Source organism: Convolutriloba macropyga, chromosome 8, assembly GCF_964194025.1.
Source record: "Convolutriloba macropyga chromosome 8, txConMacr16.3, whole genome shotgun sequence".
Classification (NCBI taxonomy): Eukaryota; Metazoa; Xenacoelomorpha; order Acoela; family Convolutidae; genus Convolutriloba; species Convolutriloba macropyga.
The window spans coordinates 12573521-12678328 of record NC_134475.1 but is presented as its reverse complement, the minus strand read 5'-3'; the positions used below and the strand labels follow the sequence as shown (position 1 = coordinate 12678328).

General features: G+C 34.1%; 1 protein-coding gene across 1 annotated transcript; it reads left to right on the top strand.

The window, feature by feature from the left end:
• The first annotated feature begins 33381 nt into the window (after positions 1-33381).
• Positions 33382-99984, top strand: LOC142343944 (uncharacterized). Its single transcript, XM_075395351.1, has 4 exons — positions 33382-34393; positions 44678-44869; positions 71110-71217; positions 99663-99984. The coding sequence occupies exons 1-4, from the start codon at positions 33449-33451 to the stop codon at positions 99780-99782; spliced, it is 1365 nt and encodes a 454-aa protein (XP_075251466.1). The 5' UTR covers positions 33382-33448; the 3' UTR covers positions 99783-99984.
• The last annotated feature ends 4824 nt before the right edge of the window (positions 99985-104808 follow it).

The following is a 104808-nucleotide window of genomic DNA, read 5'->3' as shown; positions in this document are numbered from 1 at the left end:
CATAAAAAATCTAACAAAAATTACCCATTTCTTAACAATTGTTTCTTTATTCCCCTTAACTCTTTAATTGATTCTTAAATTGATTCTGCTTCACAAAGAAATTGTATAAAAAGATAAAATTTATAAATAGAGCACACATAGCTGAATTTGAGAGCTTACATAACTTGTTGAACAGTTGTTTTTCATTTGATTTTATTGGAAAACCGAAATCGAATCGTCTGCGTGGTGTCAAATAAACTCTGCACAATCCGCTGGCCTTTTTTGTTATAAAAAACTCCCAAAGAGTTGGGAACTGTTTGTTTATACCGCTACAATCTTAGAATTGACTCAAATTGACCCTAAGAAACAATTAATCGAAGAAGGGAAATAATTTTGTGCAATTCTTATCTTTTTCTTTTGGTTTTGGTAAACAGTGGCTAAAACAGCTATATTTTGGTAGCCAATTTCATATTATTATTTTTTCTCTCCTTCTAATGGTTTAAATGTGAATGGTTTCAATTGAAAAACACCCACTGCAGTTTTGATTTTCTCACTTAGAAGGTTTAGTTTTCGGAAGAAAATTTACTTTATAATTGAAGTATCAATATGTTCATCTTTTTTGTTGTAACAGGTGTTACTCAAAAGTTAAACGCAATCAAAATTTTTTTCAATCATTTAGTTTAAGCTTCTCACTTTCTGCATTACTATTTTGAAATAAAAGCGGGCAGTAATTTTTAATGCAATTCTCTATAATCAACACTTTCGCAATATTATTTTGGAATCAAATTATGAAGAGTTTCGTCATGATTTGATTACAAAAGTTTGATGTTTTTCAATTGAAAGATTCTGATTATGTGAAACTTTTGGAAATTTTTCATGCGAAGTTGACGCTTGCTTTGATGGAAACTCTTGGACAACGAGGGTCTCCCCCGTTTTTTGTCGGAGTTAGACTGGACCTAGTTCCCTAAGGTTGTTAAATTGAGAATCACTTTGGTTCAAGAACTGTTTCTAAATTAAATAAGAATTGCTCACTGCTGATTAAGAATTCCCACTAAAAACGAGATTTATTTTAAATAGCAAAGCTGCGTGTTCTTTTTATGTTTTAATGTGTCTAAATAAAAGCAATCTATATTGCCAACAGTTCTATGGTGTTCAACTAACTTCATCTGATCAGATTGATTGCGAGTTTCAAAATCGGGTCTCAAGGTGTCTGGATTCAAACAGTTTCAAAACACCGTCGAGTTATATCTAATCAAAGCAAAGTCGATTCTGTCTAGGTTTTGGTTGCCTTTTTAGCCAAATTAGACTACTTCCTATTTGGCAAAAATTCGAAAGAGTAATTCGTTTCAGTTTCCAAACTAGTTGCAAGTTAAGTAACACGTTTTAGCGAATTTTAAATAACTAAAATACAAAAATTGAGTGACTAAATTGTACAAAGCTTCTAAATAAATTTTGGCGAATTTCCACTAATTGAGTTTCATTTTAATCTGATTAAAGCAATATTGCAAATAGGAAATTGAATCAATTTAATTTAATGGATTAACGATTTAACTTTACGTATGTCCAAATCCTAACTCTAACTTATGTATGTAAGTTTTTGAAATATAATTACTTTGAAAATTAAATATTCCTTGAATTGCTGAAATTAGTTATTTTGTGTAGTTGATAATAAGTTAAAACGATTTTAGTTATTTTCGGGATTTTAAATGGTCAATTTGTGGGAAAAGGTTAAGGTTTTTCCGAGCTGCCGAACTTCCGATTTCTGAAATTACATTCACTCATAACCCGAGAGTTCACCTACGCGGTCGGCCAATTTTGTTAGTGAAGATTTAGGTATAGATTTAGACATCATGTAGTCATTTTGAAATTTGATCTTTGTCTAAAGCAGCACTCAACATGAAAGAGGCAAATAATTTAACCAAAAACTTTTCGAGCCTGGCTTTAAAAAAATAGATTTTTTAAAAAGAATTTACGAATAGTTAAGCAAACACTATGGCGTTATTCGTAAAATGTTATTTTAAAAAGACGAATCGGCAAATGATTTAATTGATAAATATTCTATAGCCATTCCCGAGTCGGAAAAAAGTTAATCTTGCAAGATTCTTGCAAGATTCCTGCAAAATTCTTGTAACGCGACGTTACGTCTTGCAAGATTTTTGCAAGCTCTTGCAAGATTAACTTTTTCTTGCGAGATCGTGCAGGAATCTTGTAAGAATTATCTTTTTCCTGCAAGATTTTTGCAAGATCTTGTAAGATTAACTATTTTGGAAGAAAAAAATCGGCTCAAATAACATTTAAAAAAAGCGCACAAAATAGCCAAAAGAGCCGTCCTAAGTCATTATCCTAAGTCCAATCCTAGCAACAAAACTTTTTGGAAGCGTCAACAATTGAATGTAAAAAAATAAACAAGGAGGCTCGTTAATGTGCGTTTGTACATGATGTTCCGACCCGCGCACATGTACATTTTTGACATAACCGTCAACCAAAAGAAGAGATAATCAAAAATCGATCTTTGAGTTTTAAAAAAATCGTTACACAAACGAACAACTAATTCAATTACATAACAGCTTGCCTCATTACAGCGCTTACAAGATATGCCATTAGAAAGACTACGAGAAAAAATACGACAAAAAAGGCAAAAACAAATTTTTTAGCGAAGGTGCTAAAAGAAGAGAAAAGGAAACACAAATATTGACCTTTCACAAAACTTTTAAGAAGACGCATATTGCCCGACAAACAAAACATCAGTTACGACATGATATTGATGGAAAAAAAATTTTTTGAATTACAAGGAATTGGATGGAACCTCTCAATAAGGAGAATCAGTTACAAGTTGACGAAAACAACAAAAACTGAAAAATATAAAATCACCATTGAAAACGAACAATATGAAAAACATTAATACTATTCGCTGTAAACTGACTGCATTGAGTAACATCATTCATTCAATCCTTAATTAGAAGCCTATGAGACCAGTCAGCAATTTACGACTAAATGAAGATTTTAAAAAGGCAAAAACAACAAATTCAGAAAAAGTGAGCGAGAAAAGTATCAAACTCAATAAAAAAGAAGTTCTTAAAAATTTTTCTAATTTAATATAATATTTAGTAGCAATGGAGTTCTTCTTTTTCAACAAAATGACTTAAAAAATCAACAAGAATGAACAAATAAAATCAAACCGCGAAATTTTTGAGAAAACCGGTTATATCAACGCCGTTAAATTCAATAGCTTTCAACCAAAGTAAAAAAAATACGCGAAACCATACCTTAATTGGAAGGAAAGGCTGTTGGTAAATCATAAGTCATCAACAGGGCACCACAAAAAGTCTTATGATTATGAAAACAACAATAAGTACATGCAAAAACCAAAAATTCAGTGGAAAAATGCAAGAGGAAAGTGTCGAAGCCATTTAAAACATGAACGTTTCTCTGAAAATTTTATCTATCATCCATTGAAGGTCTTGTTTAAGCCAATGGGAACTATCAGTATTGGGGTAATGACGTAAGGTTTCAAAACGAACCAAAATTTTCAAAAAAAAACAGACTTTTATTTTTGAAATTATGAAATCTCTTACGAAGTAATAAATCTATCTTACGAAGTCATAATAGTTAACAGTTAAAACCGCTTATCAGATTTATATTAGTTGCTATAAAAAGGAGGGGGGTCCTGCCATTACAGAGACTGACTTACAGTTCGTGGAAATAAGTTTAAAATAGGTTAGCGTTCAAAAGAATTTCGATTTCTTTAAAAGCCTTAACAGCCACTAAATACAATAGCTCTCAACGAAAGTCAATAAATACGCAAAGTTATTCCTCAATTGGGGTATAAGGATGTTTTTTTCTCAATTCACCTATAAGAGATCACAATAAGTCTTGTGAGTATGAAAACGACAACAAATCAGGCAAAAACCAACAATTCAGTAAAAAAGTGCAAGAAAGTGTCAAAGCCATTTGAATCATAAACTGTTCTGTTGAAATTCATCTATGATCTATTGAACGTCTTTTCTAAGCCACTGGGAACTATCAATATGTGGAAACTCTGAAAAAATTAGAAAGGGAACCAAAATTACAAAAAAAGTATGAAAAAATTAAAAGAACAATTATGAAAACTCGTAGCATCGAAGTCATAAAATCAGTTAAAACATGAAACCGCCAAACAGATTAGTTTCAAATGCACTAGAAAATAAAGACTGTCATTACTGAGACTGACCTAATTTTTAGGAAACTAAGTTTAAGACTCGTTAATGTCAAAAAATCTAAAAAATTATGTTTAAAGACTTAACAGCCATTAAATTTAAGAGCTTTCAACGAAATCCGAAAAAACGCTACGTTATTCCTCTATGAGAAGTCAAGGATGTTTGCAATCAATATGTTATCATTAAGACATTACGATAGTTCCTATTATTATGAATACAGCGAAAAAAAACAGGCAAAAACCAAAAAAAAATCAGCAGAAATGCGAAAAGAAAGTGTCGAAGCCATTTAGACCATATTCTTTTCTCTGGAAACCTAATCTATGATCTATTGGACGACTTTTTTAAACCAATGGGAAATATCAATATTAGAATAATGAGAAAAGATTTCAAAAGGGACCAAAATTACAAAAAAAAATTCGAATTTTTTTTTGAAATTACGAAAACTCGTGGCATCGAATTCATAACCAATAGCTGGAAGATAAAACAGCCAACCAGATTCGTTTTAGTTGCAGTGGAAAAAGAGGAGGAGTGTCATTATTGAGACAGACTCACAGTTCACGAAAACAAGTTTAAGATTGTATAATGTCCAAAAAAAAATTCAAAAAAATTATTTTTAAAGTCTTAACAGCCATCAAATTTAGGAGCCTCTAACTAAATCCAAAAAAACGCTACGCTATGCCTCGATGGTAAGACGCGGATGTTTGTCATCAATATGTGATCATTAAGACATCACGATAGTTTCTATTATTATGAATACAACGACAAATACAGGCAAAAACAAAAAAATCAGCAGAAATGCGATAAGAAAATGTTGAAGCCATTTAGACCGAAATCTTTTCTCTGAAAACTTTATCTATGATCCATTTGACGCCGCTTTTTCTTAGCCAATGGGAAATATCAATATTAGGATAATGAGAAAAGATTTCAAAAGGAACCAAAATTTCAATAAAAAATCGAATTTTTTTTGAAACTATGAAAACTCGTGGCATCGAATTCATAAAACCAATAGCTAGAACATAAAATAGCCAGCCAGATTTGCTTTAGTTGCAGTAGAAATAGAGGAGGACTGTCCTTACTGAGACTGACTTACAGTTCACGAAAACAAGTTTAAGATTGGATAATGTCCGAAAAATTCAAAAAAATTATGTTTAAATTCTTCATAGCTATTAAATTTATGAGCTTCTAATGAAATCCAAGAAAACGCTACACTATGCCTCGATGGGAAGACAAAGATATTTATCATCAATATATCATACTTAAGGCATCACAATAGTTCCTATTATTACGAGTACAACGACAAATACAAGCATAAATAAAAAAAAATGAGCAGAAATGCGAGAAGAAAATGTCGAAACCATTTAGACCATAATCTTTTCTCTGAAAACTTTATCTATGATCCATTGGACGCCTTTTCTAAGCCAATGGGAAACATCAATATTAGAATAATGAGAAAAGATTTCAAAAGGAACCAAAATTACAATAAAAATTTCGAATTTTTTTGAAACTATGAAAACTCGTGGCATCGAATTCATCAGACCAATAGCTAGAACATAAAATAGCCAGCCAAGTTTGCTTTAGTTGCAGTAGAAATAGAGGAGGACTGTCCTTACTGAGACTGACTTACAGTTCACGAAAACAAGTTTAAGATTGGATAATGTCCGAAAAATTCAAAAAAATTATGTTTAAATTCTTCATAGCTATTAAATTTATGAGCTTCTAATGAAATCCAAGAAAACGCTACACTATGCCTCGATGGGAAGACAAAGATATTTATCATCAATATATCATCCTTAAGGCATCACAATAGTTCCTATTATTACGAGTACAACGACAAATACAAGTTTAAATAAAAAAAAAAGAGCAGAAATGCGAGAAGAAAATGTCGAAACCATTTAGACCATAATCTTTTCTCTGAAAACTTTATCTATGATCCATTTGACGCCGCTTTTTCTTAGCCAATGGGAAATATCAATATTAGGATAATGAGAAAAGATTTCAAAAGGAACCAAAATTTCAATAAAAAATCGAATTTTTTTTGAAACTATGAAAACTCGTGGCATCGAATTCATAAAACCAATAGCTAGAAGATAAAACAACCAACCACATTCGTTTTAGTTGCAGTGGAAGAAGAGGAGGAATGCCATTACTGAGACCGATTTAGAGTTCACGAATACAAGTTTAAGATTAAATAACGTCCCATAAAAAGTCAAAAAATTTTTTTTTAAAGTCTTAACAGCTATTAAAATTATGAGCTTCTAATGAAATCCGAAAAAACGCAACGCTATGCCTCAACGGGAAGACAATGATGTTTGTCATCAATATGTCATCATTAGGACATCACGATAGTTCCTAGTATTATGAATACAACGACAAATACAGGCAAAAACCAAAAAAGATCAACAGAAAAGCGAGAAGAAAGTGTCGAAGCCATTTAGACCATGACCTTTTCTCTGAAAAATTTATCTATTATAAACTGGACGTCTTTTCTAAACCAATGGGAAATATCAATATTAGGATAATGATAAAAGATTTCAAAAGTAACCAAAATTACAATAAAAATTCGAATTTTTTTTGAAATTATGACAACTCGTGGCATCGAATTCATAACCAACAGCTAGAATATAAAACAGCCGACCAGATTGGTTTTAGTTACAGTGGAAAAAAAGGAGGACTGTAATTAGTGAGACCGGCTTACAATTCACGAAAACAAGCTTAAGATTGGATAATGTCCAAAAAAAATTCAAAAAAATTATGTTCAATGTCTTAACAGCTATAAAAATTAGGAGCTTCTGATGAAATCCAAAAAAAAAATCAGCAGAAATGCGAAAAGAAAGTGTCGAAGCCATTTAGACCATAATCTTTTCTCTGAAAACTTTATCTATGATCTGCTGAACGTCTTCTCTAAGCCACTGGGAACTATCAATTGATGGAAACTCTTAAAAATTTGAGAGGGAACCAAAATTACAAAAACAGTATGATAAAATTAAAAGAACAATTATGAAAACTCGTAGCATCGAAGTCATAAAATCAGTAGTTAGAAGATAAAACTACCAAATAACTTCGTTTCAGATGTACTAGAAAAAAAGGACTGTCATTAATGAGACTGACTTAAAGTTCACGATAATCAGTTTAAGATCTGTTTATGTCAAAAAAAAAATCTAAAAAATTATGTTTAAAGACTTAACAGCCATTAAATTTATGAGCTTTTAACGAAATCTGAAAAAACGCAACGCTATGCCTCAATGGGAAGACAAGGATGTTTGTCATCAATATGTCATCATTAAGACATCACGATAGTTCCTATTATTATGAATACAACGACAAATACAAGCAAAAACCTAAAAAAATCAGCAGAAATGCGAGAAGAAAGTGTCGAAGCCATTTAGACCATAACCTTTTCTCTGAAAAATTTATCTATTATATACTGGACGTCTTTTCTAAACCAATGGGAAATATCAATATTAGGATAATGAGAAAAGATTTCAAAAGGAACCAAAATTTCAATAAAAAATCGAATTTTTTTTGAAACTATGAAAACTCGTGGCATCGAATTCATAAAACCAATAGCTAGATGATAAAACAACCAACCACATTCGTTTTTGTTGCAGTGGAAGAAGAGGAGGAATGCCATTACTGAGACCGATTTAGAGTTCACGAATACAAGTTTAAGATTAAAAAACGTCCCATAAAAAGTCAAAAAATTTTTTTTTGAAGTCTTAACAGCTATTAAAATTATGAGCTTCTAATGAAATCCGAAAAAACGCAACGCTATGCCTCAATGGGGAGACAATGATGTTTGTCATCAATATGTCATCATTAGGACATCACGATAGTTCCTAGTATTATGAATACAACGACAAATACAGGCAAAAACCAAAAAAAATCAACAGAAAAGCGAGAAGAAAGTGTCGAAGCCATTTAGACCATGACCTTTTCTCTGAAAAATTTATCTATTATAAACTGGACGTCTTTTCTAAACCAATGGGAAATATCAATATTAGGATAATGATAAAAGATTTCAAAAGAAACCAAAATTACAATAAAAATTCGAATTTTTTTTGAAATTATGACAACTCGTGGCATCGAATTCATAACCAACAGCTAGAAGATAAAACAGCCGACCAGATTGGTTTTAGTTACAGTGGAAAAAAAGGAGGACTGTAATTAGTGAGACCGGCTTACAATTCACGAAAACAAGCTTAAGATTGGATAATGTCCAAAAAAAATTCAAAACAATTATGTTTAATGTCTTAACAGCTATAAAAATTAGGAGCTTCTGATGAAATCAAAAAAAATCAGCAGAAATGCGAAAAGAAAGTGTCGAAGCCATTTAGACCATAATCTTTTCTCTGAAAACTTTATCTATGATCTGCTGAACGTCTTCTCTAAGCCACTGGGAACTATCAATTGATGGAAACTCTTAAAAATTTGAGAGGGAACCAAAATTACAAAAACAGTATGATAAAATTAAAAGAACAATTATGAAAACTCGTAGCATCGAAGTCATAAAATCAGTAGTTAGAAGATAAAACTACCAAATAACTTCGTTTCAGATGTACTAGAAAAAAAGGACTGTCATTAATGAGACTGACTTAAAGTTCACGATAATCAGTTTAAGATCTGTTTATGTCAAAAAAAAAATCTAAAAAATTATGTTTAAAGACTTAACAGCCATTAAATTTATGAGCTTTTAACGAAATCTGAAAAAACGCAACGCTATGCCTCAATGGGAAGACAAGGATGTTTGTCATCAATATGTCATCATTAAGACATCACGATAGTTCCTATTATTATGAATACAACGACAAATACAAGCAAAAACCTAAAAAAATCAGCAGAAATGCGAGAAGAAAGTGTCGAAGCCATTTAGACCATAACCTTTTCTCTGAAAAATTTATCTATTATATACTGGACGTCTTTTCTAAACCAATGGGAAATATCAATATTAGGATAATGAGAAAAGATTTCAAAAGGAACCAAAATTACAATAAAAATTCGAATTTTTTTTGAAATTATGAAAACTCGTGGCATCGAATTCATAACCAACAGCTAGAGGATAAAACAGCCGACCAGTTTCGTTTTAGTTACAGTGGAAAAGGAGGAGGACTGTAATTAGTGAGACCGGCTTACAATTCACGAAAACAAGCTTAAGATTGGATAACGTCCAAAAAAATTCAAAAAAATTATGTTTAAAGTCTTAACAGCTATAAAAATTAGGAACTTCTGATGAAATCCAAAAAAAAATCAGCAGAAATGCGACAAGAAAGTGTCGAAGCCATTTAGACCATAATCTTTTCTCTGAAAACTTTATCTATGATCTGCTGAACGTCTTCTCTAATCCACTGGGAACTATCAATTGATGGAAACTCTGAAAAATTTGAGAGGAAACCAAAATTACAAAAAAAAGTATGATAAAATTAAAAGAACAATTATGAAAACTCGTAGCATCGAAGTCATAAAATCAGTAGTTAGAAGATAAAACTACCAAATAACTTCGTTTCAGATGTACTAGAAAAAAAGGACTGTCATTAATGAGACTGACTTAAAGTTCACGAAAATAAGTTTAAAATCTGTTTATGTCAAAAAAAAATTCTAAAAAAATATGTTTAAAGACTTAACAGCCATTAAATTTATGAGCTTTTAACGAAATCCAAAAAACGCAACGTTATGCATCGATAAGAAGTCAAGGATGTTTGTCATCAAAATGTCATCATTAAGACATCACGATAGTTCCTATTATTATGAATACAACGACATGAATACAAGAAAAAACCTAAAAAAATCAGCAGAGATGCGAGAAGAAAGTGTCGAAGCCATTTAGACCATAATCCTTTCTCTGAAAACTTTATCTATGATCTATTGGACGCCTTTTTTAAAGCAATGGGAAATATCATCTTTAGGATAATGAAAAAAGATTTCAAAAGGAACCAAAATTACAATAAAAAAATCGATTTTTTTTGAAATTGGGAAAATTCGTGGCATCGAATTCATAACCACTAGCTAGAAGATAAAACAGCCAACCAGATTCGTTTTAGTTGCAGTGGATAAAGATGAGGACTGTCATTTTTGAGACCGACTTACAGTTCACGAAAACAATTTTAAGATTGGATAATGTCCAAAAAAATTCAAAAAAATTTTTTTAAAAGTCTTAACAGCCATTAAATTTAGGAGCTTCTAACGAAATCCAAAAAAGTGCTACGTTACGCCTCGATGGGAGGACAAGGATGTTTGTCATCAGTATGTCATCATTAAGGCATCACGATAGTTCCTATTATTATGAATGCAGCGACAAATACAGGCAAAAACCAAAAAAAATCAGCAGAAATGCGAGAAGAAAATGCCGAAGCCATATAGACCACAATCTTTTCTCTGAAAACTTTATCCATGATCTGTTGGAGGTCTTTACTAAACCAATGGGGAATATCATCAGTACGATAATGAGAAAAGATTTCAAAAGGAACCAAAAATACAAAAAAGAATTCTATTTTTTTTTGAAATTATGAAAACTTGTGGCAGCGAATTCATAACCAGTAGCTAGACGATAAAAACAGCCAACCAGATTCGTTTTAGTTACAGTGGAAAAGGAGGAGGACTGTCATTACTGAGGTCGACTTACAGTTCACGAAAACAAGTTTAAGATTAGATAAGATTAGAAAAACGCTATGTTATGCCTGGATTGCAGGACAAGGATGTTTGTCATCAATATGTCATCATTAAGACAACACGATGGTTCCTATTATAATGAATACAACGAAAAATACAGGCAGAAAAAGAAAAAAATCAGCAGAAGGGCAAGACGAAGGGGTCGAAGCCATTTAGACCATAATCTTTTCTCTGAAAACTTTATCTGTGATCTATTGGACGCCTTTTCTAAACCAATGGGAAATATCAATATTAGGATAATGAGAAAAGATATCAAAAGGAACCAAAATTAAGATAAAAAATTCGAATTTTTTTTGAAATTATGAACTCCCGTGGCTTCGAATTCATAACCAGTAGCTAGAAGATAAAACAGCCAACCAGATTCGTTTTGGTTGCAGTGCAAAAAGAGGAGGACTGTCATTACCGAGACCGACTTAGAGTTCACGAAAACAAGTTTAAGATTCGATAATGTCCAAAAAAAATTCAAAAAATTATTTTTAAAGCCTTAGCAGCCATTAAATTTAGGAGCTTCTTACGAAATCCAAAAAACGCTACGTTATGTCTCGATGGGAGGACAAGGTTGTTTGTCATCAAAGTGTCATCCTCAAGACATCACGTTAGTTCTTATTATTATGAATACAAAGACAAATACAGACAGAAGTAAAAACAACAGCAGAAAGGCAAGAAGAAAGTGTCGAAGCCATTTAGAACATAATCTTTTCTCTGAAAACTTTATCTATGATCCATTGGACGCCTTTTCTAAACCAATGGGAAATATCAATATTAGGATAATGAGAAAAGATTTCAAAAGGAACCAAAATTACAATAAAAAATTCGAATGTTTTTTGAAATTACGAAAACTCGTGGCATCGAATTCATAATCAATAGCTAGTAGATGAAACAGCCAACCAGATTCGTTTTAATTTCAGTGGAAAAAGAAGAGGACTGTCATTACTGAGACCGACTTAGAGTTGACGTAAACAAGTTTAAGATTCGATAATGTCCGAAAAAAAATCGAAAAAAATTATTTTTAAAGTCGTTACAGCCATTAAATTTAGGAGCTTCTAAGGAAATCCAAAAAACGCTAGGCTATGCCTCGATGGGAACACAAGGATGTTTGTCATCAACCTGTCAACATTAAGACACCACGTTAGTTTCTATTATTATGAATACAACGACAAATACCGGCAAAAACCAAAAAAAAATCAGCAGAAAGGCGAGAAGAAAGTGTCGAAACCATTTAGACCATAATCTCTTCTCTGAAATTTTTATCTGTGATCTATTGGACGTTTTTTCTAAACCAATGGGAAATATGAATATTAGGATAATGAGAAAAGATTTCTAAAGGAACCAAAATTACAATAAAAAATTCGAATTTTTTTTCGAAATTACGAAAACTCGTGGCATCAAATTCATAACCAATAGCTAGAAGATAAAACAACCAACAAGATTCGTTTTAGCTGCAGTGGAAGAAGAGGAGGAATGTCATTACTGATACCGACTTACAGTTCACGAAAACAGGTTTAAGATTGGATAATGTCCAAAAAGTTTCAAAAAAAATTATTTTTAAAGTCTTAACAGCCATTAAATTTAGGATCTTCTAACGAAATCCAAAAAACGATACGCTATGCTTTGATGGGAAGATAAGGATGTTTGTCATCAACATGTCATCATTAAGACACCACGTTAGTTTCTATTTTTATGAATACAACTACAAATACAGGCAGAAATAAAAAAAAGTCAGCAGAAAGGCGAGAAGAAAGTGTCGAAGCCATTTAGACCATAATCTTTTCTCTGAAAACCTTATCTATGATCTATTGGACGCCTTTTGTAAACCAATGGGAAATATCAATATTAAGATAATGAGAAAAGATTTCAAAAGAACCAAAAAACAATAAAAAATTCTATTTTTTTTTGAAATTATGAAAACTCGTGGCATCGAATTCATAACCAACAGCTAGAAAAAAAACAGCCAACCAAATTCGTTTTAGTTACAGTGGAAAAGAAGGAGGACTGTCATTACTGAGACCGACTTACAGTTCACGAAAACAGGTTTAAGATTTGGTAATGTCCAAAAAAAATCGAAAAAATTATTTTTAAAGTCGTAACAGCCATTAAATATAGGAGCTTCTAAGGAAATCCAAAAAACGATACGCTATGCCTTGATGGGAAGATAAGGATGTTTGTCATCAACATGTCATCATTAAGACACCACGTTAGTTTCTATTGTTATGAATACAACGACAAATATCGGTAAAAACCAAAAAAAAAAAATCAGCAGAAAGGCGAGAAGAAAGTGTCGAATCATTTTAGATCATAATCTCTTCTCTGAAATTTTTATCTGAGGTTTATTGGACGCTTTTTCTAAACCTATGGGAAATATGAATATCAGGATAATGAGAAAAGATTTCTAAAGGAACCAAAATTACAATAAAAAATTCGATTCTTTTTTTCGAAATTATGAATACTCGTGGCATCAAATTCATAACCAATAGCTAAAAGATAAAACAACCAAACAGATTCGTTTTAGTTGCAGTGGAAGAAGAGGAGGAATGTCATTACTGCGACCGAATTAGAGTTCACGAAAACAAGTTTAAGATTGGATAATGTCCAAAAAAGAATCGAAAATTTTTTTTTTAAAGTCGTAACAGCCATTAAATTTAGGAGCCTCTAACAAAATCCAAAAAAGCGCTACGTTATGCCTCGATTGGTAGACAAGGATGTTTGTCATCAATAAGGCATCATTAAGACATCACGATAGTTCCTATTTTTATGAATACAACGACAAATACAGGCAGAAATAAAAAAAACAGCAGAAAGGCGGGAAGAAAATGTCGAAGCCATTTATACCATAATTTTTTCTCTGAAAACTTTATCTATGATCTATTGGACGCCTTTTGTAAACCAATGGGAAATATCAATATTAAGATAATGAGAAAAGATTTCAAAAGGAACCAAAAAAACAATAAAAAATTCTAATTTTTTTGAAATTATGAAAACTCGTGGCTTCGAATTCATAACCAACAGCTAGAAAATAAAACAGCCAACCGGATTCGTTTTAGTTACAGTAGAAAAGAATGAGGACTGTCATTACTGAGACCGACTTACAGTTCACGAAAACAGGTTTAAGATCGGATAATGTCCAAAAAAAAAATCGAAAAAATTATTTTTAAAGTCTTAACAGCCATTAAATTTAGCAGCTTCTAAGGAAATCCAAAAAAACGCTACGCTATGCCTCGATGGGAAGATAAGGATGTTTGTCATCAACATGTCATTATTAAGACACCACGTTAGTTTCTGTTATTATGAATACAACGAAAAATATCGGTAAAAACCAAAAAAAAAATCAGCAGAAAGGCGAGAAGAAAGTGTCGAAGCATTTTAGATCATAATCTCTTCTCTGAAATTTTTATCTGTGATATATTGGACGCGTTTTCTAAACCTATGGGAAATATGAATATTAGGATAGTGAGAAAAGATTTCTAAAGGAACCAAAATTACAATAAAAAATTCGATTTTTTTTTCGAAATTATGAATACTCGTGGAATCAAATTCATAACCAATAGCTAGAAGATAAAACAACCAAACAGATTCGTTTTAGTTGCAGTGGAAGAAGAGGAGGAATGTCATTACTGAGACCGAATTAGAGTTCACGAAAACAAGTTTAAGATTGGATAATGTCCAAAAAAAAGTCGAAAAAATTATTTTTAAAGTCGTAACAGCCATTAAATTTAGGAGCTTCTAACGAAATCCAAAAAAGCGCTACGTTATGCCGCGATTGGAAGACAAGGATGTTTGTCATCATTATGTCATCATTAAGACATCACGATAGTTCCTATTATTATGAATAAAACGACAAATACAGGCAGAAATAAAAAAAATCAGCAGAAAGGCGAGAAGAAAGTGTCGAAGCCATTTAGACCACAATCCTTTCTCTGAAAACTTTATCTGTGATCTATTGGACGCTTTTTCTAAACCAACGGGAAATATCAATATTAGGATAATGAGAAAAGATTTCAAAAGGAACCAAAATTACGATAAAAAATTCAAAATTTTTTTTGAAATGATGAAAACTGTTGGCATCGAATTCATAGCCAGTAGCTAGAAGATAAAACGGCCAACCAGATTCATTTTAGTTGCAGTGGAAAAAGAAGAGGAGTGTCATTACTGGGACGACATAGAGTTCACGAAAACAAATTTAAGATTGGATAATGTCCAAAATAAATTTTAAAAAAAATTTTTTAAAGTTCTAACAGCCATTATATTTAGGAGCTTCTAACGAAATCCAAAAAAACGCTACGTTATGCCTCGATGGGAGGACAAGGATGTTTGTCATCAATATGTCATCATTAGGACATCATGATAGTTCCTATTTTTATGAATACAACGACAAATACAGGGGAAATAAAAAAAATCAGCAGAAAGGCGAGAAGAAATTGTCGAAGCCATTTAGAACATAATCTTTTCTCTGAAAACTTTATCTATGATCTATTGGACGCTTTTTGTAAACCAATGGGAAATATCAATTTTAGGATAATGAGAAAAGATTTCAAAAGGAACCAAAATTACAATAAAAAATTCGAATTTTTTTCGAAATTATGAAAACTCGTGGCATCGAATTCATAACCAATAGCTAGAAGATAAAACAGCCAACCAGATTCGTTTTAGTTGCAGTGGAAAAAGAGGAGGACTGTCATTACTGAGACCGACTTAGAGTTCAGGAAAACAAATTTAGGATTAAATAGTGTCCAAAAAAAATTTTAAAAAAATTCGAAAAATTTTTTTAAAGTTTTAACAGCCATTATATTTAGGAGCTTCTAACGAAATCCAAAAAAACGTTACGCTATGCCTCGCTGGGAAGAAAAGGATGTTTGTCATCAACCTGTCATCATTAAGACACCACGTTAGTTTCTATTATTATGAATACAAGGACAAATACCGACAAAAACCAAAAAAATCAGCAGAAATGCGATAAGAAAATGTCGAAGCCATCTAGATCTTAATTTTTTCTCTGAAAAACTTTATCTATGATCTATTGGACGCTTTTTCTAAACCAATGGGAAATATCAATATGAGGATAATGACAAAAGATTTCAAACGGAACCAAAATTACAATAAAAAATTCGAAATTTTTTTTGAAACTATGAAAACTCGTGGCATCGAATTCATAAAACCAGTAGCTAGAAGATAAAACAGTCAACCAACCAGATTCGTTTTAGTTGCAGTAGAAAAAGGGGAGGACTGTCATTACAGAGAATGAATTACAGTTCACGAAAACAAGTTTAAGATTGGATAATGTCCAAAAAAATTCGAAAAAATTAATTTAAAAGTCTTAACAGCCATTAAACTTAAGAGCTTCAAACGAAATCCAAAAAAGCGCTACGTTATGTCTCGATGGGAGGACAAGGACATGGTTTGTCATCAATATGTCATCATTAAGACATCACGATAGTTCCTATTTTTATGAATACAACGACAAATACAGGCAGAAATAAAAAAAATCAGCAGAAAGGCGAGAAGAAAGTGTCGAAGCCATTTAGATCATAGTCTTTTCTCTGAAAACTTTATCTATAATCTATTGGACGCCTTTTGTAAACCAATGGGAAATATCAATATTAGGATAATGGAAAAAGATTTCAAAAGGAACCAAAAATACAATAAAAAACTCTAATTTCTTTTGAAATTATGAAAACTCGTGGCATCGAATTCAAAACCAACAGCTGGAAAATAAAACAGCCAACCAGATTTGTTTTAGTTACAGTGGAAAAGAAGGAGGACTGTCATTACTGAGACCGACTTAGAGTTCACGAAAACAAATTTAGGATTAAATAGTGTCCAAAAAAAATTTTTAAAAAATTCAAAAAATTTTTTAAAATCTTAACAGCCATTAAATTTAGGAGCTTCTAAGGAAATCCAAAAAACGCTACGCTATGCCTCGCTGGGAAGACAAGGATGTTTGTCATCAACCTGTCATCATTAAGACACGACGTTAGTTTCTATTATTATGAATACAAGGACAAATACCAACAAAAACCAAAAAAAATCAGCAAAAATGCGAGAAGAAAATGTCGAAGCCATCTAGATCTTAATTTTTTCTCTGAAAAACTTTATCTATGATCTATTGGACGCTTTTTCTAAACCAATGGGAAATATCAATATGAGGATAATGACAAAAGATTTCAAAAGGAACCAAAATTACAATAAAAAATTCGAAATTTTTTTTGAAACTATGAAAACTCGTGGCATCGAATTCATAAAACCAGTAGCTAGAAGATAAAATAGTCAACCAACCAGATTCGTTTTAGTTGCACTAGAAAAAGAGGAGGACTGTCATTACAGAGAATGAATTACAGTTCACGAAAACAAGTTCAAGATTGGATAATGTCCAAAAAAATTCGAAAAAATTAATTTAAAAGTCTTAACAGCCATTAAACTTAAGAGCTTCAAACGAAATCCAAAAAAGTGCTACGTTATGTCTCGATGGGAGGACAAGGACATGGTTTGTCATCAATATGTCATCATTAAGACATCACGATAGTTCCTATTTTTATGAATACAACGACAAATACAGGCAGAAATAAAAAAAATCAGCAGAAAGGCGACAAGAAAGTGTCGAAGCCATTTAGATCAGAGTCTTTAAATTAAAAATTAAAAATTAATTTAAAAGTCTTAACAGCCATTAAACTTAAGAGCTTCAAACGAAATCCAAAAAAGTGCTACGTTATGTCTCGATGGGAGGACAAGGACATGGTTTGTCATCAATATGTCATCATTAAGACATCACGATAGTTCCTATTTTTATGAATACAACGACAAATACAGGCAGAAATAAAAAAAATCAGCAGAAAGGCGACAAGAAAGTGTCGAAGCCATTTAGATCAGAGTCTTTTCTCTGAAAACTTTATCTATAATCTATTGGACGCCTTTTGTAAACCAATGGGAAATATCAATATTAGGATAATGGGAAAAGATTTCAAAAGGAACCAAAAATACAATAAAAAACTCTAATTTTTTTTGAAATTATGAAAACTCGTGGCATCGAATTCAAAACCAACAGCTGGAAAAAAAACAGCCAACCAGATTTGTTTTAGTTACAGTGGAAAAGAAGGAGGACTGTTGTTACTGAGACCGACTTAGAGTTCACGAAAACAAGTATAATATCGCATAATGTCCAAAAAAAATTCAAGAAAAAATTTTTTAAATTCTTAACAGCCATTATATTTAGGAGCTTCTAACGAAATCCAAAAAAACGCTACGCTATCCCTCGCTGGGAAGACAAGAATGTTTGTCATCAAGATGTCATCATTAAGACACCACGTTAGTTTCTACTATTATGAATACAACGACAAATACCGGCAAAACCAAAAAAAATCAGCAGAAATGCGAGAAGAAAATGTCGAAGCCATATAGACCATAATCTTTTCTCTGAAAACTTTATCTATGATCCATTGGATACGGCCTTTTCTTAGCCAATGGGAAATATTAATATTAGGATAATGAGTAAAGATTTCAAACGGAACCAAAATTACAATAATAAATTCGAAGTTTTTTTGAAATTTTGAAAATTTGTGTCATCGAAATCATAACCAATAGCTAAAAGATAAAACAGCCACGCAGATTCGTTTTAGTTGCAGTGGAAATAGCGGAGGAGTGTCATTACTGAGACCGACTTACAGTTCACGAAAACAAGTTTAAGATTGGATAATGTCCAAAAAAAATCGAAAAAGTTTTCTTTAAAGTCGTAACAGCTATTTAATTTAGGAGCTTCTAAGGAAATCCAAAAAACGCTAAGCTATGCCTCGATGGGAAGACAAGGATGTTTGTCATCAATATGTCATCATTAAGACATCACGATAGTTTCTATTATTATGAGCACACCGACAAATACAGGCAAAAACCGAAAAAAAAAACAGCGGAAATGCGAGAAGAAAATGTTGAAGCCATTTAGACCATAATCTTTTCTCTGAAAACTTTACATATGATCCATTCAACGCCGTTTCTTCTAAGCCAATGGGAAATATCAATATTAGGATAATGAGGAAAGATTTCAAAGGGAACCAATTTTACAATAAAAAATTTGAAGTTGTTTTGAAATTCTGAAAATTCGTGGCCTCGAATTCATTACCAATAGCTAGAAGATAATACAACCAACCAGATTCGTTTTAGTTGCAGTGGAAAAACAGGAGGAGTATCATTACTGAGACCGACTTACAGTTCACGAAAACAAGTTTAAGAATGGATAATGTCCAAAAAATTTCAAAAAAATTATTTTTAAAGCTTAACAGCCATTAAATTTAGGAGCTTCCAACGAAATCCAAAAACCGCGACGCTATGCCTCAATGGGAAGACAAGGATGTTTGTCATCAATATGTCATCATTAAGACATCACGATAGTTTCTATTATTATGAGCACAACGACAAATACAGGCAAAAACCGAAAAAAAACAGCGGAAATGCGAGAAGAAAATGTCGAAGCCATTTAGACCATAATCTTTTCTCTGAAAACTTTACCTATGATCCATTCAATGCCGTTTTTTCTAACCCAATGGGAAAAATCAATATTAAGATAATGAGAAAAGACGTCAAAAGGAACCAATTTTACAATAAAAAATTTGAAGTTGTTTTGAATTTCTGAAAATTCGTGGCCTCGAATTCATTACCAATAGCTAGAAGAAAATACAACCAACCAGATTCGTTTTAGTTGCAGTGGAAAAAGAGGAGGAGTATCATTACTGAGACCGACTTACAGTTCAAGAAAACAAGTTTAAGATTGGATAATGTCCAAAAAAAATCGAAAAAGTTATTTTTAAAGTCGTAACAGCCATTAAATTTAGGAGCTTCTAAGGAAATCCGAAAAACGCTACGCTATGCCTCGATGGGAAGACAAGGATGTTTGTCATCAATATGTCATCATTAAGACATCACGATAGTTTCTATTTTTATGAGCACAACGACAAATACAGGCAAAAACCGAAAAAAATCAGCAGAAATGCGAGAAGAAAATGTCGAAGCCATTTAGACCATAATTTTTGCTCCAAAAACTTTACCTATGATCCATTCGACGCCGCTTTTTCTAAGCCAATGGGAAATATCAATATTAGGATAATGAGGAAAGATTTCAAAGGGAACCAATTTTACAATAAAAAATTTGAAGTTGTTTTGAAATTCTGAAAATTCGTGGCCTCGAATTCATTACCAATAGCTAGAAGATAAAACAACCAACCAGATTCGTTTTAGTTGCAGTGGAAAAATAGGAGGAGTGTTATTACTGAGACCGACTAACAGTTCACGAAAACAAGTTTAAGATTGGGTAATGTCCAAAAAATTTCAAAAAAAAATTATTTTTAAAGCTTAACAGCCATTAAAATTAGGAGCTTCTAAGGAAAACAAAAAAACGCTACGTTATGCCTCGATGGGAGGACGAGGATGTTTGTCATTAATATGTCATCATTTAGACATCACGATAGTTTCTATTATTATGAATACAACGACAAATACAGGCAAAAACCGAAAAAAAAAATCAGCAGAAATGCGAGAAGAAAGTGTCGAAGCCATTTGGACCATAATCTTTTCTCTGAAAACTTAACCTATGACCCATTGGACGCCGCCTTTTCTTAGTCAATGGGAAATATCAATATTAGGATAATGAGAAAAGATTTCTAAAGGAACCAAAATTCCAATAAAAATTCGATTTTTTTTGAAATTATGAAAACTCGTGGCTTCGAATTCATAAAACCGATAGCTAGAATGTAAAATAGCCAACCAGATTCATTTCAGTTGTAGTGGAAAAAGAGGAGGAGTGTCATTACTGAGACCGACTTACAGTTCACGAAAACAAGTTTAAGATTGGGTAATGTCCAAAAAATTTCAAAAAAAATTATTTTTAAAGTCTTAACAGCCATTAAATTTAGGAGCTTCTAACGAAATCCAAAAAAGCGCTACGTTATGCCTCGATTGGAGGACAAGGATGTTTGTCATTAATATGTCATCATTTAGACATCACGATAGTTTCTATTATTATGAATACAACGACAAATACAGGCAAAAACCGAAAAAAAATCAGCAGAAATGCGAGAAGAAAGTGTCGAAGCCATTTGGACCATAATCTTTTCTCTGAAAACTTTACCTATGACCCATTGGACGCCGCCTTTTCTTAGTCAATGGGAAATATCAATATTAGGATAATGAGAAAAGATTTCTAAAGGAACCAAAATTCCAATAAAAATTCGAATTTTTTTTGAAATTATGAAAACTCGTGGCATCGACTTCATAAAACCAATAGCTAGAATGTAAAATAGCCAACCAGAATCATTTCAGTTGTAGTTGAAAAAGAGGAGGAGTGTCATTACTGAGACCGACTTACAGTTCACGAAAACAAGTTTAAGATTGGGTAATGTCCAAAAAATTTCAAAAAAAAATTATTTTTAAAGCTTAACAGCCATTAAATTTAGGAGCTTCTAACTAAAATCAAAAAACCGCTACGCTATGCCTCAATGGGAAGACAAGGATGTTTGTCATCAATATGTCATCATTAAGACATCACGATAGTTTCTATTATAATGAACACAACGACAAATACAGGCAAAAACCGAAAAAGTCAGCAGAAATGCGAAAAGAAAGTGTCGAAGCCTTTTAGACCATAATATTTTCTCTGAAAACTTTACCTATGATCCATTCGACGACGCTTGTTCAAAGCCAATGGGAAATATTAATATTAGGATAATGAGAAAAGATTTCAAAAGGAACCAAAATTACAATAAAAAATTTGAAGTTGTTTTGAAATTCTGAAAACTCCTGGCCTCGACTTCATAAAACCAATAGCTAGAATGTAAAATAGCCAACCAGAATCATTTCAGTTGTAGTTGAAAAAGAGGAGGAGTGTCATTATTGAGACCGACTTACAGTTCACGAAAACAAGTTTAAGATTGGATAATGTCCAAAAAGTTTCAAAAAAAGTCATTTTTAAGGATTAACAGCCATTGAATTTAGGAGCTTCTAACGAAATCCAAAAAATGCTACGCTATGCATCGATGGGAAGACAAGGATGTTTGTCATCAATATGTCATCATTTAGTCATCACGATAGTTTCTATTATTATGAACACAACGACAAATACAGGCAAAAACCGAAAAAAATCAGCAGAAATGCGAAAAAAAAGTCAAAGCCATTTAGACCATAATATTTTCTCTGAAAACTTTACCTATGATCAATTCGACGCCGCCTTTTCTAAGCCAATAAGAAATATCAATATGAGGATAATGAGAAAAGATTTCAAAAGGAACCAATATTACAATAAAAAAATTGAAGTTGTTTTGAAATTCTGAAAATTCGTGGCCTCGAATTCATAACCAATAGCTAGAAGATAATACAGCCGACCAGATTCCTTTTAGTTGCAGAGAAAAAAGAGGAGGACTGTCCTTACTGAGATTGACTTACAGTTCACAAAAATAAGCTTAAGGTTGGATAATGTCCGAAAAAAATTTAAAATAATTATGTTTAAAGACTTAACAGCTATTAAAATTAGCAGCTTCTAATGAAATCCAAGAAAACACTACGCTATGCCTCGATGGGATGACCAGGATGTGTATTATCAATATGTCAACATTAGGACATCACAATAGTTCCTATTATTATGAATACAACGACAAAGACAGGCAAAAACAGAAAAAAACCAGCAGAAATGCGAGAAGAAAATATCGAAGCCATTTAGACCATAATCTTTCTTCTGAAGACTTTACCTATGATCCATTGGACGCCGTCTTTTCTAAGCCAATGGAAAATATCAATATCAGGTATTAGGATAATGAGAAAAGATTTCAAAAGGAACCCAAATGACAATAAAAAAATCGAACTGTTTTTTTTTTTGAAATTGTAAAAACTCGTGGCATCGAATTCTTAAAACCAATAGCTGGAAGATAAAACAGCCAAACAGATTTGCTTTAGTTGCAGTAGAAAAAGAGGAGGACTGTCATTACTGAGACTGACTTACTGTTCACGAAAATATGCTTAAGTGTTGATAATGTCCAAATTATGATTAAAGTCTTAACAGCTATTAAATTTAGAAGCTTCAAATGAAATCCAAAAAAACGCTACGCTATGCCTCCATGGGAAGGCTGGGATGCTTTTCATCAATATGACATCATTAAGATATCACGATAGTTCCTATTATTATGAATACAACGAGAAATACAGGCAAAAACCAAAAAAAATCAGAAGAAATGTGAGAAGAAAATGTAGAAAACATTTAGACCACATTCTTTTCTCTGAAAACTTTATCTAATATCCATTGGACGCCGCTTTTTCTAAGCCAATGGGAAATATCAATATTAGGATAATGAGAAAAGACTTCAAAAGGAACCAATATTACAATAAAAAATTTGAAGTTGTTTTGAAATTCTGAAAATTCGTGGTCTCGAATTCATAACCAATAGCTAGAAGATAATACAGCCAACCAAATTCCTTTTAGTTGCAGTTGAAAAAGAGGAGAAGTGTCATTACTGAGACCGACTTACAGTTCACGAAAACAAATTTAAGATTGGATAATGTCCAAAAAGTTTCAAAAAAAATTGTTTTTAAAGATTAACAGCCATTGAAATTTGGGGCTTCTAACGAAATCCAAAAGACGCTACGCTATGCCTCGATGGGAAGACAAGGATGTTTGTCATCCATATGTCATCATTAAGTCATCACGATAGTTTCTATTATTATAAACACAACGACAAATACAGGCAAAAACCGAAAAAATCATCAGAAATGCGAAAAGAAAATGTCGAAGCCGTTTAGACCATAATATTTTCTCAGAAAACTTTACCTATGATCCATTCGACGCCGCTTTTTCTAAGCCAATGGGAAATATCAATATGACGATCATGAGAAAAGATTTCAAAATGAACCAGTATTACAAAAAAAATTTGAAGTTGTTTTGAAATTCTGAAAATTCGTGGCCTCGATTTCATAACCAATAGCTAGAAGATAATACAGCCAACAAGATTCGTTTTAGTTGCAGTGGAAAAAGAGGAGGAGTGTCATTACTGAGACCGACTTACAGTTCACGAAAACAAGTTTAAGATTGGATAATGTCCAAAAAAAATTCGAAAATTTTTTTTTAAAGTCGTAACAGCCATTGAATTTAGGAGCTTCTAAGGAAAACAAAAAATAACGCTACGTTATGCCTCGATGGGAGGACGAGGATGTTTGTCATCAATATGTCATCATTTAGACATCGCGATAGTTTCTATTATTATGAATACAACGACAAAAACAGGCAAAAACAGAAAAAAATCAGCAGAAATGCGAGAAGAAAATGTCGAAGCCATTTAGACCATAATCTTTTCTCTGAAAACTTTACCTATGATCCATTTGACGCCGCCTTTTCTTAGTCAATGAGAAATAACAATATTAAGATAATGAGAGAAAAATTCAAAAGGAACCAAACTTACAATAAAAATTTCGCCTTTTTTTTGAAATTATGAAAACTCGTGGCATCGAATTCATAAAACCAATAGCTAGAATATAAAATAGCGAACCAGATTCGTTTTAGTTGCAGTAGAAAAAGAGGAGGACTGTCATTACTGAGACTGACTTACAGTTCACGAAAATAAGCTTAAGATTGGATAATGTCCAAAAAAAATTCAAAATAATTATGTTTAAAGTCTTAACAGCTATTAAATTTAGGAGCTTCTAATGATATCCAAGAAAACGCTACGCTATGCCTCAATGGGATGACCAGGATGTTTATCATCAATATGTCATCATTAAGACATCAGAGTAGTTCCTATTATCATAGCAATTTAGACCATAATATTTTCTCTGAAAACTTTACCTATGATCCATTAGACGCCGCCTTTTCAAAGCCAATGGGAAATATCAATATCAGGTTTTAGGATAATGAGAAAAGATTTCAAAATTAACCCAAATGACATTAAAAAATTCGAATTTTTTTTTGAAATTATGAAAAACCGTGGCCTCGAATTCATAACCAATATCTAGAAGATCATACAGCCAACCAGATTCGTTTTAGTTGCAGTGGACAAAGAGGAGGAGTTTCATTACTGAGACCGACCTTCAGTTCACGAAAACAAGTTTAAGATAGGATAATGTCCAAAAAAAATTCGAAAATTTTTTTTTAAAGTCGTAACAGCCATTAAATTTGGGAGCTTCTAAGGAAATTCAAAAAACGCTATGCTGTGCCTCGATGGGAAAACAAGGATGTTTGTCATCAATATGTCATCATTTAGACATTGCGATAATTTCTATTATTATGAATACAACGGCAAACACAGGCAAAAACAGAAAAAAATCAGCAGAAATGCGAGAAGAAAATTTCGAAGCCATTTAGACCAGAATATTTTCTCTGAAAACTTTACCTATGATCCATTAGACGCCGCCTTTTCAAAGCCAATGGGAAATATCAATATCAGGTTTTAGGATAATGAGAAAAGATTTCAAAAGTAACCCAAATGACATTAAAAAATTCGAATTTCTTTTTGAAATTATGAAAACTCGTGGCCTCGATTTCATAACCAATAGCTAGAAGATCATACAGCCAACCAGATTCGTTTTAGTTGCAGTGGACAAAGAGGAGGAGTGTCATTACTGAGACCGACTTTCAGTTCACGAAAACAAGTTTAAGATAGGATAATGTCCAAAAAAAATTCGAAAATTTTTTTTTAAAGTCGTAACAGCCATTAAATTTGGGAGCTTCTAAGGAAATCCAAAAATTGCTATGCTGTGCCTCGATGGGAAAACAAGGATGTTTGTCATCAATATGTCATCATTTAGACATTGCGATAGTTTCTATTATTATGAATACAACGGCAAACACAGGCAAAAACAGAAAAAAATCAGCAGAAATGCGAGAAGAAAATTTCGAAGCCATTTAGACCATAATCTTTTCTCTGAAAACGTTACCTATGATCCATTGGACGCCGCCTTTTCTTGGTCAATGGGAAATAACAATATTAGGATAATGAGAAAAAATTTCAAAAGGAACCAAAATTACAATAAAAAATTCGTTTTTTTTTTGAAATTATGAAATCTCGTGGCATTGAATTCATAGAACCAATAGCTAGAACATAAAATAGCGAATCAGATTCGTTTTAAAGGCAGTAGAAAAAGAGGAGGACTGCCATTACTGAGACTGACTTACAGTTTACGAAAATAAGCTTAAGATTGGATAATGTCCAAAAAAAATTCAAAATAATTATGTTTAAAGACTTAACAGATATTAATTTTAGCAGCTTCTAATGATATCCAAGAAAACGCTACGCTATGCCTCAATGGGATGACCAGGATGTGTATCATCAATATATCATCATTAAGACATCACAATAGTTCCTATTATTATGAATACAACGAAAAATACAGGCAAAAACAGAAAAAAATCAGCAGAAATGCGAGAAGAAAATGTCGAAGCCAATTAGACAATAATCTTTCTTCTGAAAACTTTACCTATGATCCATTGGACGCCGCCTTTTCCAAGCCAATGGGAAGTATCAATATCAGGTTTTAGGATAACGAGAAAAGATTTCAAAAGGAACCCAAATGACAATAAAAAAATCGAACTGTTTTTTTTTGAAATTGTGAAAACTCGTGGCATCGAATTCTTAAAACCAATAGCTAGAAGATAAAATAGCCAACCAGATTTTCTTTAGTTGCAGTAGAAAAAGAGGAGGACTGTCATTACTGACACTGACTTACTGTTCACGAAAATATGTTTAAGATTGGATAATGTCCAAATTATGTTTAAAGTCTTAACAGCTGTTAAATTTAGAAGCTTCAAATGAAATCATCCAAGAAAACGCTACGCTATGCCTCGATGGGAAGACAAGGATGTTTTTCATCAATATGTCATCATTTAGACATCACGATAGTTTCTATTATTATGAATACAACGACAATTACAGGCAAAAACAAAAAAAAATCAGCAGAAATGCGAGAAGAAAATGTCGAAGCCATTTGGACCATAATCTTTCTTCTGAAAACTTTACCTATGATCCATTGGACGCCGCGTTTTCTTATTCAATGGGAAATATCAATATTAGAATAATGAGAAAAGATTTCAAAAGGAACCAAACTTAAAATAAAAAGTTCGAATTTTTTTTTGAAATTATGAAAATTCGTGGCATCGAATTCATAAAACCAATAGCTAGAATATAAAATAGCCAACCAGATTCGTTTTAGTTGCAATAGAAAACTAGGAGGACTCTCATTAATCAGACTGACTTAAAGTTCACGAAAATAAGTTTAAGATTGGATAATGTCCGAAAAAAATTCAAAATAATTATGTTTAAAGTCTCAACAGCTATTAAATTTAGGAGCTTCTAATGAAATCCAAGAAAACGCTACGCTATGCCTCGATGGGATAACCAGGATGTTTATCATCAATATGTCATCATTAAGACATCACAATAGTTCCTATTATTATGAATACAACGACAAATACAAGCAAAAACAGAAAAAAATCAGCAGAAATGCGAGAAGAAAATGTCGAAGCCATTTGGACCATAATCTTTCTTCTGAAAACTTTACCTATGATCTATTGGACGCCGCTTTTTCTTATTCAATGGGAAATATCAATATTAGAATAATAAGAAAAGATTTCAAAAGGAACCAAACTTACAATAAAAAATTCGATTTTTTTTTTGAAATTATGAAAATTCGTGGCATCGAATTCAAAAAACCAATAGCTAGAATATAAAATAGCCAACCAGATTCGTTTTAGTTGCAATAAAAAACGAGGAGGACTCTCATTAATGAGACTGAATTAAAGTTCACGAAAATAAGTTTAAGATTGGATAATGTCCGAAAAAAATTCAAAATAATTATGTTTAAAGTCTCAACAGCTATTAAATTTAGGAGCTTCTAATGAAATTCAAGAAAACGCTACGCTATGCCTCGATGGGATAACCAGGATGTTTATCATCAATATGTCATCATTAAGACATCAAAATAGTTCCTATTATTATGAATACAACGACAAATACAAGCAAAAACAGAAAAAAATCAGCAGAAATGCGAGAAGAAAATGTCGAAGCCATTTGGACCATAATCTTTCTTCTGAAAACTTTACCTATGATCCATTGGACGCCGCCTTTTCTAAGCCAATGGGAAATATCAATATCAGGTATTGGGATAATGAGAAAAGATTTCAAAAGGAACACAAATGACAGTAAAAAATTCCATTTTCTTTTTGAAATTATGAAAATTCGTGGCATCGAATTCATAAAACCAATAGCTAGAATATAAAATAGCCAACTAGATTCGTTTTAGTTGCAACAGAAAACGAGGAGGACTCTCATTAATGAGACTGACTTAAAACTCACGAAAATAAGTTTAAGATTGGATAATGTCCGAAAAAAATTCAAAATAATTATGTTTAAAGTCTCAACAGCTATTAAATTTAGGAGCTTCTAATGAAATCCAAGAAAACGCTACGCTATGCGTCGATGGGATACCCAGGACGTTTATCATCAATATGTCATCATTAAGACATCACAATAAATCCTATTATTATGAAAACAACGACAAATACAAGCAAAAACAGAAAAAAATCAGCAGAAATGCAAGAAGAAAATGTCGAAGCCATTTGGACCATTATCTTTCTTCTGAAAACTTTACCTATGATCTATTGGACGCCGCTTTTTTTATTCAATGGGAAATATCAATATTAGAATAATAAGAAAAGATTTCAAAAGGAACCAAACTTACAATAAAAAATTCGATTTTTTTTTGAAATTATGAAAATTCGTGGCATCGAATTCATAAAACCAATAGCTAGAATATAAAATAGCCAACCAGATTCGTTTTAGTTGCAATAGAAAACGAGGAGGACTCTCATTAATGAGACTGAATTAAAGTTCACGAAAATAAGTTTAAGATTGGATAATGTCCGAAAAAAATTCAAAATAATTATGTTTAAAGTCTCAACAGCTATTAAATTTAGGAGCTTCTAATGAAATCCAAGAAAACGCTACGCTATGCCTCGATGGGATAACCAGGATGTTTATCATCAATATGTCATCATTAAGACATCACAATAGTTCCTATTATTATGAATACAACGACAAATACAAGCAAAAACAGAAAAAAATCAGCAGAAATGCGAGAAGAAAATGTCGAAGCCATTTGGACCATAATCTTTCTTCTGAAAACTTTACCTATGATCCATTGGACGCCGCCTTTTCTAAGCCAATGGGAAATATCAATATCAGGTATTGGGATAATGAGAAAAGATTTCAAAAGGAACACAAATGACAGTAAAAAATTCCATTTTCTTTTTGAAATTATGAAAAATCGCGACATCGATTTCATAAAAACCAATAGCTAGAAGATAAAATAGTCAACCAGATTCGCTTTAGTTGCAGTAAAAAAAGGAGGACTGTCATCACTGAGACTGACTTACTGTTCACGAAAATATGTTCAAGATTGGATAATGTCCAAATTACGTTTAAAGTCATAACAGCTATTAATATTAGAAGCTTCAAATGAAATCCACAAAAACGCTACAGTATGCCTCAATGGGATGGCAAGGATGTTTTTCATCAATATGTCATCATTAAGACATCACGATAGTTCCTATTATTTAACACCACGAGAAATACAGGCAAAAACCAAAAAAAATCAGAAGAAATGAGAGAAGAAAATGTCGAAACCATTTAGACCATAATCTTTTCTCTGAAAACTTTATCTATTACCCATTGGACGCCGCCTTTTCTAAGCCAATGGGAAATATCAATATTAGGATAATGAGAAAAGGTTTCAAAAGGAACCAAAATTACAATAAAAAAATCGAATGGTTTTTTTTTGAAATTATGGAAACTCGTGGCATCGAATTCATAAAAACAATAGCTAGAAAATAAAACAGTCAATCAGATTCGTTTTTGATGCAGTAGAAAAAGAGGAGGACTGTCCTTACTGAGAATGACTTACAGTTCACGAAAATAAGTTTGAAAACTTTATCTAAAACTTTATCTATGATCCGTGGGACGCCTTTTCTAAGCCAATGGGAAATATCAATAATAGAATAATGACAAAAGATTTCAAAGGGAACCAAAATTACAATAAAAAATCGAATTGTTATTTTTGAAATCATGAAAACTCGTGGCATTGAATTCAAAAAACCAGTAGCTAGAGGATAAAACAGTCAACCAGATTCGCTTTAGTTGCAGTAGAAAAAGAGGAGGACAATCATTACTGAGACCGACTTAGAATTCACAAAAATAAGTTTAAGTTTGAACAATGTCCAAAAAAGATTCAAAAAATTATGTTTAAAATCTTAACAGCCATTAAATTTAAGAGCTCTTAGCCGACGCCAAAAATACGCTATGATCTATTTTTGACGTCTATGATACATTAGACATCATCTTTGATCCATTACATTTTTTTAGAAGCCACTGGGAAATATCAAATTTAGGATAATGAGAAAAGATTTCAAAAGGAACCAAAATTACAAAAGAATCCGAAATTTTTTTTGAAACTATGAAAACTCGTGTTATGGAAGTAATAAATTCAATAGTTAGCAGCTGAAACCAATTACCAGGTTAATTTTGGTTGCAGTAAAAAGGAAGGTTGTCTTGTCATTACTGAGACTGACTTACTGTTCATGAAAACAAGTTTAAAAAAAGTTAGTGTTCAAAAAAAATTTTTCGATTTTTAAAGCCTTAACAGCCATTAGCTGTCCACTCAAAACACTGTAAGGTTTACATAATGCACGTTAGCAGGTTGAATATTTTCTTAGTTGGCAATACTATACCATAGGACTAACAAAATTTAGTGAAATCTCAAAGAATCGAAATTTCATTAAAAATTTCCAAAACTGAGAATTGAAGACAAAAAAACATGAGCGATTCCTCAAAGACGATTTTTTTTCTTTGGGTAACATTTGACTGTAAAAACATTTGTCATTAACGGAACCTCGATATGAAAAGTGACTGTTCTCTAAAAGACTATAAAAACAATAATAATCAGGAAAAATTTTCATAAAAAACAGCTCTCAATATGAATTCGACATTTTTTTATAGTGAGCTTCCTCATGAGACCAGAACTAGCCTTATTATCGGTCTATTAGTAACACAAAATTGTTTCATTTTGTAGCGTGAATTGTAATTTTGAAATATTATTTTTATGGAAAATTCTTTATTTGAACGAAAATTACGTAAAAAGTGAACAAAATCATGCAAAAAACACATGCTCACCCAAAATTTTAAACCTCGATAACTGCTCGAAAAACACAGAATTCAAAAAACGTTTTAAAATTTGAATTCTAGGCTGGACGAACTTTATAATGATACCACTCACATTTCTCTACGATGAATATATCGATCGGCCAAAATTGTCTGAACAAAAAAACCCAATTGAGTATATAGTTCATCTCCCCCCTCAAGAGGGGTCGGAACTATTAATGCTGTTTGTTTTTGTTTGTTTTGTCGTTTGTTGTCTCTTGTAGTTTTTTTAATGGCAGATCTCATGGGCGCTATAATGCTCCTCGGTATTAATTAATTCATTTAGTTTTTTAGTTTGTATCAACCGTTTTAAATCAAACATCTATCTCTTCATTTGGTAGACAAAAGGTCACAAAAATGTGGATGAACGAGGTCGGAACATTATATGCGAGCGCACATTACCGAGCCACCTTGTATAAATTTAGAAAAAGAAATTAGCCAAAAAGTCAAATCAAACAGTTCAGCAGCCCTACTATCTTAGGTCTTAAAACCCTTGCATGAACAGATTGTCTGAACAAAAAAAACCCACTTGAGTATAAAGTTCCTCCCCCCCAAAAGGGGGTCGGAACAAAAAGCATCACAAAAAGAAACAAAGACATCGAATTATCAGTCTATCACATGAATGAAGGTCCTTCGCGCTATTTCTTGCTTTCTTCTTTTTCTTTTTCTTCAAATTTCTCTATTCCTGATCGGTCTTCGGGTGTTGTATCGTCACCCTCGTTTGTAGTATCGTCGTCTTCGAGTGTCGTATCGTCGTCCTCGGAAGTTGTCCTAGGAGTGTCATCTATTCCTGAACAGAAAAAACTGAAAAGCACTGAACAGCGGAAACACTTCCATGCACAAACGTGTATAGATACCCCCTCCCAAACAACCCCAAGAAGCTAAAGCAGAGCAACTCTAATGCTTGCTCCAAACACCTAGGGGGCAGTGAGCGAAAAAAGAGAAAAATATATAATTCCTAAAAGTGGCGCAAGCAGAACAAGCCTAGCACGGGAGCCGACAAGAAAGAAACATCGGACCCTAAGTGTGCCCCTAGAAACCCAACCCAGAGGAACAAAGGAGGGGGAACAGCACAAAAGGACAGCCGCCCTTATTAAGTTGTTTATTTCGCACAAAACGCAATTTAATAAACCAAAACTGAAAAAAATATAAAAGTCGTCAGAATCTTGCATTCAGTAGCGCAAAAAAACTCTGGATATGCCAAAAATTCATCGTAATTCATCAAAACAGAAGTTAAAAAAAATTGCGTTTTCTGATTGAAAAGTGTACCAACGATGTGTTCTCTTGCAGTTAATTTTTTTACTGGGAACTTTTTTTAAAACAAAAAAAGTTAATCTTGCAAGGTTCTTGCAAGATCTTGCAAGATAAACTTTTTCCTGCAAGATCTTGCAAGATTAATTTCTTTACGAGTTTCTCGCAAGATCTTGCAATATTAACTTTTGTTCCCGAGTAGGGTTGAAACTTATTTGTTTTGATCTGATTAATGCTAAACAATAAGAACATAAAAAGTTTTCGAAATTTTGTTACAGTTTTTACGCTATTATTTATCGACAAGATAGTTTTTTTACACATAATACAGAAATATGACATTTCGTATTTCACTAAAAAATCCAACATTAGGATCAAATAAAATGCGCTTTTTCTTCGACCTGGGTTTTGTAGAACCCTGTTATTTTTTCCTAATAAATTATTTACTTTGTGCCCCACTGAAAGTCATTATTTATTGGAGAGGCACATGAATTTATGTTTCAGTCTGGGAAAAGGGAAAATTACTATCGTTCACATAAAATACATATAAGATGGTTTTTGTTATCCCCGGCTAAGAATAGGTTTTGGCGGGTACTGTAATTATTGTAGGCCACGGTAATACACATTGCATTCGTTATTTGGGGGTGAAAGGTCATTGGAAAGAAAACGCCAAGATATGTACGATCAAGCAAGATATCTTTCAAAAAGTGACGTACTTTATACCCATATTTATTGACTAAATCACCATTGATTGTGAAAAACCAGTTGAACAAATCCTGGCTACAACATTCTGACTGTTTATAAGCAAAATCAAGATCTTGCATGTCTTGTAAATATGTATAAATTTTCGCGTCAATCAGATTCTCCAATACTGTGCATTCATTGCTTGCATCATTGCCAACTTTCTTAGAAATACAATAGAAAACTCAAATGAAAAGGATGTAAGACATTAGAATAGAAAACTCAAATGAAAAGGATGTAATAAATTGATGCTTTTATCAAATGTGATTTAGAATCCAATCAGCTCACCTTAAATTGACTAGCATATTTTCATTTCGAGAAACGAGTTTCAGTTTGAACAAAATGTTTGCATACTGTTTAATATAAACAGCCCACATTTCTCTTCCGTTTCAGTTGCTCTCAAACACAAAAGGTTCAGCGATGAAATTTCTTGAAGTATTTACAATAAACGTTGCTTTATTGAGCAGCATTTCTTGTTTTCCGGACTGTATCTTTTCAAATTATACATGTCCTCTGACCGAATCACTTTTTCTTTTTCCCCCGAAGCCCTTGGATAGTTGGGAAAAATGTCTAGAGCTCTGCAACAATGAAACAAGCTGCACTTCGTTTACCTTTTATGGTAACGGCGGCGCTCCGTTTGAGAACATGTGCCTTTTGTTCAAAGAACACTGCAAAGACAGGGAAATGGTGCATTGCAAGTCATGCCTGAGCGGGTACGAATGCAATCATTGCAGCATCAAAAATATTTCATACCACGCAAATGGCAGCAATTTCATTAGGTTGTTTGAGAGCTTGAACGAAACTGAATGCCGAAACGAATGTATGAAACTGGACAACTGCGAGTATTACACAATTTATTTCCAAGATAACGATCTCATGCCAAATACTTGCGTTTTACTGTCTGATTCTTCGAAACCGATCGATTGCGAGGGGTGCAGAACAGGACCGAAGATATGCAAGTTTTCAAGACAATGCAAGGCGAACGAAGCTGTGATAACCAGACCTGGATTTCCAGCCAGAAATCATGCGTTCTCCGATAAAGTTGATTTTGAAACTAGAGTTGAGACAATGGGTTGTGCTGTGGAGGCAAATGTTTTAGTAGTAGGAGGCGGAGGATCGGGTGGACGAATGTACAACTCGGGTTTCTCGTCATCATCTGTATACCTATATGGTGGAGGAGGTAGCGGGTATATTGCGCATGCAACCATAACCATTCCGTATAGTTGCGAATTTGCTATGTTTGCTGGTAGCGGTGGCAGTCCTTCCAAAATAAATATGACTGGAGAGCCAAGCGTTCTATGTTACAACGAAGACCGTTCCACGGATGGGACTGGCGGTAGTGGCAAAATAATTTTATATGCAGAGGTAAGAACTTCAAAAGACGGTTAGCAGACAGACTTCGTATTTGTTTCTTCTCAAACTTCAACACCATCACGATTAAGCATGAACATCCCGAGTAGAGGTATGGTCGGACAGACACAGAAATTAGACAGGACAAAAATTTACTGCATTTCGGGCTGGAAAATTAAGTGGTTTTTTTTTCGTGGGTTTTTTTCCGAAACCGCATTTCGGAAAGTGTTCACATTTCTTAATTCAACATTTTCTCAACATTTCTTAATTCAACATTTTCATTCAACATTAATTCAACAATTCTGTTATACAATTTCAACACTTGGATAATTTGAAAACCAAAATTGTAGACTTTTTAAAAATATTCGCCGCAAAAAATACTCCCGGATCAAGCTGGATGCGCCTGAAGAAAACTTAGCTAATGAGTTCTTCTAGATCTACAACCAATTTTATTTGCTTTTATATTTTGAAATTTTTGGTTACGTTTTCTACAAAAATAGACGAAAGCAAGTTTAAGCTAGTGAATCCCTGGAAATGGGGAAATAAGACTCAAACCACACCGAAAACCTGACATGCATAATGCTATATCTTGTATATAAATCTCGCATAGACATCATGCTAATTGATTTATAATTAAAATATTAACATGTAAGTATTCTAATGTTTCTAGCAGACTGATGGACATGAAGAACAACAAGGAGAATTGTTAATTTGCGTTTGCATATTTTCCAGCTCGCCAAATAATAAAAACCCCACCTTTATTTTTATCCATATAAAGTTTTCAAACGCGAATCCATCTTCGTAGGATTGTTGAAAAAAAGCTGTAAACTGATTTCATTGTCCTCTGGTTTCCAGAAGGATTGTAGTGGCTCGTTTTCAATGTGTAATCATTAACAGCAATTTTTCTCAATTTGTCTTTATGCTGATAAAAAAATAACAAAACTTTCCTTGCTCACGAAACAGAAAGAAAATAGCAGAGATATAATATTAAAATAATAACAATTTGAAAATAAAGAAAGAAAGATAGAGGACGCTTATAGGTTAACCAAAATTTATGCATACAATGTAAATCTATGTTTCTGGCACAGCAAATAATGCAACTATTTACCCTCCCGGAGGTTGGTGGCAGAGCAAATGCAGAGCATCTTGTTTTTTAGGATGACCAGTACTCTGTTCATGTCACAATTTATGCTGACCAGTCTTTATTTTTTATTAGAGTTTGTTGCATGAAGAAAAATATGTTCAGCGAATTTCCCGCCAAAAAGGATTGCTTTATATGCGACTCGAACTTCCGCCTGGGTACTTGTAACATTTAATGTGCGTTGCAAGTACTAGCCACTAAGCTAATTGGGCTTTGTTATATTTGCCAACAAACTAGCTTTTGTATAAATAATTGTATAAAAGATAAATTTAGCCTGGGCGCACCTTATTACCTCAATATAATGAACAAAATCTGCACAGAGAGAAACCTAAAATATTCTGGAGATATAATGTTTCAGAACTGAATTAAGTTTTTACTCTTGAAATGTGTTGATGCAGCGCTGAAATGCTCTGAGACTCAGGGCTGTATTTCTCTATTTTTGCTGCAGTAAATTCAAACATCAACCATTTAACAATGAGTTTCTTGTCAACAATACTTTAGAGTGAAAGTTCTTCTGTTGTAGTTAATAATAAACATATGAAACTGTCAACGAAGCCAATTCGGGTTTTTTCTGGTGGAAGCAACAGTTGGATTGATTATCAGTTGTTTCTGGAAAACAAAACATTTTTTCTTTATTATCGTGCAGTTGTTATGCAAATATTTCACGTAAATGGATCAAATCATCAATCTCACAACCACTGGTACTGACAGTACGAAAAAAGATTCACTGGCATATAATTATTTTAATTGATAAATTTGAGTTCAAGAGTAAAGGTACGTCATTTCAGTGTATCTTTGTATGCCTAATTTGGTTTATATCAGCCTGTTAGCAAAAAAAGCTACAGCATGTAGTTTTTAGGCGGGGGATGCTTGGTTTCACCCTTGTAATGATCTCCAAATTGTAACGAGAAAACAGCTGACAGAATGCCAGAAGATAACAACCAATGCTTTAGAGATCTGCAGCTTTAACGAAAGAGACGAGAAGTGCATACAGTATGAAAAAATCATTATAATGTTTGAAATTAATATTTCAAGTGTAAAAAATCCAACAGCTGCAAACTGGACCAGTTTATATATTCAATATCACTACAGTAGAAAAGCAACTGTAGAAAATCAAAATTTAGGAGATCAACGTCCAAATTTATTAACATGCCGTAACAGAAAAAGAAAACTGCTCATTTTTAAAACAAAAGCATCGTTACCTTTTGATACTCAGCAACAAGATAACACAAAGAATTAAAGAAAGTTTAGTTAAATCAGAGAAACTATGATACCTTGCAAGAGTACGAATTATTGGGCAGACAAGCAAATTTAAATTTAAAAGGAGAAATTTCAAAAATTGATGAAAACTTTCTGCAAACAAGTAGCATCAAAGTTATTTAAAACTTTAAAACACAATCAAAAAATAAAATCAATTTTGTCTATGCATTGTTAGAGTGTCAACAAGACCAGTAATTAATGATACAAAGTTAGGAAATCAAAAAAGACAACAAGTAAAAAAAAATAAAAACAACTGTGATATTTTAAATATAATTAGTATTGCTTTCCAAAACCGCAGATCCAAAGAAAGCTGAGTCATTTTTTGCCAACTTCTATAAGAAATCAAGATGAAAAATAGTAAAATACAGTTCAATTTTAACTACTCCTTGATAACAAAAAGTTAGAAAAATTGAAAAAAGGCCTAAAAAAAGGAGAGCGCTCCAATGCAACTCAAAATATTCAAAAACTAAAATCTATTCGGAATACTCCAGAATTGAGTGTAGTGCAATGGGGAGTGTAGTGCAATCGTGGAGTGTAGTGCAATGGGCTCACATCTTCTAAAATTGATCTTTTGATAATTGTTTTTTGCAAGTATGTATTAATTACTGTAAAAACTCAGTTGCCATTAAAGTCTAAAATTTTGAAACAAAGTTTAACGATCTCTAATCGAAAAAATTCAGATTTCAAATTGTGAGCAACCTTGCTTCAGCGAGGACGAAAGATTGAAGAATGGTCGTAAGCTTCACTTCGGGTCGTAAAAACCGATACAAATCAAAATCTCACTTTTTAACGTAAAAACCACGAGGAGATCAATAAAAATTAGTAAAAAATTGTTATCACAACCTTTAAAAATTCTTTTTAATAAAAAAAACACATAGAAACCTCACAAAACTTACACATAAGACAATGAAAAATTCAGGAAATTTAAAATACTTTGAAAACTTTGAAACCAGGTTTTTTCTCTAGAAATGAAAAACATATCAAGATCTATTCAATAATCGATTCATTTTTTAATGAGTTTCTTAAGAACATTAGAGAAATCAACATTTTTTTAGAATTTAAATTTCATTCTCAACTTTTAAAAAAATTGTTTTAAAAACGTTAGCTCACATTTACGAAAACGTTATAGCTACAAACTGGATCACTGAACGCATTTAATCTAATTTCATTAGAAATGTAATACAAAATAATCATAGAAATTAAAAAGACCAGAGGCCAAAAACACCAAATCAGCAAAAACATGGATCACTTGTTGACATTACTGAAAAAATCAAGATAGAAAAACGTAAAAGGGAAATTAATTGGCCACTCTAGAAAAAAAAACTACAACCCCTCTCCGAAAAATTAACAAAATTTGCATGCCACAAAAAGCAATTTCTCAAAATTTCGTTAAACCACCCAAAATTTGCCTCTACCACGTGAACAGCGAAATTTGAATTCCTGCTCTATTTAAACCTCTCCATGACCACAAGAAGGCATGAAAAATGAGGACAGTCACCAAAAAAACGCAGCTTCGTGCAACTCAAAATCTTTGACTATTAAATTCGTTTCGGAAAACTCTGACCACGAATTAAAGATTCGTCTCGTCTCAAAAATTTAAATGTTTTACCATTGAACCTCATCAAACATTTGAAATTTGAGAAACTAAAGAGTACCAAAAACAAATCTAACCTTGAATTTTTTATGAGATTAAAAAAATGGATTTCATGAAGAGGTAGGGAGATGGTGGTATTCTAGCTGAGGGAGGTTGAGAATCGGTCAATAGAAATGTACTTAAATGGTAAGTGGAGGGAAGAGGTGCGATGACTTTCAGGATCATACGCTATACATTTGCAAGTAAGTTCTTTATGTAACAATAGTAGTGCTGAAAGATTGTAATGGACTCGTAGTCTAATGACAAAGCAGATTTCGTAATGATAATTGGGGTTAACTTGCTGTTTCGTCTCTAATTTATGCAGCTGTTGTTATCGTCGGGAATTGATTAATATATGCTTTAAATTGAACTTATCCTCCCAAAAGCTAAAGTTCTTGGAGTCGGTCCATGTTTTATCATTCTATTTAAGCCAAATTTGATAAAAAGTACTGAAACAAATTAGACTCACTTTTATACTTTGAACGTTTCGATTCAGCTGATCAGTTTACTGATTTATGTCGATTTTTTTAAACTAGACTTGACCAGTCGTAAATTGGTTTATAACATGCGTAATCAGCAGCAAGAACTATTGGCATTCGTTGGACTGTGATGAACTAAAAGATTTTTGAAAGCTGAAAAAAATTACAATGCCACGGTACATTAACTAACAATTGCATCCTCTCGTTTTATTATAATTTTTTGAGTGAAAGCAATATCTGGAACCACTTTGAGTGTCATCGGGGCTCAAATTGATCCCAGATATTCATTCCCCTCAAAAAACAATTAAGGGAAAAATAAAACATAAGGTTAATGTTGACTTAATTGTGGCGCGTCAGTTTTTAAAGACAAATGTCTCTAAAAATTGTTTTAAAGACAGAGATAATTTTTTTCTGAAGAAATTGGGTTAAAGCATTACGTAATCACTGTCCGAAAAAGATAATTTGAATAAATTGTTTGTTTGTATAAAGATTAAAGGAAATGGTTCCCGGGTCGAAGTGTCACCGTCATTCAGCGCAATATCAGATAAGCGGTGAACGTGGAAAATTTTGTAAAATATGCGGTGAATGTGGTGAATGCGGTGAAAAAAACTTTAACGCCTGGTATTGGTAGGACAAACAAATTTAAATTAAAAAGGTCAAAACTCAAAATTTTGATGAAAATTTTCTGCAAATAAGTAGCATCAAAGTTATTTAAAACTTTAGAAAACAATCCAAAGCTAAAATCAATTTTGTCTATGCATCATTGGAGGGCCAACAAGACCAGTAATTGATGAAACAAAGAATTAAGAAAGCAGAAATGAGAACAAATAAGAAAAAATCCAAAGGACTCTGATCTTTTTGAAACAAGTAGTATTCAGTTTTCCAAAAAGGCAAATACAAAGAAACCTAAGTCAATTTCTGCCAACTTATATAATATATAAAGGTAAAAAATAGTAAAATGGAATTCATTTTTAACACTCCTCAACAACACAAAGTATGAAAAAATTGAAAAAAGTCCTCAAGAAAGGAGAGCGCTGCATTGCAAATCAAAATATTCAAAAATTAAAATCCATTCGGAATACTCCAAAATTGAAACAAATATTCGTCCTATCTGAAATAATTGAATTTGCAAAAACTAAATCCAAAATGTCAACTTTGAAAAACTAAAAGTAAATAAAACAAATCCTGGTTTAAATTTGCTTAAAATGGTGGATATCATAAAAGTCCATGGAGAAATTGGCGTCGTAGTCGATGAATGGTTGGTCTGACGAAAATCAAATTCGGGAGGTGGAGGTTTGGTTAGTAGATTGGTAGATAAGTGGGCGAGTGGATTAAAGTGGAGTGTAGTGCAATGGGTTCAAATCTTCTATAATTGACCTTTTGATACTTTCTTTACGAGTATGTACTAATTACTGTAAATTAGAGACTAAGCTACCATTAAAGTCTAAAAATTTGAAAAAGAGTTCAAAGCTCTGAAGGAAAAAAATCAGAATTCAAGTTGTTAGCAACCTTGCTTCAGCGAGGACGAAAAATTGAAGAATGATCATAAACTTCACTTCGGGCCGATGCAAATCAAAATTTCACTTTTTAACGTAAAAACCGCGAGCAGATCAATAATATGCTTGGTATAAAAATGTTATCACAGCTTTTGAAATTTCTTTTTAATAAAAAAAACCATAGAAAACTCACAAAAGATACACGTAAGGCAGTAAAAGAATCAGGGAATGTGAAATAGATTGAGAATTTTGAGCTCTAGTTTTTCCTCTAGAAACGAAATACACAACAAGATCTACTTAACAATCGACTCAATTTTTAATGAGTTTCTTAAGAACATTCGAGAAATCAACAATGTATTACCATTTCAAATTCAATCTCAACCTTAAAAAAATTGTTTCAAAAACGTTAGCTCCCATTTACGAAAAAACTATAGCTACAAACTGGATCTTTGAATGAATTTAATCTGATTTCATTAGAAAAGTAATAAAAAATAATCTTAGAAAACAAAAAGACCCGAAGCCGAAAACGTCAAATCAGCAAATATATGGATTGCTTGTTGCCATTATTGAAAAAATCAAGATAGAAAAACGTAAAAGGGAAATTAATTGGCCGCTAGAAGAAAAAAACTCCAATCCCTCTCCCAAAATCTAACAAAACTTGTATGCCACAAAAAGGCAATTTATCAAAACTTCAATAACTAAACTATAGGCCTATTTCAATTACTCCAATGTTTGCAAAATTCTTTGAGCGTATACTTCTCAATCAGGTTATCGAAAGAAAAAATTTTGAACGGTACACAGTTTGGATTTCAAAAACATAAGTCTTCTACAGATGCTGTTTTACACTTAATCGAAGCATTACAAGAAAACTATGATAACTTAAAAATTTCAGTTGCTGTTTTTATTGATCTAGCTAAAGCATTTATTTCAATATCGCACGAAATTTTTCTCAAAAAAATTGAAGCTTACGGTTTTTCAGAGAGTGCAGGTGAATTATTTGCTTCATTTCTCAAAAACAGACAGCAGTGTGTTAAGATAAATGATGTTTACTCAGAATGGTTGGAAACAAATCATGGTGTTCCACAGGGAACGGTTTTAGGGCCACTAGTTATTCTTCTCTATATTAATGATTTTGAGAAAAGGTACAAGGAAACTTCGACATAATTCAATTTGCTGATGACACAAGTTTCCATTTTAGCAGAAGCAATGTCAGCGCACTGGAAAAATGTGTTTCTGAAATACTGGAGAAAACAGATAATTATCTAAAGCAATACAAATTAACCATGAATACCGGTAAAACTGAACTTCTTTGCGTCTCGAAGGAACATGAAAATTTTGATCCAATAGTTTTTCGGGGACAATAAATTAAACCACAAAGTCACTGCAGATACTTGGGTATAATAATTGATTCTAAACTAAATTTTCATGTACAACTCAACAAAGTCCTATCAAATATGGCCACAGCGATTAGATCCATATACCTTTTACGTTATCAGTTAACTCTGGAAGCACGATTGATGCTATTCAAATCCCTAGTCCTTTCTCATTTAACATTCAGTGCTCTTTTTTTCAGAACTTAAATTTCTCCGCAATACAGCGAATTAATCGACAAATCAATTGGGGTATTAAAGTTTGCTATATGAGAAAAAAGTTTGAGAGATCTACAGATATCTTAGTAAAATCTGACATTTTGTCTCCAGAACTTTTTATAAGCCAGATGAGTGTTTCATAACTTAGGAATGATATTTAATTATTGAAAACACACGGCACTGAGAGTTTTTGTCTAAGTGGTAATGTCTTAGTATGAAAAAAAACAACAGAACTGAACAGCTAACTCTCTTAAGGTCGAGCAGTCAATCAATACAAAAAAGAAGCATCCAAAAGTGGAATAAAATTCCGCGTGATGTCCGGACTATCAGATCAAAATCAAAGTTTAAACGCATGTTAAAACAGCATCTGCTCCAACAATTCAAACTTGTACCGTTGGAATGGAACGTTGGTGGCTTCAAAAGTTATTTTTACCTTTAAAAAACGGAACCACTAATTTTGATTTTTAACGTTGTACTGATTTTGTTTATATAATTTTAAAAAGATAATATTTAACCCCTGGGTTATAATTTCAATTTAATTGTTCAAAAACATAAACCACTCAAAAACTGCTTCTACCACTGCAACAGCGAAATTTGAAATACTGCCCTATTTAAACCTCTCCATGACCACAGGAAAGCATAAAAAGGGAGAACAGTCAACAAAAAAAACACAGCTTCATTGCAACTCAAACTCTTTGACTATTAAAATTTTTTGAAAATTTCTGAGCACGAATTAAAGATTCGTCCTGTCTGAAAAATTATAATATTTTGCCATTAAACCTAATCGAATATCTGAACTTTTAAAAACTAAATAAGCACAAAAAACAAATATAACTTTGAAATTTTTACGAGACTAAAATAATGGATTTCATAAGGAGCTAGGGAGATGGCGATGTTCTAGCTGATGGAGGTTGTGAATTGGTCGGTATAAAGGTACTTAAATGTTAAGTGGAGGGAAGAGGTGTTTCAGGATCATATGCTATACATTTGCAAATAAGTTGTTTATATAACAGTAGTGGTTCTGAAAAATTCTAATGGACTCGTAGTCTAATGACAAAGCAGATTTCGTAATGATAATTGGGGTTAACTTGCTGTTTTGTTGCTAATTTATGCAGCTGTTGTTATCGTCAAGAATTGATTAATATATGCTATCAATTGAACTTATACACCTAAAAGCTAAAATTCTTGGAGTCGGTCCATGTTTTATCATACCATTTAAGCCAGTTTTGACAATACGTACCGAAACATATTAGAATCGCTCATGAACTTAGAACGTTTCAAGTCAGGTGATCTGTTTACTGATATATGTCGATTTTTTCTTTTTAACTAGACTTGACCAGTCATAAACTGGTTTAAAACATGAGTACTCAGCAGCAAGAACTAGTGGCATTCGTGGGACTGTGATGAACTAAAGGATTTTTGCTAAAGGATTTTACTGGTAGAAGCAAAAACTGCTTCTACCACTTCAATAGCGTAATTTGAATTACTGCCCTATTTAAATCTCTCCATGACCACATGAAAATATAAAAAGGGAGAACAATCAACAAAAAAGAACACAGCTTCATTGCAACTCAAAATCTTTGACTATTAAGTGCTTTCAAAAAACTCTTAGCACGAATTAAAGATTCGTCCTGTCTCAAAAATTTAAATATTTTGCCATTAAACCTAATCGAACATGCGAATTTTTAAAAACTGAAGAAGCACACAAAAAACAAATTTAACCTTGTATTTTTTACGAGATTAAAATAATGGATTTCATTAAGAGCTAAGGAGATGGTGGCGTTCTAGCTGAGGGAGGTTGAGAATTGGTCGGTATAACTTTAGCTAAATGTTAAGTGGAGGGAAGAGGTGTTCCAGGATCATATGCTATACATTTGCAAATAAGTTGTTTATATAACAGTAGTGGTTCTGAAAAATTCTAATGGACTCGTAGTCTAATGACAAAGCAGATTTCGTAATGATAATTGGGGTTAACTTGCTGTTTTGTTGCTAATTTATGCAGCTGTTGTTGTCGTCGAGAATTGATTAATATATGCTATCAATTGAACTTATACTCCTAAAAGCTAAAATTCGTGGAGTCGGTTCATGTTTTATCAAACTACTGAAACCAGTTTTGACAATACGTACTGAAACATATTAGACTCACTCATAAACTTTGAACGTTTCAAGTCAGCTGATCTGTTTACTGATTTATGTCGATTTTTTCTTTTTAACTAGACTTGACCAGTCATAAACTGGTTTAAAACATGCGTACTCAGCAGCAAGAACTATTGGCATTTGTGGGACTGTGATGAACTAAAGGATTTTTGAAAGCTGAAAACCTACTGGTGAGAAAAAATTACAATATCATTGTAAATTAACTAACAACGACATCCTCTCAATTTTAATAATATTTTGAGTGAAAGCAATATCTGGAATCAATTTGAGTGTCATCGGCGATCAAATTGATTCCAGATTTTGATTCCCCCCAAAATTATTAAGGGGAAAGGAAAATGTAAGGAAAATGTTGACTTGATTGTGTCTCTAAAAATTGTTTTAAAGACAGAGATAAACAGAATGTGTTAAAGACAGAGATAAACTTTTTCTGAAGAAATTGGGCTGAATCATTGCGTGGTCATTGTCCGAAAAATGAAATTTGAATAAATTTTTTGTTCATATAAATGTTTATAGAAATGGTTGAAAATTTTCATAAATCCTTTAGGGGGGAGGTCGCGGCTACGAAAAATCAGGCGGAGACGGACAAAGTGGAGGTGGAGCTGCAGGTGGAGAAAACGGTGGAACGGACGGTGGAGACGGCGGAAGTTCATACAACAACAAAGGTGGAAGTGGAAGCGGGTTTCAGATCGAATCAATCCAACACTTGTTTAAAAACTACAACTTATGTGCTGCACAGGTATGACCTACCTTTTTCCTTATCAGATATATTTAACAAACACTATGGTCGAATATGCTCAGTACGTTGGAAAGGTTACATTTGCTCGCATTTTATTCAAAATTATTACTGTTATTCACAGTACCATGTTTTAAGATAAGTGTTCTAATTCTATGTGGGTAATGGTGACAGTAGGAGAGTTATTCGTTCAATTTTGCTTCAAGTTTGAGAAAATCTGTCACTTTTGTCTTCAACCCCTTCACACTTGTCCACACTATCACTCTTGTCAAGTGTTACTAATTCCGGTAGTTAACAATATGTCAATTAGACACAGGTGGAAGAAAACGTACTAATTAAAGAAATTACAAAAATGTCTCCCCTTATCGAAACCAGATGGTTATCTTGCAAGATTTTGCCAGAAAGATAAAAAAAATGGTTATCTTGCAAGATCTTGCAAGACGAATGGTTATCTTGCAAAATTCTTGCAATACAACTGGTTATCTTGCAAGATCTTGCAAGACGAATGGTTATCTTGCAAGATTATTGCAAGACGAATGGTTATCTTGCAAGATTCTAGCAAGACAAATGGCAAATGGTTATCTTGCAATAAGCTCTGAATACTACTAATTGTGGATTAGGAAGACAATTAGAAGTTTCCAAAATACCCATATCACAGCTCACAGAAACAATTAACTCTCTGAATTGCCTCTCAGGTAATAACTAATTAAACTTTTGAAAAAACAAATTATGCTTACTGATTATTCAAAATCGTAGAGAATAGCTACGTCTTTCACGTATACAAGAGACAGGTTTCATAACAATTGTTATCTGTTAAAGTATAGATTTTTCATCAAAAATGTCAATGAAATTTTTTGGATAATACGTAACGCTCTTTCGAAATGGATTAAGATTATGGGTGGGGCGATTTAAGAAAATCTTGTCATAGAAGTAAATAGAGAGAGTAAACATAATTGCGTGCTAAATTGGTGATTTATGAAAGAAGGTTGCTGCTAATTTCTTAGATTTTATGTATTTTTAGCCAACAATTATACAATTTGTCACAGTTTGAGGCAGAAAAAATTGACACCGATGTCTGATATGATTTTTTAAGCAAATTTATTATGGCATTTTTTCTTAATTACCATAGAATTATATATCTTGGAATTCTCTTATATAATGCAAAGAGAATTGTTCTCATTTTCCTCATAAGATCCTCAAAGGTCGTAAACGACTTATAAAAATCAATTAGAATCCTGCTCCCTCTTCGTTTTTTGAGATTGTAGATAACTTTTTCTCCCTAGTTTGAGTAATTTTTCTTAACTCTTTCAGACGCCAAATCAGACCACCCGTAGAGTGGGGCTTCAATAGTCTGCGGTTGATGATATAGAGCCTCTAATGATCAAAAAAGTGTGCTAAAGTCTTTATCTATGAAATCCGGTTTTTTCTGAAGTTTCAATTTGGTCTTAAAAATTTCAGACTTAATCTGAACAAGCCTTACAGATATTCCTATAAATCTTTTGTCTGTTTGTACGCCTCAGAGCAGTTGCAAGCTTATATTTAAATACATGGAATATGATTATGTCCAACAAGGTAGGGAATATGGAATGACTTCCTGTGCCTTTCACCGAGAAGAAATCATTGTTATTAGGTGTTGGTTTCCTTCTGATTAAATTTTAAGGCAATGTTTGATCTCTTTTCAAAAAGTATCTGCTTTCTAACTTAAACTGAGAAGTGTTCGTTTAAAAAGTTTCAAACTTCAGCTGAAAGCTAAGGTTTCTTCGTCAAAAAAAATTAAAATATGACTCATTATCCTATAATACTCGATTACAGACAACGTATTGTGGAATCAAACTGCTAAATTTTTTCTATTGAAGCTTTTTAAGCACTTGTAGAGTTTTGTATTTTTGACATTAGAAGGCTTCTAGCTGGGGACAGACTAGCGCCCAAAACTGTATCAAAATTCCGGACGATTTGTTTGGTGGCTTCTCTTGTTGTAGGGATTGTACTGTGTTGTCCCCAAAAAGTTTTGCTCTCCTGGCTGCTTGAAAACTTCATTCTGGATAACTGAATTAATAATCAATCTAAGTAAGACCAGCAACAAGTAATCGTATAGCCAGAGACAGATAAAGGAGTACATTCAACAATCAGATGGAATTTTTCTATTAAAACTATATAATGGTCCACATAAGTCAAACTAATTCAATCACTCTCTCCGCAAGTATTCACAAATTTGTCAATTACTTCCTTATTCAAATAACTAAAATAAGTTCTGCCTCCCAGTAGCCATGTTACTGGCCAGAAATATAAAATCTTCGTAACCAACTATTTTGAATAACTTTGCAGTTTCACTCACTGCAACTAGGTAACTAAGTTGTTTCACAAAGAACTCACATAATAACTACGGTTTCTTCAAACTGTAAGCCAAACACTCCACTAGATCGTTCTTTCTCTCAAATTTTACTGACGAACTGCTGTTACTCAGCCTCGTAAGCCTCTCTCTGAGCGTTTCTCTTGTGCCAGGGGGTACTAAACTTTATCAGTTTTTTATCAGCGAAATGTAACGTGTCGTTCCGTTTAGAACATTTTAACAAAACATATAAGAGCAATCATGGGCGTAGAATGATGGTCACACGCTGTAGTTTGTCTTGAAGAAATGTTTGCTCAAGATGACCGGGATATCGTGGACAACTTGCTTTGATAAGTTCGGGATCCAACAAAAGCTGTATTTCATGTTCAACACTTCTTATAGTGGCGTATGCCATCTGTTTTTATCCTTTTCCTGTAACTGAGGCTTCTCTGATTTGGCCTGTGAATACTTTAGTTCCCCCTGTGGACCTAGCAATGTTTGGTTTTAACAGACTTTTAACTATTTTCTTTTAATCACAATGAAGAAAAAATCAGGCAAAACCTAAATTTTTCTGTCTATTTCGTTTTAGAATCTATGATACCATGAAACTGAACGATAACTAAATTGTGTTCTTCACTTTTGAATGTGTTTTTTAGTAGATATTTTATCTCTGGTAAAAGTGTTACTTCTTCCATGAAAGTATTAAAAAATCAGTTTTCGCTTCTTTTTTGTTTTTTTAAGCAAAATAAACTGCTTTGAGTTGGCAAAATAAACTGCTTTGAACGCTCTTTCGTTTTTGCAATGCACATGCAGTTGTCCAACGATTCACCAGTTAAATCTTGAGGATAACCGGACTTGAAGAAGCAGGTTTTCAGGACTTGAGGGGGTGGTGAAATTATGGAAGCTTGATTTTCTAGCTATTGACTTTCTTTCTATCAGAAATTCCTTTAAACAGCGCTTGTATTCATCTGTTTGCTTCAATAGAGTCATAACAAGTGCTCTAACAAGCAATTTTCCGACCTGACTGACAAATTTTGAATATAAGAACTCCAACAACTAATTGCGTTAAATCCCAAGATCTCTACCAATTTCCTCTTGCAAATAAAAAATCGCTTCTGAATTATCAATCAAACTAGTTCTCCCAATAAAAGATAGGAGGGATTGGATCCAAAAAAAACTGTTGCAATGGAAAAATAAACATTTTTCAATTCATTTTCTTTTGCTTTTCTTTTCTTCATGCATGTCCCTTTAACCACGCTTCTGTTCTGCTTAAATTTGTTTTGGAAGCAAAACCGTTTGGTTTTTGAGCTTAATATCCGTTTGGTTTTTGTGCTTTTTGTGCCAAAATCCTACTGAATTACACCATAAAAGTATTAGTTTTCAATTATTAAAAACAAAATAATAGCAAATGATTATGCGCAAAATGAAATAATTGGTAGATTTTTCTTTTTTTTTCATAAACTTTCATTGCTTTCACACACAATAAATTTTGCGACAGAAACTTTTATTTCTTTTTTTTGTTTTCTATTCCCAATCCTGTGGTTAGTCGCTACGGGCAAACAAATACCTTTTTCTTGGAAAAAAATCAAAATAATTGGCCGACAAATACTTCAAAACATATTTTTTTATTTTTCACCCTTTTTAAGCAGTAATTTTTTCTATTTTACTTACCAATTTTATCCTTAATAAAAACTCTAAAGAGTAATCCCAAACCTGTAGCAGCCCACAGGGAATGCATACTGTTTATCACTCCAAAGTTACTTTTAGGGTATGCAATTATGGAGCTGGGGGAATTCATTCACAAATATCGTTGTTTTTCCCGAGCTCGTCGATTCACCTTTTTGGTTTTTGTTATCATATTTGGTTCTTGTAGTTCTGTAGTCTCTGCCTTCCATTCTGACATTTTCTGACATGTTGATCACTTTGCGAAGCTGGTTTCTCTTTTGTTTACATAACGAATAGAGATAAATTCCGCTCCAACATACATCGCTCAAGTTCGTTCCTTTTGATTACACAATCAATATGCTCAAAATTAGCTCCTAAACTCCGCAAACTAATAATTACTCAATATGAACGCTTCAATTTCAAGTAGTCTCAAAAACCCTCCATTATAATCTCTACACTCCTCCCTCGTTTATTACTATTTTCCTGAATAAAAAAAATCCGTCGGTCCCTGTGTACTAGCACACATTACACTTTACACAAGGTTAATTTTCAGCAGTTTAGTGAGCCATTTAAGTAGAGCTCCAGTAAATGAAGATTAGATAACGTCCAGAGCAACATTTTTTAAATAAATAATTACTAGAAGATATATATAAGAAGGACCATTTAGAGCATATGCACATCATTATAAACAGCAGAATTATTGATTCAATTATGAGCTTCTAATTTAATGTATGGGATAATTACTCACAATAGTCAGAGCTGCGGCCCTGTCAGCTTACACTTATTAACTCTCACATCAGACAGTTCAACTTTACCTACTTTGTCAACTCTTTTCTCTCCCTCCGATGCTTGAATGGATGTATATCTCCAGTCTCATTCTTCGACATTTTCTTTTCTTTACGCCACACACCCCAGGACGACTGACACTCCAAAATCAGTTTTGCGACTGCCGCTTTGTTTTCCAAACAACTGTTTGCACACGCAGGTACTCCAATTCCAGTCTTCTCTGATCGTCACACGCCCTCAACAAGTTCGGAGAAGAACCACACGATACCTGCCTCCTATATTTTACTATCTTTTCTTGGCAGGATAAGCTAATCGACAACTGATTTTGATCAGTACCTATTGCCTTCTCAACTTCAAAATACGAAGACTGCGCCCGTTAAATATCTTGCTTCGAATAAGAACTCTCGAAGTGTATTGTCACTACCTTCTCTCCGAAATCATATGCAAAAACGTTTTCTCCATCCTTTAGCAATTTCTGCTCCACATCACCTGTCTTTGGAGGTGTCAAAGACTTATCGTCTCTGATCTCTACCTTCTGGATGTGCAGCACTTCACACTCCGATTTTCTATTTGAACTTTTTTGGAAAAAGACTTCTGCAGTAGAAACTTTGCTTTGCTCTACCATCATTGATCGCTCGATGGCTTTTTGTACAGTAAGTTTGCTGTGAACAATTCTGTCACTTGCAGCACAGGAGAAACACACACTCCAGTTTTCTTGTAATTGAGGCTCTGAGTGAAGTAATTGAGGCTCCGAGTTTAACGAACTGGTTTTCTTGCGATCTATTTCCAATGGCCAATCTTCTTCACTGATATTCAGACATGACTCTTTGATTTTCATTGCAGCTTTTTCATTCCCCTCCTTGGACAATATTTTCCCCTCTGAGTATCTAGAGTCTTTTATCTTCGTTCCAATTAATCCAAAAGCCTCATAAAACACGTGACAGCTCATCTGGTCCAGCAACTATTGATTCATTTGTTGCTCTTTTGGCATGAAATCCTTCACGAAAACGCTTTAACGCAGTTGATTCAGTAGTCAACCTTATGTATTCATTTGGGCACTAATTTTCATTGACTTGAGACATTTCAACAGTTTCTGTTGCTACCTGCTGACGCGAAGTGCCAAAACCAGTTCCACGTTCGTGTTTAGTAACACAGATACCTCCAAAACTCTGAAGGGTTTTTGAATTCTCATTTTTGTTGCTTTTTCTGTCGATTGCTTGTTCTTTCCATCTCTTGGGAAAGAATTCCCGGCTCAATTCTTCAGAGTAGTGACATTCTCTTCTTTGCACTCTTCTTCAACGTAATCACGTTCTATTGTTGAAGCCAAGCTTTCACAACTGTCAATCGCCACCACAGGCGTATCTCTCGTAGAGAAGGTTACAAATTACTCCTGTAACTTGTCATGTTTTCCCCCGAACGATGATAGGCGCAGTACTAGTTGACTTTTGTGTTATTCAGTAGCAATCGAGTTGCCACTAAACGTACCTCCTGTTGCCGAACGCTTTCTTGGGCAGGAGTCAAATGCGACAAACATTTTTCTCCAACATCTGTACATTTACCAAAAAAGGCAAGCAAGAACAGGCGGCAATTTTTTCAAGAGTTATCACACTTTTTGAGCACGGCTTATCAACTATTATTTTATTTTCGATGACTGACTCAAAAATTGTTACTTCTCTGCTCATCATTATTGGGAAAGAACACGTCATCGTCCTCCGTATAACAGAAGGCATCTGCATCGTCGTTCCCAAAGAAGCTGTCGTCGTTGCTAAACTTGTCGTTAGAAAACATTTCATCGTCTTCCTTCTCAAAACACTCAGTTTCCTTGAGTGCTTCACTTCTTAGTTCTGCAACCGTATAACGCTTACATTATCCCATCCACTAGCGATGCGTCTATCCATCATTTCACTGAACTGTTTATCGGCAGACTTTTGTTTTGCCACACTACGCTCTACTATTTCTCTAGCTGAATTAAAATTCCCATCGCTTCCACCAATTTCATATTCCACAACAGTCCCCAAATTTGGTGGATTTTCGGTACTATTTGAATCGCTTTCTTGGCTTTCGTCTCTGACATCAGGCTTCTTTTCAAGCACCGTATTTACTCCAACCCCAATAGCTTTAATTGCGAGCCAACGTATGACTATATCGGTTGCCACTTGAACGTTTTTCCTTTTGTATAATTTTTGAGTCCGCTCTTGGCGCCGTAACTCCTCTCGGTCAACAACGTCACTTTGAAACGCTGCCTTGTGAATTTCACACTGTAAAGAAGTTTTCTCGTATTCCTCCTTCTATATCAAGTATCTCTTAAACGCTACCTCATAAAACTGTGGGTTATTGGACAGTCTCAGATGAAAGACGTTCAAAATTTCTTGGGTAGTTCAAGCACGATTCTTTTGATCGGATCTCCAAAATCCACGTGGAAAATAATTTAAAGCATCAAGAGCCCAACCACACAACTTATTTTGTAGAACCTTTTCTTCTGTCCACATGAAAACTTCACAAACAACCAAATAATACTTTCAGCACTCCTCCCAAATAAACCCGAATCCTGCCATTCATCTCCAAAATGCTGCACTCTACACTGACTGTTCCTCGGAGGCTTCAATTTGTGCTGCTACTCTTCTCAGCTCTTCTTATCTCCTCTGTCTGAGTAATTTCTTCGATCTATCGGCTCGGGTACTTTCACCACTACTCTATGTTGGAATCCTCGTCCAGAGAAAAATCACTTACTGACTTCCAAAATAATCATCCCTCGAAACCAATTGTCTCTGCTAATCAAATTCTCTGAAAATTTGTCTCTGCAGGTCTTACAGAGTATTCCCGAATATCCTCAGCATGTTCTTCCGACTGATCTATCGACAGGGTTGCCAGCATTCTGCACTCGTTGTCAGTATCTCAGAGCTCTAATCACACTCGTGTAGTCCTCAAATTTCACCGAACAACACCTTTTTTAACCAGAAAGTTCACACAGGAGCGCCACTGTAGAATTTTGTATTTCTGTTTTTAGAAGGCCTCTAGCTGGGGATAGATTGGCGCCCAATACTCTGTCAAAATTCCAAAAAATTTGTTTTGTGGCTCCTCTTGTTGTAGGAGTGTATTTTGTTGTCACCAAAAACTGTTGCTCTCTCGGCTGCTTTGAAAAATTCACTCTGGATAACTGATTCTATAACCAAAGATATGTAATACCTGCAACAAGTAACTTTACAGCCAGAAACAATAATTGAGTTACTTCAACAATCCAAAAGTAATTTTTCTGTCAAAACTAATGGGTGGTCCACTAAACCAAACCAATTCAATAACTTTCTCCGCAAGTATCCAGAAATCTGTCACTTTAGTTCCCTACTAAAATAACTAAGATAAATTCTGCCTCCCAGTGGTTTTGTTACTGGCCAGAAGTATAATCTTCGCAACCAACTATTTTGAATAACTTTGGAGTTTCACTCACTGCAACTAGGTAACTAAGTTCTTTCACAAAGAACTCACATAACAACTACGGTTTCTTCACACCAAGAGCCAAACACTCAACTGGAATGTTGTTTCCCTCATTTGTGACTTACGAACTGCTGTTCCTCAGTCTCGTAGGCCTCCCTCTTTGCGTTTTTCTTGTGCCTAAGGGTACTCAACATTTTAGAACACTTTGACCTAACCTATAAGTGCAATCCAGGGAGAAGAATATTGTTCGCGCGCTGTAGTTTATCGTGAATCAAATTGGCGGAAATTTTGTGGACAACTTGTATTGATATGTTCGGGATCCAGCAAAAGTTGTTTCTCATGTTCAAAAAATCTTATTTAAGTGCATGCATTCTGTTTTATCCTTTCCCTCTAACTGATATTTGTCTGACTCTGCCTGTGAATATTTTTTCTCCCCTTGTGGATCTAGCAATGTTTCAACCAACTTTTAAATATTTTCTTATAATCACAATGAAGAAAAATCAGGGAAAACAAAGTTCTTTCGGTCTATTTTGTTGTAAAATATCCGTTAGGGTTAATACCATGAAATTGAACGATAACTAATTTGCGTTCTTCATAAATGTGTCGCTTTTTCCATGAAAGTACACAAATAGTAATCAGTTATCGCCTCTTTGTTGTTTGTTTTGCAAGCAAAATGAACTGCTTTGAGTTAGCGAAAAACGCTCTTTATTTTTTACAATGCACATGCAGTTGTCCAACGATTCACCAGTTAAATCTTGAGGTCAACCGGACTTGAGGAAGCAGGCTTTCAGGACTTGAGGGGGTGGTGAACTTATGGACGCTTGATTTTCAAGCTATTGAGTTTCTCTCTATCAGAAATTCCTTCAACCAGCCCTTGTATTCTTCTGTTTGCTTCAATAGAGTCTTAGCAAGTGCTCTAACAAGCAATTTTTCTTTTGTTAGTACCCCAATTATCAAATTTTATTATAACTCATTATTTCTACTAAGTACTCTGGTTTATTACTTTTTGAATTTTCAATACTTTAATTGCTGTTCATTTATGACTATACTGAGTCCAAGCACTGTACAATTAAAAAGCACTGTTTCCTGGCTTAGTTTTCTTTATATTCCAAGATCTCTACGAATTTCCTCTGCAAATACAAAATTGCGTCTGAATTGTTAATCAAACTAGTTCTCTAATAAGAAATTAGCGGGCTTGGATCCAAAAAACTATTGAAACAAAAAGATACACTTTTTCAATTCGTTTTGTTTTTCTTTTCATTTCTTCATGCATGTCCATTCAACCACCCTTCTGCTCTATTTAAGTTTGTTGTGGAATCAAAACCGTTTGGTTGTTTTACAGAAAAGCTAAAGACTTATTGAATTCCACCATAAAAATATCAGTTTTAAATGTTTAAAATCTGTGCTCCGACCATGCCCAAAACAAAATAATTGGCAAATCGTTTCTTTTTCACGTACAATTGCTTTGATTTTACACACAATAAGTTTTGTTAAAAATACTCGCATTTTTTTTTGTTTTTTATTTCCTATGCTGTGGGTAATCGTACGGCCAAACAATTTCCCTTTTTCTTGAAAAAAGCAAAAAAAAATGACCGACAAATTATTCAAAGCATATTTTTTGTTTTTTTGCCTTTTTCAAGCAGTAATTATTTCTATTTAATCTACAACTTTTCATCCTTTCTGAAAACTCTGAAGAGTAACCCCAAACTTGTAGCAGCCCATAGGGAATACATATTCGTCTTTTATGTAAAAGTTTTAATTTATTTTTTTGAACAAAAATGTTGTTTTACTAAAATGAATTTTTTTCAAAAGGTTCTTTAACTGTTTTAAAAAAGCGAAATTCTAAGTTTTTTAACCAATCACATAATTTGTATAAACTATTCTGAAATGAGCTAGGATCGAGAAACTCTGTTCATGTTTTGTTTTGTCTCAGTTGAAATTCTGTGGTCTGAAAAAATGCAAAATACTCCGATACTTCCTTTTCTTCCTTCAACATTTTATCTTTCGACACTTAATTCTGAATTAGATTTCGTTCCCAACCAGACCAGGAGGAATTGAAATTTAAAACAACATTAACCGATAACAACATCAATTTATCCTTTGAGGTGGATTGCACAATAGTAACAATAAAAACACAGACTACTAGCTTAACACCTCCGAAAGATTTGTGGAGAAATAGAGGCTCCACTTAGCATAACCTCATAGCCGAAGAAAAGTCAATAACCTCCACTTAGCCGAAGAAAAAGTCAACAATTCAGAATTTTCTCTCCGCACTTATTTTCAAGCTATCGAGAGAATTCGAAAAGAGCAAGGATTTCATCCACTGAAAGACAGCAAAGTTATTTTGTTCCCGTACTCTCATGACATAAATCACTACGCTGTATGGTGGGTGGAAGACATGTTCTCCAAACATGCTGATACATTTACTACAAAAATAGAAATCTTCGATCTACCCAATTTCCAAGACCTTATTCTTCCTCCTATCCAAGAAAATGACAATGATCAGAACCAATCACTTAATCAAAATGTTCCTTTCTCGAACTACAGGTGCTCTCCATTATTAGTCTTAATAGTTGCTTGTGTTCTCTGCTAATTTCTCCCTAACGTGACATCATTTTTCACGTCACGTGATTTTACTAAAATAGAAGTGACATAACTATTACGTCATGATGCACACTCAATTCTTATTTGTTACATTTTCTTTTACATCATCTCATTGGTTAAGAAGTTTGTTTTTCGCAATTATTCTCATTTTTAATCGAATTTCATTGGTTCGATTTATCAAGTTCTTTCTTGAAGAAAATCATTCTTTTGTTGTTTTTCGTTTTCAATTTTCAGTTACCCTGATTTACACAATTCTTTTTGATTTTGCTTTAAATTCTCATCTTTTTCTTACTTCACGTTCTCACGCCACAGATGGATCAAAGTTAAGTCTCAGCTGACAGCAAAAAACCCTACGCCTTCCCCTTCCGCAATCGAACCCATAAGGGAAAGCCAGTTATTCCTTCTTCCCAGTTCGATTACCATAATGACAGCATACATTCGTTGTTTACCGATATCAACGTGAAAGTTGAGGACACTAAATCCAAACCAAATGAGGATCCCCAAGGAAACAACAACCTTTGGATTTTCCAAGAATACAACAACCGGAAATTTCGAATCAGCATACCAGAGGAGTCTGTCAACACAAGCTCGAATTGGACCCATTTGAAAGTCTTTCGCGAAAATGTTGAAGGTGAAATTGATCTGCATCAATTTCTGATGCTGTGGGTCTGGGAATTGAAGATTTTCATTCAAAAATTACCCGAGATGTTAAAAGAAGCACTACAATTTGAAGCCGCAGAAGTTACTGCAAAGTTGGTGATTGATGAAACTTTGTTCCAACCAACTGATGTGGAGGAAAAAGCAAAATTCGATCGATGCGTTCCAGGAATTGAGTGAGACTGCCAGACGAAAAGTATGTGTGACCAGAACGTTTTTCCAAGAACATCCAAACCGGTGTTATTTCAGAATCAAGCTCTTCACTCGGGGGACTGAAATGACAGTTTTAGGAGGAAATGCTTTCTTTCGGTCAGAATTAGGGAGCTGCAGAAAATACATCGAATGAGCAATGAAATTATTTTATATTTTATGTGATGTTTGTAGTTATTCACTTTTCGAATTAAATTCTTTCAGAACAAATGCTTGATATGAATATTGAGAAAATTGTAGAGTTCGAAAAGGAAATCAGGCAAATTTTTGTTGGACATACAAAAAGGAAAAATTATTTTTGGCTGTCTATCGGAGCATTGAAAATAATGTAGATCTAGATAAAATCAACAGAGAAGTTCCATTTGGAGGACTAATAGGAGTAGGCGATTCAAAGTTAGAGAAACTTTTGAATTGGTCAAATGTTTTCCGTTTACACGCCACATTTCATGATGCAATGGGTTACCTGAAAACAAATTTAAATATCGGTCTCGGTTACTGTTACATGGTTCCGTTCCTTAATTCAAAATTAAGCTTTTTTTTGGGACATATAACAGGTCTAGCATATTGTTGTGTTCTGAAACTCAGCACGATTCCATTTAATCAAAGTGTGAATCATTATTTCCTAAACACAAACAAAAATCAGTTGCACTCTAATGACAGATCATAACAATCACGCAGATGACTTTATTTTCACTAATAACAATCAGGAACGACCTCCTTGGAAAATTTGTGGACGCACTTGCTCTCGAACAGCTTCTTTGTCCATATTCCAGTGCTTAGTTTTAATAATACTTCTTCTCCTTTTCAAATATCAACCTTGTTTTAGCCAGAACTTGTGACGAACGAACAGTTTGGATTGCTATTTTTTCAAGTGCTGGTGGTTATATACTTCCTAATCCCAGAGCTTAAAATGAACAAGATCATATCAATAAAAAAACGCATTCTGATGTATCTTGTTGTTCTTCCGGATCTGGGAAAACTGTTTTTATTAGTGATATGCTTCAAATGAAAATTTTTCAACCCTCGTTTGATCTTTTATAAGCGCTTTCAGACAATTTACGATACAATGATTTAATCAATTTCAGACATAGAATTCATTCAGGTTGTTGACTTTGAATTATTTGAGAGCTTATCCGCTGACGGCACAAAATATTTAGTTATATTCGATGACTCATTAGACATTCTTTTCAAGTCGGAAAAATTCAACGCAATTGGGACAGCCGGTAGGCATCGATATTTGGAAAATGTATATATCAAAAATAATCTCTTCCACAAAAAGGAAAACTGGAAGTGATGCCGAGCTTCAGACTACTCACATTGCTTTGTTCAAATCACTCCGGGATGTGCAACAAATTGATTTATTGAGAAGACAACTGGGTCTGGGAAAACAACTAAAACAGTGGTATAATGACGCTACACAAGAACCATATGGTCATCTTATGATTGATTTGAGATCATCTACACCTGATTAGTTGAGATATTGTTCAAATGTAACTTCATTTCCTTCAGAATTCTTTGTACCAAACAATCGTGCTCGTATTAGTTATACTAATGATAAACGCACAGAATTATTATTCTCTGAAGCTCTTTAGGAATCTCAACAAGAAATTTTAACCAGCTTTGCCTCTACATTGTCCTAAACAGTTCATCAGATTTCTCTGTGAATGTATTGTAAACTTGATTTAAGGAAACCTCCCAGGAGTAAGAAGAAATCAGTTTACTCGCTTCCAAAAACTGCTTAGAAAGCTCACATCAAAATCAACAACCCTAAGTTCCAGAAGGCTTATATTGGGCTCAAAAGCTGGAATAACAATATTAAGTTACATATACCAACCTTGTATGAACAAATTTTCAACTTTCTTCAATGAGTGGGGTCAAAAAGTTTGTTCTTGATCCAAAAGAATTGTGGGAGACCAAAAAAACGAAACTACCGGATTCCTACAGCGAGATCCATAAAAAAGAGGAAACTGTTTTCCCAGTTATCAAAAAAGCGATAGAAGAATTTAGTTCCGAAAAAGCCAATCGACCACCTAAAGAACTTAAGACAGACCTGGAATTTCATTATGAGAACAATCATGAGACATTGAAAACTTTAAAGGAGTTATACGAAAACAAAGGGTTGAAAACGTCACTATCCAATACAATTATTGTTGACAACGTTGACACAGGAGTTGACATAAAAACATTCCTCCTTTTCAATTAAATTGAAAAACGCTCCAGTTGATCCAAAATATTTATTAATTCTTAAAGTTCTGAATCTGAGACCACATCTGGTTAAAAACAACATTTTGAGGACACAGTATGGCTCAGACTGGTTCAATTACAGTTGCAGATAGAATCAAATTGCAGAAATTATATAACGAGAGAGGACTAGCAGCTTTCGGTTCTATAAACAACCTAACGAAAGCAAGTGGAATCATTCACGAGAAAGTTACAGAATTTTTACAGTCAAAGGGCTCCTGTACGAAGTACAAAGTAGCAGACGAAAATTTCCCCGGCTAAATGCGCATGCTCGCTATATTGATGAGATTTGGTGCTTGGATCTTGCACAAATGGATAAAGTATCACGATGAAACCGAGGTATCAACTCTTTACTCGTTACGTTAAATGTTTTTTTTTCGATACCTACGAGTAGAACCATTACGGAGAAAAGGAGCAGAGGCTGTGAAAGCAGCTTTTAATAGAATTTGTTCAAAGAACAGCGAGCTCAATTTCCCGAAAAAATTATGGCTGCATCAAGTAAAAGAGTTTTTTTGAGATACGGCCAATTTCTGCGAAGATGTTGGAGTCAAATATTATTACAATTATAGTGAAACGAATGAAGTTTTTGGTGAGAGAGCTATACGAACCCTGAAAAACTTGATTTACCGCTACCTGGAATAAAACGACACATTATCCTACATCAAAGAACTGCAAATGTTTATTGACGTCATTAACTCAAGAATCAATCAGATTATTGGGTTGGCGCCCAGAGATGTAGTGAAAGCTGACTTTTTGACTGTCACGTACAAGCGAATGCAGCTACGAAGAAATACAAAGCCCAAGTTTCAAGGAGGAGATAAAGTTAGGTTCGTATTAGCAGAGAGCAAATTTCAGAAAGGATATATGCCTCACTATACACATGAAATTTTCCTAGTTCGAAAAATAAACACTTTAGCACCATTCCCGACTTACTATGTAGTTGATCAAAAAGGTGAGAAAATTGATGGAATCTTTCACGAACAAGAATTGTCAAAAGATGCATTTGCATTTTTCAATTAGTCGCGCTAGAAAATGGACGGTTACAATCTGCTTTATTTTAAAGGAGTCCTCGTGAGAGAGGGCTCGGCTTTGGAGACTTGACTTGAACAGTCGCTAGAACAACTCTTCCCATTCTCAAGAAATATGACTTACATGCAGCAAAAAAATGGACGAGATGTAATCGAGTCAGCAATTCCCGAAATTGTTGGATTTTTATCAGGACAGACTTCGATTAAAAAAGCAGTAAAGAAGACTGCAAAATCAAGCATTAGAAAACAAGTTGGTGGTGGTATAGAAAAGAGGGAAAACACTAGACAAAGTATCGTTCGGCAAAAAATTCGGAAAGACTTTCTGAAGAACCTTGACTAATCATTTTCCTAAACAAACGTCACACAGTACAGTCAAACATCAGGAATTAGTTTTATCTGGAATTGGTTTCCAACGCTTCCTCTCAAGCTTATCCTCAAAATACAATAGCTTCGTTCACTAATTTTCTTCCCGACAAAAATGAACTGGATGGATCTTGGGAAGTAGCTTTAGTCGAAGTATCGTATGCTGGTATATATTATAACATTGAAGGAGGATTGATGACATTTCACTATGATGAGAAATTCAAGCATGTTTTTGCCATTCAACCAGCAGTTTTTAACTCTATGGATGAATTCGCGATTAGTCTTACAGACATACTCAAAAAAGCACGACATCCCAAAAACTTAGATCCTCAATTTTCTATCAACATCGACAAAAAAAGTGGAAGACTAAATTTTTGCAATAGAGGATCTCAAAATGTATCATTCAGCAAAAATTGGCCGATAACTTGGTTGTTGAAGCTGACAAACTTGTTATGCCTTGTTCAAAAGGATCATACAATACCAAGTCCTGGGCAACGGCAGATCTCCCTTTTGATATTACTGGAAAACATACAGTTTTACTCTACTTGGATATATTTGAACCCAATTCAGTCGGTGATGCGAAATGTACTCTTCTACGCTTCTTCCCATTCAAACACTGAGATAAAGATGAGATTCTTAAAAGATCTCAGGTTCTCAGTTATCGCAGTTTCGAATACTTGAGATTCCATAAATTAATCAAATCGAACATCCACAGTATACATTTAGAATTAAGAAACGCTGCTGGACGCCTTGTTCCCTTCTTTCCTATTGGTCAAGTTCAGCTAATTTAAATTTTCCAGAAAAAATCTTGATCATTACTTCAATTATCATTATAAAAAACAGTATGGTAAAATGCAAATGAATTCCTTGTGTCACTCTATGCTGGACTTTTTCCAATTTTAGACTCCATTTCCAATTTTAGACTTCTTTCTTTGGTCCAATGAACAACAATTATTTCCAACAAATTCCTTAAACGAGTCAACAATCCAATTTCAATTGGAAACTTATCATAATATTTTCACTGACTTGTGATCTCCTCGATTATTCATCAGAGGAGATGTTGGTAAAAAATGCTCTTCATTCGCTTTTCTCTAATTGCGAAGTCTATCTAAACAATGAACAAGTTCACAGTGCCAATTCTCTTTATGTCCATCAAGCTTTTTCTCTGCTGAATTTTCGGGTCAAAAGGAACGAAGGAAAGCTTATCTCAATGCCAAGGATATAGATACGAGATTGAGCCAAACGAATCTTACAAAAAGAACATTTACAGACACTGTTTTTGAAAAAGGATAAAGATTTTACGAACCGTTAGCAATAGGTATATTTGCTTGTCAAACTTTACTTCTCCCAATTGTCAACCTCAGACTGAAATTAACCCGGTCATCTCCAGCGTTCTATATGATCGATACTGGTGGGCTGAACTCTGAGGATTTAATTTTGGAAGCTTGCCTTTTTACTAGACAGGTAGCAATCTCAGATAACTGGATAAGAAGTTTCAAAAGCAGACTGTTGCGAGAACTTGCCCTATTTTACTATAATGAAGAACTTCCAAAAACGTTTAATAGTCCCGTTGGACAGAATCAGATTATACAAGAAATTATATTTTCAAACAAACCAATGCGAATGATTGATATTGCTATGAATCTGAATAATGAGTTCAGTGGAATATAACTCAAGAATCCGTTCCATTTTCGTATATTTGGTCTTCGACATTTTAAAATTGTGCGTGGGAATCAAACTATAGTTAATTTGAAAACTGAAAATCACTTGAGAGCTTATGCTGAAACGATGAATGCACTCAAAATTGATGATGACGGTCCTAACATTCAATACAAGGATTTTAAAAATCTTTTTCATTTATTTTTCAATCTTACTTCAACACAGGAGGCCAATGTCGAAATGCATTTTCCTGAGGTAGTTGGAGCAGGAATTCGTTTAGAGCTCTACTTTGCTATCAAGTTGACCAATACTGTAGAATTATTCGTTAGTGGTGAACGTATAAGTTCCATTGCAATTGACAAAGAGGGATCAGTTACTAAAAATGGACAACCAACAAACCTTACATGTTGTCAACAGGCTCCCGGATCTAAAGTTCAAATAACCGGTTCCTTTCCTGCTAATCATCGACCAAGGAAATTACCTACAAACACGTTTTGTATAATCAACACAGATCCAACTTCTCAACCGGGCTCCCACTGGACTTTGCTAGCCAATAAAAATCTAAAGTTGTTCTACGGTGATTCAATGGGAGAAATTTTGGAAAAAATATGGCATCAATAGAGCAAACTTTGCTTCTTTAGTACAGGTGAAACTCCAAGATTTAAAATTGTGTGGTTTAACTGCTATTTATTTTGCACATGTGTTATTTTCTAAAGTCTCGTCTAAATATTTAAATGATTTTCATATTTTGAAGTTATTTGTTGATGCTTTGTAAGTTTTGAAAACCAAAATCTTTAAATGTTTAAACAATAATCCGTATAATCGTGCAAATGGTTTTCGGCACTTCAAAAATTTGTAAATTATATATTCAATTGTTTGTATGTTCATCTATATCTAATTCAGTTTTTTTATACAATGATTTTTTAAAAAGACATTTTGTGAGATAAACTGTGAATTAAAAAAAAATGAAGCGAAAGAAGACAAGAAATTTACAAAATCTAAAAAGAAGATGTGTTATATATGTCAAGGAGTAGTGTGAATTCCCAGACTTTACGCTTGGGATAAAAGTACGACAGTCCCAATTTTTTGAGTTCATATGTACATATTTTCTTATTGTCGACTACGCAAAATCCTCGGTTCGTTGAATATGCTCGCTCCACATCAAACAATACTTTTCTGTATTTGGCTAAGGATTCCTCAATGTTGTTTTTGTTGAGCCACTTACTGGATAATTTTACAGTATCTGATTGCTCATCGTAGCAGCAATAAGTTTTTGAGCACAAAGCAATCATTTCCGAGCATCTAAATTCTTCTTTGAACAAGCCTGAGGTTCTCTTGTCAAAGTTCGCATGCTTGTTGCAACATTCTCGTGGGAAAAAGTTGCTGCTTGAGTTTGCTGCGAAGTTATCACTGGAGTCGCTCTGTCTCATCCAGTACCACAATGAAAGCACTTCTGGTCGAATGAACTTGTCGAGTTTATTCTCACTAAGCGCCATGTACAGACTGTCGGTATCCATTTCAATGAGTTCGTATTTATTTTTGTCGCAGAAATTGGAGAACAGATTGTATTTGAGTTGTAACATTATATGAGAGAGGGCTTGGTTTTGGAGACTTGACTAGAACAGTCGCTAGAACAACTCTTCCCATTCTCAAGAAATATGTCTTACCTGCAGCAAAAAATGGACGAGATGTAATCAAGTCAGCAATTCCCAAAATTGGTGGAGTTTTATCAGGACAGACTTCGATTAAAAAAGCAGTAAAGAAGACTGCAAAATCAACCATTAGAAAACAAGTTGGTGGTGGTATAGAAAAAAGGGAAAACACTAGACAAAGTATCGTTCGGCAAAAAATTCGGAAAGACTTTCTGAAAAACCTTGACTAATCATTTTCCTAAAAAAACGTCACACAGTACAGTCAAACATCAGGAATTAGTTTTATCTGGAATTGGTATCCAACGCTTCCTCTCAAGCTTATCCTCAAAATACAATAGCTTCGTTCACTAATTTTCTTCCCGGCAAAAATGAACTGGATGGATCTTGGGAAGTAGCTTTAGTCGAAGTATCGTATGCTGGTATATATTATAACATTGAAGGAGGATTGATGACATTTCACTATGATGAGAAATTCAAGCATGTATTTGCCATTCAACCAGCAGTTTTTAACTCTATGGATGAATTTGCGAATTGTCCTGCAGACATACTAAAAAAAGCACGACATCCCAAAAACTTAGATCCTCAATTTTCTATCAACATCGACAAAAAAAGTCGAAGACTAAATTTTTGCAATAGAGGATCTCAAAATGTATCATTCAGCAAAAATTGGCTGATAACTTGGTTGTTGAAGCTGACAAACTTGTTATGCCTTATTCAAAAGGATCATACAATACCAAGTACTGGGCAACGGCAGATCTCCCTTTTGATATTACTGGAAAACATACAGTTTTACTCTACTTGGATATAGTTGAACCCAATTCAGTCGGTGATGCGAAATGTACTCTTCTACGCTTCTTCCCATTCAAACACTGAGACAAAGATGAGATTCTTAAAAGATCTCAAGTTCTCAGTTATCGCAGTTTCGAATACTTGAGATTCCATAAAGTAATCAAATCGAACATCCACAGTATACATTTAGAATTAAGAAACGCTGCTGGACACCTTGTTCCCTTCTTTCCTATTGGTCAAGTTCAGCTAATTTAAATTTTCCAGAAAAAATCTTGATCATTACTTCAATTATCATTATAAAAAACAGTATGGTAAAATGCAAATGAATTCCTTGTGTCACTCTATGCTGGACTTTTTCCAATTTTAGACTCCATTTCCAATTTTAGACTTCTTTCTTCGGTCCAATGAACAACAATTATTTCCAACAAATTCCTTAAACGAGTCAGCAATCGAATTTCAATTGGAAATTTATCATAATATTTTCACTGACTTGTGATCTCCTCGATTGTTCATCAGAAGAGATGTTGGTAAAAAAGCTCTTCATTCGCTTTTCTCTAATTGCGAAGTCTATCTAAACAATGAACAAGTTCACAGTGCCAATTCTATTTATGTCCATCAAGTTTTTTCTCTGCTGAATTTTCGGGTCAAAAGGAACGAAGGAAAGCTTATCTCAATGCCAAGGATATAGATACGAGATTGAGCCAAACGAATCTTACAAAAAGAACATTTACAGACACTCTTTTTGAAAAAGGATAAAGATTTTACGAACCGTTAGCAATAGGTCTATTTGCTTGTCAAACTTTTGCTGGATTTTGCTAGCCAATAAAAATCGAAAGTTGTTCTACGGTGATTCGATGGGAGAAACTTTGGAAAAATTATGGCATCAATAGAGCAAACTTTGGTTCTTTAGTACAGGTGAAACTCAAAGATTCACAATTGTGTGGTTTAAATGCTATTTATTTTGCACATGTGTTATTTTCTAAAGTCTCGTCTAAATATTTAAACAATTTTCATATTTTGAAGTTATTTGTTGATGCTTTGTAAGTTTTGAAAACCAAAATCTTTAAATGTTTAAACAATAATCCGTATAATCGTGCAAATGGTTTTCGGCACTTCAAAAATTTGTAAAATATATATTCAAATGTTTGTATGTTCATCTATATCTAATTCAGTTATTTTATACAATATTTTTTTAAAAGACATTTTGTGAGGTAAACTGTGAGTTAAAAAAGGCATCAAACGAAAGAAGACGAGAGATTTACAAAATCTAAAGAAGATGAGTTATTTATCTCAAGGAGTAGTGTGAATTCCGTCTTCACAGACTTTACGCTTGGGATAAAAGTACGACGGTCCCAATTTTTTGAGTTCATATGTACATATTTTCTTATTGTCGACTACGCAAAATCCTCGGTTCGTTGAATATACTTGCTCAACATCAAACAATATTTTTCTGTATTTGGCTAAGGGTTCCACAATGTTGTTTTTGTTGAGCCACTTACTGGATAATTTTACCGTATCTGATTGCTCATCGTAGCAGCAATAAGTTTTAGAGCACAAAGCAATCATTTCTGAGTATCTAAATTCTTCTATGAACATTTCTGGGTTCTCTTGTCAAAGTTCGCATGCTTGTTGCAACATTCTCGTGGAAAAAGTTGCTGTTTGAGTTTGCTGCGAATTTATCACTGCAGTCGCTCTGTCTCATCCAGTACCACAATGATAGCATTTCTGGTCGAATGAATTTGTCGAGTTTATTCTCACTAAGCGCCATGTACAGACTGTCGGTATCCATTTCAATGAGTTCGTACTTATTTTTGTCGCAGAAAAAGGAAAAACGATTATTCTTGAGTTGTAACATTATAAGCTTAGCGTACTGCAGAATAAAAAACCAATTATTAATGTCTCTTTATGTATGATACGTGTTTTGTTTAACTACACTTCATAAATCTCCTCTGGCGGTTCATTTGGGGTTTTGAAAAATTTGTTGTCAATAAATTTATAAACTTGCTGTCCCTTGACAGATTTTGTGTTTGTGTGCCGACTACGGTCCATTATTTGATATCCGTAGGAGCTGTTACCTATCCATTTCATGGTTTCAGCAAGGACAGTTGACTTTTTGTATCGGTCTCCTTCGCGGCGTGCGTAGACAGCGTTTTGCACAAAGGAATGGAAAAAGCGGCGGGGAGCGTATTGTAGGAATCAAAAACGTCTCTTAGAATCACTCCTTTTTCCAGATAAAATAACAAAAGGCGAGTAATAATTGGTCCCCTGTCAAGCATGAAACTATAAATGAGCATTTTTCGTGGTTTTGATAATAACTTGTGTCGCTCAGCAAATTCTTTCATATGGTCCCCAATGTCGTCTCGCCCAAATGCACAATTCTTAAAAATAGGAAGAAAGTCTTCAAAATAGGGTACAAGTGCTCAGAGACTTTGAGGCTGCAATCAACCAATCCAAACAAATCTCCTCGTTTTCTTTTTTCAAAAATAGCATTTTTCGAAAGGGATTGCTGAAATGGATATTTCTTTTTGACGAACTTTTTTACTCCATTTGTGTTTTCCTTCCTCCACTTTTTCCACTGACACTCCCAAATTTCAACAACCGTGTATCCTAATTCCTGCAGATATTCTCTTCCATCACTATCTCGTTCCCGTATCTTTAATCCGTTCTCTACATCTTCAAATAACAGCCGCTTTTCTTCTTGAAAGGGACAAAGTGAAAGTAGCATCCCATTGCCTCAAACACTGTGTTGCAATGAGAGCAGAAGCCATCGACAAAATAAGCTCCATTTTTTTTCTGTTTTTTGTGACTGAACTGTGACTGTATTAAACATTCTGGACTAGTGCTCTGCAAGTAATCAATTACTTGCTGCTCAATCAAACTCCTCCAATTGGTTTTGGGTGAAACTTGCAGGGTCGTCGTTGAACTCCCATTTTGTGTCGAGTCCCGTTGGCGTTTCCTTGGTCATTGAGAATGGGTAGAGTTGACTCGCATCAATGCCCACAATAGACTTGAACACATTTTCGGACTCTCTAATCTTGGTTTCGCCGACTTTTGCATATTGGGTGAAGACATTTGAGGGTCCTCACGTCAGCCAATTTCTGATATAGTTATCATATTCCTTGTCTTGCTCGCAGAATAGAAAAAAAGCAGCATCTGTTGAAGAATGGAGAATTCTGTTTGCCAAGTTGGGAAGCGTATAGCCCAGTTTCAACATATCATTTTGTTTTGAGTAGTAGAATTGAATCATCTTAGTCATCGCTTCAAGAGTGGGCACAACGTCTTTGTTGTTATACCACTTGCGAAAATCATGGAATATGTTCATGTTTTTCCTTTCCCAAATGTTTTGAAGTTCTCGGTAGTTTTCTTCTGCGTTTTTGGGAAATGTTTTTAATTTCAGCTTCTTAAAAGCTTCCTTTTCTTCAATTCCTCTGTTTTGCAATCCATGAACTTATCGTAATTGACTGACAAAACGTTATGGTTTTTCAACTTACTCCAGAAACCTTCAATTGGTGGCTGTTGGGTCTCATTCAAATTTTCAGCATTGTAAAACCAGTCGTTAGGGAAAAAAGCTTCTCTTCACTGGCTCCATAGGCATTGAGGAAGTTATCCAGAGTTATAGCTCCTCCCATGGAGTTCAAAATGTCGAGAAATTGCAAACCAGGAAAGTTCTTTCCAATATATTTATTCCCCATTCGGATCACTTTGGGAACAACGTTTTTTTCTATTAACAGATGATGCAGAAGATATTATTTTATCAGATTTAAATCATAACGAGAGCTGTTGCAACCAAACACGGGGATTGTATTGTAGTAATTCTCCAAATCTTGTCTCAAACTCGATAGAACTTTGAGTTCTCTTCGGTCTCTAGTAAAATTGGAATCCTCTTCATCCTCCTCGTCAGTTTCTGCATCATCATTGACGAGACCTTCATTCTCTCGCACGGGATCTTTATCTCGAGGAAGCCAATAGTTTTCTTCAAGTCTAGAAGTGAAGTTTTGCAATTTTTCCCATATTAGAAGTGTGCTTTTTTCTGCTATATTAGCCAAGCAGGACACAAAATCACGGCTTAGTTGAAGTGGATCTTCGTTGCAAATAAATATTGGCTGGGTGAGTAGATTCGAAGATATTGACACACTAATGGGAACATGTTTTCTTATCCGTGGCGTCAATTCTGTGTTTCTAATTGTATTGTCGGGGAGTGTTATTGACTCGAAACTGAGTATAATAAGATGGGAAAACGAACTCAACTCGAGCGGAACATTAATTTTTACATCTTCCAATTGTTCAAAAATGGTTTCTGATAACTGATAGGCTCCTGTTGGATATTTGTGTTGCAATGGGATTTAGGAATAAGGGGTTGTTATGTGCTGCGTAAAAGTATCGAAATTCGTCAGAGTTATGCACACTTTGAAGTAGGAAACCAAATGAAAAGTTTATTTTGGCTGAACTGGATAAATCGTGGTAAACAAAATCCAATTGCTTTATCACTGTTTCGTGGCTGAGTTCGACTAACTTGAAGTTATCTTTCTTTCTAGACAACTCAAGCAGCGAGTCTTGTAAAAAGTGCTTGAAGGTTTCGAGCCCACTGTGAAGAGCGGTGGATTCTCCGTATATAGATAAGTCAACATCATCGTATGCCACTGGAGCAGAATGCTGGTGATTGTTTCGTTTATGACGAATAAGTTGATAATATGCGGAGAACGATAAAATGCAGCTGCGGCATGAAAACTTCTTTTGAATGAGAGGTGGTGCATGTTTAGAAGCAATGTGACGCTGTAGTTTATCGTCGTCCGGAAATGACTGGGAGCAATGTGAGCAAATTCTCGCGTGAAGCTTCCGATGTCTGCTCATATTAGATCTCAATATAAATTTTTTGGATGAAGAACACTGTTCCGTTGGATTACAAGTTCTTTGCATTATATCTGAAAAGTAGATTTACAGTAAGCTAATATAAGAAATGAGATAGAAGCAGAGTGTAGAGTTAAACAGAATGTAGAATTAAAAGTTGCGACGGAATAAATCTGATTGCTAAAAATTGTGAGCAAGATTTTACTCAACTGCACTGAAAGTTGAAAATCAAACAAATGAATATTGAATAAAAATGATTAAGAACTTCGTAGTCGGATTTGACGTAAGTATGACGATATGACGTAATAATGACGACACTATAACGTAATTATAAGGACATCATGACGTATTTATGTCAACACTATGACGTAATTGTGACGGTAGTATGATGTAATTTTGATTACGAGTAATTGTGACGATAATATAAAATAATTATGACGCTACTATGATGTGTTTTTGTCAATTCAGTGACTAGTTGTCTAATCAGGTGAGAATTTTATGATCATTAATAGATGACACAGCAGATTTGTTATTGGATATTCACAAATCAGAGGTCATTTAACTCCAGGCAAAATTAATGCGATCACGTGAGAGATTTCGTTATTACAATAATGATTTTGAAACTTGTAAGGTTCTGAAATTACGAAATTGTGGGAATAATGGGAGTAAATTAGAACAATGTTGGAAAAGTTTGACGCACTTCTTTGAATTTTGGGTAATTTTTCGAAATATGTCGATAACACTGGGTATTGTGAGCACTAACTGGTTAATTTTTGGCCAAGAATTGGGTATTTCTGGTAAGATTTGGGTATTTTTTGATAAGAATTGGGTATTTTTTGCCAGGAATTGTGTGTTTTAGGCAAAAAAATGGTACAATTGGCAATATTTACGTATATCAGCACACAATCGGGTAATTTGTAGTAAAAATTGTCTGAATTGCAATGAAAAATGATAAAATAGTATTTTCTTTATGTAGATGAATGAAAGAAAGTTATAGTTGTGATAACTATGAGCGAATGAATAAAATGAAAAAATGATTAAAAGTTCTGCAGATATAATTTTCTAAGTAGATAAGTTTAGCTGAAGTGCATTAGAGTGGAAAATCACCTTGGATGCATTTCCCTGGGGTAATTAAGATACTTTTCCCTGAGTGATTACGATAAGATGACAGGTCTATTGTTCTCATTCGCTCTTTTTAGGTACATCTTTGGAAATCGGATGAAAAGAGGCTATTCCTAATTTTTTTAAATTGGTACATCCTTTTACCCCTCCCCCCCCCCCCCCCCCCACTCTTGCTCACCCTCTACTACTTAGCAGTATTTCATTCGTTTTTTTTATATATTTTTGCTATTTGTGTATGAGGGACGTATGAGTACATTCACATCTTGCATTTTTCCTATTTTGATCTGGAAGTAGACTCAAGATCAGGTTCTATGGTTTTTCTATGATCCAGCGGTTTCCCATCGATGAACTTTCTATGATCCAGTGAAAATCAGAGCTTTCCAATCGATGCATTGTCTATGATCAGATAAAAAGTGGGAATGAATCACCGATGATCCATGGATGGATTTTGCATGAAAATTCTATGATCCATCGATGGGATTCACTGAGAGCCCAAGTCGGGTAACAACAAAACAGTATTTTAAAAATAAGTTACAGTGAAGAAAAATTGTAAAATTTTAAAATATAGTAATACAGTTTGTTACAGTTTATATTAGTACTGGAAATTTCTTGTGAAGGAGATCCTCATGGATAGTCCATTATTGAAAGCCACGCATGCAGAATGGATCGGAAATTTGCTATTATGACTATTCGGAGGCACAGTCTATATTTTTATGAAGGAGAGCAAAATTTTTTAATGAAGGTTTTTTTGTGAGATGTTGTGTTGTATAATCATTTCTTTGAATGGGTAGGTCCCGTTTATATTCGACTTTTATTCTCATTCGTGCCCGGAATTTGCTGAATAGTCATTGTTTGCAGGGTAACTCTGGTTCATCCAGTACTTCCAGCCGCAGCTACAGAGGGGGTAGTGGTGACGGCTATGGTGGCGGTGGCGGGGGAATCCAAATTGTGCTCGCTGGAGATCAGGTAATTGTCATAACACATTTTTTGAAATTTTGTTCAATGACTATTTATAAAGTCAAGTGAAGGGTTTGTCTAAAAGTGTACAGATTGCGGTGAAAGACTGGGAAAAAAATCATTTCCATCAAAAAAGGCTCGCAGCTTTTGGCGATGAATGCCGTGAAAGCACTGAATTTTTTTGCAAGATTTGCGATTCTTAAATAAAATTTGCAAATTGAGCTCTAACAACTAAGAATCTTACAAAAAATCACAGCTAAATTTACGGCGAGACCACAATAATTTAACGCTTTTAATGCACTCACCGCTAAATTGACTCAACACCTGTGCGTTAAAACAATTTTTTCCACAACTTTCAGCTGTCACATAAGTATCATTTCTCAATTTTCGACTCTGAGTAATCGCTGTTCAAAGCAAAACAGTGAAATAAAATCGGCTACTTCTTCTCTAGGCAGAAGTTTGTGAATTCTGCGGTAAGAATTGTAAATTCTTCTTCGCCTCCATTACCACATTTACTTCAATTCTTACAAAGTTCCGTTTAAGATTTTAATTAATGGATAGTTTTGCTGTACGGGTTGCAATTTTTGTCGCGAAACTTTTTTTCTGGTTGCATTCAACGTTATTCTTACATCTTGCTGTCTTAACGTTCTGCTGTGAAGCTTTTGGGAACATAGAAGTGAAATTTTGTAACGATAGCAGTTTTCTGAGGTGAAACTTATTCTTACTGCATTCTCTGCATTCAGCCGCTAAAAACGGCAATTTATATACCTTTTCACTGCATTCATCGCAAAACTTGCACTTTCTGAAATTGACACCTCGATCTGGGAAGCGCTTTAAAAAGAAACAAAATATCACATTGAAACCCGTGTTTCATTAAAAACACTGCACTTGCTGCTAAGATTTTTTTTAAAAAAGTGTAGTTCAGAACTATAAGTGAGTTCCATTGAAGATTGCAATGAGTGGAATTGGAAAAAGGTAAATGTAACACAAATTAGAATGCATTAAACAATTGGAAATTCTGCTGCTGTCACGTCTAATTTGTCAATTTCTATTCATCAATTTCGTGTAAGTCATTTTGTTCAAATTAATTCTCTAACCGGGAAGCCAAGATCTGTTCTCTTCTATCGAAAAATTTAACAATTGGTTTTGTAAAAAAAAGCTGAAGTGTTTTCCGATCTCCCTATTAAAAAACTTAAAGAAACTCTAAGAAGATTTGTGAAGGCTTGAGAATTAACAAAAGTCTTTAACTCTGTTAGAAATCCATAAAATTATAGAACTGCTGCCCTTGAGCAAATTTGTTTAAGGAAAAAAAACCGTATTTAACGGAAAATCGCTAGGATAAATAATTAAAGTAAACAAAATGGCTTGCATGATCCTCTGGGTGGCACGGATGCTATCAAGTTCGCATTTTAAAGCATACAGTGCATCATATCACCAGTCTGAAAAGATATTGCAGAAACAAGGCAAACAATTTTTTGTTTCTCTATGATTCTGAAAAAACAGCAGCAGCAAACTATTTTGAATAGATGAGATATGAAGGGAATAATTGAATTTTCAGAGGGACCAAAATTTCTTGCGTTATTTTATTTCCAAAAAGCTTTTCATGTGTGCCTAATTGCAAAACTTGTCAGCAGAAAGTTGATGCTGTGATACCGACATAAAAAGTTAAAGACCATTTTTTTCTGTCATCGCATGTTTTGATTTTGTTTCAAGAATTCATCCGGTTTTTGAATATATAGCTTTTAACGGATTCCGAGATCTTTCACTTTTTCAAGGTCATACTGATTGACTCTCATTTCCCATTTAATTGTATTTGAGACGATCTGCCTTCGACAGGAATTTTCTTTTCGCAATGAAAACAATAGCAACACTAGTTTTATACCTTAAGAATGGTTCTTTTTTGCTTTTCGTGATAACCTAAAATCAGCTAAAAAATAGTAGAAGCATTTTTGTGCATTCAGCGAAGTTCTGTCAAAATGGTTTACATGAATTTCACAAAAAGAGACTTACTGTAAAATAAAACAAAATTTTTGTATTGGGTCCTTAAACTTGCCTGTCTTTCTGAAAAAGATAAAATTTCCGACAATAGATCTCTGGTAACATTAGTTTGAAAACAGTTTAAGTAGAGTGAATTGATAAAGCTCTCATGTAGAAGTCATGATTATTTAACGTCAGGAAGATATTGATTTTGATTGAAACAGATATTGTAGTATTGCTAATTGGATAATTGCCACCGCAATTACCGATACTACAGAGAGTATAATTATTTAACCGTCGACTTTGTGAACACTTTAGACCTAGTCTAAACTGACGAAATATTAAGAGAGAGCTATGCTGCGTGAAATGCGTTGAGTGAAAGAATACATTATTCATAGCCCAATACTGCTGTGTATTATTTAATACACTATATAGGCTGGCGGCTGATTCACTGAAGTTGTTGATACGCGTATTAAGTGAAGAATACTGAAGCTATCCAGGCGCTCTTCACAGCAGCAAGTCTGAAACGAATATATGACTAAAGACGAATACTAGTCGGCTCCACGAATGACCTAGGAATTGATTTGGAGCTAGTCATGTCTTGTGGTTTTTTAGTCGTGTTGACTCAATTATAAACGCGCACGAGCCTAGAGCTTGCTGCTGAAGGAAATCAGAACAACACTCAACCAGCGCAAACTTAAGCCGCTTCATTTTCAACTGATAATTTCTCTCTCTCTCTCTTCCTCTCTCTGCTCTAAGAGCGAAACATCTACTCCTCCGCTAAGCGGGAATAACAACAGCGGTTCTAAGTCTGCCGATTTTATAGCAAAATAGAGTCAGAGTAATATTCACATCCAGCAGTAAGATGGATCCAATTTCTGGATTAAGATTAGATACCCCACCAAATTTTCAAGAAGGATTTCCCCCCAATATGTGCTCTATCTTTTCTATCTGTTTTAATAATCAATCTTTATATATAATCAATTTTTTTCCAGCAAGTAACACATAGATTTGGATATTAGCAAAGAACATTTTAAGCAATTAGTGAGACTTATTTCAGCATTTAGTTAAGGTCGCGTAAATAATATTGGTTTAGCTCTAGTGTGGTAATTAAGATCAAGCGAATAAAATCCCTACCACATCAGAGTTAAAAATTGGTGCGACGAGGAATAAAGAACGTTGGTTGCTCACACATTTATGGACCTGGTGGACTTTTTGTGGCTAGTTTTGCAAACCAAAAACCCAGAGGTCACACAGGTTCTATGGTGGGCCACATACCGCGCTATCCCGGTACCTGTGTGAGATGTTCTAAGATTCTGAACTTCTCAATTACGAGCAACTAAAAGAGACGGGTTCTCCCCACAAAAGAACAGTCCACTGATTTAGTAACTTTGAGCACCGGTTCTTTGCTTCTCAGACCCAAACTTTGACACTGTAGGTTGGTTTTTTAAGCGCACACGTGAGTATACAACTGTGTATCATAGAAAGACGCCTTTGTATTCCCCCGCACAAAATTAGACAAGACCGGTCACATTAATGTTACTTTTAGACTAAATAATTGTGTTCAACTTAACCAAATCTTTTATACTGTTCGCATAACGAACTCTACTATCCCCCTAGTCCAATATCATATTGGACCTAGACGAAATCATACACTCATATTCATTAAATTAGCTCTCATATATTGTCCGTAACTTAACTGTAGCGTGTATTAAACTTCTTAAACATTTTAAACCTCTTAACGGATAATTTAAGAATTCCGCGCTTTTCGACACGGAAATCTTAGTAGTTCCGCGTTTTTCGATACGCAAATCTTAAAAATTCCGTATTTTCGATTCATCGTCTAAATTATCAAACTTATCATCCTCCAAACCCATAGTACTGCAAAAACAAACTGACCCACATGCAAATAAGCCTAGTTTAACGTTGTTTTACTTCATTATACATGTATAGTTTGTCTATTAGTGTCTCTCAAAGTTAATAACTCACCCTGATAGCTACAAATAACGAAGTATTGTTCACCAAACGCGTCATCAATCACTGTAACGCCTCGAATTAACTTCTGAATTTCTAAAATTTTGCGATTTTGAGTAAAACAAAGTTGGTTTCATCAGGTTTTTAGCCCGAGTTTGTCAATTTGTGCCTAAAATAACAGGAATTAGTGAGAATTGATGCAAAAATCAGCCAATTATACACAATTTTTCATTAGAATTGTCCAAAATAAATTGAACACTTTCAATTTAATCGGATTTTTGAAGAATTTAGCCCCGTTTGGTATGGAAATTGTGTGTTTTTTTGCATAAATTCACCCCAGTTTTGAGAAAATAATTGAATTTTGGTACCAAATTAACTAATTCCGACCAAAATAAGCCCAAATTGTCCCCTAAATTTGCCAATTTAAGCTCATAAGGCCTTAAAATTCACAAATTTAGACAGAAATTTTTCAATTTCTACCTAAGAATTGCCCAAACTTAGGACCAAAGGGCCCAAATTTCCTAAATTTGCCCATTTTTGACCAAACATTTCATCTTTTATCCAACATTCATGCAAATTTATCGGTTTTATTCCAAAATTTGCCAAAAATTAACCAATAATTGACTATATTCAGTAAATTTTAACCAAAATTTTTGCTTTTAAACGCAAAATCGAAATAATTTCAACCCGAAACTATTAGATTTGACGCAAATTATTGACATATTAGCCCAGAATTGTCAAAAAATTGTCAAATTTAGCCAAAAATTTCCCGATTTTGCCCTGTTTCATTAAGAAAACACCCGCTTTCGGTAAAAGATTGTCAAAATTTGCCAAAATTTTTCAAAATTGCGCCTAATTGATCTGGTAATTGATCAAAATTGACCCAAGTTTATCACTTTTTGCCCAAATTTGACCCAAATTGGCCTAGGTAATCCAAAAATTGCCCGGAACTTGTGAAAAATTACCCAAATTGAGCCACAAAAGCCGAGAAATATCTCATTTTGGATACAAATTGGCGGTACAAATCTCAAAATTGGTCTCAAAAATTACAAATAATCTCCTGAAATTCGCCAATAATCATCAAGTATGAGTAAAATTCCGAACACACTGACACAAAATAGCCATAAAAAGCCTATCAGCGCCTGTTATAAGTCAATATACTAATAGAAACATAGTGTTTTACCAAAATTAACCACCAAAACGGCAATTTTAAAAAAAATAACACGACCTTTTTGTGCAACTGTCCTAAGCAAACGTTCCCTTTATTGTTATTTTGTGACTTATAAGTTTCTCATTCGTTTTTCTGAGCCATATATTCGATTGTACTTATTATGTTACGTATAATTTTGCAAAAAATCTCCATTTCACCAAATTAATAGCACAAGAACTTAGCAAAAAGTATATGGAATATCTAATAGGAGACAAACAAACAAGTATTAAGGATAACTCAGCAGACTATCGAGTGCTCAAATACGTCACCGACGTTGAACAATCATTCGTGACAATAGTCTACCGTTTTAAAAGAACAAAAACTGTCGGACAGTTAACCATATTTAAAACAGAAACCATATCATTAGATTTTTTGTTCAATAGACTTAATAAACGTGGCTCAATCATTGATTTACAATGTATGTACACTCAACCACACGCTTCCAATAAATGAGTGAAAGCAAACAAAACCTGAAATTAGTACCCTTACCAGATAATGAGCTCTATAAATTTGAAAAAGTTTCCATCTCTTCACCCACATTACCTAACTTTATTAGAGAAATAATCCAAAAAGAAAACGTTCATTGTGTCCTAATAAGAAAATCTGATAGCAATAACCAAATCAATTCCTATAGAGTCAGATTATTTAGACCAATTTTAACAACAGCATTCTCTGAAAGCAACCAAAAACCAAAGTTCTGTCAAGCAGGAAAATTTTTCTGGATAGAATATCGACTAACCGAAAATGGTTGCTATCAACGAATAAATAAATGTCTATAATTAATTAATCTCAATTATTTTTGTATAAAACAAAGTGAAAAACAAAACAAAAATTCTTTTCTCTTTTATTTTCTTCTTACTTAGCTTATGAATATTAGTACAAAGCACCTAAACGTAACCATTTTGTACGACGATAAAGTTGCGAAAGTTAAAAAATACACATTTAATAACGATAAACAATCTCTGATTATTTATTACAAGGTTGTTAATGATCCGGCCAACACTGTTTTATAACATATGCAAGTTTTAATCCTGATTTTTTGCAAAATATTGAAAGCTTTGCTCACGCCCAATATGTATATTGAACTCTAGATCAATAAATTTTTACCTAATTTTGTAACTGATACTGTCTAAAATGAAACCTTTTTACTAAAACAAAAGTTGAATTTAATGAGTATTGACGCTACCTTCTTGAAGATTACTATCACACTTGGTCATAAAACAGGCAAAGTTACTAGCTTTGAAGTACATAAGAAAAAGCAATATATGTACATTTTCATTAGTTTTGATACTGTTACAGGACTAGCTTGCTATATAACACATGCAAAAAACAACCCTAATTTCAACAATTTTTCAAAAGCTCTTCGCAGTCCAAATAGTGCTTTTGAAATAGGACCATTTGTTTAAACAAATTGTCTAAATTTTTCTTAAATTTCATATTAGACTCTGATTTTTTCTTAGCTTCAATCTCTTTTGAATATACTTTTGTATTGTTTCCTTTCGTTTACCTTCTCATATGAAAACTTATGAATCATTAAAGAAAAACCTTAAATAAAAATGGCGAAAATTGTAGCATACACAGACATTTCTCTTCAAAAATTTACAGGCTCAGACCCGAGTGAGGACGTAGCAGATTTTCTAAGTTTAATAGAGCAAAAAATAGAATTTTCGTTGGGAGTTAGACCATGACAGGGAGACGCTCAAAATGGTTATGACGCAAGTAGAAAAGCATTATTTGGCTCAGTCCTAAGAGGACCAGCAGCCCAATGCTTCGATTCTTTGCCCGCAGCAGAACCATGGGATGATGTTAGAACAGGTTTGTTAAATAGATTCACAGACGAAAAAAACAAGTACAGAAAACGAATTGAGGTAGAAGACATTTGTAGACAACCAGACGAATTAATCAAAAGCTATGTACACAGTCTAATCAAAGCAGTGGAAAAGGATGGCCAGACCTATTCACAGATGCTCAAAGGCAAACTAAGTGTATGGAATTCTTTGTAAGAGGTCTAACTTCTCCAGCACTTAGACAAAAATCGCATCAATTTCTGATAGCAACACCTCACGCAACATGGGAACAACTTAGAAATCATGTTAGCACTAAAGATTTCAGTTTTGCAGTAAGTAGTGATTTCAGAGGCACAGCTTCGAGCAGTATAGATAACAAAATTGAGATAGATTGTATAAAAGACCAGCTCCAAGAATTAGCAAGTCTAATGAAAAATAACAGAATTAGCGCAGCCTACAACCCAAATGAGTCTAGAAACAAACAAAATCACACACGACTTTGTAAGTTTTGCAGAAAGTCAGGTCACACAATAGCATATTACTATGCAAACAAAGATTTTAATGAACAAAACAGACAACAACCACAGCAAAGAGATAAGTTCAGAGATAACTATCAAAGCTATAGAGGACGTCGTCCAAGAGAAGATAGTTATGATAGGAATCAGAACAGATACAGACAAGACTACAGACCAAGAAACAGTTACTACAACCAAGACAACCGCAGACAATGATCTCCTTATCCTAGAACTGAGAACAATTACTTCAGAAATTGCTCACAAAGCTTTGAGAATCGAGATCGCCGCTATAGTAGCAGATCCAACGATCGCAGACCCCAAGACAATAGAAACTATTCAAGGGAACAACAAAATGATCGAAACGATTCCCGGACAGGGTATCGTGAGTCAAACAGTCCAAGACAAGATTATAGAAGAAGTAACAGTTCTAATCAGAATTCTAGAGAAAACAGTAGAGAACGTAACTCAAACAGAGTTCAATTCAGAGAGAATAAAGTTAATGGATTCTTTGTGGACAATCAACTGGATGAAGTTAATTTAAACTAGACAAGTCCCGTACAAAAATAAAAAGACAAACATTTTTTTAAACTTGTACATTCACGCCGCCGGAGACAGTAATAAACATAACGGTTTCGAATCGCAGTTTCTAGTCGACACAGGAGCAACATGTTCCTTAATAATTTTTGATTTTCTACAGGAACAAGTCACTGATTGATGTTAAACCAATTGAGTCTAAACAGAAAACAATTGCAGTCAACGGCGAACGACTAAAATTGTTAGGATACATTCATGTCCCCATCTCATTTGACATTGAAGGCAAATACTACACAGATCTTAAAACATGGGTTTCAGAGAAAAACGGTTGCGAATTATACATCCTTGGATTGGATTTTTTGAATTTTGCCACAAAATCAATTGAGTTCACAACTCCAAAAATGAACTTGAAAATTTATCCAATAGTCTCAATCACGCTCTCAAAATATCAAAAAAAGGTTATCCTTTTGTAAGTAAATTCGAAAACGTAGTGCTAAACAGTACCTTTCGAGCTAGCATCAAAATCTAGTAGAGCTCTAACAATTACACCGTCAAACCAATTTTTCAAACAAGGAACATCATTTATAATTGACAACCGCCTCCAAGACTAAGGTATCTATACATACAATGTCTATTGTGTAAGAAAAGAAAAAGAGCTGCCAATAATGCTTAATAACCCTGGTGATCGTAAAATAACAATACATAAAGGTTCAATAGGATACACTTTGGAAGAAATTTGTCAGAAAAAAAAACAAAATACACACTGATTGATAATGTCGCGTTCTTAGATGTCTTAACAGAAACTGAAACAGATTTCAATCACATCTTTCATGTGACTGAAAAAGTCGAAAACCTAATTCAGACTTTAGAAAATCCGAAAATAGACAAAACAGATATTAGACAAAAGTTGAAAAAAGCTCAGAAAAAGATTCAAGAAAAAGAGTTTGCAGACCACCATGAATTAGAGAGAGATTTTAGTCAAGATCTAAAAGACTTAAAACCAAAAGCAACAATAGAAGGTTAAATTCGACCACAGCAAATACCACTAGAAAAACTGGAAATGCTTAGCAAGTCAGACCGTGAGTTTCTCAAAAAATTTGACTTCAGTCAATCAGATATTAATGATGCACAATTACTTGATCTAATGAAACTTCTTGCCAGAGATAATGACGTCTACTCTCAACACAAATATGAGGTTGGCAAGATACAACAAAAACTTCATGTAAAACTTCTACCAAATTCAAACTTGACTAAGCAAAGACCATCACGAGTACCATTGCACCACCAAGAAAAACTTGAAATTTGGCTAGAACGGCTCTGTAAATCTGGAATCATTCGAGAATTGGGAGACGACACCGAAATGGGATCGGTGTTTAATAATTCAAATATGATCCTTCCTAAAGGAAACATAGTGAAACCAGTAATAGACGCTAGATATCTGAATTCAATAGCAGACCTAAGTAAATACTCATGGCCTCTAGAGCCAATAGGTTCTTTAATCCCTCTAACGGAGGAAACACAACAACTGACAATTTTTGTATTAGGTTCAAAACAATACACTTTTCAACGTGGTTTTTATGGGCTTTGCGGACTACCAAACTTTTTCAGTAGGATAATGACAATCCACTTTGCAACGTTAATAAAATCTAGACAAGCCGTAACTTATATTGATGACACAATCTTGCAAGCTCAGACAGCTGAAGAGATGCACTCAATAATAAAAAAGTACCATCTCTTGCTACGCAAAGCAGGACTGAAAGCTCAGCCTGAGAAAAAAAAATCTTTTTGCGCAAAGTACAATTCTTGGGAAATATAGTAGGAAAAGACGTAATTCAACCAGTAAAGAAAAGGGTTGAAGATCTGAAAGCCTTAAAGACACCTGAGAATCAACGAGTTGTAATGCGGGTCCTAGTTTGTTTAGGATTTTACAGCATGTACATAAAAAATCTACTTGTAGACAGTAAGCCATTTTACGATCTCATTAAAACTGAAACCACATTTCAATGGTCAGCTGAACACGAAAAATTGTTCAGAGAAATCAAGGATCGTATAAGTGAAGATACAGTCTTAGCAATTCTAGATAAAAGATATCCCTTCCATGTTCATGTAGAAGCATCATCAATTGGTGTTGGTTCAATCTTAGTCCAAGAATTTCCTACCGGAAAAATAATAGTTTCATTTAATTCTCGAGTTCACACAAAAGATGAGCAAAAAATGAGTACAACAGCTAGAGAACTTTGTGGTGTGATTTCTGCTCTACAAACGTATGAGCATTACATGATAGGTTCCCCACATCCAGTATATCTCTACACAGACCACAAGCCCCTATTGTATCTTTGGGGACGTAGAGGAAAATTATCTCATCGATTTCTTCGCTATCAACTTGTCATTTCACAATTCCAAAACTTGAAAATAATTTGGACAGAAGGCAAAAACCTAGCCTTTCCAGACATTCTAAGTAGAAACGTCTCGATAAAAGACTTAGACGAATATCAACTGAAACACAAAACAATTCCGAAAGACATTAAATTTTACGACGAGTCAGGCAACGAAGAAAAATACTTCTTGTTGCATGACAATGAAAAGGGACAGAAAAAAGATTGCTACCCCATTCTGAAACAAACTTTTCAAGGACTTAGATAATTGAATTTTAAGAACGAACAATTTTTTCAGACAGCCTATAAACCCAGTGATCGAATTTGTTCAACTTCCGACATCTGAGAATCCTTCTTGAAAGGAAATGCAATAAATCATTATCGTGACAAGTGCCCATTAAAAGAACCAATTTTAAGCGAACAAGACGACAGTGAAAAGTATTACTCTGATTTGTCTTTAGAATTCGATAACAATTTAGAAAAGGAAAAAGAGCAATTTGAAAAAGTTTCTACAAAAGAAGACGACTCTTTGCTAAACTCTGTTGAATTGTCAGGTTTAGAAATAGATGACATGAGTCTTGAGCAAGAGATTGAAGCATGCAAAGCAACTTTTGATACAATAGCAAGTGTTCGACTAGCAAAACCAATTTGTGAGAATAACAAAATTTCAGATGGAAAAGAACTCATTGAGAAATTATCTAGTTTTGCTGAAGATATTGACTTGAACATAAAAGCAATCAGCCAGGAAAAATTCAAAGACCCAGTTATCAAGACTGTTAGACAACGTTTTGAGTCAGGTAACAAAGATTAGAAAAACGTAAAGTATCGACAATCAAAAGCCATGAAAGCATACTTGAATAATTTCGAAAATCTTTGCATAATTGGAAATATTTTGTGTATTAAACAACCAACTGAAGACCCAAATATTCATAACATCTAAATATGCGCACCATTATCCCTCTTCTTAAAAATTTTTGAATTAGCTCACCAAGATTCACTTTCCGGACACTCTGGGAAAGATAAAACATTGTCAAGCATAAATCGCTTTTTCTATTGGCCAGGTTTATACAAATGGGTTTCTCACTGATAGCCAATTGTTTATATTGTCAAAAAAATAAACAAAAACGCAAAGGCTTAAACGAAGCACCTCTTGAAAAATGGACAGAAACTGTACCTTTCCCCTTCCACACGGTACATATAGATTACAAAGGTCCAATAAATCCAACCTCGAACGAAAATAAACATTGCTTAGTAGTAAATAATTCCTTTCGTCGTTACATTCCAGTTTATCCAGTTTCATCAACATCAGCAAGTGAAACAATATCAGCAGTTTGAGAAATTTTTTCTTACTTTCGGTATCCCACAAAAACTTGTGTATGATAAAGGATCAGCCTTTATGAACGCAGAGTTCACAAGTTGGACTCATGAACTTGGAGTTACGCATGCTCCTGGAACAGCATATTCTCCCTGGACCAACGGAAAAGTTGAGATCCAAAACAAACACCTTGGCACACATTTCCGATTTTTTTTGAACAAGCCAACCGTAATTGGAGTGACTTAGCACCAAAGTTTGCGTTTGCTCATAACACAACAGCAAACACTAGTACAGGATTAACACCCTACGAAATTGTTTTTGGTCAAAAGCCCCAAATTCCGCTTTCCCTGAAATTAGGATTATTAGGGTGTGCCGGCTTAACTTGTAATTCAGCATTTTGCAAAGATTTACCACTCCACAAACATTCAGAACAGAGTAGCAAGAACGATCAGTTAGATAAAATGCTAAAGCCGAAATTAAGTAGTTCATTACTCGCTCGTGAAAATCAATTCAAACAAATTTACAAAACTGCATACAACAGAAGTCTTGAGGTTAACTCCAAAGCACATCAAAACAGAAACAAACATAAACTAGGCAAGCCTTTAGACGTAAGACAGCTAGTTTTAATGGAAAATCATTCATTCGAGGACGGAAAATCCAAAAAGGTACTTGAACTAAGATAAGGACAATATGAAGTAACAAAAAATTGACAAATGTAAATTACGAAATAAAACTTGTTGCAAACGAAACCGTCAAAAAAGTTGAGTACCTCCCAATTGAAAACGCAATTTCAGAATTAGTTGTGGGTTATGGTTTAAGGAATGAAAGCTTGCAACCATTCTTCGAAAATTTAAGGAATAAACAAATTGAAAAACTTAATAAGCCGGTTGATAAATTTTCTTTTCAACAACCTTTCACTGAAACTGAATTTTTCCCAGTATACAATTTTACAAGTAATACAGATAATATACAAAATGAAAATCAACATGACAAAAACTCTTGAAGATAACAATAACACAATAACAAAACCAGACTCAGGATTTCAGGAAGGTTTTTCATCTACTTATCTAGATAACACACAAACACCTGATAACCGTAGTCGTAGTAGAACTAGAAGTTCTACCCCATATCCCGAAACACGTATTCGTTTTGCAGATCCACCTGACATTAGAGTCAGCCCTGTTAGAACCCAAGCCCGTGTACAATCACCCGAAGCAAACTCAACTCCTTCGGATGATCAACGTTCATCTCGAATGGATCGTCGAATTTCGGGATGATTGAAAAAACTTACTACTCGCTAATAAGCGGGATTTACTTAAATCTTACTTTATATTTTTACTTTAAAGGTTCAAATTGTCGGAAAATTTTTCTCCGTGACCTTTTCACTTACTTCTTACAGACTTACTCTTAGCTTTCTGACCCCACAAAAACCAAAAACTCTGTCAATCATTTATAGAATAAAGTTTTTATGAAAAACAATCACTTCCTTTGCAAATCTTTAACTATTTTGATTGTCTTTATTGTTGTATCTTTTTGTAGACCCTCAGTTAGGAATGAGTTGGTTGAAATTTCCCCTACTTTAAAAGTTGTTCCTTATGACTGTTCAAAAATGAAAGAAAGCAAAATGTATGCTTTAAAGCAAAATGTATGCTTTAAATCAAGTAGCTCAATGCAACATTAAACCAGAAAATTTTAAAGTTGCACCCGCAACGGTGACAAAAATCATACAGAAGAAAAGTAGAGGCAGTAATGTGTCGAGTAAAATCGCAAGCCTTAAGATGGCACTGTGGCTTTTTATCGCACTCTTCTTTAGCATATGACCAAATTTCTCTTACAACTGACGTAATAGTAACACCAGAGAATTGCAGACTTGCTAACAAAACAGGACAAAATTCAACTATAACAGAGTACGATTAAACTAATAAATTAGACCTTACAAATGAAGTTTGAAAACACCAATACACACACGGTGGTCTGAATAAGGACGAACACCTAGAAGATAACACAGATTGCTCTTCGTCAGGAGAAGTAAAACTTTTTTCCTTTGAAACACAAATGCAAAGAGTTGAACTTGAAGTTGATCAGGAAACAGAATCAGTTTTTAACCCGTTAGGATTAAAACTTCCATGCGAACTTAAGGAAGGAGGTTGTGAAACAACATCACTAGACCCCTTCGCTTACTCACTGGACGTGCCACAAAATTGCATTGTTATAAAACTTTTTACTCAAAACACAAAAATGATAAAGTTTACAAACGAACCAGATACACCACAATACTACATCATAAGTACGCACGACATGCAAAGTGATGTTTATCGTTTGCAAAACAACATGAAAATAGACTACATGCGAGACATAAAACTGAGGATAAATAATGAAAGAAATTAATTTGTGGAAAGCCTAATCCTTTGTTTATTACAAACTTTGATGATTTATTTGTTTCTTTTACAGGCGGATTTGATATGATGACGGGGAAAAACCGTAATTTCAAAAAATAATGTTAATTTTTACAAAATGCAAGTCGGCACCGACAACAAAATAAGGGTGAACGGTTTTTACGAGACACCTTAAAACGAGCTAGTTGGTAGCCAACATTTTGGAAATCATAGACAAATTTTTGAAAACGTTGGAAAAGACACTATCGATTATGATATGCTCATATGCGTATGAAAATTAACTTCATGAAGTATAAGGTCTATCGTGATTTGGAACAGTCTGACTTCCTTATTTTACAAAATATGTGCGAGCTCAGACAAACTCAAATCCAAATGATCAATGCATTATCTTATGAAAACAATAGATTGGCCGGATACATGTTAACCAGAAATCGTTCAATGTTCTTAGAAATTGAAGGTGTTATAGGTTTTCTGTATCTGTGTCCAAAGAAAATTTCACCGTTTAAGGTACTTGATCGCTGTTAGGACCGTACTCCGATCTTTTAAGACGGAAAAACTATGTTTGTTAATCCTATTACGCGCCAAATATTTCCATTTGCAAATGAAATAGACTGTACAGATACTTTCAAAAATTTGTTTCAACTTGATTTAGATAATAATAATTCTTGGTATCAGTTGATGCCGGCGCCAGTTCCTTTTAAACCGCCCGCTGTTTTTGCTCCAAAACAATTTGGTTATATTCAGAAAAACCCAGATTATGATTCTCGTCGTGCAGGTATTTACACTGTAAACCAATTGAAAGATTTTTGGAGAACAATTTTGCACAAATCTGCATCTAATTTAGTTTTGAAAAAGATTTCTCGAACAGTTCTTCAAAACGCACATATAGACAATAGTCAACGCGATATCTATCGCGCCGCAGGTCTCAATAATCGATTATATTTAGATTCAATGTTGTCACCATCTTTTTTCCTTGATCACTTTAAGAGTATTTTTGGAGAAATTGGCTATTACGTAGAAAGAGCCGGAATTTTGTTTGCATGTTTTATGTTAATCAAGTTTTTGATCGAGTTTGTAATTTTTTTAAGAGCTTTCGAGATACAAAAACTGTCGAAAAACACTATTGGTTTTTGGAAAACATTACTAGGAGCCTCGTACAATTTGTTTCTACTGTCCATTGTAACATCAATTTATCAAACACCTAAGGATGATGAAAATAGAATTGTCACCACTCAATTCCCCTGAAATAGCATTACCTCCTACGCCAGAAATACCACATCTTTAGCCTGAAGTTCCTACTGAGCAAGAAGTAAATGCAATTGCTCCCCCATAAATCAGTCATCCAAATAGTCCTTTTATACTTAATTAATCACACTTAATCAACTCTTCTTAGCCTAACCTAACTGTTTCAGCATTATGGTCTGAGATGCAAAACTTTAATGATCTTTTCGTATCTGAGCACCATAAAGGTTTATTTATTAAGTTTCACGAATTTTCTAGACATATATAATACTCTTTTATACCTGCTTATGAAAACCTAGTGCATTTAAAGGTTAGCGCACCCAAACTTTTTGACTTAGTAGACATACTAATTTATTCAGACCACGAAAAATTTCATACTCTTAAGGAATATGGTCTACTCGATTTAGGAAGCAACATCCACTTTCATTTATAAAATGATGCACCTCGATCTTCAAAAGTCCCTGCGGGAACTGATTATCTTATTTGCTATTCTATACGTTTTAACTAATTTTGCCTTATTTCTTAATCATTTCAGACAACCAAACGTATTCACAGTGCATTGCAAACACTTCGAGATCCATCAGCACGAGAATAACGTTTTGGAATGTATTTTTACTACGAATGCAAATTAATAAGACCTTATCAAATTATTCGATCTTTTACTATCCATTTTCCCTATCAAGTAACCCCCACCTTAGAAGTTTTGTTTGATTTTGTTGACTCTTGGGACGAAGGTTCGATAACAATAACAGCTTTTTCCCCTTATAGGAACTTTTTTTTGATGTTTTCAGAGCAAAATTTAGACCAGATTGCCATTGATATTTCCAACTGCTGATGATAAACATACAGAACAGACCCCTTAGCCTTAAATTGAATAACACAAAATATATTATCCTTGGATTATCCACCACCCATAACTCCTTCATAATTTAAATTCGACAACCCCATAGCATTTTAAACCATTATATATATTTGAAAATTAGCCACCCCCAAATACTTGAAAATGCACTGTTCCTATCTTTTTACTCCAACGCCGAACTAACAATTAAGTACCCTATTCTATTATTTTAATCATGTTTTTCTTATTAAATAAAGAATTAGTTGAAATTTGTAGTTTCGAAAAAACATTCGGAACAGAACCTTCCCTTCAAGCTTTCATTTTAGTACACTTGAAGAAAGTCGAAACCCAAGAACAATCAACCTTCTCAGTATACCCTTCTTCTTGTTATTGGAACTATTTCTTTTATTTACTCGAAAATCACACCAAATGTGCCAAAAATATCTGCACAGAAAATAATAAATTAATGATGTTCTAGTTAAAATGATATTCCATTTAAACCAACATCTGGTCAGAATAAATTACATTAAACGTTCCTTCGTAGAAACAGATAATTACACCTCCCCTTCCCTAGAAATTTATTATGTAAATTTTGACATCCAAGAAAAATTAATTAAAACACTTACTCCTCTATAACCCCATTGGAACTTCTTTTTAAAAAATTGAAAAATCCATTCAGTTAAAATTAAGTAAAATAAATCCCCCAGCCAACATCGACAACGAAACAATTTATCCTACCAACGACTTTTAAAATGGGAAATTGTTTATCCTTCAGAATAGTTTTTTCCCCTTCAGAACTCATCACGCCCCCCTAGTGTTGAATACCGTGATGAATGTCCCATTTGTTTAAGAATTACTTCCTGTTGGAAAAAATTGCACCCTTCCGAAGGAGACCAACCACCCCATTTTGTTTGCTCCGATTGCAGAATTAACCTTTTCCGGCACACTTCCCAACCAAATTGCCCCCTCTGCCTCCGCCACATTTATACATTATCCCTTAGTTTTTATTACCGATGTTTTTGCTGCAATCAAATAAAGAAGTGTGTCACCTCCTCCACCCACCCTCACATAAAATTTCACCAGAACCTTGGACATTTTGTGTGTAATCCCTGTGCCCAAGATGAGAACAAGTGCCCCATTTGTTTGAAACAGATCAACCCCCACGACGTTTGGTCGGAAAGTTCTTAAACAATGCATCCCATTTACGTCTCAATCCTTATTCTTCTCTCCTTTATAATCATCCTCTCTGTTGGCCTCTTCATAGAAGTCCTCCTCCTTCTCCCCATCTAACGACCCTTCATCACAAGCAGGTATATACTGCAACACAAAAAAACCCAGCTGGGCGGGTTGTCGCACGGAGGGGAGCCACGAGGTTCGAAACCCGATTTTAGTCAGTTAAATCTGACACAATCTGATTCAAAGCTTCTAAAGAAATAATTTTTTGGTTTTTAGGATATTCCGAATTTAAAACGGAGATTCCTTTCCAAATTTCAGTTCTTTTGAATTTTTCTTTTCTTTCTTTCCACCCCGGTGAGAATTTCGCAAAATTGATTCTGCACATAATGTGTGATTGGATTCCTGTACTCTAAGAGTATGATTTTGTTGGTACTTTAAAAAGTACGAATGTTTTCTTTTCAGCAGAGCTAGATTTCGTTTTAACCTTTCTTTGTAAGTGTATTTTTGTTTATGTTTCACAAGATGTCGAAAAGATCCTACCAGAACACAACCCCCACACTGCCAGAGGAGCAGTATGACCCCTTGACCAACTGGATGGCAGATCTTCCACCGCTAACAAAGAAAACTAGAGCGATGCATCCTCGCCAACGTGGCAATAACAACAACAACAACAAAAAGAGACAACATCAGCCACAACACAAACAACAACAGAGCCAAGAGCCCCAACAACATCAACAGCAGCCTTAAAAGTCAAACGCGTCCATTTCTGTCACAAAACAGCTCCTCAATGATGGTTTACCAAAAGGCAACAATTTCCCGCTAAAACCCAGACGCCTTGAAATGCAGTTCGAGAGAGAGAGAGAGAGAGAGAGAGAGAGAGAGAGAGAGATGTTTCCATTGAAAGAAAACCCACAGTTCATCACTTCGCTGGACTTTTCACTAAGACCTGATACAACCAGTGGCAAATTGATGACACTGCCGTAATTCAGAATTTGACAACCTAAGAATAAATTGTCGTATCAACTGAAGTGTTGCCAATCCAAACAAAATTTTCCCTAGTTCAATCATTGAACGAATGGAGGCTTAGCGCTAGAAACGTCAGCTAACAAACATATGAAGTTGAGAACAAGATGCTGAAAGTTCGCTCAACTTTCCCCTTTGAGTATCTCACAGCCTTCCCGAAACCGGAAAATAGTCACAGTGAGGAGGAACCTAGCTGTGGAAACGACCTTGCTGTCGAAAACTCTGAATTCAAAAAAAGCTCTGGGAGTCAGAAAATGCTCTGATGGACTTACAGTCCAAAATGAGCAGAACAAAAATCTCGGCACAAACAACAGTGGACGAGAAACAGCAGCTGCGGAAGAAATTGCTAATTTCTTCTCAGACGGTTAAAATCAGAGACCAGCAACAGTCAAATCTCTTATACAAATGTAAAACTGTGATTGAGGCTAATAAGCTAGCTGATGGCTGAAGAATTAAAGAAACTAAGATATGAACACAAAAAGGCCCTCAGCAAATGAACTGCACAACTTGAACATTCTCAATTTTGTACTTTATAAGTTTAGCTTGAAAGTCTCTTGTCACGTGTTAAAATTCAATATTTAACTTCTTCATAACTAGTACCTTTTGTACGCGCTTTTGCAAATCTTGCGTTGTTGTGCAATACGTATACTGCAAATTCGTTTAACATTGTATACCTATTAACCCTCATCAGTAACTCAAAGTTGTAAACTTTTAACGTGTTTTTATCTTAATGTGTTGCTTTTTAATTTGCAAATTTTTGCAAAAACTATTATTGTTTCTTTAATAATTTAATGTAAACTTTGTACGATAGAGCACAATTTTTCTCTTCTTTAAACCGGGATGAGCTGTAGTATTGCTAATTGGATAATTGCCGCCGCAAATACCGATACTACAGAGAGTATAATTATTTAACCGTCGTCTTTGTGAACACTGTAGTATTGCTAATTGGATAATTGCCGCCGCAATTACCGATACTACGGAGAGTATAATTATTTAACCGTCAACTTTGTGAACACTTTAGAGCTAGTCTAAACTGACGGAATATTAAGAGCTATGCTGCGTGAAATGCGTTGAGTTAAAGAATACATTATTCATAGCCCAATACTGCTGTGTATTATTTAATACACTATATAGGCTGGCGGCTGATTCACTGCCGCTGTTGATACGCGTATTAAGTGAAGGATAATGAAGCTATCCAGGCCGCTCTTCACAGTAGCAAGTCTGAAACGAATTTATGACTAAAGACGAGTACTAGTCGGCTCCACGAATGACCTAGGAATTGATTCGGAGCTAGTCATAGAACTTGTGATTTTTAGTCGTGTTGACTCAATTATAAACACGCACCAGCCTAGAGCTTGCTGCTGAAGGAAATCAGAACAACACTCAACCAGCGCAAACTTAAGCCGCTTCATTTTCAACTGATAATTTCTCTCTCTCTCTCTCTCTCTCTCTCTCTCTTCCTCTCTCTGCTCTATGAGCGAAACATCTACTCTTCCGCTAAGCGGGAATAACAGCAGCGATTGTAAGTCTGCCGATTTTATAGCAAATTAGAGTTAGAGTAATATTCACATCCAGCAGTAAGATGGATCCAATTTCTTGATTAAGATTAGATACCCCACCATATTTTCGAGTAGGATTTCCCCCCAATTTGTGCTCTATCTTTTCTATCTGTTTTAATAATTAATCTTTATATATAATCAATTTTTTTCCAGCAAGTAACACATAGATTTGGATATTAGCAAAGAACATTTTAAGCAATTAGTGAGACTTATTATAGCATTTAGTTAAGGTCGCGTAAATAATATTGGTTTAGCTCTAGTGTGGTGATTAAGATCAAGCGAATAAAATCCCTACCACATCAGAGTTAAAAATATGATCTTCTTAAAAGGATTACATTCGTGATATGAGATCTGATAAAATTTGTTCAAAAATAATTTAAACACCTCAAATGGATAAAGCTGTCATGTAGAAATTAAGATTAATTCTCGAAATATGTTGAAATACAAGCAAAAGTAAGTAAATAAATTTGACAAAAAGACAAGCAACCATCTCGACTAGCAGGCCGAGTTGATCGTATCAGTAGTGTTGATTTTTGGAATCAGCGCTTGAAACAAGAAAACTAATACGAAAAAGAGCAAAGGTCTATTGGTAAGCATCCTATTTCATAGCTCGATTTTTATGTCATTCTTAGATTTTCGTGGCAGAACAAACAAACCACTTACTCAATAATTGGCGAAAAGTACTATTGAGACATCGAAAGAATTTGCGGTGAATTTAGCGGTAAGTCTTTTTAAGAATTACATATTTTGGCGTTATTTTTTTGCATTTTTCTTGTACTGGTTAAAAGATTCAACGCTACCAAAAACATGCAATCAATGCCAAGAAAACTTGAGCCCTGCGAAATGAAACTTGTTTTTTTTTCAACACAATTTAATGCAAACATTTGCATTCCAGATTTTGCGCAAACTAAGCTTATTTTCATCTCATTCAGCTATCAGATCAATATTACGTTTTGGTTTATTGGCTCTGATTGTACCCCACTTTCTACACAACTGTCAACAATTTAAAGAAGCTGCTACTGTTACTCTGGGAATTTTACGTTGAAAGCGGTTTTTTTATCACCATTACCACATTCAACTGAATTCTTACATAGTTTTATCAAAAAGTCAATCGATATACAAATATGCTAATTGAGAGCACTGCTTTCTGCCGCAAAACTTTCTGGCGGTTTTCAGCAATGAAAATTTTTTTAATGGGATTCTCCCCCCTCAAGGCTAAGAACTGCAACTTAAACAAATATTTAACGCAGATAAGACCTTAGTTTGTTAGTCACCACGGTTGACAAACTTGCTGCTTAAATAAAAGAATAATTGGGGTAGAAATCATAAATAAAATTCCCGTTGACGATTGTCATATCTTTTGTTTCTAAAGGTAAATCTATTCCTTTTCTCTTTCCTTCGTTGGGGGCGTTTTGGGTAAAAGCAGAGTGTTCAAGCATCCTTTTACTTCAATCCCCTTTTCAACTGAGTCTTATTCTCAACTATTTTTACACATGTCCACAGTTCTTGGCGCTGAAGTTGGACTAGGCAGCAAGATCGGATGTGCTATCAAAGGAATTTTTGGTAGTTGTACAGAGTTTTCCAGGAGTGACAAGGAAAACATCCGAAAAGGCATTCAAAGAATAAGAGAAATTCAGGATGGATTCCAACAACTGACGACATCATCTAACAAAAAGTTTTTCTTGGTCGGAAAACAACTGAATTCATTGAATGCAGTGACAAAACGCCTAACAGAACTTCAAAAACTCAATTCACAAAAAATTGAGGCCGAATTCGATAGCATCAAAAGGGAGATGAAGGTTCTAACCAGTTGCGTTCGACGTCTACAGCTGCGAGGGAAAGAAAATCTACAGTTCAGTGAAATTCTTGCCTGGTTACTGATGTTACAAACAGAAATAAAGAACTTCAGGACAGCAACTTACACATTCCGCTCAACTTTGTTTACGGCGTTCATGACCATGACTAATGAGTTTCTTCCTTTCTCGCTTGTCCCACGTGAACACCTTGAGAAAGTCCTTGTCTCTGTTCAACGATCATTGGGAAACGACGACCAAATGTTGAGCTTGGCAATACCAATAAACAAAATTCTCACGAACTATGAGTCAAAATTGCTGCGTGAAGTCACAACCAATGATCTGGGACTAGTTTTCAAAATGGCAATACCACTAGCATCACGGGAGACCGTTCTCGAAGTTTACGAAGCAATCTTACTGCCTATGCCACAGTCAGAATCCGACGACAATCTGGCCATGATGTGGCGGACGGAATCAAAATATATTGGGATCTCCAAAGACAAATCCAAAATAGCTCTACTTAATGATGAGGATCTAAATCATCGCATTGGATCGAGTGTTTATGCTATCTGTGATCAAGCGTTTTCCATGCTGAAAACAAGGAGCAGTTGTCTCGCAACATTATTTGTATACCATGACTCGAACACAGCTTTCAAATACTGCGACGTTGATTTTCAGCCCCTACCAGTTCAAGAGAAGGCGATCAATATTGGGTATAGCCGATGGCTAATACTAGCAGCGTCCTCCAACTACCAACTCATTAAGTCGAACCACAGCGACTCGAACCCTCTCAACAGTATTATTTTTCAAGGTTGCAAGGCATGCATTATCTCATTGAATTGTGGAGAACAAGTTGAGGGACCAAACGTCTTGATGAGAAGCGACGCAAAATCTTGTGCGGAGATGCCTGCATTGCGAATTGATGTGAAGCTGCCCACAGCTATTGATCACTTATTCAAAGCGTTACCACCCCTGCGCAACTTAGTGAACTACGATAATTCAAAACCGGCTAAAGAGGAACTCGTCTCAAACTTTCGTTTGGAGGTGATGAAAAATTCCGACATGCCAAAAAGTGACATTGATGTGGAGCAAATTGCCCAACCTATCATAACAAAACTGCAACAACTTAAGCCAATTTACGAGCAGCAGTTCGCGGGCACGAGAAACTGGCAAATGTCAGTAAAAATTGGGATAATCAGATTTATACTGAACGCTCTCCTGCACACTGCAATATCTTATTGCGTTGAACTTCGAGCAAAAGTACATAGAATGCATCCCTTCAGAGTTAAAGAAAATGGACGTGAGATTAGATCTCGTCCTGTTGTTGCAGTCAACGAAAGTGACTATGAATTTCTACGAGCGAACCCAGAGCATCCTCTTATGCGGAAAACTTGTGTTTTTCCAATCGATGGATCAGAGTGTTCAGCTGCGCAAGCGTCTGCACCTGATTCGGCCGAACTGGAAAACGCAACTTCGTTCAAACAACTGCGGAAGTATATTCAAAGACTCAAAGATTCCGAAAACGGAAGAAAAAATCAGAACAAAGATAAAGAAGACCAATAGAAACTACAATAACCGCTACACAAAAACAATTTCTCGAAGAGAAATAGAGAAATCAAATTACTTGACTTCCCACTTTCCTAGTTTATTGCTATTGGGTGTTTCAAAGCAGATTTTGCTGTATTTCAATGTAGATTTTGCTGTATTCGGAATGACTACATATAACTACAGCCTCTCATTTTCACTTTAATTCTCAAAGAGCAATTGCAACCCCCTTTGAAATTTTGTAGTAGTTTTTGCTATTCCAGATTGAAAGTTTTTAAGTTTTGTAAACAAAAAAATTAATAATGCTAAAGTGTAAAGAAAATAGCTTGAAATTTTATAAGTTTCGAAGTGTGAAGTGGTTGAAAAATGATCCAAAGTGTAACCTAACAACGTATATTAAATACACTTGAAATTTTCTATTCAGCGTTGATACCAAAACAGAGCGGAAATTTTAATCTTATTCAATATAAAAGAATTATTAACAACATCTGATACCGATGATACCAACTTTGTACGTGTGTGTTTAGATTTGCATCAGAGGTGCTTCTTTTCATTTAGAGTGGTAGTGTCATTTATGGCATATATGAAAGTATTATACCAGAGGAGAGCCAATCAGTGCAGTGAATAATAGCGATTGTGAAAAATAAGAGCAGTGAAAAATAGTTGAGAATAAGACTCAGTTGAAAAGGGGATTGAATTAAAAGGATGCTTGAACACTCTGCTTTTACCCAAAACGCACCCAACGAAGGAAAGAGAAAAGGCATAGATTTACCTTTAAAAACAAAAGATATGACAACGATTGGAACAATAGGATTTGGAAAAACTAAATGCAAGAAATGTCAAGATTAATATGATGAAAAGCAACAAAATTAATGAAGTAAGTTTGGTAGATATTAAAAGAAATCGTCATTCGACATAAAGATACTCAAGAAAAAATCGGGATATTGTGCTTTTTGACAAAATTAGACATGGTTGAAAGAAAGGAACAATTCAAAATTCAACCATCATGTCTATTTAATCAATTTTGTATTGATTGTTTTGGTGTCATTCATTTTCCCTCAAAAAATTTATCAATCCTTGAAGTCACGATCTGTTCTCTGTTAACCAAAGAATTGACAAATGATATTGTATAGAGGATTAAAGTACTTTCAGATTTATTTATGAAAAAGGTGCAGAAATAATAGGAGTTTAGCGAAAGCTTCAAAATTGACGAAAGTAAATATCTCTCTGTTCGAAATCTATAGAGTTTTGCAATTGCTACCCATATGAAATGGAGCGCCATGAACTGAATGAAAGCACGCCACATTTTGGCATCGTTCAAAAGAAGAAATGATAAAAAAGCACAGAAAACTATTTAAATAAATTTGGAAAAGCTAACAAAAATACACAGATAACTTGAAGCTAAACTCACTGTTCACAAACACTTCCGAGAACATAAGGTACCAAAAATCGTTAAATAATTTCATTAAATAATATTGTTCATTCATTTTGTTTGAGACATTCCACAAGCAAAAAATTTCCATCTCAAAACAGTAGCAACTTCACGAATTTTAGTAACAACACTTTTTTGGTCGCTGTGTGATGATTATCATTGATCCCAAAAAACACCCGTTTAATGAGACAACAAGTGTAGTTTTCCAATTTGTCTTTGCATCTGGGAAACTTCCCAGCAGAGCCTATTTAAATCAATGGAATTTAGTTCAAAACATGAAATATTTATTTTTACTGAAGCGATTGCTTTTGTATTATTCCTCCTAATTGTTTCAAATCTGACTAAAACAATGTCGTGAAAAGTTGAACAATAATTATTTTAATGATGTTTAGTAGGGTGATGAACTATACTTTAGTGGGGTGAGGAACTATAAAATCAAATGGGGTTTTTTCTTTCAGTCAATTTTGGCCGATCCATATATTCATCGTAGAGAGCTGTGAGTGGTATCATTGGAAAACCCGTCAAGCGTAGAATATGAAATTAAATTTTTGTTTGTTTTTCGCTTTGTTTGGATTTCCGTTGTTTTTATTCACATTTTCCGGAAATTTTGCCGATATTTTTGTCAGTTTTGCTAAAATATGTTAAAATTGTTTAAAGAACTGTTGTCGGTTTGTTTTCTAAAGGTAGAAGAGTGTTGCTGAGCGTTGATGAAATTTTCATCTAATTGTTTTTGGCTAAATATTTTTGATACATACCTCAAAAAATCAGACTTTTTTTCATCGCAAACTGCAAGAAATAAGCGTCTTTAGTCAGCTTTGCTTTAATTTAACGGAAGTGAACAACGCCTAGAAAATGCAGACACAATTTCCGTCAGTTCAGGAGAGGGCTAAATTACTTCTCTGCTGTCTTGGAAAATTTTCTGCATCTGAAATGTAGCCGATTTTTAGCTAAAATAACGCGATAATTCTTAAAAAGCACATTTACTACCTGTATTCATTACACCGGGAACCATTGCATGTTTCTAATGAACGGACAATAATAGCAGAGCTAGTTTTGTTCTAATAGTTGAGTTCTAAAATCCAAAAAAAAAATCCGAATTGTAATCAGAAGCTGTCTTTCTTCCAAAAAATTTCACTAAAAATTGTTGCCTCTTTGATCTTCATTAGAGAACAGAATATTTATTCCCAACGCTCACGATTGATGGCTCCAGTTGACTTCTTAATTATTTACCAGGTAAAAATTTTTTACTTCTTTTACTCGAAACCTTATTTTCGTTTTGACTTTCAAAATCATTTATTTTCAAAATAAACACTGGATTATAGGGCTTTGACATTACTTTTTCCCTATTGGTCAAATTGCAGCTCAGTTTCAGCACTGAGCAAATTAATATTGTATTTAAATGAATGATTTTTGGACATTTGCCCATTTTTCAGTTTCAGTTTTTCTGATTTTGTCACACTATCCAGACAGATTATTTTTCACATCATTGGTGTTCAATTGACAGTCTCAAATGAGCATACAATTTTCTAAGGAATGGATTATAGTTTTAACGGCTTCGAGAGCGTTTTCTGTAAGAAATCAATGGATTTTTTTTCACTTTGTCTTCAATTGCCTTTTTGTTGAAGTCATGAGTAATTCTGATTTATAGGACGTTTCAAGTGCTTTTTATTGGGATTACATGAGGCTTTTTACTGGTTTTAGTTGTTAGCTGATGGTTTTCATCCCCTTAGAGATATTTTATTCAAGAAATGCAATGGAGGTTTTTAAAAGATTTCATCTTCTGTTCTTTTTGTCTATTTGTCACCTATTCTCATTAATCACTGGTCGCACACCAATTTTTAGCGTCAAAAGGAGTTGCTTTTTGAGATATCTATTAGGTTAGTGAAATGATTATGGTTTTAATAGCTTCGAGAACGGTTTTCCCAAAAAGAACTGTTTTTTGATATTTGTCTCCATTTGAAGCTATTCCATTGAACATACGACAAATGTTGCTCAATGGCCAGTTTTATTGGCTTTATTTGAGGAATAGACAGACATTTATAAATTTTACAATTTACTGCTGCACGACTTTGAAAATAACTGTTTTAAAATAAAAGAAACTTTCGCTTCTCATCCTCTGTTTTTTTTATCTTTTTGTTACCCAGTCCTATTACTTACCGGTCAAATACCACCTTTTAGCATAGAAGGAAGGTGAAATGGCTTAAAATTAATTTTTTAAGCGTGTTTATGGTTCTAACGGCTCCGACGCCATTTTGCCAAAAAAATTAATTATTCTTCGATTTTGTCTTTGTTTGAGCTTCTATTTGCAAACGTATGACGTATTTTGCCCAATGACAGGTCTCGATGTTTTCCATTGGTCGATTTAGGGGACCTATTTAGCGGCTCGAAATGAAAGCTGATGGTTTCCATGACTTTAAAGTATATTGTGTTTTCAAAGAATTATGTATTTTTTGAATTTATATCTTCTGTTCTTTTATTTCTATTTTCGTTAATTACCTATTCTCGTTAATTGCAGGTCCAATATCACCTTATTGGCGTAGAAAAACCCACAGTTGAACAAAACTAAAGTTTTCAGGGATTCGATTACGGTTCTAACGGGTATGACACCGGTTTTTCAAAGTTTTTTTCTTCTTTGATTTTTGTATGTATTTGACGTTAATTTTTTAACGTTTGACATTTTCCGATTAATGACAGATCCTAAGGGAACATTTTGGAGGAATCAATGAACCTACCTGTTTCTTAATTTTAATTTATTATTGATTGTTTTAATGTCTTTGAAAATAATTCTTTTCAAAAGAAATTTTTTGTTAACCTTGAATCTACTGTTGTTTTTTGTCTATTTGTTACCTTATCTCGATATTTACAGGTCACATATCACGTTGCGGTTAAAAATTTTGCAATGTTTAATATATTCATTGCTTTAATTGTATTTATAATGGTTTCAACGGCTTCGACAATGGTTTTTCGAAGAAAAAATGTTTTGATTTGTTTTGTCTGTATTTGACGTTCTTTTGGTAAACGTAGTCCACATTCTGATCAAAAAAGTCTCAATGGCCTTGTTTATAGGAATGAACGAACCTAATTTTTGTTTTCAATTGATAGCTAATGATTTTCATGACCTTTATTTTAATTTTTGAAAAAACGATAGGAACGTTAGCTGACGATATTTTTAACAGAGAATGCCTGAATACTTTAGATTGATGGAATGGTGAATGTTATGACAAAAAAATTGAATTAATGCAACCACTGGAAGTTTGAAGAACATTACGTCTTTAATTCTATAGAATTTTAAATTATTTTTTCTCAATTAAAGTTGTCCAATAAAATCTAATCATCAGAGATGTTTCCAATGACTACTGCCTTAATTCAGATGTTCAATATTAAGAAAATGAATGTTTTTTTATCAAAAAGTAACAGCTAAATGTTGAGCAAAAAACCCGTCAATTTTGAGAAAAAAATATAAAAAATAACAATAAAAAGAACATTTTTGCTTATAATTAGACGACTGCTTGTCTGATTACAATTCAACAGGACCTGATATAACTTTCGTGAGGAAATTGGACAATGAGAAAACAAATATAAGAACCAGTACAACCAAAATACATCTACAATAATTTGACTTTTCTAAAGAACTCATTAAAAAAAAGTCTTTTGGTATATTTAAGACTGTGTAAATTTTAGGTCAAATTCATTTATTTAATTTTTCAAGTCAATTAATATACTCTAGATGCGGGAAAATTAGTACAAATAAAGCTACTTTCAGGAAAGCAAGATCTGTCGAGGACAAGAACAAGGTTACGCCTACGGACAAGGGGGTGATGGAGATGGAGGTCATAGCGAGGGGGGACGCGGTGCTATCCTATTGGAACTTGTTCAAAAGTAATTCGCTGAAACAGTCCAGTTACGGCCTAAGATCAACCAAGATACATCAAACAATCAAAGTATATCTAATGATGATCTTCTTTTAGGTTCAAGATAATCTGCGCGCCAAAAACTAGCATCTGCCTAGACAGTTTCTCACTATGTTAACATTTCTAATTTTAATTTATAAATTGCTTTCTCAAAGAGATGTTCCATTATCGTGATTTTGTTTGCGTTATGATTACAGATTTTACGCAATATTGAAGGGGGCGTGGGTTATTAAGCGAAGAAAAAAGATTAGTCAAAGCCAATTGTTGTAGCAAATAGTTTTCTTTTCTGAGCTAAAGTTTTTTGATAACGCAAGGAATAGCAAATAAGCCCATACATGCGGTATATCAATTTCAAATAGGCAATATAATATAAAAAACAGACAATTGCCCTCATAAACAGTAGCTCACAAAGTAATCACCAGCAACTAAATTTTCTCAAAATTTGCATATTTTTCTTTCCAATTTTCAAATTTAATTTTCCCATCCAGCTTTCGCAGCCATCTTGCATTTATTCTTAAACTAATAGCATCAAACTTGTTACATTTTTGCAATTGCTACCTTTTTAACGTACTTTCTAAAACAAACAATAGTTCACTTGATTACGTACCTGCTCAATCAAAATCATTGTGCTTGAAAACAAGTTAAAAAACTAGTAAAGATAGAAAACATTGGACAATTTACAAGTACTTTGATAACTCTTTTGGTTGAAATCCCAACTTTTAGTGACACTTGACAACATAACAGCGGCAAGAGGATTTTGAATGGCTGTATTTAAGCCCGGACTGAACGGCAAGGCAAGATCAGTACTGTGCACGTCAAATTGCAAGTCTCATATCAGTACTGATTCAGAGCTATGATCATGTCACTTTTACACTTGTCAGTATAATGCAAGTCTTGGCCAAGACGTGCAAGTCTAAATGGAGGTATTGGCCAAGACGTGCAAGTCTAAATTCTAGACTTGGCCAAAAATTGGCACGTCTAAAGAACGTCAAAAATAGCCGAAAAAACGTCAGAAATATCCGAAAAAAAAACGTCAGGAATGGCCAAAAAAACGTCAAATATAGGTCCAAAAAACGTCAAAAATAACCGAAAAAACGTCAGAAACGGCCGAAAAAACGTCAAAATTAGGTCCAAAAAACGTCAAAAATAACCGGAAAACGTCAGAAACGGTCGAAAAAACGTCAAAATTAGGTCCAAAAAACGTCAAAAATAGCCGAAAGAAGCGTCAGAAATGGCCGCAAAAACGTCAAAAGTAGGTCCAAAAAACGTCAAAAAATAGCCTAAAAAACGTCAAAAATAACCAAAGAAAAACGTCAGAAATGGCCGAAAAATCGTCAAAACTAGGTCCACAAACCTTAGGGATAAATCGGTCTCCGAGCTCAGCGCAAGTTGACCCATATCGATATACGTCATCCTGTACTCGTTCGTTATCTTTCAGTGGAATCGGAACGCAACTAATTCAGACCTATTAATTTAGTTAGCACACATAATGAGCTCACTCATACCAAAATTTGAGCCCAAAACATTCACTCAACAAAATGTTATTAACGAACGAGCACTCGGCATGACCCAGTTTTTTGGGGTACAGAGTCTGAAATCCAACATAATTACAAAAGTACTGACCGAATCGAACCCAAACCTGGTTCATTAGAACCGCCCTGAAAAAAGCTTTTAAACTAAATATATGACATGCATTTTTAACAAGTTGGTCAAGAAATAAAGGGGCAACGAGCACTACCCCCCGGCAATCTGGTTATAGCTGGTTATAAATAGTAACTGGTTATTCTGGTTATTTGGAACCATTTGGAACTAATACATTGGAACTAACTGATGGCAATATTGGCTCTCGGGCTAATATGAATGAAGGTATCGCCACAATGGAGGAATTTTGATATTACCCATCTGCCTCATTTGAGCCGTTTTGTGCCAAAATAGGGTGAGTTGCGGCTTGATGTCTGATAACTGGGGAACCCCAACTCTATTGCCCCTGTTCACAATATTTCCTCGGATAGGAATATTTGACATGATAGGACTGTTCAACAAATCTGAGAAATCAAGATTTGTCAATTTTCGGCTAAAATTCGGCTTAAAATGGCTGAAAAACGGCTGAAAACGGCCCATAACTACCTGAAAGGATCCATTTGGACTTCGCGGAGGTCCTGTAGTAGTGTCGGGTACCATTTTGTACCAGTCTGATGCCGATTTTTGGGACCCCGTGAAAATGGATAAACATAAACCTGGAGATCGTGGCACGTTACAAAATTTTTTGAAATTCAAAATTTTCACAGGAAATTCTTTGAAAATTTGGTATTGATTTGAGAATCAACTTGCAAGTGTAATCCAAGTCTTGGCAAAGACTTGTCAGACTTGCAGACTTGTTTTTAGACGTGCCCAGTACTGATATGTGCTTGTAGGCTTGCAATTTGACGTGCCCAGTACTGATCTTGACTTGCCGTTCAGTCCGGGAGTATTTAATTGCTATTCGTTTAATTTCCACATATCATTATTTCAGAATTTTCTGTTAATCGCTACAAAAATTCGTTTTGCTCATTCATGTTTAGCCTAATATTTTTTCTCCATATTTAACTTCAGCTATTTTTCTAAAACGTAACTTTTAATCTGCTTAAACAATTTTTCAAAAACTTGATCAGAATAATCATAATTTTGATAAATGTGCCAAAAATACACATAAATTATTGTGCCAAATCTTGTTTAACGGTGCTTCCTAAATTTGACATTTTGGTATGCTTTGTTTTGCCAAAATTATTTTGTTATAGTTATCTTGCAAATATTTTCGCTACCTTGGGAATGGATCTGTGGCTCGCAGAACTTGATAAGCAAATAGCACATCCGATTGAGATCAGGTTATTCATGTAAGCATAATGAAACTTACTTGTAATAAAAAAATTCTAATTTATAATCGGATTATTGAACGAAAAGATCAACGGTACTGAACTTTGTGTAATTGCATTGGGAATTTTAGCACATAGAGTGTCCTGACCTTGAATAAGTTGGGTACTTGGGTAAATGCGCTGGCTGAAGTGGCACATTTCAATTTTATTAAACAAGCCTAATCCGTGATTATTTCGGAAACCCCAACCACTAAATAAATTCAAGCCGAGATTACAGGAGGCCAGTAGAACTTCTCCTTGATTTAACAATAAACTCCGATATATCATTAGCTAATGTGGCAATGTTTTACTCAGTGGTCACCAAAAAACGTTCAAAAAATATGCTCCAGAGAAATAAACCATGGTTACTTTTAGGCTAGCTGCAAAGAAATTGATTCAAAGCTAACTTTATATCGAAACACAGAACAAGTGTTTAGAAAAAAATCAGCTAAATCATTCATGCGAGGTGACAACTGGCAGATGATTTTAACCCCTAATTCTCCAAAACTTTGCTTCAATTAAAACGCAGCTCTGCTTCTGCAGTAGAAACTACAACACATTTTCAGCTATGCCATCAGATTGCTCATTTCTGAAGAAAGTTTGTCTGATCTGAAGCCTTCTGCATCAATATCTTTTCAGCTGTCCGAATTGTCAGCTCTGAACCTGATGACCTTGCTAACTTTAAGTTCCTACCTCTTTTGAAAATCTATTTTGTTCCTTTTCTTCCCTTTAGATACTCGAGACACATTTCAGCTTTCCAGTGCTTTCAAATTGGAATCCATTTAAAATTAACGAGTCAGTTTGCTGTATCAGCAAATTCAGTTTTTGAGTTAATTTTTTAAAAAAATATTCGAAAAATTTTTTGAAAAGACAAATTTCGTTTCTATAGTCCTAAAAATTGTATGCTTTCGTCTTCAACTCATACTGATCTGTGCAGCATCTAGACAAATTGGTTCTACAATCTAAAATGGTTTAAGAAATAGTTGAACCAGTAAATCATTTGCAGTGTAAAAGTTAGTCTAAGTATGTCTCCTTACTCTTGGCCTTTTTATGATCTCTTTATAAATTGTTTCAAGGCCTTGACCAAATTGAAATCCTTACGATAATATTATCAACTTCCCAGAAACAATTTAAAAGTTTTCTACTCTTTTCTACATTGATGTGAAGACGTTACTCATAATCAAATGCTGGATAGACACGCATCATCTTGATAAATTTTTTCCTCCCTGTTGTCTGACCCAAGTTCATCCTGCATTTATTCAGAAAAAGATAATCTTCCTGTAGCCAATAAATTAACGGTTTGCCCTCATCATAAAGTTTTCCGAAAAGGTGGGCGACTTTTTGAAAAATTACCACAATTTCAAAACTGCTTATGCTCTTTCAGTTCAATCTATATATAACACGAATAGCAGCTAAGCCTGTTCTTGTTTGATGGTTTCTGTTCCTATCTCGGCTAAACCAACTGTTCGTTGCAAATTTGCTCTTGCATCTCGATATTTCACCGTATTGTCAAAAAAAGGAAGCAGAGTTCACTGACAGAACTATACTGTGGTGTTTTATTCAATCTCTAACATTTACTTTACTTCCTTCAAATTTTCTTGGATATTTTTAATCAGGATATCGTTTCAATTGATTTGTCCGAATATCGGTCCACAACAATTTCTTCGATTGAAATTGAAAATGTTTGCGTACCACCTCGACATAAAACTTTACTGTTTTAATTTTTTTGCCTTCATTATCTCATGGCGCTCTTTCTAAGTACATACTAAATTGTATTACTGAGTCACAAAAATATTTTTCTACTTGTGTTGTCCTTGCGCATTTTCCTTTACTTGCAGAAAACGTCTCATTTTCAGTCAAAGAGATCTTTTTACAACAATCAGACCAAACTTGAGGACCGGAATGAGCGGAATTTGACCGGAATGAGCGGAATCGATGAAAAATAAAGCAAGAAATGAGCGGAATTTGAGCGGAATACAAAATGCAAGGAATGAGAGCAATTTGAGCGCAAAAAATGCAAGAAATGAGCAGAATTTGGGCGGAATACAGAATGCAAGGAATGAGAGGAATTTGGGCGGAATAGAGAATGCAGGAAATGAGCGCAATT

Bases quoted from the DNA above. Each gene is read 5' to 3' on its own strand.
- LOC142343944 (XM_075395351.1), top strand. From the start codon at position 33,449: ATGAAATTTCTTGAAGTATTTACAATAAACGTTGCTTTATTGAGCAGC. The intron at 44,870-71,109 runs GTATGACCTACC...CATTGTTTGCAG, and splicing joins ACAACTTATGTGCTGCACAG to GGTAACTCTGGTTCATCCAG. The intron at 71,218-99,662 runs GTAATTGTCATA...AGCTACTTTCAG, and splicing joins TTGTGCTCGCTGGAGATCAG to GAAAGCAAGATCTGTCGAGG.